The sequence below is a fragment of the Coffea arabica genome, chromosome 2e (assembly GCF_036785885.1).
Source record: "Coffea arabica cultivar ET-39 chromosome 2e, Coffea Arabica ET-39 HiFi, whole genome shotgun sequence".
Taxonomy (NCBI): Eukaryota; Viridiplantae; Streptophyta; class Magnoliopsida; order Gentianales; family Rubiaceae; genus Coffea; species Coffea arabica.
Genome location: NC_092313.1, coordinates 13,320,520 through 13,461,722, shown reverse-complemented (window position 1 = coordinate 13,461,722; position 141,203 = coordinate 13,320,520). Strand labels below are relative to the sequence as shown.

Here is a 141,203-nt window from a genome sequence, read left to right as displayed (position 1 = left end):
TTGAGTTTTTGGAGAAGTTGTGTTGTTTTTGGTGGAGTTGGGAGGTTGTTTCCCATAGTGCCACAGCATACCCCACTATGATGTGTGCCATTTGCATCTCCTATGAGGAAAAACAAAGGCTAAGAGAGAAAACAGCAGATACTGAGCAAGTAAAACCATATGGTACATTCTTGGACTGGATTTAGAGAATTTGAAACGGGATTTTAAGATGCAAAACAGAAATTTTATAGATAGACAAGTCTTGCTCGAATTCTATAATAGGCAAGAGAGACTGGATTCAGGAGGATAAAATGATAAAGTCAAGTTTTGAGATCAAAGAGCAAAATGATTCATAAATCCTAATTGCATATCAGAGTTGAAGAAATTCGAACTCAATGGACTTATCAAATTTCAAAGTGAAATTGACATTGGCACAAGCAATGGTAGAGCGATTATATCTTTTTCTGACTTTCCTCTATTTTTTTTTTTTATAGTAGTTGGTAGCATCGGGAGCAAATCCAACTAAAACAAATTATTGGAGGATCGATATTTTTATTTACATCCACTTGACATGAACCAACATAAATAATCCAAGGACACTTCTAAGATTAATTTTTTTTAAAAGTAAACTTGCTTCTTTTATTGATAATCCCAAGAATTTCCACCAGTTGGTTACACTGAAACGCACCACACAAGGTTACTGCTAAGATTAATTTTTTATACACTTCCACTGTAAGAACGTACTCTCAAGATTAATTGTCTTACGTACTATCACTCTAAGAACATCTTTAGAGAAGTAGTTTGAGGGTTAAACATATAATCCTTGTTGAATACTACAAATTATTCTTGCACATGTTGAGAAAATCTACACCATCCCATGAAAATAATTTTTTCGCCCCAGTGATAATGTATAAAAGATTAATTATATTCTTTTCTTTTTCTTTTTGTGATACAAGCTGGCCTTATGATAACGTAGGGGGAAGAAAACTCTTAGAATCTAATTAGGGACTAATTAAGGGAGATTATTTTAGACCTGCAATTGTTAACAAAGAGCTAACCAAGGATTATATTATTACTAAGAGGCAAATCTTTTTACTATTTCAGACCGGCAATAGTAAACAAAAATTGTCGAAACTCCAAAGATCATATCAATATGGGATAACTCTTTCTAATTTTTTATAGGAAAGTCAATGTAATTCATCCAAAAAGAAAAATCAAATAAAAATTATTTTTCTGCTCAAATCCACCAATTCTTGAATTGTCAATTATGTCATACACTATCTTGAACATGGTTCCACAGAGACTTTATGCTGGACCTGTCACTGGAAAGTTGAGGTGATCAGGTGAATATGACATTGCAAAGGCAATTACTCAAACTCCATGAGGATTGCAGCAAAAAGCTTCCCAAACCATGATCTGGCCCAAACCAAAATCCGCAGATGCAATAAAAATAATAACAATACAATTGACCTGCATCTCTGTATTTCAAATATTTATTGAACCTAAAAAAAATTAAAATTATTTTTTGACAAGGAGTTGAAATTGACTTTTTTTTTCTTCTTTGGCTCAAAGAAACTTGAATGTGGATGTATTGGCTTGGGAGTTGATATTCTCTAACAATAGATTTTATCTGATTTCTATCTCATCAATATATATACGTATATACGTACGTACGTACATATATATATATATATCATTGGCCCGAAGCTTTTAGATGTGTATTGGTGTGATAAGAACTCGAAATTGGAAACATCGGACGTGAGGATAATTGTTGTTGTAGTTGTAGATTTTGTTTTCTACATGATTATCTTTCATCATTCTAAGTTGCATTTTTAAAATACTTAACGGGGTATTCCTATTTAATTTATTTTGATGTAATTTTTTGAGGATGTAAATGATGATGGAAAAAACTATTCCATGCCAATTCTATTTCCTCATTATTTTTTTTCCCAACAAACATATTTCCTCATTATTTCAGTTGGTAATTTTTGGGGTCTTATCTGACAATTCGCATCTGTTTCCTAATTTTTTTTTGGATTCTCTTTATTCCTTGAAAATAAATGAACTGAAATCCTGATCTCCGTAGAGATATTAGCAACATTTAAGTACCATCAGCCATTTTACTATTTGAAAGATAAAAATGCCATCAAGCCATAACTCTTCCAATGATTCTCCATGCACCAAAATCCATATGCTATATGTATAGCCAATAAAAAAAACAAAATACATTGTTAAAATATTGTTTGACATGGGAGGAGAGTAAATCTTAAATCAAAATATCAAGTCATGGACCAATTCTCATCAAGAGCTGAATTTGTCTAGACTCCATCTAAACAATGTAGATTTTGAAAACGTGGCCAGAAGAAATTTGCAATCAAATTTTGGTATTACCATTAAAATATGAGGGATACCATAACCAACCCTACAAGTCAAGTCACAGTCTTATTAGTAGGGCAGGATGATATTCTGAAATTTGTCACCATCCCTCTTCAATCTTCATATCCAGTTCAATTCTCGATTCAGCCAGGTGTATAATTTAGCAACTTTCTGAAGCTCAAAATCTGAGGGATAAATGACACTACTCTGGTCCTTTATTTGTGTCCCCGCAAATCAGTGATCACTTCTGGTTTAGAAAGCAACGTTTTCTGCAGCCAATTGAATTATGTTAGGTTGCTATCAAATGCAAAAGACCATTGTAACTAGACGTGTAATACTATCATTTCTTTTGTCCAATTAGTTCTACTAATGTGTGGTTAATCAATCTGATAAAGTTTGCAACGTATTTTTGGGGATGCAAGAGAAGAAAAAAGATAGTAGATTGCATTGCTTCTTTCTTTTAGAGTATCATGATTATGTCTTTGGCTCTATTCATTGAAAGCGAGACCCGACATTTAGGATTTAGGTATCATGTTCTCCATAAAAGGTGCAATTGATTCAGCATTTGACAATGCTACCTTGAAACCTGTGGAAAAGACCATTAAGGTTGTATTATTATTTTATAAAACAAGAAATGGACACAAAAATTCCGCAAAAGCTAGCACTAACAACGGGTGTATCATAAAGTGTATATAATTAGTGGCTTTTAAATTTTCTGAACAGGGGTCAGCCTACTTATAAACAAGATAGATTTTACCTTGTCTTGGTGTTTTTATAATAGAAACGTGTAAAAATTGGAATTGCTTGGGTGAGTGTTTATTTATTTTTATTTTTATTTTTTTGGATAATAAAAAATAATTTGGATTGTTTTGCCTCCGGTCACTATTATGGATCAACACATGTTTCAAAGACCAAAAATTGCTTGCAGGTGATCTTACAGATTACTCACTAATACAGTCCTCACATTGTCCAATGAGATTCAAGCATACAATTCATTTCTCACATCGCTAATGAAATTCGAATACATAAATTTTTATAAGGAAGTGACACGTCATTACTATTTTACATGATGGCTGAGTGAGTGTGTTTTAACATGTACTTTTTTTCCCAATGCAAGAACCTATGTGCTTGTTTTAGTTATTGGTATTAATTGCAAGTGACACAACTGCAAAGAAAAATGAAAGCACAAAAAAATGAAAAAAATAAATTAATTGTTAATGGCCGATCAAGCACGCAGGGTTGAAAATAAAAACAATTTTTTCTAGGAAAAAAACCAGAAAGCATTTTTATATTTTTCTTTTCTTTTTATTCCTTCTCGAATCAACACTAAATGTGTTCGCGTACAATTAGAATCCCTCTTGAGTCAGCCTTTCTTGATGTCATCTGTTTCTTATGATGAGATGCTTTTCCTGATCAAGAATTGAGAAGGTACATTATGGTATAGGTAACATATTCACACACTGAAAAATATATGCTGTAGATAGACTATGTTGTTTTTGATAGCATAACAATAAGTACTTCAAGTTTAGGTAATTAATTAGACTAATCTTATATATATTATCAGTGTATACACTATTATGGTTTGATGAATATCGTTTATATAAATTTTAAAATTGAAATATAAATTCAACATATTTGATATCTATTCAAGCATGACAGTGTATACACCGTCAATGTATATAAAATTAATTCATTTAATTATGCATTCTATGTGAGGATTTTAGGATGATGTTCCAATAACAACAAAAAAATCCAAATGCAAATCGAGTTGGCTCAAGTAATAAAGCTTGTTTCTCTTATTTGAAACTCGACTTCAAATCTTTCTACCAGTGATCTCCCGTCAGTAAATTATGTCTAAGAATCATTAAAAGTTACTGAAAAGTACATCGGTGATTTGGTTTAACCTTAAAGTACTATATTTTCCCTCTCTTCCTAAATTCTACCTGCCCAAAATAAGAAGCAAGAAACAAAAATACGAATACAATGCTCATTCACCTACCCTAGTAGTTTCATGAAGTTATGGCTTCTTGAAGATGGCATATTAAATCGCAACAGTACTCAAACCGATTATATTGATTCGCTTCATGCATCTGCCATAAATGACGAGGGTACATCAATGTGAATCTCGGCTGGAGCTTTGGCAAACAAATAATACTACAAGTTATAACTAGCTTGCTCACTGATAAAATATATTGTGTGTTATATTACGAGTCTTCTTTTAGTTCCTCGAAACTCCCGTTTGGATTACTAGTTTTTAGATTTTTTTTTTTAGAAAAATACATTGTAATGATTTGATGCATATGAGATAAAAAAATAATTGAAACATAAATTCACAGAAAATATAAAATTTTTTTAGGGAAAAATAGCAATCCAAACAAGGTTAAGTAATGGTTATTATTAACAAAATGAGGTATTAAGCCTTTCCAAACAACCTAGCAGAGAATGAGACCCTGATGAATCATCACGGTGCTACAAAAACTTGATAATTTTTTACCAAGAAAGATTTCCAAGGCAGATTTTGGTTTGGTGAGTAAATAATAAATTCTTATTGATGTGAAATTTTTTTAGAATAATGAACATTTTTTTTAATAAGTGGAAGGTCTTAAATTCAAGATCTCTTATTTACAATTCCTTACACTTTATCACCCAACCCAACCCTCCCTCGAATATCGACATATAGAAGTTTATAACAAAATATTCATTGTAACGATTCGATGTATATGAGATAAAAAAGTGATTGAAACATGTATTCATGGAAAATATAAAAATTTTTTGAAAAAAAATGCCAATCCAAACAAGGTTGAGTAATGGTTATTATTACCAAAATGAGGTATCAAGCCTTTCCAAATAACCTAGCAGAGAATGAGACCCTGATGAATCATCACGGTGCTACAAAAACTTGATAATTTTTTACCAAGAAAGATTTCCAAGGCAGATTTGGTTTGGTAAGTAAATACTAACTTCTTATTGATATGGAATTTTTTTAAATAATGAGCATTTTTTTTCTATTTTTTCATAGTGGGAGGTTTTAAATTAAGGATGTCATCTTCACAATTTTTCACACTTTACCACCCAACCCAACCCAACCCTCCCTCGAATATCGACATATATAAGTTTATAACCAAATGTTCATTTTTCCAACAAAGAAATGGGGTATTTTTTTGGGGGGGGGGGGGGGGGGGGGGAACTGCCATGATATAGTACATTATGGTATGCACCTATATTTACTGAAAAAAGTGAACTTTCTTTGAACTAATATTGAAGACATACTAACTTGTTGTTAAGAGAGAGAGATTAGGAGTCGACCGATCGACTAGGGCCCAAGAAAATAAATAACTCCCCTTAGGTAATACTTAACTCAAGCCTCTTTATTTCTTGAAATCTTCTAATAATTGGAGAACATGTAAGATTATCTAATTGCTCGATATCAAATTTGCATAAGAGAAGCTTTGATCATAGTGGATGAACAACTTGCTCCAAATAACCATATACTTTTTGGCTTAATTGGAAGGATTAAGCATCTAATTAAGGTTCCGTACTATAGACTATTATCTTTTTTTTTTTTTTCTAATTTTTTGAATGCTTGCACATGGCCACAGTTTTGTCACTTATCTTTCTGGGAAAACATTGAATGAAGAAAAATATGTTTAGTCAAATATTTACAAGTAAACAATGAATGCAACCCTAGAAAATCTTATTGTGTTTGGATTGCATTTTCCGTCATTTTTCATGGAAAAATTACTGTAGCGATTTGATATATGTGAGGGAAAAAAGTGATAGGGAAATGTGATCACGGAAAACGATAATATTTTCCGACGAAAACCTTCAATCCAAGCAAGGCCGCACATAGACAGTGATAGTGTTTCCTGATTTTTATAAGGACTCTAATGTACCTTAAGAAAAGGACACTAACCATAAATTATTGGATCTTTTGCCTTATATGGAGTCACAAAGGAGGACCTATGTTTGATTGCCTAGTTGTTCTTAATTGAATGCAAGGCTGTACCACAAAATGAACATGTCAATTTACAAGAATCCTGTACTTAACTGTGAATCTGGTCTTGTTAATTTACCAATTATACCATGCAATAAAATTAAATTTAAAGAAAAAAGTTTATTTATGGGGTGGCAAATGAACGTACGCTCTATAGTTATATCAGGTGTTAATTGTTAAATATATTTAGATAACTAACAAAAGTATTTGAATATAAAGGTGACAGTCACTATGAGTGTATGTATTAACATTACATTAATAATTGTCCAATAAACATCTGTCATAAGAAACCAGAAAGGAAAAAATAATGAAGAAGAAGAAGAACAGAAAGCAAACAAAACAAACCCAAACAAGAAAAAGGAAAAAAAATCTGAGATATTTTAGTTTACCAATCCCTTTCTTTCTGCTGATAGGTTACACCAATGGTTGCTAAGCAGTTGGGTTCTGTGACTTCTGTCCTAATTAATGAACTGATTAAAGTTTGTTAAGTAAGAATTATTTTAAGTAACGTAAATATTGGTCGAAGTGAAAGGCCACTGAGATTGATTCCAAGGAAACAGATGCAGTCAAACAAGACCAAACCAGATTCAATTCAACTGGGATATAAAGTCAACTATGCTGATTCTCATGATGATGGTTTCTTGAATTTTTTTAATCAGCAGTTAGATCTTGCAAATCTTGGATTTGTGGGGAAAGAAGTGGTAACTTCTGTCTATTAGGGTCCATAAACCAATATTTTGAGGCTTTGACAGGTGCATAAGCATAATTTAAAGAGGCAGAAAATGGGATTGCAATCAATCATTATCTTATAATCAACATGTTGTGATTTTGTCCATTGCTGTAAGTTAACCTCGTAGTTAGAGAAGCCCCTGCATGAGCCCTACTTCCTCCATCTGCAGTCCGACCACTCCCATGTTCTTCGACCTGTTCCCTTTCCTGTTTCAAAACAAATGGTTGATGAAAATAAGACAAAAAGAAACAACCATTTTCCTTTTGTTCTTGAATCCGACATATTATAATGCAAAAGCTTTTTACACTAATACTAGCTTTTGATTCACGTGATGTGTACGATGAAATTGTAGTCCTAAAAATTGTGGTACTACAATGGTAAACCTCAATCTCGACCTTTACCAAGGAAGATTGCAAGATGATGGGCTATACACCTATGTTGTTCTTCCATTCTTTATGGCTTTATTGTATGAATTGAAGGATAATGCTCAGATGGAAAATTAAGATAATTTTTGAATTAATTTTTTTTTCTCTATAGTGGAATTGAGATGATTTTGAAAAATTGGAATTCCAAAAGCAAATTGGCCAAGTGAATCTAACATTGGGTTTGTTTTGATAGTGAAATTACCCCAAATAATATTTCGCTTGCATCGTAAACACATTTTCCAACCTGCCTTTTTATATTCCCAACCACCTTTTTATCTCACATATATCATATCACAAAAAGTGTTACAGTAATTATTCCAAATAATATTTCAAATAATACTCTATCCAAACAAATACATTATTTGAATACTTCTTGATGACCGTAAACCATAATAGTTTTTATTTCTAAACTTTCTTTGGAATTTTCATGCTATGTTCACTTCCACAAAAAAAAAAAAAAAAAGAAGAGGTGCAGCAGTCTTGAAAGGACTGAACTAATAAAGTAGGTCAACTCATGCATTCCAAAAGAAGAACAAATCATGTATAAATCATAATTCTCTTGTCTAGAATTTAATGTTTTAATTTCTACCGTTAAACAATTTCAATATATAGTATAAATTTGTAGACAAAATCATGTCCTATTAATCTAGCTATTCATATAACTTTGTGCTCTATAGGAATGTATCACTTAAATCATACACTAAACAATTTCTTCTACTAATGCTTCTTATCTTAGTTCTAATGACAATTTATTACTTATTTAAAATTTCAAGAACACTTTTAGTAATTCTAGTAGGCTTCGGGGACGTCGATGTAATTTAATAAAAGCCATTTGGCCTAGCGCCGTGACCGGTCCTACACGGCGGATTAAACAAATCGGAAAATCTCATCGGAACCACAAGCACCACCACTACCTCCCAATTAAACAAACGAAAATAGTACTTACAAAAGTAACAAAACCATTTCATAGAGGCTAAAATGGTCATTTCAGCGACGACCACTCCACCAATGCCCGGACAGAAAAGTCACATCATCCAAAGACCAGCCCCATTTTCGTCCTTTGGATCCCCACTCTGTCCTTTCTCCCGTAATCATTCAGCCACCTCCCCACACTCCACGCCTGGAATGAACAATTTATTAAACTGGTCCATCAGCTTTTTCCCTAAAATTACTTTAGACTCGTAGATTTCGTTTTTCAAACATATTGACCCCTACTCTTCTTTTTTGTTTTTGAGGAATTGATCCCTATTCTTTTAATTTTAACAATCACTCAATTTAACCTTTAGGCCACTTGCATCGCCCAAAATTTTTCTGACCACATTTCGACCAAATAACAAGATATAACTAGAAGATAAAAGCTATTCTTCAACCTTACTTAAGGTACTAAATGGAACAAATTTTGATGATTACGACCTTACAAACCTGACCATGACAATTTAGGAGAAACTCATAGTTAGGCATCATTTGATAAATTTGAAGTCTAAAAATCAAATGATGTGAGCATTAAGTTGCTGTACCGATAAAGTTATATTTATTTGATAATTAACTAAATTTAAACAGTATAAAATATGATAATTTATCTTTAAAACAATTAACTTTTTTTTGTGTATTGGAGAGAAAAATTGTATTTATTTGAAGGAATATAATGAACCAAGTGATATTTAAGCGCGTGTGTTTTGAGTACAAGAATGTGTATGAAAAGAAAGAGTAAAAAATACATGCATGTGTATTAGAACATGTCTGAAAATGTGCTCTGTGTGCGAGAGGGATAATAGATGTGATTAATTCAACAAATTCAATAAAAAAAAACTTTCACTTAAAAATTTCAATACAAGTTAAACAATTCTTTTTCCTATTGTATACAGGGAATTAAGCAGTACTTTTCAATGTATCAAGTGGTAACACATTTCTGTTATCAAACATGCTAAATTTTTAAAAAACTCTTGAGGAATTAATTTTAGCATCACTTGGAGTTATCAAATATACCCTTAATTTGTGTTCATTGAGTTTCTGGGATCAATTTTGTTTTTAATTATTTCTTTCTCTGTATATTTCCTCGTGTATGCTCTTTAGCAAAGTAAGCAAATGAGACTCCACTAAACAAAAGTTAAACGATCAAAGTGGTTTTAATTAGAAATTTAAAGGGCTAAATTTGCAATTTGCCACATGAAATAGTAGTGCGAAAAAGAATGGCTTGCAGAGTTGGCAATACCACCCCTCAAATTCTCAGAAAAGGAAACAAATCCGACGCTAAAACCGCCCTCCCTCTTGCAGTTAAGCTGCTCCAATCGTTTCACCTAATTTCTTCCCCCCTCCCCTTCCTCTCCTCCTGCTTTCCTCTGCATCTCATTTACTATTTCCTGCATTCAATTCCCATTCATTTATTTTCCTCATTTCTCCAGAGAGAGAGAGAGAGAGAGTAGTAATAAATTAGTAATGCCACCACTCCAAATACTTATTTCAACTGTGTGAGTTAGCTTTTCTGCCTGCTGCTTTTCACACAGTCAGAGTGTTTTAGTGTGTGTGTGTGTGTTTTTTTTGAGAAGGTGCTACTAAAACGATGCCGTTGGTGAGAGTGGAGGTGAGAAGCGAGTACGGACTGGGAGCTCCGGAGCTCTATGCGGAGGCCAACAAGGAGGATCCGAAGGCCGTTCTCGAGGGCGTCGCCGTTGCTGGCCTCGTCGGAATCTTGCGTCAGCTCGGTGATCTCGCTGAGTGAGTTTTCTTAGCATGTTTGTGCTTTGGAGAAGTTTTGTTGTCAACTGTTTTGTCATTGGTCAATTTTGGTGTCATTTCTGTATTTTTTTGGAGCTTTTGTTTCGAGCGCTGTGGAATAATTCGAAAAGTTTGAATCTGTCGGTTAATTTTGTGAATTTGTGGTGAATTTCGAAGCTTTTGCTATTCTGGAGGTTAACGTTTTAGTACTTATTAGTGGAGTTGGAAAGATTTCGGCAGTTTGGGTTCTGGCTGTTTTCTTATGCTGTTTAAATTCGTGTTATTTAAATGGAGTACTTCTAGTATTCTAATTGAAGTTAGCAGTAGAAGCAATCAGGGCATTGTCCTTGACTAAATATTGTTATTTTCTTTTTTTGGTGCGTGCATATTTTTCTGCATCGACGAACTTGTGCGTGTGTGTGTGTGTGTGTGAGAGAGAGAGAGAGAGAGAGAGAGAGAGAGAGAATAAGTACTTTGAAATTTATGTTATCAATCTTAATCGTTGAAAGACTAGTATAGAAGCTGAGAGAAATATCTGTTACATTTATCCGCTAATCTCTTTTTGAGCGATTTATGTATCAATTACTAACCTGTAATGAAAGTAAGATCCGATGATGCACATTTCTTGAATGGAATGAGCTCCTAAAAGAAAACAACGATTACTTTTAGCAATACAAGAAAGAATTTTTCTTTAAAGTTTTTTTTTTTTTTGCTATGAGTTTCAGCTGATCAGGGAAAGTTCTCTAATTGACTGAGAACTCCTTATAAGCTTACTAATTAGAAAGATGAACTTTCTTTACTTGGGCAGAGAAAGTGATATAAAGTTCAATATAATAACTACGTACAAGGTACTATATGGAGCAACATGGCAATCTGCTAAAAGCCATAGTCTGAGACAGCTTAGAAAACTATTTTGATGGATACCCTTGAAGCGTCTTCCTTTTGGTTTCTTTAATTCTGACTTCCATTAGCTTTGCTATATTGGTTCCTGATATTCTGATGATTATTGCATAATTACTGTCAGTACTCTTGAAAATTGAGATTGTATTTCCAGATTTAAGTATTTCACTGTGGCTGATGGAGTGAAGCTTTTTGTGTGTTCCAGGTCTTTTACATCAATAGTTCATAAATTTCTGGAGTTAATGGTCTGTGTTACAATGCTGCTGCTATTATTCTGCTTGAAATAATTATTGGTCCTGAAGTTCTTAGTATGGTAGTGCTTTTACAATTTGGGTTGTGTAATAACATAGTACTGATATATCTTCTTCTACTTATGGTAGGTTTGCAGGAGAGGTTTTCCATGGCTTACAGGAGCAAGTCATGATAACATCTTCTAGAAGCCATAAGCTGGTGGGGCGTGTACAAAGAATTGAGGCCGCACTTCCTCGACTTGAGAAGTTAGTTTTGGCCCAAAGGAGTCACGTGCACTTTGCCTACACTTCAGGTGATGGCTATTGCTTTAATACTTAAATACCATACTTACCTCTTTAGGTTGAGTACAGTTTTGCCAAAAAATATATCTGACCTAATATTGTATTTTTTGGTTTTCATGTATATTATCTGTCCTAGAAGATCTGCTTTTTACTGTTCCTGAGACATTCCTTTTAAAAATTGTACTTAATTATTGAAGTAATTAACATGCAGGTGCCAATTGGCACTCCCGTCTCCGATGCGAACAAAGTCATTTTGTATGTAGTGACTTGCCAAGATTTATCATGGATTCTTATGAACATTGCCGAGGGCCTCCACATTTGGATTTGCTTGACAAGTATGGAATCTTCTAGATTCACCTATGATAACATCCTATTTTCTGTTGTAATTGTATTTAAAACTTCTCATCTTGTCATCCAGATTTGATCCCGGTGGTCCTGGATCTTGCCTGAAAAGATATTCAGATCCATCATTCTTTAAAAGAGCTTCATCTGGGTCTGATGGAGCATATACTGATAAAGTCTTAAAAGAGAAGAAGGGTCGAAAAATTAAGGTACTCTCTGAAAATTGCTGGAACTCGGTATAACGGAAGCATCAGAGTCCTCTGTTAGTTGGATATAACTTTTTGCTGGAGTTGATAATTTTGTATGAGACAAAGTGGTGGCATCTAGCCTTTAATAGAGGATTTTGCAGCTGATGGTCTGTCATATCACCATAATTGCTGATCTCATACAATTGCAAATCAGAAACTGTTGTGAAGAACTTGAAAAAGAAAACTAAAACCTTGAGAAATGCATCCCAATCTTTCCATGAATATATGTTCTTTTTGGGTTAAGATATCTGAGTCCATTACCCCACTAATAATGTCTCGTATGTAATCAATTAAAAACGGCAATTAAGTGTAAGCATCAGTAAGTCAAATGGATTAAAGAGTGACCAGCAAATGAAGGGTCTCCAGGCATAATACTTGTAGAAAATTGAACATAATTGGTTAACCTGGTTCTGATTATGTGTTATTTAGAAGATTCGTTGGCTTTTGAAAATTAATTTTAAAAAATTGCTGTAGAAACTGCTCTCTTTATCCAAGTTTGTATGCTTTGCGTAATTAAGTTACAGAACTCCATTTGGATTATAGCTGTTTTTGGGGGTGTTTTTGAAAAATTTTACTGTAGCAGGGTTTTTAGAGTATATTTTGGGATATTTTTAGAAAATATTTTGGAATATTTAAGAGTAGTAGAGTTTTTAAAATATATTTTGGGATATTTTTTAAACATTAAAAAAAATTTAGACTACTTTTTAGACTACCTTTTAGAGTACTTTTTAAAAATTATTTGAAAAATTAGTTTTTGAAAAACTGAAGGATCCAAACAGAGCACTTATTTTTCACATGCTATCCTATACTTGATGTGAAGCACTGTTTAGAGGTTAATAAGTGAAAATTTAGTAGCATACACAAAAAACAAAAGTAAAAGTCAAGAAATCTATCAATCAGAAGGAGTTAGGTAAATTGGCATTGGAGAATAGTTAAGTATTTGAGGGGCTTAGGAAGCGTGCGTGGTGGGAGTAAGTCTGGAAAAAAAATTGTTGAACAAAAGTCTCGTCTGGGTGTTCAGTTATCACCACAATAGATGGTTAATCTGTTGCCTCCATGCTCTGTTTTGCCAATCAAACAGAAGTTTTGACTTTAATTTAGTTTATTTTTACATGTCCATTGAGACAAACTTCAAAGTTTAGTTTTGCAAGTTCCACCCTTGCGGGCCTTGGGAACGACTTTGGTTCCAGGCTGGGCATGGGCACCATACAGTACATGCCATGATAAATGACCAGATTCTTGGTGATCTGTTTTCTACGGTCTTGATGAATTCTGTGCCTATATATTTCTTGTGCTCAGAGTTGGCATATTTCTCGTTTGTGTCTTATCATCGGTAGTAGTTTTCCCCATGCTCTAGTTGCATTCAACATGAAGATAATTATATAAATGTTCGTGTGTTACTTCCCATGATGCTGTTCATGACATGTTAAATTTAAGCAGAAGAAAAGATCTGTGCTCAAGACTGGAGAACTGTTGCGTGGTGCATCATTCTCCAATACCAGCAGCAGGTACGTGCATTATCTGTTCAATACTTGGATTCATAAAGCAAGGAAGTTAATGGTGAAGAAAGTCATATTGTTGACTTTATCGTTTGCTTATCTGGACAATGAATCATCTGATGTTTTGCATGTGCAGAACGCAATTTGCTTCACAAAATACTGATGGCCAAACATCCCCCTTTCAAACAGTCTCGAATTATGGTGTGGCAAAATCAGACCAGTCAGTCTTTTTAGGTTCAAGGTATTGGTCAGTTGACTTTGATGGATCATCACGACCAAGTTACTCAATGCATGATGAGGAGCCTGCGTATAATGGATCTCCATTGTCTTCTGCAATGATGCAATGTAATGACTCGAATTATGGTGTGTCAAAATCAGACCATGGAGACCAGTCAATGTCTTTAGGTTCAAGGTATTGGTCAGGTGACATAGAGGGTTTATCACGTTCAAGTTACTCGATGCATGATGAGGAACAAGCATACAATGAATCTTCATCGTTTCCCACAGGGATGCCCCATAGTGATTCCAATAATTTTGTTTTAGTGGATGGAAAAGCTGCAGTTGTGGATGACTCTCAGAGTAGCTTATCAGGAGAACAAACTGGTCCCAGTTCATTTTCTGTCACGTGGGATGGAAAGACAGAAATATTGGAGCCTGCAGGTACGGAATATTATCATGATGAGACTGTCAGGACATTGTCTATGAAATTTGACCTTATTACTGAGGAGAGGGGAGCCGTTAATCTTGAAACTCCCAAGGAATATGATCATGATGAGAATCTGGAGGCACTATCAACAAATTTTCATGGAGAAACCGGGAGAGGGGCTAGTCATTTAAATACTGCCGGGGAATATGGTTATGATGATACTTTAGAGGCACATCCTACAAACTTTAACACAGAAACTGAAGAGAGAACTAGTCATCTCAGATCTGCCAATAGATATGATCAGGATGACAGTCTAGACACACTCATAGAGAAATTTGATGGAGAAACTGAGGAAAGAGGAGTTGTTCATTTCAAAACTGCCAAGGAACATGATTATGCTCACACCGCAGAGACATGGTCGATGCATTCTGATGTTGAAACTCAGGATAGGGAAAGTAGTCATCTCAGAGCTGCCAAGGAATATGATCATGATGCGAATCTGGAGGCACATTCAACGGATGTTGGTATCGAGGAAAGAAGAGCTATTCAATTCAAAGCTGCCAAGGAATATGATTTTGCTGACACTTCAGAGACTCATCCTAGGGAATTTGACCCAAAAACTGTGGATAGGGAAATAAGTGATGTCAGAGGTGCCAAGGGGTATGATCATGATGAGACCTTAGAGACACGTTCTGTCGATTTTGATCTGGAAGGTGAGGACAGGGATGATATTCACTTGATAAGTGCCGGCCAGATAGATAATAAAGAATTCTCCATTCCTGTATCTGGTAATATCCAGCTTGATGGCTCTAAAATTGAAGCTGTTGGTCAAATGAATGCCAAACTTGGTAATGAAGATGTGCCAATTCAGACCTTTAGTGATATACAGCGTGATGACATTGATAGTGAGACAGACAATTATGTTGATGCACTTAACACAATTGAATCAGAGTATGAAACAGATACAGATGGCCCAAATAAGCAAGAGGTAGAGCAGTATTCTGATTCAGATAATAAAGCAGTAGATCATGGCCTGGATATGTTCACAACAGGGCATTCTGGTAGTCAATCCTCAAATGCTGAATCTGTTGGTACTACAAGCTGTTTGCCAAGTAATGGTACCCTGGGAATTGACGTTTACCCCCAGTTATCTGAAACTTGTTCTGGAGGTGCAGTAACATCTGACGGTATAATCAGCTCAGTACCCTTGGAAACTTGTGCCTTGGTGCAATCTTCTCCTATGGCTAGTAAATCTCCGGATTCAGGCAGTCTGCCAGATGCTGGTTTTTCTGAAATTAGTGACACTCCTGGTAGTTCAAATATCACTTCTGTTACAAGCAATATATCCTCTGACTCCAAAAATCAAAGTTCAGGTGTTCGAGTATGTGATAAGATTTCAGGCATTTTTTCTGAGCTCCCAAAACTTTCGCCTGAACTTTCCAGTGTTACTTCAGCTACATTCTGGACAAATGGTGGCTTGCTAGGACTTCAGCCATCAAAGCCTCCTGATTTCAGCATGCCTACCCCATCTAGCGAAGTTGAGAAGAGTAAAGATGACAGAATTGGTGCTTCAATCCTAAAGTCAGATATTACAGAGGGGAGATCTGGAAGTGTTGATGAGTCAGCTGTCCCTGAATGTTCTACACCTTGCCAGGATGAGAGAAGGGGTGGCATCTTAATGAAAAAGGCATCATGGTTGTTTTCATCCGCTGATTTAGGAGTCAATCTGCAAAAGTTAAGTGATCCATGCAATCAAAGCTATATTGATACTTCCCAACATAATGGTAATAGTGAAACCTATGGAACTGTTGTGCCAGTCAGTCCACATACTGCATCTACTAGAGGCAGTCTGGAGAAGAGTAGTAATTCATCTCGCATGTTTGAACTTGGCAATAAGCTGCTTACGAATGGATTTCATCAAAAGCCGTCTTTTGAGAAGGATGATAATTCAACCAGCTCTCCAAGTGCGGTTGTCTCTGAGCTGAAGAATGGCAGCCAAAATGTTAATGTTAGACTGATCTCTGGGAGAAGTAAAGACATGCTGAGCAGTATCTCCCCCCTTGTGTCACCTCCTTCGTCGCCACCGCTTGGACATATGAAAATCTCTTTTCAGCCAATCAATGGATTTGAGGATCATAAACTGCAATTGAAATTTCCTGATGGCAATGTTAGTAATGGAAGTGGCAGAGATATGTTTCCTTCATTTCAGCTGGTTCCAGAGCCTAGTATTCCGTTGCATGATGCTGGTTCAGACTCAGAGGATGATACATTCTGTAGATCCTCGCCGTATGGGTCAGATTGTCCTAGTCGTCGCTCTGATTCAAATTCTGAGCAGTGGGAATCTAGTGAATCTCCCAGTAGTAAGGAACCCGAGTTATATGATGCTCTGCGCAGAATTTCATTCACTGACCCAGTTCCAATATATGGGAATACTGGATCAGCTGTCCAGGGAGAAGTGAATAACAACTTCAGACCTCAAATACCTTTAGCTAGAAGTAGTGTGGAACATTCTCAATCTGGTCACTTGTTCGATCTCCCAATACTGGATACCCTTCATCCTTCATTCATGGAAGGAAACGATTGTGATGTGAATAGCCTTACTGAACTGCAGTGCTATAAGGAGCCTGATCCTTCACCTCCACCTCTTCCTCCACCACAGTGGCGTGCTATGAAACCGCAAGCAGAGATTGCAGACAACAGACAAGTTGTCTTATCTGAGAATCTAGGTTTTGCAGTTGATCACATGTTTGGATCTACCATTAGTCAGCACCCAAAGCCAGCTCCCCTTAAGCAAGAACAAATTATTGAGGCTGCACATACAATGAAAAGCAAGGTAAACGCCTGAAGGTCTTTATTTTTCTTTTGTTGTTTTATTGGTGTTTTCTTGTCAGAAAATTGATGAAAAGATAATTTCGGTTTGAGTTTTTTAAGTGATGAAAACTAAATGGCTTGCCTGTATCTGTACTTGCAGCAACCAGACTTGCAGAAAACAACTAGGCAAAAAGAGGTCAATCAAGCTGTGCTTCGGAAGGAAATTGAAGAAAATGACTTTTTGCATCAGATCAGGACAAAAGTAAGGAGACTTGTCATCTTTGATCTGAGACTTTCCAGTTTTCATTTAAATTTGGATATAAATTTACTCAATTTTTCCTTTAACAAAGGAAGGAGTATGTTACTCTTAGGAATTCAATGGAATATCTGTTTCTGTGACTCATTATGTGGCTTCCAGGAATCTGCTGATGTTAATAAATTTCCATGTATGATTGATTATACTTGCAAGTAGATAACTAACTAAACAGTTATGCATAGCTAATTGGTCTATACTTTGCATTTAAAACATAAAATTTGGAGAGATTCGAGATAACAAACTCTTTGACAATCATTCCCTATTAGTTATTCTGCAGGTGCTGATTTCTTACGATACTTGAATTCTTCCGTTTGTGCTATTCCTTTTTCTCCATTGTCCCGCTCTTCAATTCTCACACTAGGTGTAAATTATGAAGTACTTAATGAGAACAGTGAAACTTGTTCATTTTCTTAACATGAATGCTGATGTTTGCCTGCATTGCAATATGATTCCAGTCATTTAATCTCAGACGAACTGTGACGGCTAAGCCAACAGCCACAGCAGTGCCGCCAACAGGTATCCAGGTTACTGCACTTCTGCAGAAGGCAAATGAAATTCGCCAGGTTCTTCACATTTTGCTTGGATTTTGAATGCTTCTCTACTTCACTTCGAGTCCCAAACATCCTCCGGAAAAGGAGGGTTTGGGCCGGAATGCACACATGCTAAACGTACTTCTCCTAGTTGCCTCAGTCAATTTATGATCTTTTACCTCGTTTATCTTCTTATCCAGGCTGTCGGAAGTGATGGGGAAGATGATAATTGGAGCGACACTTAAAAGAGTCTTCCAAAAGCGGGAGATTTTATATGCCCTACAAAACCCCATGTCCTGTCCTAGTTTAGAGTGCCAGAGTCAGGTAAGGCTGTAATATATTTCACCTGCATGTGAATAGACGACATGATTTTTGTATCTATTTTTGTAGGTCATTGTATCGTAATTATTGTTACTGATAGAATTGATAGCTATAGTTTAGGTTGTAAAATTAGTTAATCTGCCACTTCTTGCAAATAGTTCCGACCCCCGGAGCCACAGTAGTTATACGTGAATGCAAGAAAATGATGGTGCAATTTCAGGACTACATATTTTACCCAAATAAAGGAAAAAAGGTGTCAGGAATCCATCAATTCAGAGTGTATCTTGGTTTCTTCTAAATCCTTCAATACCATCCACCCTTTGCCAATCAGTTTGATGAAACAGCAGTTGGCGTTGACGATGTGTTTGATGAAACGGACTGGGAAGTACTTTGCCCCTTTGGAGAAGCAACTAAATGCTACAAGTAGTTTTTCAAATGTTTGAAGTACATAGATGACGTTGGAGACTATTTAATGAAACTAACTGATATCTACTTCGACTGGACCCCTAGGATTGTCGTCTTCTTAATTTCGTACCGTACAATATTGTTGACCTAGTTTAGCTGTACAAGCTAAGCAATTTTCCCCCAGAAGGAACACATCCATCTTGCCAGTCCTCACAAGCAAGAATCAAGGCAAGATGACCATTAATTAAGGAACCAGAGGTTGACTTGAACTGTTGCTTCGCTGGTCAGCTCTTAGAAAATCATTCAAATCTCTAAACCAAGATTTCTAGGACAAAGAAAGTATTCTAATTAGTGCATTTCCAACTTGCCGCCAGATTCTTGCCAATTGTTTGCAATAATAGGCAAAGCCCGCAAACACTCAACCATAGAATATAATGTGGAATTCAGTGAATTAAAGCACTGTATTAGTTGTTTCTGGCTTAATCTCTAAGCTGATGACATCAGTTGACCTTGAAACAGCATAACCTTTTCGTCAGACAACCTTAATTAAACAGGTCAGTTTAATATACTAGTTAAAAAGTTGTTCAATGAAGTTTGGGTTTTGGTCCCCTTTCAAAAATTGAGCTATCACATATACACCTTCACGAACGGTCATAATCACATTTAATTTCAATGTTTTATAAGAGACCATAAGCTCCATTGATATACAAAATGGATGGCATAAAAGCAAAAGGTCTTTGGCAAGAAGTGTAATAAAGTGACCTTAATCAACGAAAGTTGGTATCTTGGATTAGGAAATATCTGCAATTAAATTGACCTTCATGGATAAAAATCCTCCTACTAATTCGAGTTTTCCAACGGAATCTGACAAACTGAGCTTCTCTCTCTCTCTCTCGCTATACTTTGATGGAGCAAATTTTAGTTTTTTTTTTGGGAAAATGACATGTTTCATCCCTCACATTTCACAAAAATATTCTTTTCGTCCCTCACTTTTAAAATGAAGCAATTTCATCCCTGACATTTAAAAATTAAAGCTATTACATCCCTGAACCTAATTTTCAATCTGAATCAAACCATCCAATAATCCAATAATAAATTTCGGAGATAGAATTGATAGGTCACTCGGTCAATTTCATCATATTCACATGACATTTATCAAACCAAAAAAATAAATATTATAACATAAAGGCCATTATTTGTTTTGGAATAGTCGGGTTTTTCTTTTGGGTAAATCTTTTCATGCACCGTTAGTATATTCGCTTGCGAGCCTAAATGTGCATCATAAATACAAAATTTGATGTTTAAATTTAAATTGAAATGATATGATAGGTACATAAAACTATCAGTGTATACAATGATAATGTAGGAATTCAAGTTGAGTTATATTCAAGTTGAGTTAACCAAGTGATCTACCAATTATACCTCCAAAATTTGTAATCAGGTTGATAGGTGGTTTGATTCAGATTGAAAATTGGGTTCAAGGATGTAATAACTTTAATTTTTAAATGTCAGGGACGAAATTGCTTCATTTTAAAAGTGAGGGACGAAAAGAATATTTTTGTGAAATGTAAGGGATGAAACATGTCATTTTCCCTTTTTTTTTTTTTCTGGTAGAAGGCAAATTTTAGTTGATAAAAATCAATATGCTCATAAGTGAACCTAATTTTCCAGTTTATGCTTTCCAGCTGTGTTAGATGATAAGATTGTAGTAGGATGACCTTCATTGATCCTACTCAGTTCTCATCCTTCGGCAGAAACAGCCATATGATGATGCAGCGGATTCCTAATAAAATGAGTGTGGATTTGGATGAATTTTCGAGGTGATCCCTAAAGCAATCGATTAGGCTTTAACAAATTGCAAATCTTGGTGCACCATTAAATATAAAATTGTACCTAATACAGATAATCAGGCTGCCAAATGTGTAAGATTATCGGATCCTGTCATTTTATTATCTGACTAGAATAGAACAAGACAATAAGAACAATTGTATGCTCGTCTGGTCGAACTAATATGAACCCACTTTGTCCTTGCGTTTGCAACCGCATTGTACGAAAGATAATCCTTTTCGTTTTTCTCCCATAAGTGTTATAGAATAGCAAGGCAGTTCAGAATTCAGATGCATGGATGTGGATCAGATTGAGTAGTGCTAGTACTCTACTCTTGAGGGAGCCACTATGACCATTTGACGTAAATATGTAAACACAAAAGTCTTCTGCGAATCATCCAACAGTTAAAATAGATCTCTTTTTTTGGCAGAACAGTTAAAATAGATGCCTTGGACTTTGAAAAGATTTAATGCTTTGCCAATTGTCGCACAACCATTGATCTTTTGGTTTTTTTTTGGGGGTTTGATAGGTCTAAGTTTCCAACGTAATCATAAATTGAATGTAACGTGTTCACCAAAATGTGCGAGTTAAAGTTAGAAAATATATCGAGGTGGGGGCAAATACACACTCCTTTACGCTATAATGCACACCTATTGCAGTCATTAGAGGTCAATACCTTAATTAGCTCTTACAATTTGGCAATTGCTTTACATGGTATATGTTAAAAAATATATATATACATCTACAAAATAAAAAAAAAGGAGCAATAATTTATTTCCTAAAGAAACTTATGTACACCCTAATTTCCTTGTTTATTTTCTATAGAAATTGCTTTACATGTTTGTTGCATTCAAAAAGCCAAATTACACTGAACATAAACATAATCAGATGATTTACTTGTCCTAATTCTTTTAAAACACTAGTCTACACATAATCAAATAGCAAATCTTTTTAAGAACATATTTACCTTATTTCCATCATAAATACCGCTTGGAATCTAATTTTATAGTCTTGTGCTTTTTCACGTTATCCTCCTATAGTTTAGAAATTTATATATACATAACCCTTGTACTTAGAATTGAAGTGTCAAGATGACAAAACCCATTCTTTGTCATGAATCATGATGTTAATTTACACATCCCTTCTACTTTATTGCATTTTATTTTTCATTTTTTTTTTATTTGTATGGCTTCATAATTAGTCGGAAGGTGTGTAAAAGCTAAAAATGGTCCGTGAATATAAATTTTCCTATGAAATATCAAGCAAAATGATATTATTGTAACTATAGGACGCATGGACTTGGACATTGAGAGCAGTCCTATTCTAAGTCGTTTTGGGTCTATTGGTTCTAAGTTTCCTATCTCAATTGATTGAAACAACCACGTTTAAACAAGTTAATTAAGAAATAAGATAAAGAAGATGGGGAAGATCGACTTTCTACTTTATTTTGATCAATTAAAAGCAACTTGATGATTATCCACAGCTGCAGGGAACATGCTCACTAAACCTTTCCAACACATCCATTATGCTTTAGGGTAATTTAATAATAATAATGTTCTTTGTTTGTTGGGACACAATATAGTAATGTTGTTCTTAACAAGATATTTTGCAAAGCTATTAGAGCACCCAATATAAGTAATAAGGCCGTCATGGAATTTCAACTAGAATTGGTATATATCTCCACAAGTGACTCAATCCCAAATTGTAAAGTGAAAGAAGAATCATCCATTAAACGAGAACCTCATTGGTCACTACTTGTTTTTGGTTTCACCATTCAGTTTAAATCTCTAGGAGATGAAACTTTGGTCTAATAACATGATAGATGCAATAATAAAAGATTTTAAAGTAACCATACTTTTTCTACTCAGACACTTAAAGTACGTTGAGAAGATATTTATGGTTTAAGAGGAAAAAAAAAATACTGAAGATTTGCCTATTATGTCTTTTCACTTCCTTCTCGTAGTTGGATAAAACTAAATTGAGAAGGGTTGAAAAGGAATATTAATTATGCACTATTTCATGGAAAGTCATATTTATTAGCTACTCTAGTCGTATCATTTTTTTTTTTTTTTATAATTACATACATTGAAATTTGAATTGCTTATTCGAACCACTCTTTTTTTGTTTTGTTTTTGTTTTTCTGACCGACCACGAAACTTGATTCACCAAGTCTTATTTCAATGATACTCTCATCATGAAACTTGATCGGCTATGGTTCTGATTTGGTGCTTTGATCGATTATTACCTGTTTCAAAAACTTTATAAGCAACAAAGAGTAATGAATTCAGGATTTACACAAGAATCATTCCCAAATTTGATAAGTTTGATTCTTGCAATAATTATATAAGCTACGTAAACAGTACGTTGTACACAAATCAATTGAGAAAGAACCGCAGTTTCTCTTGAAATCTTATTCATTATAGACGACATTTACTGTGGAAAACAGCCATGACTAGGGTTCCGTTCTTAATCTTATCACCAGGACCGTACGTAGTTCTATAAATATAAAACAAATCAGGCAGCTAAGGTGGGGCTTCCCATTCCCAGACCCAAGAGCCAAGGAACCTGCAGCCTAAATGCATCCATATCAGGTTAAGTCCACTTTTCTCTGTTGCTTTTATGCACCTAAATATCTTATTATGAAGACTGACTATAAAGTAACCTAAAGATAAAGCATATGTCTTTCCAACTAAAGAACTAAAATGCTTGTTAATTGCCATGATTTTCTAGTGGCAAAAAGCCATTGTAAATGAGGCTGCTTTATTGCTAAATCAAATAAAAAGTGACACTTTATTAAAGTAAATCTCATATCAAACTCTCTACTTTGATTGCAATATTGCGACTGAAAGCTACCCGGGCCACAACATACAATTTTAAGTGGTGAAAAGGTAACAACAAAGTCCTCATCAAATCCATAGATGCTCTAAAAGAGAAGACTTGAAGCCAAAAGGAATAGCATTACCATAACAAGCATCCAACTATTGGGATCGATTCTCCCTTTCTTTGTCAATAATAATATTAAACTGTCGCATATCACATTTGCATCACTGCCCTTTATTCCATTCATAAGTCATTATACATATATACATACATATAAGCTTTTTGTTGAGGACCAAAAGCTAGCTAGCCAAATATAATGTTTGTTTGGATTGGGCTTTATTTCCCCAAATTTATTTGCTTACATCATCATTACAATTTCCAATATACCTTTTTACCTTCTCAATTACCTTTTTATCTCACATACATCACATCACAAAAAGTGCTACAGTAAAAATATCTCTAATAATTCACAATCCAAACAGATAATATCAAATAACACTTAATAAAAACACTCAAAAAAAATAAAAAAAAATGTCACGTCTTTTTCCCCCCGCCCACCACCACCATCATCACTCCCCTCCTCCTCTTTCCTCTTCGCTTCTCTCTCCTCCTTCCCCGCTGCCACCCTTCCCTTCTCTCTTCGAAACCACCGTCGATGCTTCCACTGGCCCAACCTCCACCGCCTACACTTCCCTCTCCTCCCTCTTCTTCTTTCCCCTCCCTCCCCTCCCCTTTCCTCTACCCCTTCCCCTTCTTGTACCCGACCAGATTTGATGGGGAGTGGAGGTGGGGGTGGGGCGGTGCTCCAGCTTGCTAGTGGTGGCTAGGAGAGGGAATGAGAGAGAGGGTGGTAAGTGGTCGTGATAGAGAAGCAAGCGAAAATATTAAAAATACCTAATAAATTTTTAAATATTAAAAATACCCCAATATACATCTACAGCGAAAGTTTTTAATATATAAAGTTATAGTAAAATTTAATTGAAAAAATACCTCTAAAAAATCTGACTCATAAGAACCTTTAATTTTCTTTCCTCTGCATTTTGTGTTACCAATGGATTCAAACGAGAGCTTACATAAGGAAACGCATAAATAGGGAATTAGCTGTGGAAAAAAATATTGCATTTGAAAAGTAAAAAGTTAATTGGATGATTGCTACTCAACCAGCAATGAGAATCCAACATAATGAGATAACCTCTAAAATGTAGAAATATGGTCTACCTCAAGCGGACTTTTGCTTTCTCACCAAGTAAGGTGTTAATTAAATAAAGTATTAAAAATTTCTTATTCTTTTTTTATTACTATTTAATTTCTCACGCAAAGGAAAAACGATTTTGCCGAAATGTCTACTATCACTTTACCTTACCTTTTCGTGAAATAAAGATAGAAGTACGTTAATAAAGCATTCGTTCTTTTTCCCTTCTGGTTGGTAAAATGACACTTTCCGTCAAACAGTAGCGTTTACTTTTTCCGTTTTCCTATGTGATTGCAAATTCAAGAAGGCAAAAGTACAAGATTTTAGGCATTTGTTGAACTTTACATTTGAAAGTTCCAGTTTGCAATTATAACATGGTAAAATTACATTTTCTCGCCCTGAAAACTAATGAAAACCAAAAAGCCACCCCTATAAATTACTCTTACAAGTTTACCCCCATAAACTTTCAAAGCCCTGAAAAAAAGAAATAAAACTTTCAAATCCCTGTTTTGCCACACTCAAGCACAACCATATTCGTTGGATATACACTGAAATCCCTAACAAATCGGGGCGGACGTAGGAAGTAGGAAGTTGGAAGTAGGAAGAGGGAGGAGGGATGACGAGAAAGAGAGAGACAGAGATAGAGCTCAAATCAATCTACACAAATTCATGCCAAGATCCAGCAAAGTGTTACCTAAAAAAAATAGAAGAACAAAAGGAAAAGAAAAAGAAGATGTCAAATTCCAAAAACTATTAAACAATGAAAATTCTTGTACAGTTGGATTGTTTCAACATGCTTATCTAAAAAGCTAACAAAAAGTGCAAGACGGAAAAAAAGAAGAAGAAGAAGCCCAAGTCAATTTCTATCATTCCAGCCAAGACAGAAACTGTTGTGGGTCTTCCTCAATATGCCCTATATAATAATTCAAAGTGAAACAAGTGCTGTTGTTCCATCTATTTAATATTCGTACAAAGAAGAATTAGGCTTTTTTTTTTTTTTTTCAGAAAAGAATCCGTGCTTCTGCACCATGCACATGTAAATATTTCATTTTCCAATCCTTCTTCATGTTCTTGGAGTTTCATGGTTAAGTTTAAAAGCTCATGATGGTGATGTGTCGACACAATTTTAATCTTGATCATCTATACAAAGCCAAACCAAACCAAATTGTACTTCTTATATACATATACATATATATATGGATAAATATGTGTTAGCGTATAATTGTGTGGATAATCAATTAAATTAATCAAATCGAATGAACTTTGAACTTTGAACTTTTAGCTTTACCTCTTTTATCTTTATGCTCCCACTTTCAGATACTTTTTTAGACACAACCTAACCCGGGTGCGCGGCCCACCTGGAGAGACTTTCAACAAAACAAGATGATGACGTGGACAAAAAGGCTCAGCATCAACTTTTTTCCGCCCGGCCCCACCTTGGTTTCTTCTGGCGGCTCTCATTATCTGTACATGAATTTTTACGTTTCCTTTGGTCTATTTATGAACTTTTCGATCCGTAAATAATAATACATTAAAATAAAATACCAAGCTCCATCAAAGTCGGTATAGGACAATATGTAGTTTTGATTTATGGGGTATAAGATAATTTTGGGAGTTTAATATTAGATTTACCTTCTTGCATTTGACGAGATTAATTGTTGTGATGTCTTATAACACGAAAATTAATGAAAAACATAAATCACTAGGTTAATCAATAATTGGATATTTAACTATTCAATATCACAACTTTTTTTTTTTCATTTTGAGCAAAGAGAGTACTTTTGCTATATATATATATATATATGTGGCTCATTAAGCCTCCACTACTTATTCCCATCAACCCAAAAATTTACTCGATCTATCCTGCAGACAAGTAGCAAAAACCAACCCCAACCCATCAACCTCCCTCTTGTAAATTGTATGCCTGTTCGTCTATGGCATACAATACAGATACATGTACATAATGTCACATAATATATATATATATATGTCTCTCTATGTGTGCATGTGTACTCTACTAAAAATGTCTTTTCAAGTATACGTGGAGTTTTATGTTCTTGTATTACCCTTTTCATCTGTCTCTCCTTATTTGCATTCCATGACATCCTTCACTTTTTGCTTTTTTGAGAGCATATCTTTTTGTAGATTACATGAACCATCTATATATGCAATCTCCGAACTCCCTCACCCCTCAAACCTAAGTGATTGTTCCTTTGTCCTAGACAAAAAACATAGGACATACCATCTAACTCTCCACCTCTTCCTCTAACTCTCTCTCTCTCTCTCATCTCTCCCTTCTCATCCCTCTTACATCTCTCTCTCTCATACACACTCGCTGAATCACACACACACAAACATTCATATGGCTGAGAGCGGTGGTGGGATCAAGCTATTTGGAGCAACAATTGCAGTGCAAGTTAGACAAGCCAAAGATGAAGGAAACAAAGGAGAAGAACAACAAACGGTAGAAAAAAGGCCAGACAAGATCATACCATGTCCTAGATGCAAAAGCATGGAAACCAAGTTTTGTTATTTCAACAATTACAATGTTAACCAGCCAAGACACTTTTGCAAGAATTGCCAGAGGTATTGGACGGCTGGCGGGGCCCTTCGAAACGTGCCCGTTGGTGCCGGTCGCCGGAAGTCTAAGCCTCCGGGCCGTGGATTCGTGGCTGGTTTATCAGATGGTTGCAGCTTGTTTGATGATGCTTCTGGGGTGCACCAGTTTGAGTTTGATCATCATCATGGGGTGGTGGAGGAGTGGCACGTGGCATCAGAGCACGGCGACTTTCAGCACATTTTTCCGGCGAAGAGGAGGAGGAGCAGTACATCATCAAATAGTCAACCTTGTTCATCTTCTACTTTGTCTTGTAGTTGAATTATCCTCCAAGAAAATAAGAAAATGATCGAAACACGAGAAAAAAGGAAAAAAAATATTTGCTAGTTGCTTAGCTTCTTGTCGATACAAGCTGTCTTTACTTTTTTAATAATTCAGCAATCGTACTTAGTTGAAATGTTCCACAGCGCTATCCAATATTCCAAATTAATTTTTTAGGTCAGTACTGCCAAAAATTGGACTAATCAGTGATCTAATCCTCCAAAAATAACATGAAAACAAAACATCGTTGTCATCTAATTAAAGGGTTTCATAGGAAAAAAACAGTGAAGGAAAGCAAAAGAGAACATATAAACATTGACACACTACCACTCTGACAAAACTTGCATTAAATAACTGAAATTTGCTCATGGTTTCAACAGATTGGAAGATAAACTAAGGAGCTCTAATGAATGAATTGTAGCAAGTTGACAATCAACAGTACTATGGGTAGATGGTATTAATTTTCCTGACCTAGATGTTTCCTTTCTTGTTCTTTCCTTGCCATGGTCTGATTAGAAAATGTTAAAACTATGCAACTTTGATTTTGATTGGTATATTAAATGTCTCACACATCCTTACATAACTTTTAGTTAATACAGTTTATAGTATATTTAAAATTCTAATTAGGGGGATGCAAGATTATTACACATCTTGCTTTGTTCCTTTGTTCTTGAACTAGATCAGTTTAGGTAACAGGTTTTCTTTGTTCATTCAAAATTTTCTATTAACAAAGATAGAACTGTAGTGCTCATGCCAAACTTCCCACTTGGATTACAAGAAAAAACAAAGATATATACCCATAAAATACCAAAACAACAAGAGTATGTTAGATAGATGTGTAATCCATTTAGTCTTTCTTTATCCTTTGCCAAAGAGAAATTTTTTTTTGCAACTAATGGGGGCTAGATATGATGACTTGCTGCTATTAGGTGCAATTTGACGTAACAACTTAACTCTTTTTGTGACTGGATACATGATTGTTCAAATTACCGTTGGGAAAAAGCTTTGACCTCGATAAACGAATTAAAGTTGTCTTTTGAAAAATAAAAAAGTGACCTAATAGAGTCGTACCAAACATGCAGGTCTTTGTAAGTACCAAAAAAGGTTTTTATAAGTACTAAAAAACTGACCTAGTATTTACTCCAATTTTTAGAGTATACTATTTGCTCAATCAATTTGAGTTATTTAATTTATACGTTTTTATTCCAGTTTCAATCCATTTCACCAAAGGTGTGCATAAATTATCATTTTGGGATTGCAACAGTCTTTGATTTTATGAGGACATAGAGAGAGTATATATATATAGGAGCTAGGTTAAAGGGTTCATTGCGGCTGGCTTATCAAATTAAATTAATGTTTATAATATGCCGCTATAAGACCTCAATTTGAATCTCCTCATGATTATGTACAAAACCATAGATAAAAAGGGAGAGAAAGTTTTCCTTTTCTAAAGCGTTTTACCTATCGTCAGAGGGGAAAAATGAATCTGTCTTTCTAATACGTATGCTTTTGCTGCTAAAAAAAAAAAAACCTGTCTCATTTAATTTCGTTTTGTTACTCTCCAACAAGAAAACCAGCAATTGCGAATGAATTAAAAAAAAATGGAAATGGTAATATGCTCTTTCTACACTTTAAAGTCCCACCCCTTACCTCACCAAAAAAAAATAAAAAAATAATAATAATGGAAAAAGAAGAAAGGAAATAACATTGTGAGATCTTTTTAGTCATGAACTTTATCTTTATAGGTATTAACCATTTGGTGCAATGATGTGAGGGAGAGGAAGGAAAGGGACAAAGAACCAAAAAAGAGTGCATGTCGAGTTAAAAGCCATAATTCTTTCCTCAATATTGAACGGCTAGGACCACACCTTGAGATTATTCGAAATGTAATCAAAGAATTTTGCTATAAAATAATTGCAGTTTGTGGAGTCGTCTCCCAATCTTTATTTGGTTGCAATTTAAGACTTGAAAGAAAGCATATTAACGGAATCTGATCCAAGAGCACACACTCAGAGAATTCTCACAAGGATTCTCGTGCTGAACACATGCACTTTAGTATCAAATTTTCTTGTAGAATATGTTTACATCACTACAAAAACTGAGGACTTGAGAGCAATATTGATCTGATAACTAATACAATGGGGAGTGTCCCCTTTTTTTTTTTTTTTTTTTTTTTTTCTAATCTCTCTTTTTTCAAAATTTTTTTTTTTTGGAAACAAGAGAGGGGTTGGACTTAAGAAGTGGAAAGGGGATGGAAAAGTTGAATTTGAAACTTTTAATTCTTAAAATCTCAATCTTAATTATTAGATCAAGACCTCCTTGATAAAATATCTCTTTCCTAAGCTAACAAGAAGCTAGTGTCTAACTTTATCAAATGCCTTTTGCTTTCGTGAAAAGTGTCCTTCTTCACACTTTCGTGAAAATTTTCTCCCAACCACTCAACTTTCCACCTTTACGCTCTTTTGGTCGACGTGTTATATAGGGGCACAGATCATTCGTTGAGTATAGCATATTTTGGACGAGTGATCCGGGTAGGTTTACGATATGCATGATATTATTTTTTTTTTCAATGAAAAGGAAGATTAATTGATCAGTTTAATATGTCTAAACGCTTACCCTAATCATGCTTCGAAGTACGTAAAAATTATCTTATTATGTAAGTGGTCAATTAGTTAATAAGTTGATAAAGCTTAAAGAAGTTTCCTTCATTTCAGAATTTGTCAGTCATTAGTTAGAGGCAAAAGTTTAAATAGAGATCACCATGCTAAAGGGTCCTGCCGCTGCACATCATAGGATTAGTATGAGTAGCTGCTTTTTTTTTGGGGAGGAGGGGGGGGGGGGGGTTAAGATATATATAAGCAGCTTTAGTATGTTTATTTCTAAAACACAGCAAATACTAGTGTGCTTAAATAATAGTTGGTACATATGATATGACAGTTTAATGCAGATCTTTTTAAGAAGAATGGAAAGATGGCTGCCTCAATTCTTAACAAGAAATATTCGGCATGCTGAATGAGAAGACTCTATTGGTGCATGCTAATGTTTAAGAAAGAAATTATTACCTTAATTTAGAGCTGAAAATTTTCATGGCTTTTGGTGTAGATTAAAAACTTCACTCTTGTTACATACAGAAAAGAGCTAGATTATACTAAAAATGAATTGATCCCGACTCCTACAATCAGATAATTAGCAGGTATTCCACTTCAAAACAGAGAATATTAATTCATCCATCGATAGCTAGATTTCAGACATTTGCTACCTTAACCATTTTGCCAAAAAAAAAAAAAAACCACTCAGGCATGCTACAAAATCCATGTGTATCTCTCTTACGATTTCATTAATGTCAAGATCAAGAAAGGGAAAAATGGTTGGGAATAAGCAAAAAATGTGGTTCAAGTTTAACATTTCAACCATTCCAAGTTGCTTTTCCCCTTCAAGATAGCTCCTCGGGAAGGATATTGAGTTCCTTATAGACAATTGGGGCAGCGAACCTAATCAGCGATGCCATTGTTGGATGTAAGGCTAATTCTTGAGCTGGCTTGCGCCAACCCTTGTTTAGGAATCTCACTACAATCAGGCTCGTTGCTTTTCACAAGTACATCTTCACAGATTTCATCTTCATGATCTCCTTCTACTTCTAGGCTGTATATAGTGGATGCTTCAGTTTGTCCTTCCAAGCTGTATGTCAGGTGCCGTTCTTGAGGGTCTTGGCATTCCAGTCATACTGTGGCACCTGCATGCATGGGGCAACAAGCTTAGATGAGATGTTCTACTGCACCAACAGAAAGTAAAGGCTCCGGTGAGTTAAAAAAATAGTTTAAGTCTGTTTGGATTGTAGATTGTATGAACATTTTTTTTGTTTATGATACAACTTATCATGATGTGATATATACTTGTGACACAAAAAGATTGTTCAAAAAAAAAAAATGTAGTTAAAGAATTTAACATTTCTTTTTTTTGAATAATGTCTGTCCGGACAAATTTAGTGTTTTTTATTGACCAGTATTTTGACAAATCTACGTTAAATGTCAGAACATTGTACATTTTTATTCTACATTATCAATTCTCTCAACAATCATATGACAAAACAATTTTGATTGGATAAAAAGTAAGATGTCCACTTTCCAATAACGATTTGTATATTTTAGGAACAGAAGAAAAATAGTAGTATTTCTTTAATTCTGAAAAAAAAAATTATCTATGTATATAACTGAAATCACCAAAAATAATTCCAATTCCCTACCCATACAAGGGCAATTCTAATAGACATGCATCCTGCAACTCAAATGATTTGGTGAAACCCAATCATGATTGTACTTTGTTTCCGAAGCAACTTTAATCATGTGATGATCAATTTCTAAATTGAAAAGCAAAAATGGTTCACATGGCATGGAAAATGGCGCAAGAGGTTCAAGATATATGAAGTGAGATATATGGCAAAAATTCTTTTATTGGATCTGCAAAAAATTCAGCGTCTGGCTTCGGCTATATATGAGGAAAGTTTTGTAGAATCTTGTTAATGTTGTCTTACCATGCCTACTTTGCAGTTAGGAAAAATAACTTTCTCCCACCGTTTCACTTTAATAGTATTGTTTTCCATCTGTCCCAAATTATAGTTCACTATTCAATTGAATAATTTAGTTAACTTTTAATTTATCTAAAATACCCTTATTTAATGTACTTTGTTATCAATGAATATAACTTGACTTATTCATTAATTTCTTTGATTCATATTTTGAATGGTGCAAGTTTTCATCAATATTGTTATTGCAATTAATGTAAAGGTATAATGGTCAGATATACTACTAATATTAATGTAAGAATATTTTAGAAAAATAATAGGTTAGGTTTACTTTTCCAATAAAGTTAACTAATTTTTTTTTTAACTGTGTGGGAAAACAAATCAAACTATCAAAGTGAGAGGACGGAGGGAGTAGCTCTCTTTTTGCTCTTTGAGCATATGTAAAACCATACGTAATTCTCTCTCCTATTCTTATTTCCTTTCCTGTATGTGTGTATTTAGGGTGCTTTCACCACGATTTTAAAGAAAACACCTTTTTTTCTTAAGCATTACTAATATTATTATTTTGGAGAGATAATGAGTAAAATGAGACAATTAGGTTTATGAAAAAAGAAAAAAGAAATCAAATAGGTTACAAGAATACAAAAGAACAAAAGCTATGGGCATTCATAAAAATTTAAATATTAGTTTTTTTGGTGTAAAATTAATGAGTAAAATGCAACAGTACCGCCTTTATAGGCTTTTTAAGAAATCAAATGGGTAACCAAAAAAAAAAAGTAGTAAGAAGAAGAGAGGCATTATTTGAATAAGAGTTCACCTATCATGATATGTCTAAACAATATATACAAATACAGGAATCTCTAAAATTAAGGAAATGAACCATCATTTAATTTATATCTATCTTACAAGTTATACCTCACTTAGAGTAGAATTTTTCATTTGAATAATTTTACTTCTAGCACATGTTTACTTTATTTTATTTTATTTTATTTTTTGCCTTTCATAAGACAAGATTAGAAATGTCAAATACTTTTTTTGTCTTTCAAAAGAAAAGAAATGTCAAAGTTGGAGAGACGAATGTTATGGTATGAGGTGATAATCAATCCTCTTTCTAAAATGACAAACTATATAATCCTTAACTACTACATTCCCAAACGCGAAATCTGTAATCCTTAACGGCTACAGTGTAGTATCTGATTCTCGAGTTACAATCAATATCTTTTCAAATGACTCGTAATGCCTATTAACCAATACTAGTGCTCAATACACACCCAATGTGTGTGCAATTGGAAAAATGCATAATATTTATGATCATATATTTTAAATAAAATTTTTATTACTGAAGCAAACTTCAATCTTTTAAATATTTTTCATAAAATAATTTTATATTAGTAGTTATAATATTTACGGATAGTTATGTTGAAAACACATATACTTAAATAGTTAAAAGTAAAAATACTCATATGTAGTTATAAGTAGTTAAACTAAAAATAGTTTTTATAAGGGTAAAAAAAAAATTTATAAAATGACGACAAATGTTAACTCTAATGTTAACTCCAAACTCCTTCTTTAAACTTTATATAAAGTATAGATAAGATACAAATCCTGTAAAATTTGCAATACAAAAAGAGTTCTACCTTTAAAAGGAGATGTACGTCGGTGTAATCAATATTTTAAGTGCAACCTCATTTCCTATCCTACAAGGAAATTGGACAGATATTTTGGACCGAAGATCCCGAGCCCCAACTAGAGCAGGATTAACTCTGACCAAACACACATATATAAGCACAGTACACTTTCACGTCCAACATATATCCGATGACAATGTGAACTTTCATGGTTTTATGCGTCTAGGACAACAACCATCCCTGCAAAGTGAGTCCAAAGAAAACAAAAATGGTGGACTATTTGTCAATAATTTTACTACAAACAGCATATACAAAAGTTATGTACAAAAGCTTATTCTAATTTGTGGCACAAATAATTACCACTTTACAACAAAGCGGTGCTCATGGGATTTGCAAAAAGATGTTCTCGGTAAATTAATTTTGATTTCTTTGTGCAGCTCCCTAAAAGGGTACGCAGAATTGCAGGAGGCTCCGGACATGTGGTCTGGTGCACCCTGCGCACTATTATATGCTTGTCCAGAATCAGTTTCTCTAGCAATTTTCTGCAGCTCTGGAAAACAGTAAAACATATTGTCAAAGATCCACCAGTACAAGCACTCGTATTTCATGGAAGCATACCAGATAGAAATGTAAGCATGTTTATGCCGTTTCAAAACTTAAAAAAAAAAAAAAAAAAAACTTCATCAATAAAGCTACAAGAGCTCAGGCAAAATATTAAATGACTGAGTTTTTTCTGTTAAATTATATGCAAATTTAGTGGCCAAATTTTTTAGGAAACTATAGTAGAAACGTAATCAGTGGAGTAATAACAAAAACACTTTTCACACCAATCACTTTTGAGTGATAAATTGATTTCAATGGCTCTCCATTTCCCCCCTTCTTTCACAGACAGTAAACAAAGAGGGAAGGGGAAACAGAAAATGAAAACCAAGCTTATCAAAATTCTGTATATCCTTCCAGATTCTTGGCAAACATAAACATCTCTTTGCATTAGAATTGAACCCTAAAACCTTCCAAAACCAATTAATTATTTTTGGATCTTCCTAGGGAAATAGAAGTGCAACAAAAGGCACAGGAATATTTGCTTCACCACAACATTAACAACGTACCTGAGGATTTAATGCACCCATTTGCTTTATTATATCATCCTGCAACAGACAAAAAAGGATGACATTCAAAAACCAAGTTACAGCAGTTTTGCATGTGTATGGAGATACGTAATAGCTATTACACATGAACGACGATCGTGATCCCTAAGACTATATGAACAGTTGATAATCACCATGACGAGCATTTAAAAGATCTCTTGGCCTTAAAGTACTTTCTGAATACCTAAAAACCAATAAAACATGTATTTACAATTTCCTGCCACCATCGGTCAACAATTTTAAAGTTGTCACATAGCATAGAGCAATTGGAGGTTGACTCCACCAAACCTGAATTATCATCCCCATTCACCTTTCCAATAACAACAAAGATAAAAAAACAGATTTCTACCCAATTGATGTTACATAAGACAGAAAAAATGTGTTAATCTCCTGCCTATATGTTCTGGATCCACTGCAGAAGTAGATACCACTTCATGAATGCAAATTACCTGAAACCTATTCCAGGCAGCGAACTTATATAATTCCAACAGAATGTACATTAACCAACACAAGTTAGACAGTTTTCTAACCAGAGACAGCAACAAGGAGTTGAACATTGTAGAAATCATGCTTTGAACAAGCATTTACAATTCATATTGCAAAACACTTACTCTTAAAATCCCTGGATTTTGCATCACGATACCAAGAATGCGACGTACAAGCCCCTTGTAGACAAGTTCATTGATGGTCCCATCTCCATTAATCCAAGGAAGAATAGGATATACAAAAGGATCACAAGATCGAACCTCAAACGTGTCGACTCTTGGATTCACTTCAGCAGAAATTACTTCAGAATGTGCACGGTCTTCTACTTCATTGGATCTCTGAATTACACTTAAAGGTTCCGTTAACTCTTTAGGATGATTAAGAATTGTAATTTTGTGGACATCATCAGTGTCTGTGCTTATCTCATCTTGTAAGCCAACATCATCTTCTTGACTTCCCACATTAATGAGCTTACGCTCCTCATCACTTGTTCCTTTGGAATCTACCAAAGAAGTTGCTTGAGGATTTTGATTAGATTCAGCCACAGAGGCCAAAAAGTACTTGGATCGGTACAGAGAATCAACAACATGGATGGCATCATAAGCACTGACCTATATCAACACCATGAATTGTCAGTTATTAACAAGTCTTTCTTTCTAGCTTTAATTGTTATACTCTATCAGTAATCCATTCGGTTCCCTCCATGCTAAAGTTGAATATACAGAAGAGTGAAGACAGAAAAAAAAAAAAACATAAAAATAAGAACCTGTGGAATATGGGGGTTTTCAAGAAAAGGAAGCAGTTTGATCATACTTGTCAATGTATATGTTTTTTAAGTTTGTAAACTAATAAATTATTCTCCTCACTAACAGCTTCGACTAGGAGCATGATTTCCCTATGGGTTATTTTACTACTAGAAGCATCTCCAGTGTATAAACTTAACATATATATACTACAAAACAAAAATCAACAACATTTTCCTTGCAAACAAAATGTCGTCCAGCCATAGAACTTTTATTAGCCTAAAGTTGGGGTGTAACCAGATCCTAAACATGGCAAATCCACAGCCTTCTCTAAGATCTGGACACAAAATACAACTATTGTCTAATCCACGATAAGCTGTTCACCAAACGGCATGGCCTTTGCAATTGGTGGAAATAAAGCACATAAATGCTTTTTATTATAATTCTCCAATAATCCTAAAATACAAAAACTGTTGAAGCGTAAAACATCTTGACTTAAAATAAAATGCAATTATACCCCAGCAAAAAAATGAAAAAAAAGTTAGATAAGGTTTGAATAAAAGTAGAATGTGGCAGAAAGAATAAAATCAATTAAACGAACCTTAAAAGCTCGTCCAAATGCTTCAAGCACATCAACAACAATTTCTAACTCCTTTTCCCCTAAACATAAACATGTTGTTCTGATTAATTTCGAAATGATATACAACTTTAACACTTCTGTAAGTTTAAATTCAAACATACAAACAATCAAGCAATTACCTGCTATGTTCAAAACATTGGCAATTTCTTCCATGCTCAAACCTTGGTCACCAGACTTCTGAATGGCAGAACAAATAGTTCTAAATAGCTCTGCATGAAAAGGAGAATTTTCCCCATCATGAAACGAAGAAACTAGATGATCAGCATAGCTTGTCATAGATTCCCAAGGTGACTTATGGGCAGCTGTAGCAGTGCAGTTGATTCCCAAATCATATTTTGCCTCATTCAGAAAGGTACATTCATCAGAGAGAAATGAGGTGCCACCACTTTGTGGGCGTGGGGAATTACTTTGATCCTTGTCACAGAAAAGTGAGACCCCAATGCTGTCCTTGTCTTTAAACAATTCTAAAAAGCACATTCTTGGAACTGTCACACGACTCAAGGATAACCTTATTCCAGGAAAACCTTTTTCTCGCCGGCATATAATCTCACCCTCGCCAGGCATTGATGTTTTTAGTCTCTTAGACTTGTCACCACAATATTCACTTGTATCATTTTTACGTTTAGAAGTTCTGGAGTCCTCAGCCTCTCCAATACCATCCTCTGGCAAGCATGGTGTTATTGACAGTTCGCCTAGAGAGATTAAAGCGCACAAATGAAAGATGTCTCCACATTGTAAATCTGCAGGAAGTTGAACTTCCTCTTCCATCAAATCCTTCTCCCTTTTGTCAAGCCAGCTAGCAAACTTGGAAGCTCTTTTGCCAGCATTTGGTGGAAATGGAGACAAAGATATGCTGTGCAAGAAGTGCTGAGAAAGTGCAAATGGACTTGTAGCATTGCCACCAATCTGCCAATTGGAAATAAATAGCTCATTTAGAAAACACACACAACATTCCAAAGTAGCTTGTAGAATAATGAGGCATAAATATCAATAGGACCAAGTATACTCTAAATGACCACTGGAAGAAGCAAATAGCTGCTTTTAGCTTTTCCTCCTTCAGCTTTGGTCCAAGAGTGCATAAGCATGCCCTACCACCTCTTGACACAAAACACAGAACCCTTACCTCAATTAAAAAAATTCCAAGCTGAACACAGTTACAAGGATGCAAAAGAATATATAAATGAACATTTTATTCCATTTGAAAAGCCCAAAAAGAAAAAAATAGGAAGAAAGACCACAAATTTTATCTTAAAAGCCAGGACTTTTGAAAGCACATTAAACCAATAGAAAAGTGCTAATAAAAAGTAGCTTTAACTTTGGCACATTGAAGCAGTTGAGAACATATAACAAGACGGAATTTGCCAAAACAAGCTTCTTTCACAGTGGATATTAAATTGGACACTAAATTGACACTATTAGCACAATAGATATCTTAATTGCCGGATTTTGTATTTGACAGGAAATTACATACAGATTTTATGTCCTTTAGTATAGCATTATTGCTAATACAAAATAAGCATGGAAGAAGAATACCATAATCTTCTTTTCCCTGAGGGAGCTAAAAGCAGCAAAAAGATCATGCTGAGAATAGCGCCTCAATGTCTCAGCCAGCAATATTGAAGCCTGTGGAGTAATTGAGGTGCTCAGAAAAATGAGCTTAAATAATTCTGCAGCATTAGAAACTGCAACTGATCCATATATTCGTCTACTAGTAGTATTGCCCTCGTTTAAAAGCTTGTTATACTTTTGAACAATACGATAAGAACTTGATCTTTGAGCAGAATTTGTACTTCTTCCACCACAAATCTGACCCTCTTGACAGACTTTATCAGTATTAAAGGGGTCCTGCAAGCATAACAGTAAAATTGTGAACTTGATTTGCTGAAGATTTCAATGGCTAGTGCCTATAACAATAGATTATTTTAGGCAATGCTAAAGCAAGACACTTTGTTACAGACTTCAATTCAGACAAATTTTTTTTTTTTTTGGCCTGAAGGAGAGGGGGGGGTTAAGTTTCACAACGCCAACAAGAGATGAGAAGGCTTACTCATGTAACATTAAGAATCTTAGCACAGTCACCTAAAAATTTCTAGTAGTTTTCCTATTTGACTTGAATATCATTGGTTACTCACTCAAAAGCTCAAATTACTTAAATATACTCAAAACAAATCCTGCAATTAATGTCTCTAAATATATACTGAAGAAGCTCAACTGCAAAAGAATCTGCAACTTACCTGTCCATGAGACCATTCATAAGAATCAACTCGCTTGGAGGTGTTCGATTTAGCTATCGTCTTGTATCGTAGAACATCATCCAGGGCTATCTTTATATTACAGTCATCAAAATTATCCCAACGTGTGTGAGACTTTAACTCTTTATCATGTTCAGAGCAATCAAAAAGGTTCTCGTTACGGTCCCCTACCATCATGGCTTCCCGAACCAGTGGTCTTCCATCAACCAAGTTTAATGAGTTCTTTTGGTATTTCTCTAGGCACTTTTCATATCTCTCTGCAAGCATATTGCAAAGTCTAAGGACAGCTTTCCTGAACTGTGGAGTACTATTCAACATCGCCATTCTTCTTCTGCAGGTCTCAGGAGGTGCAGGCAGATTTGAAAGAGAACCCCAATCTGTGCGATGATATTTTGCCCCCAGCAAAGCACGATTCCTCACATAATCGATCACTAATTGCCTATAATCAACCAAAAAACTTTACCATGTCAAAGATCCAGATGGCAAGAAATATCAGTATCAGAATACAAGCTGTAGTCCACAGCAAAAAAAATCATCAACCACATATTGACCAATACAGCTAACCTCAGAATAGAATGCTAAGAAGCTACAGAAAATCAAAATAGATATTCCCCGGTATCATTAGCTCTCAACTGTTAAAGGAGTACCACTAAAAAAAAATGCTTATTTACTCCATCAAGCAGACTGGTTTGGGCTTTGCATGTGGAATTGTCACTCTTTACCTGTCAGCTTCTTCTGTCCATGAAAATCTATTCTGGCGTCCTGTTTTCAGCTTCGATAGAGCATATTTGTGAATAAAGAATTGATCATGCTCATTTTCTTCATTTGATTCTTGCTGTTCTACAGCTTGCATCTGATCATTAATATGCTCTTGCAGCAAATGACTTCCATAATCTCCCAAGGAAGTTATGAAAGTATCTTCTCTTTCTGTGTCAGATATTTGTGCAAGCCTGCCCTTACTCCAATATCCTCCCTTGGTTTCAGACTTGGCATGCTTTGGGGACTTCCCTTTAGAAGATCTTTTCCTTTTGCGTGCAGAAGAACTAGATGTATGTCTCAGTGGATCAAATTCATCGCCTTGAGCATAAGAATCTCCTCCAAAACTGGTGAAGCGCTTTTGTCTCTTACCTTGATAGACACGAAGCACCTGAAAGTAGCAGTTCTTACTTGATGTTCGCAAATGAATTGAACAATGCATCATCTAAAGCCTTCAAAAAACAGATGGTGGAACCATGTAAAGAATGAATAATGACTTGCTTTTATGCATTGATAGAAAACCCAAGTTTTATTTTTCAATCTTCTGTGAGTCCTAGCTATAAAATCTCACCTGTCTCCAAGTAGGTCCCAAAGAGGATCCAGTCAAAGTAACTACCCCTTACCCCCGCCCCCAATGCACAACAACCTGAGAAAGGAATACAGAATTGTCATCTTTGCATTAGATCTAAGCTACTAACTCTTTTGCATACCAAAGCATCATGACTTGATTCATTCAGGCAAGCAGTAACAGGCAGCAACTAGAACCAACTAAATCAAGCATGTGGGGAGCTCAAAATTACAGCTAAAAGATCAATGAGTTATGTACATAATTATCTGACAAAAAATTATAACAAAGCCGAAATGAAGCAAAAAAACAAGACCAAACAAGGGAGGAGGTTTTATAATGTAAACAAATAGGTTGGTTTGCAGCAGATTTCACAACAAAATGGACATGTTCATGAAAGATAATGACAAAATGGATCACTGGGGGGAAAAAAAGCAACGCAGTTTAACTAGGTGATGCTATTAGGCAGATTTAGCCAAAAGGTTTTATGACAGTTGATAGATAGTGCAGGATAGTGGGTCACGCCCAAAAAAAAAATGAAAAGCAGACAAACCTGCTCAACGGTCAAATTAAGATCATTGGCAATCTCCCGACATTCTCCGTATGACAGTTTTTTATGTGGTTCATCAGTTACAACACGCTTGAGGAGCTCAGCACGCTGATCAACTGTCATAACCCGAGCTGAGGCCCATGATCGGGGGAAGAATATCTGACAAATTTAATTTCAGTTTAAAGGAGAGAAACGAAGTAAAGGCTGGGAAAGCAAAGTTTGTAGAGAAAAACATGAAACCATACAATTTATTATGTCCACTCATTATTTTACAATAATGATTTGCTAGGAAAGGAAACAATAGTACAGAAACTTCACTACAAAATGTCTACCGAAAGGAAAGCTTGATTAGTGCTACAAAACCAAAAAAACCCAAAGGAAAGCTTGACTAGTGCTACAAAAAAAAAAGGAAGCCAACTAAAGGAACCTGATTATAAACTGAGTTAATAAATCACCGATTTAAATCTAGGACGTCTCTTTTGCATTGCCTAAGAGAACTAACTTCTCCAGCCCTAATAAAACAAACAAAATAAAGTAACACTTCCAATGTGTAAGGTGCACTGTACAAAGTATTAAAGAAGTCAAACAAACTACTCTAACCTATCATTTCAATCATACACCTAATCCAACAAACTGAAAATGAAAATGCCGAGGTGAAACAAGGAAAAACAGAATCTGTGAATTCTCCGAGATACCAAGTATCTTAATCTTTATATACACAAGAACACATTAAACTGGCATATTCAGTAAGGAACCACAATTATTCCACCACAGCACATCAATAGATTTATAGCTAATTCACTGCAAAAGGTAGTTAGGCTAAACAGAAACTCAAGAGAACCATACATGTTTCCTGCTATAACCACCAGAAACTGGTAATGCAAATCAGACATCAACAAGAACCAAAAAATGGAGACAATACCTCATGAACAGCAGATCCAGGGAATGCATGTAAAGCAGCTTTTGAGTCAGCAGCTGAATAACAGTACTCTAAAGTGTTCCAGTACTCATCCACAACTTTTCTAGTCGAGAGAACAAAATCATGCCGGACATGAGGGCGAAGATCAGGAAAAATGAAACCACAAGTTGAGGCTACTATTGATACTGGTTCCTCAATGTAGGGTTTAAGTTCCAATGCATGGACAAGGGTGGTGATATCCTGAACTTTGGCTTCACCATCAGAATGCCCCGCTCTTACAAGGCGAATCAACTACCCAAGAAATTCTTAAAGTTAGGAATAAATCGTAGAATATAACAAAACAGGAAAGCTAATAGAATCCTTCGGGAGAAAAGTTACCATGCTTTTTCTAAAGGAAGACTCAAACACAATGCCAAAGAAACAGTTTGTAAATGTCATCCATTTAACTGGGGGCAAAAAAAGATGATCACTCTAAAAATTAAATCAACTAGGAAAAAGGAAAAACACACAAGAAATTCCATATCTGGTGTAGCTCCTTGTTAATTGAACCAGAATTATGGGTAATAAGGTTTTAGATTCCACCACAGATGCATCATAGTCAATAGAATAAAGAACAGATTGAAGCCAAAATCCAACAACTTCAACACTTTGTCTCTAAACACATGCATCAAGCAGATAATTCCATATGTCTGGTAAAAGCATCGGAAGGTGTAAACATTTGACATTCTTCTTAGCCCCTCCCCAAAAATCAAGCCCTTGAGTTAAGTAAACTCATCAAAGGAAAAGGATAAGCAATGAAGCACCCATAAAACTTCTCTTTCTTCATTTAACTGCTACTCAACCACCTGCAATAATTTGAAATTTTTGATCTTCCAGCACTCCAATTAGTACCATTCAACATTATTATAAGGCAAAGCTCCTATTAAATATTCAATTGAAAGCTTAAGCAGAATTTTATACTTAATTTAAAGTTGCCAGGATCTGTTAAAAACCATTCTCCATGTCAAACTTCCACCCCTTCCAAGCACATTGATGTAGTACCTTGAAAGAATTTATAAAAGGGAGAAGAATGAATTTCCAAGTTTTTTACATGTTAGACTCCTTCAATAGAAGCATCCTTGTGTAGTCTATTGAGTAGCATTAATTTCTCAACACATTTAACAGATACGAACCAGCATTTATACACAATAAGCATTACAACCCAGACTAAGCAAAAGATTTTTTTGTTATCACGTATTACAGACTATACCTTCAAGCGTAGCAAAATGTCAATCAACCTTGATAGGCGCCCTGTTGCTTGAGTATCCATCAGACACCTATACTCTTCCACTGGAAGATCAGAAAGGCGCAGACCCATCCTACATTTCTCAATCAAATTCTCGAACTTTTGGGTTGAACCCACAACCTGTAAGAACAGCTCAAGAGGCATGGCCTTGATGGCAGCATCTAGACCAAACATTTTGCTAGTGCTATGAGGATTTCTCATGTCATGCCCATTTTTTTCGATGGATAAAGGATCATTCCAACCATGTGAACCCCTGAGGTAGTTCCACAGAAAGATGTGAAGCAGCTTTGTACGTACCATCTTTGCCAGTACATATCCATTAGCAAGCCTTGCTTCAGCTTGCTCAGCTTGAGTATCCGAATGTACAATCGTCTGAATCCTCTGGACACTATCCAATACAGGAGTTGACTGTCCTTTCTTCATCCGAGAATAGCATTGGCGGCGTATTTGAATCTCAAATAACCTGTGTCTTTCTTGAATTTGACTCAATACTTGATCAGACAAGTTAGAAATAGAAGGGTGCAGGACCACCTCTATAGTACGACTGGCACTACAGTTTGAGATGGCAGGCATATGAATAGGAACGCATCTACACTGACCTTCTTCCTGAAGCTTATTTAAACTACGTGCTAAAGTCCTCCTGTCCATCATTGAGCTCTTTTCCTTCTCTAGATTCTCAATCTCAAGCCTTCTATGCAGTTCAGCTTTTATTAAGAACTTCTCTTCCTGCTCCAAATAGAAAGAGAAAAGACTCATTTAAGGTAAATGTAAAGAATACCTAGGCCAGTCAACTTAAGAAAAAGAGAGTTGATACATAAGTAGAAAACCTTCAACAGCTGAAGAATCCGCTGCTCCCTCAGTGCACTGGCTGCACCTAAGGCAAGACAAGGATACTTCTGGTATGAGCGGCGTCTCATGGGCACTGGCACAGGAGGTGAAATATTGTTTTGAATACCATTTGATGCAGTTGTATTCACAATTCCTAGCTCCATAGCAGGAACCCTTCCACTAGCCTCAGAGGCTGGGCTCTGTGGATTGTTCAGTGTAAGCAGCATTAAGTTATCCTCTGCATTAGCTGTTGAATTATAACAAACTTCTGGCTCATTTACAGTGGCATCATCTGCAACATCTTTGGAAGTGGAGGAATCTACCTCTTGAATGGTTGGAATGAAGCTGTCATCAGTTTCCCAAACCACTGGCTGAGGAACACTTTCAATATTTTCATGCATTACCATTGCTGTATCACAAGGGACGATATTAGATGCTTCAGAATTGAAGTTACGAGATGTCCAAAACCGATATACATAACTCCTTTTACAGCTTTCTGCCTGCAAATGCATCCCAAACCTAGGGTACATATCAAGAAGGCGATCATAGTACTGCTTATTGCATATACCTAGCCGTCTGCATACCTGTTCACAACATCACAAATCCCATTAAAATTAAAGATAGGCATTATTATTAAGAGTCAACACTTATAGTGCCCAAACTCATAGAAAAGGCACTTCAACACCTGTCACCACAAAAAGTATACGAAAATGCATCAGCTACATTTTTTCCTCATATTTGATGAAAATTAACAGTCCAATATCTAGTTCCTAGTTTGATTTTGGCAAATACAACCGCCAAAATGGACCATTGCCCATAAACCTGTATAAAGTTCATGAAATCCTAGCAAGAGTGTAAAGATTAAGCACCTCATGCATTATCAACTCAGGAAACAAATTGCAAGAAAGGAAAGTTGGATGACAATATTGGCCAGGACATAACTCACTCCATCAAAGGGTTTGATATAAATGAATGGTTATCTACTAGTCCAAGCTCCTACAAATATCTATAAAATGATACACTCTAGAAGACTTTTATGGTGCAAGTTATGACTTAAATCCAAATGCTTAAAGCTCATTTTGATGATCTAATGCCAATATATAACCTCAAACAAGACTAAATCAATGAGAACATTAGTATTGGATGAGATTAGATGAAGATCACTACTTAATATTCAACAAAAAACAACCACTAGGTCTACAGCGCTTCAGAATTTCCTTGAAGATAAAACTTGTTCAAAAGGATGTGAAATGCAGAATGCAAAAACAAAACCACACCAGCGTACAAGTATTAACTTAAGAGCTTTTCAATAAAGAAATGGACGCACTTCAGTGAATGTCAGCCCTTTGGAGCCTTCAGCATCAATCATATCGTAAATTTGATGATCAATAGGAAGTTCTACAAGCTGATCTGTGATTTGACCCCTCTTTCCTAATTTTGTTGTTTGTTCCACATCAATCTCATCATAACCTTGTCTAGATAATTTTGGTTCAAAATGTTTCGGTGAAAACTTCTTCAACAACCGCAAACACTTGACTTCCTGCAGAACACACACAACATAGTAAAAGTGACAACCTACATGAACATTTATTATATAGAACAATCATAACTGATGGACTTTTCTTCTATAATATATTATTTCATGAATTAACTTGTAGACATCTCCACAGGGTAGTTGCTTAATTATTAGAAGTTGTGCAAGTAAAATGCCACAATAAAGAGCCCCAGACCCTCTGAATAGAAAATAAATATATAATACTCAAGAAAGGACAAAGGACTCATGGATCCAAACCACTGAAAGTAACACAATGTACTCAAGACATGTAAAATATTTCCCTTACCAGTTACCACTTTCCAGAAGAACTAATCAGGCAACCATCTGAAGCTATCCCTCAACTATTTGCCTACATGCATACAACCATAGGTCCTTAAAAATGCTAATACAAAAAATGTTTCAAATGAATTGAAACCGGGGGGGGGGGGCAAATTTTTTTTTTTTCTAACAACCAAGATATGCAGTTCTCCTCTCTGTCTTGGAAGAGGTTCTTTCATATCAATGACTAACTCCAAACAAATAAAAGTAAACTTGTCTGCAAGGAGGAATTGAAAAACAATGACAACAGTAAAAGGTATGCCTGATGTTAACTTGTACCAAAAATTAAAATACACCGACTTGTTTAGATTAATCCTCTATTTCTGATTCTCATCCAAATTTGGGTAAATGTCAAAGTTTGAATTGAAAACAGAATTAATAAAACAGAAAAAAGTAACTTGTATGGAGTTTTCTGTCCACAAAGCACGTAGAAGAATCCACAGAGATGTCAAACTTCTGAACCAAAGATGAACGGCAGTTAAGAACCATGATTAATCAGATGATTTTGTTTTAATCTCCAAGAAAATCACTCCCTCCCAATCCTCCATCGAAAATGTAACCAAATTAGTGATCATTCAAACATCCTACACAATTTTGACATGTAGAGATGTTAAAACAAATAACAGCACATCAAGGGAAACAAATTCCAATCAGCCAAAAGCAACATCTTGACCAACTTACAAGTAATTTTAAATCATCAAACAAGCACTTAATACAGCTACAAAAGCGTGCCCAACATCGTTAAAACCATAAAAATTGGGAAAAACATTGATGTGCATCACATTATCCAAAACCTGTGTAGCCCATTTACAAGTACTAAAATAACAGTCTGAATATTAACAACTTGAATATCTTCAAGTTGATCTCTTTTAAGCTTTCAACCGACAAGCAACATTCGAACTTTGTACAAACTCCTTTAACAGCTCGAGAGAAGCCTCATGATACTCTAACACAAGCTACGCCATTATCACCTTGTTAAAGGATGTGACAACCAATATTACAAGGAATCCAACATAAAATTCTAACAGAGGGCCAAAAGAAGAATGTATAAAATGTTACCAACAGAAAAAGTGATTCCGTGAAATAAAAGTTAACTCTGAAGCTAAGTGATGATATTTCATGCTAATGAATTAACTGGAACTCAATCTTCACACTAAATGCACAAATCTACTTACTTTGTTTTTCACTTTAGTAAAACATTCCTCCACAACACCAGCATCTTTCAACCTGGGACATATCTAACAACAGTTGGAAAGAATGATGCAATTAGAATGAACAAATATACTCTTATAAAAACAAGCAAAAGAGCAGTTGAAAGAAAAAGGCAATAAGACCATACATTTCTCCAAGCTCTATGCCCAGAAGTTCCCCGATAACCAAGGTCCTGCTTAAGATCTGACACGACAAGAACCTGGAAAGGCAACAGTCGGATCACAGTCATGCTGCACAAGAGAACATATAGAAGGATGAACATCTCAATTTAAATATGCTTGACCTTTCCATCAGCCTGTTCAAGTTTATCACAAATAGCTTTTAGTGCTGGTAGATAGTCTTTTACATTCACATCCTCTTTAACAAGTCCTTTGGGAAAGCCAGCACTGTTTGCAGCAGTTACATCTGCAACATCACTGTCAACTAAAGGTATATTCTCTTTAATGATTTCAAGCCTCTGTTGATATCCCAATTGCTTTCCATAACGGTATAAGTGCAGCATGTTGGTTGCCACATTCGAAATTGTTTTTTTCTGCCCTTCATCACATGCTTCTTTAGTCTTCACCACCGTTGTCTGCTTCAAAATCAATCCTCGGCATTCCAGTGCCTTCAATATGTAAAAAATGTCCTTTCCTTTGATACCAAATTCCTTAGCAAGTTCACTTTGTGTAACTCCACTAGTTCTGCAAATGCACTAAATATCACTACCTGTTTTTGATTTGATCTGACATTGTACAGCGGTCCAAAATCTTAACTTCACTTATACAAATTAAGCAATTTGGTCCCACATTTTCTAAATTAATGTCTCTAGATCTCTATAGCTTAGAGCAAATTGTTAAGGGCCCAACAGCACTTCATAAAAAGACATACACGATTAAAGAAATACTTGCAAAGTTCATTGCAATACCAAGCAAAGACCACTCACATTCTGATACAATTCTAGCAATGGGTAACTGTTCAAATCTAGGGTACCTAGATTTGTGATTGTTCTGGAACATAAGACTTTAGCTATCACGACCTATGATCGCAGGCACTAGGGTTAGGGTTCTTTCAAGTATTCGCAAGGTATGAAGATGGAACTTATCTTCCGGGACCATGTAAAGCACCATCAAACATGATATTTTCCCATGCCATTAAAGAACAAATATCTTACATTCTTTAAAGACTTATATGGGACACCAAAAGTTGCGTGGCAATCCATGTTTCAATTCATTCTACCCAATTCTGAATTTGCAAGCACTACAGTTGTTTCCACTAAAAATTTCAACTTTTAAATAATCAAAATTAAATTAACAAAACAGCAACAATTTCAAGGGCTCAAAAATTCAATTTTTTTATCCATTTTAAAACACAAAAACATTGCCACTGCGGCTTTGGTCCTTCAGCTAAACAACTGCCCCAGGAGAAAGCGGTTAAAGTCTCACTTCAGTGTATGAATGCTATTAGCATGTGAACTGACACATCACTCTCTTCACATTATAAATTCTCTTCTTGCATACATGGCATGCATCCAAACTCGGTAGTGTAACAAAATTTTAAACTGATACTGTAGCAAACATTTGTCCTTTGTTTCATGTACACAAATGGTTAAAACAAAGTATTAATGTCGTCATGGATTCTATTCTTTATTCTTCTAGTACCCCATTTAGGAGAATAACAATAAAAGTGTAAACCAAATCCTATAAAAAGGGCTTAATCTCAACTGATGCTGAATTTTGTAAAAGCTTATTTCTGAAAAGCCAAAATCAGAATTCGAAAAGCAGGTTTCTTCTAGCTTTGATTCTGGAGAAGAAAGAAAAAGCGTTGAGAACAGGTCGAATATACACCGATAGCACCAAAATCAATTGAGAACAGGTCGAAGATACGCCGATAGCACCAAAAAAGCAAGAAAGCAACATTTTAAAAAAAAAATTAATGAAATAGTGGAATTCCCAAATTCCTATTTCTCCTTACCGAGCAATGGCAAGGCGTTCGAGAGTCCGGCGGTGCTTTTCATTGATTTTAGAATCAGAGGCCTCGATATCAGTAATTCCGATAAAATTACTCCGAAGCCGTTCGGAAGCGACGATTTTCATATTCATCTGCTCACATTTTTCAAGAGAATTGATTAAAGCATCTTGACAATCATACGCGTCGCCTTCGACCTCGAATCGGAGGCCGGGAACGTTGAGGAGGTTCGACCACAGGGCAGCCTTGACGTTTGGACAAAGAGGGAGGCCGTGGGCGGAGAGAGATTGGTGGAGCCTCGGCCATAGATTTAGGAGGCTCAGCCCACCGCCACCTTGCGAACATATCTCCTCTATTGCTGAGTGGACAACGGAATCCATTGGAATATAGGTATTAAACCATGTGAAATTCTCGGTGGCGTTGGACGGTGAAGGCAGGAATAGAAGGCGGGAAAGGGGCGGCCGGGCGGCGGAAGTATTGTGTATTTTTTGTTGGGATTTTTGCTGCTTACGCGATTCGAAACTTCAATCAGTGACCTACTTAGTTATCTGGGGAAATAGCACAAGTAGTCCCTAGCGTTTTCGACATTAACTTTTTCCGATGCCTTAAATATGAATAATACATTTTGGACTCCCCAAAAGGTATAGGTGGCAAATCAACCTATTTAATTAAATTTATCTATACCCCGTCCATGAATAGATGGATATGTGTATCTTAATAAGTTTATATCCATGAATAGATGTATATAAATGGGTTAGCCCCTCATAATAAGTTTATACATGATTGGTTCAACTGCCTATACTAATTAGTGGCAGTTCGACTGCGACCTACTTCCTAACTCTTATGCTTTCCCCCTCTTAATTATTATTTACTTTCCTGGTTGAAGGGGATAACATATATATTATTGGATAACCCATCAAACCCAATTAATTCATTTAGAATTGTCTTTCCCCAAATCTCCTCTCTTTCCCCACCCTTTTTTTTCTCCAAATTTTTCATTTTGTCATGATGTTAACTATTTTTATTTTATTATTTGTTGGTTTTATCTTATCATTTTATTTTCTCTTAGTTTGTTAACTTGCTCATTTTTCAGCATTACCAATTTATGATAAGTTTTAACCTCTTTTCCTATCTTTCCAAAATAAATTTTAAATTTATACATGAAAAAATGTTAAGGGTTCAAAATTTTTTGATTAAGTTTTTATGTTAGCTTTTATAGTACTTAGTTCAAATTTTTATATTCTTATTATTCAATTATTAAATAGCATGTAATTTTGCAACATAAAAGTACGGATATGAAAAAAATTGATAATTAGGCTTATTGAATATTATAAGTAAATATTTAAAACTAATGATGGGTGCAAAAGGCGGTATAAATTGATAACTTAGTTTACAAAAATGAATTTAAATGAGTTTACAAAAATTAAAATAAATGGGTAATTAGGTTATCCAATTCATTTTTTGACTTACCCATTTATACTCATCTAATTAAATGGATATAAATGAGTTGACTTATTTATACCTATTACCCATTTTACCTAATCCAAACCCGTCCAAATCATCCATTTTGCCACCTCTACCAAAAAGGCAAAAGGTCAAAAATAACGAAATAGTTTATCATTTTCTAATGCCTTAAATATGAGTAATAATACATTTTGGACTCCCAAAAGGGCAAAAGACCAAAAGAAGATATAGTTTGGTCCCAAATTCTACTTTTGGATCACATTTTCGCATGGAAGAATTGTGTTCTTTGCTAGTAGCTACTTGCTAGGCAGCTGCAGGCTTCTTTTTCTTTTTTCTTTTTTTTTTTGTATAGAAAAAAGATTTGAAGAGGTTCGGCTTGGGACATGCCCTATAGGGTTTATTTACAGGGTCTATTACAGATCGCTTGTCAAGCACTTACATCGGCACTCCGAATTGATTACAGAAATTTTTACACATTGTCCACCAAAATAACCCTTATATCAACAGTCTCGAGACTATAGATAGCTTATAAGACTTCTTGCAAATCATCCATCAATACAATTTTTACATTTATAACGAAAACACAACTCGCGCATTAGCATTACATTGACAACGAACTCCAAACACAATCTTTTGTGAGGTAATAATTTGTCCTTATTAATTGAACTAACATGCAGTTAAAGACTTCTCCTTAACATTGCAAGTAAACGCGCACATTGGCACTCAAATCTCGATCCAGATGACAAAACACCATATACTTTTACATATGCATTTTTTTTAATCTCCTTATTTAAAGCACTCAGCCACCCTTGGAGTTGGAGAAGGGTTTTAGTTCTGCTTTCGAAATGCCTTTGACAACCAGATAATAGCACTAAAGACTCTAAAATCTAAATCCAATACAAAGCATTTTTGAATATGTACAATAAATAAGAAGTTTCTATTTAATTATTAGTAGTTTTATTGGAGTCAGATTTTTGGTAGTTTTTTAATCCAAGAATTTATGTTTTATTTGATAATTTCTTCACATAGTTGTTTTTTATTTTACAAGTCTAGTAAGTTATAAATAAAGTATTTGATTAAATATTTTCTCTGTAAAACATAACAACTCAAGTTGACAGAAGAGTTAGAATTTTATGTTTTAATTAGTTGGAGAGTTAAAACTTATCAGTTAATAGTTAAAGGGTCAAAAACTGAATTTCGTAATAGTTTGCGAGTCATTGAGGCATTTTGCGCCCGAAAAATATGATCTCCGAAGTTATGCAACACTAAACAGTAAGCACTCATAGATAAAATCACACTTACCTTGTCATATCTTAATAGACAATGGAAAATACAATTATTAAAAAAAGAAAAAAAAAAACCCCATGATACATGGAGAAGTATCACCAATTTGAATGAGCAAGAGAGGCATGCAAGATTCTTCTTCAAGTGCTTCAACTAGCGAGATCAAGCTTTGAGTTCAAATGGCTACTTGACAGTATATGATCCAGCCAAAAGGCAATCTGATTGTCCTGTTTCTCAAGACAGGCGGGGTTGTGCGTGGCCCCTCCGGTGTAACTCATTTCCCTTTAGCATCTCCAAAATAGCCATGGCTGCTTTTTTTTCTGCTGCATCCTTGTTTGCCGCAGATTGCTGACATGTGTGAGTAGCACCATTTGCATCAACTTCAAGCTCGACGGATATCTCACCATTGTCATATCTGACAGCCTCCTTCATGACAAATTTTCCCTTTGCACACAATTCCTCCAGTTCCCTCACAGGTTGGAGCTTTAAAGTCTCAGGGGTAACCAGAGGCTCGAGAAGCGGCTTTATGCTTCTAAATACAACCTCTTTGTCATATCCAGAATCAACGTATATTGCCCCGGCAAGAGATTCTATAATGTCTGCAAGAATCTGAAAAATACGAGGCTGTTAGCAACTAATTACTCAAAGAAATATCAAGAATTAGCTCATGATATCATCATAAGCAACACTGTGCAACAGCTAAAATACTAAAGATACCTTGATTACTGGCTCTGACTCCCACCCAAAAGTCGAGTCTTGTGATGATTGCTCAAAATTTTCAACAATTGCAAGAATGCGCCGCCGCTGGGCTTGTGAACCATGTAGAATGTGCTTATGAAGCCCAGCTTTAATTGCAGTTCGTGCATAGCAGTCATTGTTCACAGAAGCTGACCTTAAATCTGTTAATAATCCAGAAGACAGATTGGGATGCTCATTGTGGAGATGCATGGTGATGAGATAGTCCAGCACTGCATCCCCAAGAAATTCCAGACGCTGCAAATTCCATTGAAACGGAAACATATGTAAACATGAAAGATCCACAATAATATCTTTACTAGAAGGCATGCCAGTGATATCTGCAGTTTGGAACTATTGGCAAATTCAAACTAGTGCATGATATAAGGATCATGCAAGCAATCTAGCTATTGAAGAACCAAAACATGCAAACCCCTCCTATGTAATATCTAGTTTTGCACCTTATCGATTAGTCATGCGTGGAGAAGCATATATCTCCAGGGCTATGATCAACTAAACAAGTAATAATATGACTCCCCCTCTTAAAGTGGTAGTCAATTCAGATTTCATCTGGTGGCTCCAAAATATAAATGGTAATTCAAATAGACTTGAATGATCTAGCAAATCTGTAGATAGCTAATCAACTCCACCTTAAAATACATCTAATGATACTACTTTAAGTATGAAATATGGCACTAAATGTCACCACACCCATCAAAGAGATTCTGTTTGATGCAATATATATATCTTGAACCACTAAATTCAATACCGAGGAAAAACACTAAAGCCAGATGAGGAACATTTTGCAGATATTTCAGCAGCCGAGAATTAAGTGCTTCACGCTTTTGCAGGAACATTTGACACACCGAAATGACATGCCTATGCACAATCAAATCAAGTTGAGATAACAAGACAGAGGAAACAATGAAGACATCTCCAACAAGATCATGAATTCGTCAAAAAACAATTAGAACGGGTTACCTTCAAAACAACATGAGAAAAAGGAAGGGAAAAGATTACCTTATAGGATGTGGGGCTCTCGGGTCGCACGTAAGAACCATGAGTAAGTGCTTCAACAAGGAGAGAAGCATCACGGAATGAGTATTGATTCAATAGAGACTTGAAAAATCTGAGATCAACCAGCTTCTCTGGATTTGCAGCGACTGGCCTTTTGTACTGAACATAAACGAAGTCAACTTCAAAACCCATCCATTTCATAAACGCTAAGGCTGCTCTTTCACTTGTCGTACAAATGAATACACCAATAAGGGCCTCAATTACATCAGCAACCGTCTTAATTTTAATCATCCTTTTCTCCCTGCCATAAACAATTATTCTAGTTGAAAGCACTTCTTCCCGCAGTGTATAGGTTTGAGAGTTATCACCAGGAATTCTCCATGTTTTAGGATCAAAACATTCATTGCGGATAAACCCCTGAAGTTTAAAACTGAAATCAGATGAGAAAAAAAGCAAGGATTGTATTTATTGTTCAATGCAATAATTAGCAGAGCAAGTCAATATAGTGGATAACGAATGTAACCATGAAGAGGCGGAGATAGAACAGTATTGGTGATGCTCAAAAGATAATTAACAATCTGACACTCAAAAGTCACAGAACAAAAAACAAATGTTACTATAAGCTGAAAGAACTACACGGGACTAAACTCAATTGATCAAATACATATAGGAAATTGAGTTCACTAAGTCGGTTATTACCCTGATCTAAACCTGAAAAACTTGAAACGACAGTTTTCAGAAGAACTCATGTTTCAAACCGAAGTAAACGTAGATAACTCTGCTTTGTGGTACTCTCGTGGAAAAGTTTAAATATTGTAATGATGCAACTACAATATGCCACCAACCTTCCCTCCTACTTTTCATCTATCCAAACTATTCAAGTTCTTAGTATAATCCCTTTTTCATTTTAGACAGCTTGAAATTAATTGCAGTTCAACTCAATTTCTTAATTTCACCACAAACCAGACTGCATATCTCTTCCTTGTGTAGACTTTTCTTTACACCTTTCTTCCTGAGTCCTGACAGTCTCTCTTATGAAAAATTCATAGTGGACACTATAATACAACAGTAACTTAAAAAAGGAAATTTTACCGATATCTTCTTATCGCATCCCAGCTTGCATAGTGCGAGGTTGGAGACGATTTTTGTTCTCTCCTCAGTAAGAAGACCATTGTTGTGATTTTGATGTGTCTTGAATAGTTGTTGACTTGTAGCATATTTCAAGAAGGAGTCTCCAATGGTTGCCAATGATGTCAAATGAAAATTCTCTCGGCAATTTTTAGTCGTAATTGCCTCTAAGACCTAAAAGCAGAAAAACATTAGCACTGGGAAAATCTATTGAAATTCTCTTCAATGGTGAAAGTCTTATCAGATTTGTCAGGAATATTTGACTATGAAATGCACGGTAGAATAGTTCCAAAAGGAACAATATGGACGTAAATGTACGTATGTCAATTTCAAAATATTCATATGGCAACTCCTAGCTACTAGTTTCGACTTTGGTCCTTCGCAAACAAGCCTATTAATCACCCAAAAAAAAAAAAAATTAATGAATGCTTATTGCAAATATTCAAGGGCAAATTACATTTTACCCCCCTATGATTTAGTATTTTTTATACATAACCCCTCTATGGTTTCAAAAGATATACATAACCCCCTCATGATTTGGATTAAAGTGTTAAAATGACGGAAATGATCATTCGTAACGAACCTTTAAAAATATCTAAACTACCCTTGTTTAAAAATTAAAATAGTTAAAGTGACCAAAATATATAAACATAATATATATGACGCATTAATCCCGTATGATTTTATGTTTTACCATATAACCCCCTTATAGTTTAATATTTCATCATATAATCCCCTTATGATTTTCAAAATATACACATAACCCTCATGTGATTAATAAATAATTTTCAACTTTTCATGGGGGTATTTTTGACATTTTAGGTGACTCCATTATGGATTGCAAATTCTATTACTTTGATGCTTTTTAATCCAAACCATGAAGAGGTTATACATAGCTTTTGAAATCATAGAAGAGTTGTGTACAAAAACGCTAAACCATAGGGGAGTAAAGTGTAATTTGCCCTTTATTAAACATTTAAACTGAACTTCTGGCTTTTATTATCTCCCAGTTTGCTTTAGCTTACAAGTTACAACCAATCCTAGTATGCAGACAAAATTATGCAGGTTTGATCAACAACTAACCTCATCCTGTTTGGTGAAACTGTTCATTTGCTAGTGCAGTTTATGTCCTTATATAAAGGTACTTGTGCTTTGCAATAATGAATTGCAATGATTTTCCAAAATATTGCTCATCAAATTCGTTTGCCATTAAGCTAAAAAGGTTGGCTTTAGCAGCAACAGTATATGAATAATGCAGAGCTAGGAATCATGTATTATTCTAGCCTATAGTTTGTTCACCTGTGTTTATAGTTAACAAGGAATTGTATCAGCCTTAACAAGAAACATTGAAACTGGTATTAGAATGGAGGAATTCCAAACAGCTGTTCCCCAGTAATTTTTATTGGAAATGAAGATATTGTTTCCCACAGAGATAGCTAGCATATGTGCAATGTATGTTAGAGAGCCGTGTTCTCTGCAACTCAATTGCAACATGCTAATAAAAGTTTCTACATACCGCCTAAAAGAAAGATCGATGAAATTTATTGTAAGTACACAAACTATACCCTTTGCTATTGTTATTCTCAGTAGATTTTCAAAGCCACAGTTAGGGGGATGAACCTTGATGGTCGGAATCATATCATTGAGCATGCAGTCGGCCATTAGCATCCTTTTCAAGTTGCCAGCTATTAATAAGGACTCTATCCGTTGTATGATGGATGGAGCATATGAGAAGGAAGATACTGAACCAATGGATATAGGAGACATGATCACTTCACAAATTTCTGGAGGCAACTCAACTGATGCATTAGTCGGGACTACAAGGGTAGTAGTACAAGAAAAAGAGAAAAAGGTCAGCAACCATAAGAAACTGCAATTTTGCGCAATCTGTTATGCATAATTGTAGAAATATAAATCCAAAGAGTAAACTCGGACAATGAACCCTTTGTAACGTACAGACATATCACACAATCTTTTTAAGAGTGTGAACAATCAAACAGAGAACTCAAATGGGGAGCAACTTAGAGCTGTGCAGCTGGTCTGGTCAAAATATGGTTGCAATAGTAGGCAATTCTATCATACTTCAACTACGTATCAAGATATTCTGCATAAAGGTCATCCTATCTAAAATCAAGCTTATCTTATTTGTCACTATTTTCCTTTTGTTTATACTAGTATCACACTAGAAACAGCATGTTGCTGCGCCATCATCGCAGTCAGATGCTTTTAGCCAGTTAAACTCGTCATCCATCAACAGGGTAGAAGCCTAGAACATCAAAACTATAAAGATAAGGAGATGTCTAACAGCAGGGGATGTTGAACTTCTCAATGAAATTCATAGCTCAATTAAAATTGAATGAAAGATTATTCTTTAGGTCCACAGCAAGCAACATCTGCAAATGAAGCAACAAAAAGAAGCTTGGTTCCAAATTCTCTCAAGCTGGAGTAGGCATTAAGTTTTGATAGCCGTGAACAGGCTAATTGCCTTATTTAACCCTTAGTGTTGAGATTATAGACTACAAAATTTGTGCTTTACAAGTTCCTTTGAGGCACTTCAATAAACATAAAACAAGTACAGACGTAGAGCAAAATCTAAATTGTAGCTAAATGATTCACTAACCTTTTGTCTTTTGATTCCTACATCCCAGAAGAAAGTTCTGCACCATAAACAGATGTTTTCCTTTAATAAATGGTTCTCCGTCGAAGCACAATGTGATGCCATGCCTGCAGTGACATTATCACACTTAACCTTGACTTTAAACTACAAAATTTGCATATGAAAATTTAGTTGTTACATACTGTTTCGCAAAGTATGCTTTATAAGTAACAGATCCCCCTTTTCTCAGCATTAGCAACGAATTGCTGTTCAAATCATCCAAAGTATCAGTAGTGCAATATATGATACCGTTATGAGGAGTCACTACCAAAGAATTCTGCAATTTGCAGCAGCAGATCAAGCCATTTTTTGTGTGCACATAACGGCCTTGAACTCTATTAGAACAACAATCCATATGCTTATCTGATATGGTTTCCTGAGGATATAGAACAGATCTGACACACGTCCAATCAATTGATGGATTTTCACGCGAGCCTGTAGATGGAATCAGAAGATAATCAAGGAAAGCATGTTCAATGTTCTCGTTTGATCCGCTCAATGCTTCTTGCAGCTTGTTCTGATTTTGATCAATAAGCAGCCTAAAAAGTGTGACTTGGAACTTCTGACAAAGAAGAACCTGGCAAAAGATAAAGATGTTTCATGATCAAAATAGGACTGAATTATTTGTCTTTTTAGTTAATATGTGATAGGAATAATTATTTTGGCATTGTCATTTTATATATTTACCTCTTCAGACGTTAGTTTAATATGTCTAACATATTTCATTCGTATCTTTAAGCTGCCTCTGGGCACGTCTAACTCAAAATCCAGAGTCTCATCATCAAATTCAAGCCTTGCCCTTGTAGCAAGCAAAATATCGCGAGGCATGGTGTTGCAACTAAAATCAGGCTGAAGAGCAATTAGGTAGCAATGATACAATATCTCAGAATCATTCCCAGGACGACCAACCAATTCCGGAGGGACATACTGCATCTGTTCCTCCTCATATGCTTGATCACCTATTCATTCAGATGAAACCAATTATTAAAAAAAAATGGAATTGGTAACAACTATAAAACTAGAAGGAAAAAAAAAAAGAACAGTTCGATTTTTTCTTTTTATATTGGTGTAAATCAATGAGAAGGAAAGATACTCAAAACTTACACTGCTCTGGAGCCTCTACGTTGTCATCAGCTACAATATTAATTGATTCCATTAGCTTCTTTTGTTCTCTGTATTTCAAGAAAGCATTATTTAGTCAGAACCCTGAACAGAATCTAAGTAAAAAAGAATTTGATTTCAACAATTGAGAATAAAAAACAGCTGCTTTTGCTTGAACAGTAAAAGTGACTAATCAAACTTACACCATGATTTCTGATATGTTATTGTCACACCTTATTCTATGAACAACAAAGATATATATGTGTATATATATATATACACACACACACATACATCCCTTAATAAGACTAAAGGAAAAACTAAACAGATTCATCTTTAGATGGAGTAACAAGGATTCAATTTAGAAACTGAAAGAAACTGCACCCCAAAAAAGAGAGAGAGAGAGAGATAGAGACTAGCTATAAGTGCAATGCACATAAATTGATTAACTAGCATCATATCTTTCATGCAGCAAATTATTGAGAGAAGCAAAAGAACTAATAAACTTGATAATGAGGAAAGCTTTACTTACAATAGTACAAAAACCTCAGTGCAGATGCACACAATTCGCACAGATCACAGGGAGAAATGAGGATATATGGGCTTACTTTGCTTTGGCAGCAAGGAAGATACAGTTAAAGTAACATTAAAGTGGAACTGAAGTATCACTAATAAGTCCTGTTGTCTTGATGTTGAAAGTGAGAGGGGCACACTTCAGCTCGAATTTTGCGTTTGTCCTGCACTTCAGCTGGTGGACAGGAACTCCAGAGAACATTTCCTAAGGCTGTAAGCGTACGAGATTGTTTGTGTTGTTTTGAGCTCTACTAGATTCTACAAGAGATTCTCAAACGTCTTTGAGGATTTTCACGTTTGAGGATGACATGTAACTATGTGCCTAACTGTGAATCCAATGCCAATTAGATTTTCACCACTACACATTTTTGGATTTTCACATTTCTCAAGTACTGCTTCGTATTATTACATAGTTGTGTTTCCTTGTCATTTACGAGGGTTGACCCCCGCGCTACTCGCTGGCGTTTTAATATTTATTAAAATAAATTTCACACTACTGGTAATGAGAGGAATGAATTTGTAAAAGAAGTAGATATAAGTACATCATAGTTACTATATTTGAATTGCATAGCCATATAGACGTAGAATACATGCTTAGCAGTTTCAAAAGTGAATTGCAGTTTTGGTCTCAAATGTTTGGAGTACGAGCGCTTTTAGTCCTTAAAATTTGAAAGAAAACAAATATAGTATCAAATGTTTCAATTTCCAAGTGCATTTAGTTCTATTGACTGATTCCTAGATATATATACTAGAGGAAAAAGCCCGCGCCATGCGCGGGAGTTTAATACCTATAATTAAAGATAGTTAATAATTATTATTTAGTATTTTGTAGTATAAGAATTAAAGTATGACAATTTTATTATGTGATATTAAATAGAAAAATCATAAATTACATATTGAGTAAAAAATATAATATGCACTGAAATATAATTATAAAACACAATTAACCACTTTGCATCTAATCTAATAGAATAAAAGATCTATTTATATCTGCTCATGCACTTTAGGGATATTAAAATTTGTTGTTTAGTTTGAATTTGATTTTGATACGAGGGCAATCCACCTCATTATCTTGTCATATAAGTGAGATTTGAACAATTAGCATACTTGAAGAAATCATTGCTAGTGGAATTTCGGTTCTTGCAAGCCAAATTCTTTGATTTATATTGATTCCAAGGACATATCATCATGAAACATCAATATTGACCAATCAATCAATTATGATTTATTGTATGATTTAGGACATATAGCAAAGCATCTCCTTCTCAGTAGAGGTTACAATCACAAAACATCAGTTTTGACCTAGTTGCAAAGATATACAATAACTAACATGCTAATCTAGATGAATAATTATCTCAAAAAAGTACTAAAACATCTTAATCCACTCAATTCAAGAAAACAATTAAAAGTAATGAAGTACATACTTTGGATCTACAGCCAAATAGTTTGAAGTAGATAGTTAAACATATTGGCAAATCAAATGAAGTGAAAAATTGCCTAAATGGAATCATCAATAAAGTAGCAAACAATTTGAAAATTACCATAACTAATAGTTAAAACAACAAAAGAAGTAGATGCAATCTATAAATGAAAAATTTTATGATGATAAACTTATTCTAACCACAAATAACAATTAACAAATGTGATCTCCTCCCTATCAAGCCTATCTAACATGGGCAATTGAATTAAAACACTAAAAAAAGTATTGCACATACAACTTGCATGATTACAGATTTCTTACAACCAAAAAAGTAAATTAGCTAAAGAAAACATACCTATTGAAAAAGATGTTGCAAAATAGGAAAGAGGAGTAACTAATATAGCAACATCTGAATTCAATAAACTACATGATTGTAGTGGAACAAAGTTATAAGTAAATGAAATGAATTTGAATAGATGGGAGTTACTATGGTAACGGCCAAAAAACCAAACTTCTCTAATAATCAGTATTAATTGTGTCTTAACATCAATATAGCATAAGTTTGCAAATAACTGATAAGAAAGGCTTTAAGAAATTAAAAGACTTGGATGTTAATCCAATTAAATGATTAAAAGGATTTTTATGTAATTCCACTAAAACACAAGCTGAATTCAATTGTACCCAATGTTTAATCGGATATCGAATATTGCCACATGTTAAACTTACCCATAGCTTTAAATGTCTGACAGAACATTTAAGTAATTATAAAAAAATCAAATTTTGGATGCTGTTTTTCTTGCTGTCTTCTTGTTTGCTGCAGTTAGTCTACGAGCACAAGGGACACCATTTGCATTAACCTTAAGCTTGCCATCCTTCTCCTCCTTGACAAATTTTCCCTTTAGCATCTCCAAAATAGCCAGGGATGCTTTTTTTTCTGATGCATCCTTGTTTGCCGCAGATAGCTGACATCTGTGAGTAGCACCATTTGCATCAACTTCAAGCTTGACGAATACCTCACCATTTTCATATCTGACAGACTTGTTCATGTCAAAGTGTTCCTTTGCACACAATTCCTCCAGTTCCCTCACAGGTTGGAGCTTTAAAGTCTCAGGGGTAGGCAGAGGCTCAAGAAGTGGCTTTATGCTTCGAAATACAACCCCTTTGTCATATCCAGAATCAACATATATTGCCCCGGCAAGAGATTCCATAATATCTGCAAGAATCTGAAAAATATGAGGTTGTTAGCAACTAAATACTCAAAAGAAACATAAAAAATAAGCAACACTGTGCTACAGCTACAATAATAAAGATTGTTTTTTTTATTTTACATCAAAGATGGAGGATTACCTTGATTACTGGCTCTGACTCCCACCCAAAAGTCGAGTCTCGTGATGACTGCTCAAAATTTTCAGCAATGGCAAGAATGCGCCGCTGCAGGTCTTGTGAATCATGTAGAATGTGCTTATGAAGCCCAGCTCTAATTGCAGTTCGTGCATAGCAGTCATTGTTCACAGAAGCTGACCTTAAATCTGTTAATAATCCAGAAGACAGATTGGGATGCTCATTGTGGAAGTGCTTGGTGATGAGATAATCCAGCACCGCATCCCCAAGAAATTCCAGATGCTGCAAATTCCATTGAAATGGAAACATAGACATGAAAGATCCACGATAATATCTTTAATAGAAGGCATGCCAGTGATATCTGCAGTATGGAACTATTGACAAATTCAAACTAGTGCATGATATAAGGATCATGCAAGCAATCTAGCTATCGAAGAACCAGAACATGCAAACCCCTCCTATGTAAATTTTCCCAACAAACATAGTTTTGCACTTAATCATGTGCGGAAAGGCATATATCTCCAGGGCTATTATCAACTAAACGAGTAATAATATGACTTTTCCCCCTTAAAGCGGTAGCTAATTCTGATTTCATCTGGTGGCTCCAAAATACATATGGTAATTCAAATAGACTCGAATGATCTAGTAAACCTGTAAATAACTAATCAACTCGACGTAAAAAGTACAACTAATAACACTGCTTGTAGTATGAAATATGGCACTAGACTTCAAAAAGCTAATCTCTGCAAGCAAATAATATCAACATACACATCAAACAGCTTCTCTTTTGGTGCAATATATATCTTGAACCACTAAACTGAATACTGAGGAAAAATACTAAAGCCGGACGAGCAACCAAAAAGATATTTCAGTAGATGAGATTTAAGTGCTTCACAATTTTCCAGGAAATCAAAGTTTGATATAACAAAACCACATGCCTATGCACAATCAAGTTGAGAAAAAAAAAAAAAAAAAAAAAAGAGGAAACAATGAAGGCATCTCCAACAAGATCATGAATTCGTCAAAAACAATTAGAACGGGTTACCTTCATAACAACATGAGAAAAAGGAAGGGAAAAGATTACCTTATAGGATGTGGGGCTCTCAGGTCGCACGTAAGAACCATGAGTAAGTGCTTCAACAAGGAGAGAAGCATCACGGAATGAGTATTGATTCAATAGAGACTTGAAAAATCTGAGATCAACCAGCTTCTCTGGATTTGCAGCGACTGGCCTTTTGTACTGAACATAAACGAAGTCAACTTCAAAACCCATCCATTTCATAAACGCTAAGGCTGCTCTTTCACTTGTCGTACAAATGAATACACCAATAAGGGCCTCAATTACATCAGCAACCGTCTTAATTTTAATCATCCTTTTCTTCCTGTCATAAACAATTATTCTAGTTGAAAGCACTTCTTCCCGCAGTGTATAGGTTTGAGAGTTATCACCAGGAATTCTCCATGTTTTAGGATCAAAACATTCATTGCGGATAAACCCCTGAAGTTTAAAACTGAAATCAGATGAGAAAAAAAGCAAGGATTGTATATATTGTTCAATGCAATAATTAGCAGAGCAAGTCAATATAGTGGATAACGAATGTAACCATGAAGAGGCGGAGATAGAACACTATTGGTGATGCTCAAAAGATAATTAACAATCTGACACTCAAAAGTCATGGAACAAAAAACAAATGTTACTATAAGCTGAAAGAACTACACGGGACTAAACTCAATTGATCAAATACATATAGGAAATTGAGTTCACTAAGTCGGTTATTACCCTGATCTAAACCGGAAAAACTTGAAACGACAGTTTTCAGAAGAACTCATATTTCAAACCGAAGTAAACGTAGATAACTCTGCTTTGTGGTACTCTCGTGGAAAAGTTTAAATATTGTAATGATGCAACTACAATATGCCACCAACCTTCCCTCCTACTTTTCATCTATCCAAACTATTCAAGTTCTTAGTATAATCCCTTTTTCATTTTAGACAGCTTGAAATTCATTGCAGTTCAACTCAATTTCTTAATTTCACCACAAACCAGACTGCATATCTCTTCCTTGTGTAGACTTTTCTTTACACCTTTCTTCCTGAGTCCTGACAGTCTCTCTTATGAAAAATTCATAATGGACACTATAATACAACAGTAACTTAAAAAAGGAAATTTTACCGATATCTTCTTATCGCATCCCAGCTTGCATAGTGCGAGGTTGGAGACGATTTTTGTTCTCTCCTCAGTAAGAAGACCATTGTTGTGATTTTGATGTGTCTTGAATAGTTGTTGACTCACAGCATATTTCAAAAAGGAGTCTCCAAGGGTTGCCAATGGTGTCAAATTAAAATTCTCTTGACAATTTTCAGTCGTAATTGCCTCCAAGACCTAAAACCAGAAAGACATTAGCACAGAGAAATCTGTTGAAATTCTCTTCAATAGTGCGAGTCTACCAGATTTGTCAAGAATATTTGACTATAAAATGGACGGTAAATTAGCTCCAAAACAAAAAATATAGACGTAAATGTGCATATGTTAGTTTCAAAATATTTATGAGGCAACTCCTAGCTACTACTTTCAACTTTGGGTCCTTTGCAGACAAGCCAATGAAGAAAAAAGAAAAAAAAGCTGCTAAGAATGCTTTTCATAAAGATTGAGACATTCAAACTGAACTTCAGGTTTTAAAGTATCTGCCAGCTTGCTTTAGCTTACAACTAATGCTAGTACACTCAAATATTTGTGTAGGTTTGATGAACAAATAACCTCATCTTGTTCTGTTACCTTTGACAAGCTAGGCTGTGCGTAGCTTATGGTTAAAATTAAAAAGCCTGCTGTAATGCAATATAGATTCTACCTATAAGATCAAACCTTTGACAATTCATTCTAACAGCTGTTTTTGGTAGCAGTTTTCTAAAATAAGCTTATGCCTATCCGTGTATAACTAGTTAGAGGAATTATAAATCTATATCCAGTACAAAAAATTAACCATAGCATTATTTGTTGAATCACATTGAAGCAAGCTTGCAACACAGTTGTGTTTTACTATGATTAAGTTATAGGAAGATGGGAACAGAGAACAAGAAAGGAAATGACAAGGAAACTTTTCATTTTTTGGCTTGAGTGAAGAATAAAGTAAATAAAAAGAGTGTAGAAACCAAATTCTTCTCCCTTTGGGCCCCAACCACAATTACATAGTCTAGCCATGAGCAAAGCAGATCAAAGTTTGGTGAAACTGTTCCCTTGCTAGTGCAGTTTATGTTTCTTATATAGAGGTTCTTATGCTTTGCAGTAACGAATTAATGGTTTTGCAGAAACATCGCTTCAAAAAAAGGTTGGATTTAGCTGCAATTGTATATGAGTAATGCAGAGCAAGGAATTATGTACTATTCTAGGCTAGTATTTGTTCACCTATGTTTATACTTAATCTGCAGTCCATAATGCGAGACATATGGTGGCTTCATGCAGGAATGTCATCCTTTCATCCTTAACAAGGGACATTGGGACTGGTATTGGAATGAAGGAATTCCAAACAGCTGTTTTCTAGTAATTTTTATTGGGTTTTATATTGGAAATGAAGATACTCCTTCACAGATAGATAGCTAGAATATCTAAACTGTATGTTACAGAGCTATGTTCTCTGCAACTCATTTGCAACATATTAATAAATGTTTCTATGTATCGTCCAAAAAAAAAAAAAAAAAGATTCGTGAAACCCTTTGCTATTTTTATTAGTCTTCTCCAGTTAAAGGGGACGAAAAGAGGCTTAAACCCTCATTATTATATGATGTAAAGCTCTAACCAACTCAGCTTGTTCATTGCATGACAGAAAACCTTTCTTTGTTCAAGCATGGAAGGATCTCAATGTAAGTTTTTCACTAGTCCTAATATGACAAGCACACAAGAAAAAAAAATAAAATAAAATGAGAGACCATCTTAGTATAGTTTCTAAGCCATAGTTGGAGGATAAACCTTGATTGTCGGAATCATATCATTGAGCTTGCAGTCATCCATTAGCATTCTTTTCAAGTTGCCAGCTGTTAAGAAGGACTCTATCCGTTGTATGATGGATGGAGCATATGCGAAGGAAGATACTGAACCAATGGATATAGGAGACATCATCACTTTACAAAGTTCTGGAGGCAGCAACTCAACTGATGCCTTTCTTGGGCCTACAAGGGTTGCAAAGAAAAAATAGAAAATGGTCACCAACCATAAGAAATTGCAACTATGAGCAATTTGTTATGCATAATTGTAGCAACATAAAGGGAAACGTCCTCTGAATCAGTAGTTTAAACCCAAATATGGTTGCAATGATGGATGGTTAGCCAAGTGAACCAATCAAATCAATTAAACCCAAAAATCAAAGTGCACCTCTGACTCAGTAGATTAATGGGTTTCTATCCAACATTCACAATCATCTTTAACAAAATATTTACTCCAGTCTCCACAGTTAAAAAACAATAGGAAGTGATATATCTTTGATGATTGTGAATATAATTAGATTCCGTACCAGACAATTCTATGACAATTCATCTGAATCAACCATATATCTAGATATTCTGCATAATGATCATCCTATCTAAAAGCAAGCTTGTCGTATTTATCCTATTTTCCATTTCTTTATACTTTCACACAAGAAAATTATATGATTATCCAACCAGTTGCCAGTTGAATTAGTATCCAAGAATGGGGTAGAAGCCCCAGAGAACATCAAAACAATAAAGAAAAGGAGCTGTATAACACCAGGGGATATTCAACTTTCTTAGTCATATCAATGCAAGTATAACAGATTTAGGGTGAGAAAACTAAGAATTTAATCTATAAAATTTAGATACAAAAACAAAAGCTTGGACGAAATTGAATGAAAGAATGTTCTTTAGGAAATTAGTAACATCTTTAATCCTCAACAAGCACCATCTCCACCTGCAAATAGAGTAACAAAACGAAGTCGGGTTCCAATTTCTCTTTATTGCAGTAAGTTTTGAAAGATGTATGCAGGCTAATAGCCTTTACTTAACCCATAGATTGAGATTTTAGACTACAAAATTTGTGCTTTACAAGTTCCTTTAAGGTACTTCGGTAAACCTAAAACAAGTACAAATGTAGAGCCAAATCTGAAATGCAGCTAAATGATTCACCAACCATTTGTCTTTCCATTCCTGCATCCCAGAAGACAGTTCTGCACCTTAAACAGACGCTGTCCACAAAGAAATGGTTCTCCCTCAAAACGCAATGTGATCCCATGCCTACAATGACATTTTATCACACACAACCTTGACTTCAACCTACAATATTTGCATAAGAAATTTTTTTACATACCGTTTTGTAAAGTTTGCTTTATAAGTAATAGATCCTCTTCTTTTCCGGCTGTTCAGATCATCCAAAATGCCAGTAGTGCAATACATGATACCATCATGAGGAGTCACAACCAAAGAATTCTGCAATGTGCAGCAGCAGATCAATCCATTGATTGTGTGCACTTGAACTCTGTTAGAACAACCATGCATATGCTTATCTGACATGTTTTCCTGAGGAAATAGAACAGAACTAACACACTTCCAATCAATTGATGGATTTTCATGCGGGCTTGTAGATGGAATCAGAAGATAATCAAAGACATCACGTTGACTGTTTTGATTTAATCCACTCAATGCTTCCTTAAGCTTATTCTGATTGTGATCAAGGAGCAGCCTTAAAAGTGTAACTTGAAACTTCTGGCAAAGAACAACCTGGCAAAAGAGATGTCGCATGATCAAAATAGGACTAAATTCCTTGTCTAACACTTAATATGTTACAGGAAATATCACTTTGGCATTGTCATTTATGATATTTACCTCTTCAGACGCCAGTTTAATACGTCTAACAAATTTCATTCGTATCTTTAAGCTGCCTCTGGGCACATCTAACTCAAAATTCAGAGTCTCATCATCAAATTCAAGCCTTGCTCTTGTAGCAAGCAAAATATCGTGAGGCATGGTGTTGCAACTAAAATCAGGCTGAAGAGCAATTCGGTAGCAATGATACAATGTCTCAGAATCATTCCCAGGACAACCAACCAATTCCGAAGGGACATACTGCATATGTTCCTCCCCATGTGCTTGATCACCTATTCATTCAGATGAAGCGAATTATTAAAAGAAAAAAAAATGGTAACAACCATAAAACTAGAAAAAAAAAAAAAAGAGCTGTTATTCCTTTTTTTAGGTAAATCAATAAGAAGGAAAGGTACTCAAAACTTACACTGCTCTAGAGCCTCTACATTGTCCTCAACTCCGTTTGGATTCGCCTGTTTTTCAAATATTCTAAAAATTTGTAAAAAGTACTCTAAAAATTTTTTTATTTTTAAAAGAAACCCCAAAATACATTCCAAAAACACCTTCAAAAACATCACAAAAAGCGTCACAAAAAGCATCACAAAATACGTCCCCAAAATATATTTCAAAAACACCTTCAAAAGCGTCACAGAAAACATCTTTGGTAAAAAATTTTAAAAAATGCTGCTATAGTAAAATAATGCAAAAACACCTTTAAAAATAGCTAATCCAAACGGAATCACCAATTCCGTTAGCTTCTTTTGTTCTCTCTATTTCAAAAAAAAAAAAAAAGATTGTGTCAGAACCCTGAACGGAATTTAAGTAAAAAAGAATTTGATTTCAACAATTGAGAATCAAAAACAACTGCTCTTGCCTGAACAGTAAAAGGGACTAATCAAACTTACACCATGATTTCTAATATGTTATTTTCACACCCTATTCTAAGAACAACAAAGATATAAACATCCCTTAATACGACTAAAGGATAAAGATATGAATATCCCTTAATACAACTAAGCAGAGACATCTTTCGATAGAGTAACAAGGATTCAATTTAGAAACTCAGAGAAACTACACAAAAGAAAGGTTACAAGTATAAAGCAGAAAAATTGATTAACTAATATCATATCTTTCATGCAGCAAATTATTAAGAGAAGCAAAAGAACTAATAAACTTGGTAATAAGGAAAGCTTTACTTACAGTAGTACAAAAACCTCAGTGCAGATACACAATTCGCAATGATCAGAGCCAGAGGGAGAAATGAAAGGATTTATGGGCTTGTTTTGCTTTGGCAGCAAGGAAGATACCGTGAGAGTAATACTAAACAGTGGGACTGAAATACCACTAATAAAAAGTCTCGAAAGTGAAAGGGGGAGACTTCAGCTTCACTTTTGCATTTGTCTAGCACTTCAGCTCGTGGAGAGGAACTTCACAGGACACTTTTCCAAATGTGAATTGTAACTATGTGCCTTCTTTTCCAAAAAAAAAAAAAAAAAAATTCCCATGTGCCTAACTTTTTTTTTTTTTTCCTTCCCGCTCCCCTAATCCCTCAGGCAGGTTTGCATGGCTGTGTTCTATTATTATTTAATCAAACCATTTGGTTAACCGGTGTCCCGTGTCAATTGAGAGGGTTTCATGTATTAATTTTTTTAAACAAATCTGAATTAATTTAAGAAAGTATTTTAAATACAAGTATATAATAAATAGAGGGTGTGTGTATTTACATGATAAGCTCAATATATAATTTAAATATACTAACGAGTGCTTTGGAAGCACTCGCTGAAAAAAGATCCTTAAATAAAAAAATTAGCCTTGGGTTGAGTGGAATGAGTAGGGAATCTTAAGATGGAATTAGCCTTTCTCCAATGTTCTCTTAAGTCTAATTTAGTTTTGCTTTTCTTTTTTAATCGTAATCACCAAAAAACGATCAAAAAAGAAAATTTCTGTGTGGAATATATAATACTCTCTGCCTCTCACGTTTTCCACTGAAATTCTTTCTTTGTCATCATTAATTTTTTGAGGTTTACAACGAGTTTCCTTTGCAATTAGTAACATTTTGTTCCAAAGTGGTATTATTTACCAATGTTGTTACAAAATACAATCATGGAAAATCATGAAGGCGACGTATAAACACCAACAGATCTGAATCTCCTTGGCAGATACACATCCTTGTTTGAAAAGTAATTTTTTTAAAAAAAGTTTTATATTTTTTATAAATATATTTTTATCTCATACACATCGCAGAGAACCGGGGGAGGGGAGACGAGGACCTATGGGCTTGTTTTGCTTCAGCAGCAAGGAAGATAAAGCGAAAGTAACATAATAATACTAAAGCAGGGCTAAAATACCACTAATGAGTCCTTTTGAGTTTTGTCTTGATCTTGAAAGTAAGAGGAAGAGACTTTAGCTTGACTTTTGCTTTTGTCGGGCACTTCAGCAAGTGGAGAGGAACTTCAGAGGACATCATATCCATTTCCGAAGGCGGTAGTGGTACGAGAGTGTCCGTGTTCGTTTGACGTCTAGATTCCCAAACATTTTGAGGATTTTCACATTCGCGGATGACGTGTGATGTAACTACGTGGCCTTGCTTGGATTGAAGGTTTTCGTCGGAAAATATTATCGTTTTCCGTGATCACATTTCCCTATCACCTTTTTCCCTCACATATATCAAATCGCTACAGTAATTTTTCCATGAAAAATGACGGAAAATGCAATCCAAACACAAAGATTTTCACATTTTAGGATTTTTCATAGCTCTTAAGTACTGCTCCATGTAATTACATAGTTGCGTGTTTCATTGTTATTTAATCAAAGGGTTTGGCAAATGAGTGGAGAGGGTTTCATGTGTTAATTTTTTGGCAAAAAATGAATTAATTTGAGAGAGTGTTTAAATGTAGAGATATAATAAATGTAACGCTGTAGTTTCATTTATTGTTGCATGACCCTCTAACGTCTCAAAATGTCCACTTTATCCCTTATAATTTTATGTAAAATGGGATCTTGACGGAAAATAATCTATGCAACGTCGTCAATTGAAATACTAATAGTGTCTTTACTTAAATGATAAATCAATCAATAGGTTAATTCCCTTCCCTTGCATGAAAGTATACGGGGATTACGTGGATAACTAAAAAAAATTACGAGAAGGTAAAGTAGATATTTATATAAATTATAAGAGAGTTACATAAATATCAAGATTTTATTGCACGTGCTTTTAGAGTGCATTTGATATAAATGCTATAACTGATTGTGCATTCCGTTCTTTTTTTTACTTTACATAAAATCATAAGAGAGTTATGTGGCTATTTTGAAAATTTAGGGGATTCATTTGGCATTACATAAAATTAGAGGGGTTAGAAGCAATTTACCCTTAGGATAACGGTTGATTCCAATAAACCTCTCAAAAAATCTCTCTCACATCACACCCCTGAATGTTTAATTCAATCAATCGACTCTTGTATAAAATAATTTTTTTTTGTCTTTCATTTTAAAACGTTAACTTTACGTCCTTACAAATTCAATTTAGCAAATTGTAGTCTTAACTTAGGTTTTCGACCACTTTTTAGTTTAAAATTACCATGTGACTCACATGTAATTATTTTTTATGTACAAAAAGGTCATATCTCATTTTCTAATGACAAAATGAATATGGATTGGATCCCACTTGCGTGGGTGAAAGAACGGATATGATTCAAATTAGATTTTACTTTTTTAGGAACAAAAATGAATATAAATCAAATTATTTATTTTATTACAAATGGTATCTAAACCTTTTTGCTCCTAAGAAAATAACTATGTGTGAGTCACATGATAGATGTAAGGTAAAACATGATCAAAAACTTATATTGGGATCAAATTTTACTAATTTGATTTTATAAGAGACGTAAATTTACTATTTTAAAAATGAATGACGAAAAAATTCATTTGATAAAATGTAAGAAACATTTTTAATGATTTTCCCAAAAAGAAAAAGGTATTAACATCTTAAAGGCCATTATGCGTAAATACCTCCAAGAACCATTAGGCATTCGAAAGCATAGAATTGGCATTATTATTTTAAGATTTATGGCCTGTGAAAAAAGAAATATGAAAATTGGATAAATTATTGTACTAATTAGTCCGGCTATGTTTACTGTTGAATGGAACCTTCACATGGAGACATAACGAGGTTGCGAATGAGGGATCGCTATCCACTCCTGTACCTAATACTCCATAAACCATATGGTTTGATTCTTGAGATGTCAATCAATCCTACTGCGTTGAGGGAATTCAATGAGTGAAGGGTCCGAAATGACGAGGAGTATAACAGACGGACTACGGCTTCGATAATTTGCCTCCAAGACTTTCGATGCCCAGGTGTTGGAACGATCTTATTAGGGCCTATGCAACGTCCAAGGGAGGTTTGCAAAGAGAGGCCCTACGGGTTTTCCTGTCAATGCGGCGTTCTGGAGCTTTGCCCAATGAATACACCTTCCCGTTCCTATTCAAGGCGTGTGCTTCCGTCTTAGGCCTCTATGATGGGAGGCAGATCCACGCTGATGTCAAGAAGCGTGGTTTGGATGCAAATGTGTACGTCCAGAATACTTTGATTCACTTTTATGGGAGCTGTAGGAAAATTGTTGATGCGCACAAGGTGTTTGATGAAATGTCCTACAGGACTGTAGTATCTTGGAATTCAATTCTTTCTGCTTTCGTTGAAAATTCATGGTTCAGAGAGGCAATTGAGGTTTTTTTAAGCATGAGGAGTTCTGAGTTGGAGCCGGATGAGACTACCATGGTGATTCTCCTCTCAACTTGTGCAGAGATGGGCAACTTGAGTTTGGGAAAATGGATACATTCTCAAGTTATTGTTACAGCTATGGTTGTTAATTGTCAGTTGGGCACAGCTCTCGTTGACATGTATGGAAAATGCGGCATTGTGGATTATGCAAGACTTGTTTTCAATGGGATGAGCGACCGAAATGTCTGGACTCGGAGTGCCATGATTATGGGATCAGCTCAGCATGGTTTTGCTTTTCAAGCCCTTCAGTTCTTCAAGGCTATGAAGAACAACAGTTTGATTGAACCTAATTATGTAACCTATCTGGGGGTCCTTTGCGCTTGTAGCCATGCTGGACTGGTGGATTATGGGCGTCGCTTCTTTTACGAAATGGAACACATTCATGGGATCAAACCCATGATGGTACATTGTGCAGTCATGGTAGACATCTTAGGCCGCGCTGGACATCTTGAGGAAGCTTATAATTTCATTTTAAGTATGCCGACTATGGCTGATGCAACTATATGGAGGACGTTGCTTAGCGCCTGCAACATTCATGACATTAATGATCGTACTGGGCTGGCAGAAAAGGTTAGACAAAAGTTGCTTGAATTAGAACCAAGGAGGAGTGGCAATCTTGTAATGGTAGCGAACAAGTACGCTGAAGTTGGCATGTGGGAGAAAGCAGAAAGCCTACGAAGAAGTATGAGGAACGTAGGACTAAAGAAGACGGCTGGGGAGAGTTGTATAGAGATCGGTGGTTCTATCTTTAGATTCTTTTCTGGGAATGATTTTTATGTTGCTAATAGGGAAATCTTGTTGTTAATAGACCGACTGAATTTGCATACGAGAATGATGGTTAACTGTCACAAATGACTCTTAGGAGAGAAAAAAAAAAAAAAAAACCACCAGTGAAGCTCACAATGATGACCCTTTTTGTAGCTAAATCTTGCACTGGTCCTCGCATCAAATACAGTCGAGTAACATGGATCCCGATTGCTAGAGAGCAAGATTATGGTCATTGTAAGCCGCTGCGTACTCCTTAACGTTTACCATGAACCAAGCTTCTGATTTAAGGTAAAAAGAACTGAAACATTTTTTTGAGGGGCTACCAAGTGACATCTAGGTTTAGTTTAGAATAAAAATAATAATTTCTTGAAAAGTAAAATTCTTACATATGGGGAGAAATTTTCATTAATTTTAAGAAGGAGATGCATATAGAAGTGTGAAATTTTGTAAATTTCTCAAGTGCCAATTCGGATTAAAAAATTTTTGAATGGAGGGGCAATAGTGTACTTTTATAAAATTCATGGGGGTGTAAATATGGTGAAAATTAGAAAATTTTAAACCTTTTACACAATTTTCTAAAACTTGAGGAGGGCCAATTGCCTAATCTCAAGTATATGTGGTTCCACTTCCACCGCGACACCATTGCTGATCTGCAAGAATCCACAACCCCATTTGGCAAGTGAGTTTTTTGGGTGTTTGTCTAAAACTTTACTGTAACTTATTGTAGAAGTTTTTTAAAATTTTTTTGAAATGTGTAAATTTTTGAATATTTTGAAGTGTATAGTTTAAAAACTTTGAAAAGTTTTTTGACATTAGTTAAAATTTTTTAAAAACTTGGCAAAAACTTGCCTGGCAAACAAGGCGGTTTCCATCTTCTCCTCCTCCATGTCACTTGTTTAGCTAAGTTTGGTTTTGTACGAAACAAAGCAAGAAAAAGGAAACCAAAACCCGAGGCCCAGGAAGGCGGAAGAGACTTTTGTTGAGTGACCTTTCTAACTGATCCCTTGCACAAAATTACGGCAGTGAGGCCTTTAGATGGATTGACCATACAATCGTATGACTGAAAAAATTACATCGAAGTAACAATGGGAGATCCCCCAACGATGCGGTTCGCTGGTAATTATATGCGGTATGTCACCAATTTGAAACCCGCCGTCGTATCGCGTTTGCATTCTTGAGCCCTTACAGATTATTTGAAGGCCAAATGAGAGAGTTAAAAATCATCTAATTAATATTCATACCACCTAAATTGCTCATTAAGGCCCTTAACAGAGTATTTGTCCCTACCACCTAAATTGGTCATTAGGGCCCTTACAGATTATTTGCCCTTCCTAATCGTGATAGAAACCCAAACAACAAAACAGCAAAAAATACTTGAAGTGTCTATAACAGAAAGTACGACACAATACGTGCAGCCTAAGTATCACAAGACGGTCTAAAGGATCTACGGCCTCGCAGGTTGCATTTTGTACAATTATACGCGAGTTTGTCCCCGGTGTGAATCAGAAGAATTTCGGTATAAATCATCCTAGGTACCCAAAAGTTAGAGATTAGTGTTAATAAATTCGATTTGAATTTGGGAATAAATTAGGTACAGTTGATTTGTCATGATCTAAAGTTCTGGGTTCTAATCTCCCTTTCTCTCTCAGCCTCATAAATCCCGATTTTTTTTTTTTAAAAAAGTAGAATTTGGTGTACCTTGGGGATAAATTATTTTTTTTTCCTTCGAACTTGGGGGTATATTACTAATTTACCTCCAAATGGCACCAAATTGAACCTGCGAGCCCGCCCCAGTCCAAAAGCGGCCCGAGTCAGTATAGAATATTCATCAACATATTAATTAAGGTTGCTAGCGAGGCAGCGATGGTTACAAGACTCTACTAACTACGAATCGAGGATAGGTGCGGCTATAGACGTTTGGTGTAATTATCCAGTTGCTGCACTTCTCATGCATATAATATGGCATGCATGCTCTTAACTATATATACATCCAATGTCATTTTGAGATGTAAAAAGCTGCTCAACTGCAGGAATTCATTCGGCAAAGCTCAACCCTCTTGCCACTGCAATCTTCCGTCACATTATAGAACAACCATGAGCATTTTCATCGCTAAACATGTCCCTGGTCCTATCATCGATCACAGTCGAGAGTGGTGGTTTGTGATAGTAACCATGATCATGGCCATTGTATCCATGCACCTCATAATTGTATGAAGAGAAAGAATACTTGTCATGTTTGGTGAAAACGGTAGCCTCAGAGGCGAAATAATTCTCCGGATTAACGCTGAAGTTGGTTGCCGGATTTCTGTAGTAGTGACTGTAGTATGCATAGTTGAAATCATGATATTCAGGGTTGTATGGAAATGGCCATAGCTCAGCTAGTCTTCCGGTTTTTCTCACGGTTTTGAGAACCTTTTCTTGGTCTGCATAGCCAGTGACTGTCACCTTTTGCATGCCCATGTCCACATCAACGTTATCAACCCCTGATTATACAAATTCAAGTGAGTTTTTCTGAACGCTCATGGCTCCAAGTTCATGAATTTTCCGTTCTTTTCTTTTACTATGCTCTTTCACTATTGATTACTTTTGTATCCAAAAAAATTCACCCTGTGATATTGGAAGAGGAGTTTGTCTGTCATGGCGTTGTACTATTACTATTATTATGATGTTGAAAACTCGAAGTTAAGACAATAGGGTGCTTACTGTGGCCTATTAGCTACAAAATAATGAATATGCGCAAGCCACATTTTTGTTGAACTTCTGTCCTTAACATAAAAGCCAGAACATCTAGGTGATGATCCGCGAACAAGATAATTTGTTTGCTTTTGAGTTGTATATAAACAATTTATGTTGGATTGCCAAAAACAGGAGCTAAGTTATTTTGTTTGAACAGTTCAAAATGCTATTTCAAAGCAAGGCTGCCTAGAGAACAAGAGTCAAATGTAAGCAAAAAATTGTTTAGGAATATGTAAGGTAGCTTGACTTCCGTACTAAATCTTTGCTCGAAGGATCAAAAGCAATTAGCCAGTTAAATAATAAAGGATCAAAAGCAATTAGCCAGTTAAATAATCTGTTCTAAACAAGTAACAAGCACATCAAAATCCAGTAAAAAAAGAATGATTGTACAGAACAAAAAAAAAAAAAAAAATCAGAGAAATGTTTATATTGTTTAAGGGGGTTTTGATACCATCAAGTTTCCGTAGAGCTTTCTTGATCTTGCTTTCACATCCAGGACAGTCCATGTGCACTCTCATCTCCACAATCTAAACCAAAATCCAAAAAAACTTCATATATATTCACTTCATATATATTCATATTTGCTCGAAGGATCAAGTGGATTTGTAAAAGCGCATGCATAGCCATCATCATGCACGAAAGTTGTTCATTTTACAATCTCACACATGAAATTTCACTAGATTTCTATTCTATTATTACTAAACGAGGTCATTCATCAGTTGAAGTCTCTTATTTCAAATAGAGATCATTCACAGTTTTAACCAGCCCTGAGTTTTTTTTTTTTTTAAATGGTAAGTGTCGATGCCACGATTATGGGTTACATTACATATAATCTTATCAAAGAAAAGACTTTTAGTGGTGTCACGGACAAGCTTAATTCCATCATTTCACTCAATAAACATACGCATGAATAATGCAACACACAAAAAACAAACATGCATGTTAAGAAACACTAGTCTAAAATTTGAAACCATCCGATCCTGCGTCGACTTAACAGGTGAATGGATAAATACACAAGCTCTTGCATAGACACATGTTTTAGTATGATAAAATGCAAAACAGAAATTGGAGTTAATTAGAGGAAAATCTGACCGTCATCTTGAGGCTTGAGGATTACTCAATCTTGAGGAGAGATATGTGAAGCTTTCTTTGCTGAAATATTGCAAGGGATGAATTCTATGATGAAAAGGGCAATGCGGAAGCAGATCCTATTTATACTAGCTTTAGAGAAGCATATATGTATTAATTAAAATGCAAGTTGTAACAAGGGATAGAGAGAAGTATAAGATAGAATAATATTCAATGGTCCGACCCATTATTTCTTACACTTTTCCTTTGGCTTGCTTCTTAGAGACAATTCTTGTGGAGGGACCTGTGAGAAAGCTCACTGAAATTCTCTCAAATAAGTCCACTCTGTTGCTATCTTTACAGTTACAGTATCCTCTAAATGGTCCATCGAAACAATACAATGCAGAAATTCTATTCTGTAGCTAGAGACGAAGAAGATAATTGATCAATTAATGTGTCACCAACGTATGTCTTTGATCTACCATTTTACCTCTAAACTATGGCTTTAAGTACAGAAAATTAAGTCGAAAGAATTTCTTATAAGCTGGTTATCAACCCTAATTTAACCGTTAAATAATTACATGGAAACACAAAATGATTAGTACAAATTCTACATCATTTCTAAAATTAGTTTGCCTTTCCTGATTGGCTGAACCCACAAGATGGTTTTACCCATGCATGCCAATGACAACGTTTTATATTGGCAGCAACTAGCCTGACAATTGACAGTGTCAAAACGTTGAAAACAGGTTATTTTCTAGGTAATTAACATGATAGCGATCCTCCTAATTTTTAAATCAGAGCATCCAATAAAATTCATATTTGTGGTTGTGAATTATTCAAATTTTTGTGCTGTCATTTGACCACCTTTTTCTAACAATGTCATCAAATTACGTAGAAACTTCAAACTTGTATGATGAGAAAAAAAAATATGTATAAAAATATTACTTAAAATGTAATTTTTCTCCTGCGTCATCTCAGACCTAGGCTTCTTTTAAGACTTCAAAAGTCGTCGAAAATGCATTGTAAATTACTGGATGGTGACTTGCCTAAGCAGTTTCCCTTTCGGCGTTACAAGTTGAATTTTCTCATGGGATTTGTTCTGAAAGTCGTCAAAGGTAGAAAAGCAGAGTGTGAAAGAGATAGTTTGGAAAATACCTTAAATGGCAAAAAAGGATTCAAAAAGCAAAGAAACTTTTATTGCATATCTTGTGAATATCTGAAAAAAAAAAAAAAATCTTCAACTTGATTTATAAGAGGACTATATCAATTATGCGATTGGCCAAGAGGGAATGTTTCTGATCTTCCTTGAGTTAATTTCTTTAATTTATGGCATCATCGTTTTGTGACCAGGTGACCTGTGAATTGAGCCTTGGAACTTTTCTACAGGTCCAAAGTATCTTCTAAGACATTGCCTCTTTATCCCAAAAAGAGGCCATGGTTATTTATTTATTTTTAATTATAGTTTTCGGAACTTATTGGTTACTTAAGATAATTGAAGACTTCTTGTTTCTATAGAGTAATTTATGATCAAAATTTTAAATGACTTTCTCTATTATGTGTCGTAAGGGTACACTAAAACAAGGGGTGGACTCCCTAAGGATTTTAGCATTATTATCTATTATCCATCCCCTAAATTGCTAATATTCTAATGGTTAAATATTTTGTCTTTCGCGGACAAAATAACACCCTGCTTCCAGACATGAAAGGAAAAATGATTTTAAATGTTCATGCAATATCCAGACATTTTTTTTTTTTCAGTAACTACTTGTATAAATTTTTTTTATATGAAAATATTTAGATAGGTTGGACTTCGATTACCATCACACGTCAAGATATACTTTCAAGAATATTAGGTCACTTAAATGGATCTTATAAATCACTCATCCGATGTGTGGGATCTGTTATTGGACAATCTATAAAAAAAACCCTTTAAACAACTTTTGATTTTGCAAGTATATTTTGACCTGTAATGATGACCAGAGTGAAATCGATCCTATCTTTATCTCTTAGTAAAAAAATTTGAGCTTGAGAACTATCATGCAGTGTTGCTAAACAGTACAAGTGAATGTGACAGCCCATGTCTCAGGAATAGTAGTAGGAGCCCTTTTAGATGCTCGCCAAACAGAACACATCTCCGCCTAGATTCCATCTTCAATGGAGAGCCCAATGCACAAGCTAGAGTTGTATGGTAAGTCCAGCACTGCATTAAAATTTAAATTCCTACAAAACTCAGATTTCTATATTTTTTTTTTTTGGGATAATACACTCCTTAAACCTTTAAGCACCAAGCAACAAAGCATCCATGGAAAATTACTCTGGATGCATCTTCATTCTTCTCTACCACTTTGCCTCCTTTAGATGCAAATCGCTGTGCAGATGGACTTGCAAAGATAAATTGAGATCTTTGGTAATCGTTTTTACTATTTTATGACGATTGTATAGTATAATTTGTTGCCGAAAACTAAAAATCATTTAGCAACTCTTGTTGTAGTATGATTAATTGTGATATTCTATTTTACTACCAAAAGAAACAAATTGTGTTTCACTCCCTTCACCTCATCAAAATGATGCCATGTGCTTTTCAATGACAATGCTTTGGTTTACATGAGGTATGACATAATTTTAATTCGTAATGATTGATTAGTAATGTTATAAGTGATGTACGCAGTAGAAAATGCTTAACCTAAATAATATTGCCTATTAAAATGACTTTGAAAGGTCTCTTACTATATATACAACTTCACCAGACAATATTCCATGTGAAAAAAGCGGATTAGATTCAAGTTTTCAATTTGAATTCGTATGGGAGGGGAAAAAATCGGAGCAGTTTCTGAAAATACAAGAAAACAGACCATGGATTGCTCATGGCTCGAGGAAATTCCAAATGCCTAGAAACAAATACTATCCTCGAAGCCTTGGAGCAACGCGGCAAGCAACACGAATAGATTTTGCAGAAGACAAAACTTTGGATTAAAAAGACACTAAACTACACTGCAATCCATATTCTGATGGTTGATACAAAGTTGCGAACTTCGTTTATTTCACCAAACCTGTCTCGAAAATGTCATTATTCATCACTATAAATAGAAAGCTTTCGTGGGCTTTAAATCAAGCTACACTAAATCAAATTAAAAGCGCAGATTTCAGAACCCGAATCAACAATAATGGGGGAGAAGGAAGGAGGAGTTGTCAAGAAGGGTCATGAAGAGGGGCTGAAAATGGCCGTTTCACTTCTTGAAGAGTTTGAACTTCCATTGGGACTTCTCCCAATTGCTGATGTGATTGAAGTAGGTTTTGTGAGGAGCAGCGGGTACATGTGGATAGCGCAGAAGAAAAAGGTTGAGCACAACTTCAAGATGATCAGCAAGTTGGTGAGCTATGGCACTGAGATCACCGGTTACATTCAGAAGAAGAAGATCAAGAAGCTCAAGGGAGTGAAGGCTAAGGAGTTCATGCTATGGCCTCCAGTCGGTGAGATAACTACTGATGATCCGCCCACAGGAAAGATTCATTTCAAGAGCCTTGCTGGGATCACAAAGACTTTCCCTGTCGAGGCATTTGCTGCAGGCCAGTGAGCAAAAAGGCCTACTAAAATCATGCATGATCTATGAGTTACTGCACTTTTCCCTACTTGCTGTTTTTTTGCAGCATTGTCTTTTTGTTGTAGCGTGTAATTCTTCAGGAATTAACAGCAGAATGCAGTAGAGAATAAATGTTTCATGCACAATTAAACTCTTAAAAGATGATCTGCTGATCATGGATTACACAAGAAAATCTGTTGGGTTTTTGAAGAGTTGAATTATCCATTTACCTGGGAGTTTAGACCAACATAGCAACCTAAAAGAATACAGCATGATTGAAATGCAGGAAGAGATTTTTTTGCATACTCGTGCGAGACCGATTGTCCAAAAGCTCACCTAAATGCATAGGCACCTTCCTTGGAGGGTGTTCGCGATTGGATCGAAGGAAACAGTTTCATAATTATGTTGCACAAGAACAGGCGCCCAAATGCATAGACGCTTTTCTTAATTGGTGCTGTCTCAAAAACAAACAAGGATTTGAAAAAAAAAATCAACTCCATCGACTGATGACCTTTGTTAATACTTCCTATACGTTACGTGTTTGGAAAGGACATTAGCTGAAATATTAGTTGAAATAATTACTATATCATATTTTGCGATGTTATATATATGATATTATATATATGAGATAAAAAGATGATTGAAAAAATAAAAAATTTGTGTTGAAAAATATATTTATGATGCAAGCTAATAATTTTTGACCAAATAAATGCTATCCAAACACAATTTAAAAGTGCATAATCTTAATCTCTTTACAATTTAACCCTCCGTCATGAATGAAGAACACACTTTCTAAAAGAATACCCATCAAGTTTCTTATGCGATGAATGCTTTTTCTCTTCTTCCCTCCAATTCCACTACATATCAAACAACCAAAGTTATCGCTCGTGCTTCTGTTTAAAGGCGTGCTTTGCAACCTGCTGCTCTCCCCTTCCCCAATGCGCCAAAGCTTGAGCTTCTAATGGCAGTTTCTGAGGTCAGCCACATCTAAATTGATTGAGGCAAATTATCCCCTCCTGTAAAAACAGTCCTCTTTGACAAGATAAATTCAAACAAAGAAAGTATAGATCGCTGTGATGATCATCATCTTCATTGTCAACACCTAAAATGCTCTCAGTGGCACAACTCCTTTCAAATCTGCTGCTTTTAAGGATCTAATGCATTGCTGGGAGCGGTGAAACTTCACCTGAAATGTAACTCGTTCAGAAAAACTCACAAAAATTCCACATATACAAAATTTGATGTTTAAATTCAAATTCAGATGATGTGAGATTCATCTAACCCTGTTAGTGTATACATTGACAGTGTAGGAAAGATTAATCCTTAATAAAATAGATGAAAATTTTCAACTTCAATGTCTTGTCAACACTAAGCTCCACTTTATATAAGCAATAGTTGCATAGGGGTGACAGATACACAAGTTTTAGGTTTACAAGCTGTTTTAATAATTGACTATTCGAGAAACATATTTCTTCATAAAGCATACTTGTATAACATCCACTTTACGCTTGAGATTGTTGATAAACCCCAGATGGTACTTGCATTTGGAGTTTCAAGAGTAGTGCAGTTCTGGTAGAAGGTTTTGCCGAAGCACATGATTGGCTTACAGGGAACCTGGGGTAAGAAAAGCAATGCTAAAGAAAGTTCGGATGATTCTACGAAGTTACTCACCTTGATGCTGCCACAGTATGTCTTTTTCATGTCATCGATCACTATAAATTGAAACCTTACAAAGCTCAACTTGACTCATTTGCTGGTATAGAACTTCAGAACTCAGGTAAGCGCCATGAAGGATCAAGTCTGAAGAAGGATCACAAAGAGGGGATGAGACGGCCATTTCACTTCTCAATAGTTTTTAACTCCATTAGACTCCTCCCCCTTTGCTGATGTGAGTGAAGTTGGCCTTGTAAGGAGCACTGGCTACATCAGGATACTTCAGAAAAAGATGATTGAGCACAGCTTCAAGATGATCTGCAAGCTTGTTAGTTATTACACTGATATCACTGACTACATTGACAAGAAGAGGATCAAAAAGCTTGAGTGAAGGATAATGTACTCATCCAATGGCAAACTCTAACTAAGATAATTGCAGATGATGCATCCCACTGAAAAGAATCGCTTCAAAAGCCTTGCTAGAGTAACAGAAACCATCCAGTGTTGAGGCATTCGCTACTGACAAGTAAAGAAAAAGTCTATTCCAGTTATCCACATTCCAATTGTTCATGGATCAGCTAGTTTTGCTCACATATTCATCTCAACCCTCAGTTCCATCTGGTTCTTGATCAAATGGAATAAGTTATAAGATAATTACAATGTGACTAAGAAAAAACTGTCTCTGAGCATTAGTAGAAAAGAAACAGTAATACATAGATCTTGTTACAGCTCTTTTGGCTGTGAAAGAAACGTACTCCACTGCCGTACCTGTCCCTGAACACCGAAACAAGCAAACAGACAGAAAGGCTGTTGAGCACAGCTATTTCAGAAATTACCATTGTAGAGGACGCACAACTTCCAGCAACCTAAAAGTCAATATTGAGCATTACCTTCTAAAGTGCTAGAAAGCATGTATGTCTTCAAATTTGAAAAATCCTTGAATATAACAATGGCAGTGGCCAGAAAGCTTGTTCTACATCCCGACATTGACTGTAACCCCAATTTGCAGGTGTATTATAACTATGGTACCATCTTGTTCATGCCTTTTTATCTTTAGCCATCAGCCAAAATGCCAAAATGCCCACACAAATGACACTTCAGTGTTGTTCTTACAAACATTGAGCTTAACTAATTAAAGGGTAATACTCAACTTCAACGGAAAACTACATAAATCAAGATGAAAAGGCATTGTTTGAGGCCCTAACTGCAAAAGCATTTTAAATTTAATTCTTATCGATCGATATCAATAAGTCAATAACTCAGTATTAGCATTACAAGCATCGATTCTATTCTGAAGAAAGATTCTGCAGCTAAGAAATGAAGCAGAGATCAGAAAATAGCTAGAAATCCCAGTTATGTAGTTAACACTGATAAGTACCATTGATCACATATCTCAGAAGAACGTGCCCAATTTGTCAATTATGAGTAGCATGAAAAGTGCTGAACATTCTAAATGGACCCTGCTTTCCAAAGATAAGATTCTTATATTTCTTAAACAGAAAATAACTCATATTGGTGCAGTCAGTGAACTATATTCGTACTTTCAAGCATCTGCAACATAACACTTCATACTAATGTATCTGCAAAACTACAGTTCAAAACTCTCCAAATAATTTGGTACAGTAATTAATCCTATTACTCAATTCATTATGCAGCTTTACACATTTTTTATCTTCATCTCCACATAAAAAGTTTAAACACTGAAGTGTCAGCTCTTTATCTTGATTAATTTCATAAAGAGTAACAACTTGCTGGTTTTGTAGCCTCTTGTTGGCTTAAAATTAAAAGTTTATTCTCCTGGACATGAAACAAATTCCTAATTAACAATAGCAAGCAGACAAACTTTTTATTGTGATAAAATAAGAGGTACATGACTAGATAGAACTATTGTACTTCTGTACTAATAATAAAGATAACTAATTCCTCAATCAGGCACTTAGCCCAATAGCAAACAGAGGAGCTTCCTAGAAATATGGTCAGTGAAACATACTGAACAAAAGTCCATAAGTTAGGTTTAAGTCCCAACAACGTAACGTCCCAACCTCTCCCATTTCTCAACCTCTCCCATGCACTCCAGCGAATTCTAAGGATAATGAACCCATACATAGAGAACAAACCAAGATTAATTACATCATTATGTCCCCTTTACGTCCATGGAATGTTAGAGTTACAAAAACAGGCAAAAGGAACAACAGAAACCACTACCAAACAAAATTAAGACTTCTGTATGAGGCTGACATGCATTAAAACCAAACATATTTCAGAAAAATACGCATGGAGTTTAAAAGTTTGAGCGGAAGAAAGAGGTAACCAAGGGGTAAAAAAGACAATACAAATGTAGTGCACAAAATAGACCTTAATGTGATCTCATGAAATACACTAAAGGTGCATTATGCAAACTCAAATTAGCCATTAAACCCATCATTTCCCATGTACATATACAAGACACTCTTTCTTCGTCAACATTAATGATCAGTGCCCAAACTAAAAAGATAGGACAAGTGCCAAAGGTGGCATGACAAAGATATATATATATAACAAATTAGCATACACAACAATACTTAACCAAAAACCTGTTTAGGAAAGACAAAAAAGAAAAGGCCATCTTGCTGAACTGTTCAGGACTTGGAATATCCTAGAACTGTCAAAATGATGCATTGTATTCTGCTTCATTATGAATCTAAAACATTTCATACTTCAGAGATTAAATACATGCAAGTCCAACAAGGCATTGTAATACCCCTTCTCTATCTCCTCCTCTCTCACTTGATGAAGGAGAAGTGTTTCGATAATCAAATCTTCCCAGTCAACATCAACTTGTATTTTCCTTTTATTGCTAGCACTTATACATTGTGCAAGACATAGATCCTTTCCATCACCAAAGCCAGCTTCAGATGGATGCAAAATCCTCTGAATGCGTGATTTAGCAGCATTTATCTTTTCTCTCCTCCTTTGATATGTCAAGTTTCCTCTATCAAAAGACGGAGGGTTTGCATTCAATCCAACATCTTTCTCAATAATTTGCTTCAGCAAAAGTTTCTTGCTCATTTCTGATTTGCCTGTCCACCACTCTCTACAAGTGTAAATGTCATATCCCTTCTCCTGTTTTGTCCAATCTGCCTCTTCTATTTCTGCAGAAGACTTAATCAATGGTAAGTGATCTAAGAAATTTGAATAAATCATGGCCAAGCATTCATGCGAAATCTGGAGATTATTTGTTCCTTCTGTTCTCAAAGTTGGAGAATTCTCCACCTCAAAATACTGCAAGTCCTTTTCCACATCACAAGTATCATACCTGTACCCGATTTCTTTGTTCAAACAGTCAGCGACTAAATCATCCAAATCAAAACCGACATGATCAAAACGATTCTTTCCACCGCACCTTGATGACGACTTCAACTCCATGTACTGAATTACTGAAGAAGCATTCCTGATAATATTCTTGACAGTAACATCTTTCCCCCAAGGTAAGAGTTGTGCAACTTTTACAAGTCTTTCCAACAGCTCCTTATACCTCTTCTTACACGTTCGCACTGCCACATACAACTCCTTTGCAACCTCTTCAATCTTTACGTGAACCTGATTCAACTCTGCAACAAACACCAAAATGGCAGCCACAATGGGCATTGGTCTTCTCCCTGTAGTCAAATACCACTTCATCGAGCACTGCACCAAGAACACCCCTTGCTTCAACATCCTTCCAACAATTTCCTCCTCAACCCCACTAAAGCTCGGACAACTCCTAATTGCACGTTCAAACGAGCTAACAATATCAAACTCAGGCAACTTCAGATCAAGAAAATCCACAACCCGATGCACCATTCTTCCCAACTCACTAATATCACAACCGACCACATTCGCCACTTCAACAACCGGCAAGCTTTTCTTATCCTTCCTCATTACAACATAAGCACAAGCCCCAACAAAAATTGGAAACCATCTCCCCTGACCATATTCACCCTCTGTTATCCTCTCAACCATGGCCTTAACTTCATCATACCGCGAGGCCGCTAATCCTAACTTAAATATCAAATCTTCTATCAGTTTTTGAGCTTGATAAACTTTAGTTTGCTTGTAGCTATACACACTACCGGAGCCCGCCGTGCCTACGCGGACAAAGGTGCCAGCAGGACCAGTAATACCGCCAATGTGGGCTTGAAAATTCTCAAAATCCTGAACAACCCCACATGATGAACACACCAAGTTGCCAGTATCACCATCTACTACGAGGGTTCTCTTGCTGCAATTCTTGCAGGATCCAGAACTCTCCATCTTTCAATCAAATAACTGTAAATTAAATTAGCCTCAAAAAACCCCAATTCTATATTATTTGGTTAATGTCGGAATCTCATTATTAGGGATTTTTAGGGGGCTATGTCTTGATGGTAAGACAAGATGGAATTTTAAAATTTCAAGAATTGGGTATCGCTAGATTCTGGACAAATAGTAAAATACCAAAAATTAAGTTCAAGAAAAGTGAATACGTTTGTGTGCACCTAATTTTCTGCAACTTTTGTCCATGAAGATTACAGCAATCAGCACCAGAAGATTTGAGAAGGCCTGAAATACAGCTGGGGTCTAATTTTAATTTATAAACAGAGATCAGTGGGAGTGGAGAAAAGTCAGAAAACGACTCACCGTCTCTAGGATGATTTGGTTGCCTTTAGCCGGGAGTACTGAAGCTGATGGTACGATGAATGACACATTTAGATGACTCTCCATATATATTCTACGGAAATCCTATATTTGGATGGAAAAAAGGGGTACTTAAAATTCGACTACAACTGAGTGAGGTAAATAGAATAAAGATAAGAATTACTCCCTCCGCCCATTGAAAGTGTCATGCTTTCCTTTTTGGTCTGTCCCAAAATTAATATCACTTGCTATAATTGGCAATAAAACTTTCCCTCATTTCCATCTCATGCCCTTAAATATACCAGATTCCTTTTAAGTTTTTGATGGATCCCATAAAACTACAAGAGTTGCTCTAATATGCGTGAGTCTCACCGCAAATGCAAACAATGGCCGTGCAAGCTACTTTCTAAAAAAAAAAAGGCTGGACACATTTTTAAAGTATGGTCCCACACATCTTGCCATCCCTTCTTTTTCTTTCTGCCACTCAATGGAGTAATGCACGGAAGGGGTAGCGCTGGAACTTAGACCAAAATGCGACACTGTTGAAAAGAAGCTCAAGACCCGAAGTGCGACATTCATTTCGTGACGGAGAGAGTAATATTTTATATACTAACAAAGTATACTGTTATAGTTGGATACATGATAATTCATTTAAATCTAAATTTAAATATTGTCACAGTTGAATGCATAATAATTTATCTAAATTTAAATTTAAATTTCAAATTTTACTCATATGTCATACATTCAACCGTGATAATATATACACCATCAGTATATATAACATTTACTCAAAAGATAAACAGAAAGATGCCCACTTTATAATTGTCCCTATTTTTTCTTTTTCTTCTGCAGATAAAGTTAACCCTAAGTCCCATATCATTTACTTTAGAATTTGGTGTTGATGTTCACTTAATGTATCAATGTTGTGTTTGGATTCTTGAAACAATACACCAATTCTAAAGAAACAAAAAAGAAAAATTAAAAAGATACAATAAAGCCTGTTTACGGTTGATAGAGTTGATTGAAATTTACTTCATCTAAAGTTTTTAATAAAAACGCTTATTAAATATTTAAGTACTTTTTAAGTATATTGTTTGGGTACATATTTCAATTAGTTAAATGAGTACTTATTGTATTAGATAATGTGTAATTTAAAATTTTTTAAATGTATTTATCTCATTATTCATTTCATAATATAGGATAATTAAAACACTTATAAGTGTTTTTAAGTACATTGTTTGGATACGTATTTCAATTAGTTAAATAAGTACTTATTGTATAAGATAGCGTGTAATTTAAAATTTTTTTAATGTATTTATCTCGTTATTTAATTCGTAATATAGGATAAAATAATTATATTTAATATTTATTTTTTAAAATAGAAAAGCTATTCTAAAAATACCAAGTTTGAGTTTTTGTTAGAAGTGCTTGTAACACCAAAAATTCCACTCCAATTTGGTACGACGATGTTTATCAAACGCTTCAAAAGTGTTTTAAACACTCAAAAGTGCATTTTTATCAAAATCATCGCAATCCAATCCCAGACGGTCCCTAAATAGTGTAGAATGTACCGGTGCAGAGGCAGGTGTTGGCGATGGATGGTGGGAGGGAAAAGAGGTTGTTTTAGAAGATGACGGGTGTTTTTTGGTATTTTAGACAAACAACCATATTTATGAAAATTCCGACTCATTGGTGCACATAGAAATTAGAAATCAAGGATCTTTCATGATATTTTCACCTAAATATCACTTCTCGTGACAACCTTCAGGTCTTCAATTTGCCCTCCAAATTCTTTAGCAGAATCCTCTGCAGATTTGCTACAGTAGTGCACCTCAAGTAGTGAGAGGGTAGGAAGTTCCCCAATACCGTAAGGGATCTCCTCTAAGGATTTGCAAGACCTCAGAAGCAGGTGTTCAAGGCATGGAAAATGATCAGTGCTTGTGGCCTCCCAGTGTACTAGATCTGTACTTTCTATTAGCAACGACTTTAGACAACCAAATGCCCCTTCATTTAGTTCCCATCTTGGTCCTTGAAAGGCAAAGTTTTTCAGTTTGAGTACTGTAAGGTGGCCTAAATTGGCAAAACTGGCCATATCCCCCCATGGAAGATAGCTCCAACTCAAAGTCAGTTTTTTGAGCTTGTAGGGTAAAGAAAACCGACATAAATCCCGCGTTTTACTTGTTTCTCTGAAAAATGAACACTTGAGAGTATCCAGTTTACACAACAAGTGCAGATTGGCTAGGCATTCAGATGAAACACCTGTAATGTAGTCCTTTTCTGTTTCACAGATGCCTAGCTTCTTCAGTTGGGGCATGCTGTTGAAAACCTCCCGCGTGCAAGAAGAGAAGCTTATCGTGGAGAGACTAAGCAGATATTCTGGGGCAAACAGTCGATCAAAGCTCTTCCTACCAATTGTGGGTTTCTTCAAGTGACTAACTACACTACAGTGAAAATGCCTCAAGGATGGCATACTCCAATATTCCAAAGACAGAATGGGGCTTTCCCATGGGCCACGAATGAGTATGGTTTGGAGATTTCTAAGCTGGGACATTGACGGTGGAAGCTCATAAGTAACATTAAATGCGATATACCTCAAATGAACCATTTCCAGTACTTGGATGGGGAAATGATCAAAATGAAGAAAGTATATGTCTAATACTCTCAGCAATTTAAGCTGTAATTCCAACAATAGGAGATCTGGCGAAAAGCCATAACCCAAACTAAAGCACATAAATGATATGGCATGTCTAAATGATGGCACCGAGTAATCAGTGATAGAGTCAAAGTGGATACTGAGCCGATACATATCCCGTATGCCTGTTCGAAAACCTTGGGCACCTCTTGGTGTGACATACATGAACTTCTCTTTCTCAGCTTCTCTCACGCATAGTTCCCGCAAGAAATCATGGAGGCGACATGTTTTGACTTTCCCATCAAAATTTCTCTTTCCCACCGAAACCAAGTTTCTGCCAATTAGGTCGTCTAAATAATCCTCTGCAACCTGTTCCATGTCTGCTATGGGTTCTGGATCCAAGAAACCTTCAGCAACCCAAAGATGAACGAGTTTCTGAACTTCAATATCACAGTCTTCAGGGAAAGCCCCCAAGTACAACCAACAGGCTTTCAGGCGATTGGGCAACTTCTTGTAACTCAAAGCAAGTATGTCCAGGCAATTTGTAGGATCATTGCGCATAAATGACCTTACGCTATCCGCAATGTCTTGCCAGCAGTCTAGTCTTCTCATAGTTCGCAAGAGAAGACCAGCAACAACAACAATCGCCAGGGGTAGTCCCTGACATTTATCAGCGATTTGCTTTCCGACATCCACCAAGTCATGTGGGCAACTTTTTCTTCCAAATACCACCTTTTCCAGCAATTCCCAACTGTGATCTCTATCCAGAAGTCTCATGAAATGGTAAGGTTTCTCCTCGGGTTTCAACTCAGTAATAATGGACCGACTAGTCAATATTATACGACTTCCTTTTCTGTCATCTGGAAGATATCCCTGGACAGCATTCCAGGCCTTGATACTCCACAAATCGTCCATGACAATCAAATATGTTCTACCCTTCAGTTTTCTATAAAGCTCTTCACCTATATCTTCTTTACTCTTTTCATGCTTTTCATAAGTGGGTTCTGAAACTGAGCACAAGAGGCTGAAGAGCAAATCTTTAACTTCATAAACTTGGGATGCAGTGACCCATGCACGACAATGAAAGTGCAAAACAATTGAACAATGACCAAAAACTTTTCTAGCAAGAGTGGTTTTGCCAATGCCGCCCATACCCACAATTGTCAGAATTTCTAGTTGAAATGGTGGTGGTCTAGTAAGCTTTTCTGTGATTCTCCTCGTATCGTCATCAAGACCCACCACAGCATCCTCCTGATTTGTACTGCCTTGGGCTTGATGTGAACCATCAAGTGAAGCAGACCCCAATTGCAAATCTTCAACAGTAAGCTCCTCAGAATTGATTTCTTTGATGTTGTTCTTAATAGAACGAACATTTTCTAATGTCTTCTGCAAAAATTTGACAGCATTTGCACCGAAAAGACAGTTGACCCTCTCTTCAAGACCGAAAATCCTGTTGACCCTCTCTTCAAAAGAACTTTTCCCTTCTGGATCTCCTTTCCTAACCCTTAAACAGTATGTCAAGGCAGGCTCAACTTGATTTTTTATTATGCGTAGGTCAAAAATGTCTCTGGCTCTATATGCAACATCTTGGATACTTTTCAATATATCAAGGCATTTATTTGAAGGATTGTCAAGAATGATCAGCAAGGACTGAAGCTCCTTGCACAAATTTGTTGTGTCCCTGGTCACTTTGTAAAAATAAACTATTTTCTTTTTGAGTTGGTTCCTTCCCAGACGCTGTTCTCCTACCAGCGTACGAACAAGTTGCCAAAGAAAGTAGTTTCTTGCATCTCCCCTGATGATGTGAGGACCGGTTACACCAAAAAATACATTCAAGCCTGCCTGAAATGAATCAATCTCTTCCAAAATGTTTTTCTTTTGTTCCTCCATTTCCAGCATTTCCACTGACAGAACTCGCCCTTCTCTTCTTGGCAGCTGGTATTGCGACAGAAGCCATCCACTATCATACTGATACCGAATAGCCCGTTTCCCTTTCGGCGAATCCAATATATCAATAGCTTGCTCCAGATGATATTCCGACTCGTTTGATGTTGCTTCCAAAAGCTTTATGACTTCAGCAACTCTTTTATTGTAAACTTCGGCACGCTTTATCTTGATTTGGAAAACCAAATGTGAAAATTTCAACACGTACTCTAGCGTTTGGACAAGAGAAGCCACAGCAGCATAAGCCATCTATCTCTCCCACAATATAGGTCTGCAGTTCTCACACAAGCTGCAGGTCAAGAAATTTTTTGATTTGGCATATCAAGATGACAAATCAATTATCATCAAACAGCAGTAAAACAATACTTCTTCAATAAAATGAAAAAAAAAAAAAAGAACTCCATCCATCAAGAATCAAATATCTTCCTTACATTTTTAATCTGCCCCAAATTAAATGTCTTCCTCACATTTTTTTAGCCCGTCCCAGAATACATGTTTCATACAGATTTCTCAAACTATTGCTTCCAACATTTGCAATTTGTGCTAGGCAGATACCGAGTAAGAAATTCAATTTGGGATGAACTGAGCAGCAAGCATAATCTGTTATCCCCAAAAGAAGACGGATTAAGTACCAAATAGCATTAAAAAAAAAAAAAAGGCATCAGCATCATGAGACAAAATAGAGCGTAAAATACAGAATGTCAATAAAACCGATCAAACAGTTGAATAACAGAATTAAATTGCAAAATGTAGAATTTTAGCTAGATTGCGAAATACAGAATTTAGTGAGACAAGTGGGCATAAACCAGAAAATTGAAGGAAGACCACACGGATGCACTAAAAAATGAAAGTGGAAAGCTACATGGCGATCAGAAGGGGATTCTTACTGATATTGATCGCAATCACAAGCGAAAAGTGCCAGCGAGGGTGGTTTCACTGGTAACTAACTGATCAACACTATCTTGAATGATTTCCTGCTTTCTAATTCTGCACAAGATTCCTTTTTGAGTGAGAAGAATTTAGGCCTAGTTTGGGAGAGAGAAAAAGAGAATCAGAAAGCGTGATTTTTAATTGGGAGAGGAAGAAACAAAAAGAGGAAAGGATTAATTGATGGGGATGTAGCAGTAGCATCAAGTATCACGCTTGACTGACTTGGTCAAACGCGGCCTCATATCAAGGAATTCTTTCAGCTCTGCGTGAAAAGAACTCATCTCTTCCAATATCTTTTCCTTTTCTTCCTTCATATTTGATGCTCTACCAATACAAGATCCCACTTGGAGTGACTCTAGATGAAAAGGATTCCCTCTTCTTAATGGCTGATATTGTAACAGAAGCCATTCAGGATCGTACTTGACAGTTCTAATATAATGTATGATCCCACTCGTTTTCTCCTAGTTCCAAAAGCTGTATGACTTCATCCACATTTTTATTGAAACCTTTGGCCTAAATTATTTTACTTTCGAAAAGAATACAGGGGAATTTCTCCAGATGTACAAGGGTTTGAATTAGAGAGGTCACTTCAGCATAAGCCGTCGTTTTCTTCCTCCCTATCCCTCACATTAAGAAATTTTCAGAATTTCCTCAAATTAGGTATGATCCAATACCAACCAAAATAGATATCACGATTACATAAAGTTCTCAACTTTTGGCATCAGCAGAAGGATTTTATTGATCAGATTGCAAAGTTCAGTAATTGGTTAGAGTGCTAGGTAATTACAGAAAATTGAAAGAGAAGCTTGAATAAGATAAAATGCAAAAAGAACAAAGAAATCAGAAGAATCAGTCGCACTGTTCTTGATGGGAATGGCAAGAGAAGCAAGCTGGAGAGGGGACTTCGAAGCCAGGCAACAGAAGAACATGTCAACTGAACTGTGCAGGCTTCAGTGGTGAAATGAAATGCGAGGTGGTTAGACTGAAAGGTCAACGGTGAGACACTATGCAAATCGTAGATAGTCAGCTACAATTATATCCTAAAGTGTTACAATTGTGCACTAACACAAATAGAAACAATTTTAAAAAATAATTGTAAAAGTACCATCTTGCTACATTAGAAAATTGTGTAGCAAGAGTTCTTTCTCTTTTTTAGGCTGACATGATATTATCTTCTTTGCTGATGCCTGTTGCAGAATTCTGTTGACAGTAATGTAGTGAAGAAATGACGACCGTTTTTATCATTTTGTAACAAGGGAGTTATTGCCATGGTAACGTTGTGTATGTGCTCTCCATGGAGTATGCAAGTGCAGTATGCCACTTAATTTTGACCATCTTCCCGGATTGTAATTTGTTGATCTGGTGAGATCGAACATTATCTCCGTAATATAGGAGTACAAACGCACCTGTTCTCGCAACATTGTGTCCTATGAATTTAGAACACGTGAGATTACTAAATTTACGTACAAGGTAGCTCTGTTCTAAACGCTCAGTAAATCAGAAGTTAGTATCAAAAAGCATCTCCACAACATGCTTCTCTCTGAATTTCAGCTAATAGCAGTTCCTTCTTTTGGTATACAAGTAAACTTAGTCGTGTTGACTCCCACCTGCTAGATTACATGACATGCAAAAGTGCGACCAACTTACTGATTTACAAGATTACTAGCGGGCTTCATCAGAAACATTAAACCAGGAGAGAAGTGTATGATGGACTCTCAAGCATGCTAGACTAAAAGCTTGCCAAATAGAGTACCAACCAACTGCTTTATACTCATGACAATATTGCTAAACTAACAAAAATATGCTATAAGATCCTCGATCATAATTGACATTCATCAATCCGATTTTTGTGCAGCTGAAACGCAGGAGTGATCCACTTCCCACAATTGCACTGCATGCCAGCCCAATTGAAGGATCCCAACCGGGTTTTACAACCCATGCACATAATCTTGTCTTCCACACCACCGTCTTGTACTGACAGCAAATATGAGTTGAACGATGTTAGTGCAAGACAAATATCCGATATTGTTGAATAAAAAGCATGAAATCTGCGAATTGACTAACATGATTCCATCCACTTCATGGGCTCTACAAAAATAGATGAGCATTCAGGTGGCTCGTTTTCCACTTGGGTATGACTTCTCTTTTTCCACTTAAAACACTTCTGCCCACCTCCACGTTCATGGGGAACAACCATCTCCTCTGTAGCAACGATTCTTCGACATTTCTTGCAGCGGTACGTGACTTGAGGTTTCAAATCAGATCGCAGATCAGACTGATTAGGTGCTTCCATTGCAGCTATTCATAGCATGTCACCCAAAAGGGAACAAAAAATATATATATATGAACATAGAGCACAACCAGGTATTTTAAATACATGCTCCGATAAAAACTAAAAACGAAAACAGGCAATATTCCAACACATTGAGATCTCACATATCCTCATAACATAAAAATTTCTCAGAACCTCACATAGAGAGGAAATACACGCAATCACCACTTCAGATTTACTAATTTCTGCAACCACATTCTTCGGTACTAATTAGTTAAAAGTAAAAGAGCCAAGAAGATCTCGTTATCCTAATCAAAATAGATACGAATGAAAAAATAACTACTCAAAAAGGGAGTGATTAGGTCCATAGTCACATCCATATATATAGACATACCATTAGCTAATTAGAACATCAAAAAGGAGCCATTAGACCCTCAGAAACAATTCCCTCCACACAAAAACAATAAGGGATTTTACAAGTCAAATCTTTTAAGCAAACACAAAAGAAGCTTAGATGGGCACGAGAACAGAACAGAGCTCTAAATAAACATGGCAGGGCTGCTGTACTATCAGGGCTTTGGAGTCTGTCTGGCGGCGCTCTGTTGATAATGGTAAGAAAGGTGGGTTTTTTAGGATACATCATAAGTTAGTAAAATATTACTAAGACTTTTCTGATAAATCGAAGTACAACGAAGGGGAGTGTGATTTTGTGTGTACCTAATTTTCAGGAATTCGTTCTCGCCACAATCCGCATCAGCTGTGAAGATGAAGATTTGAGAAGGCAGCATGGAGAGGACAGAGAGTTCCTTGCAATATCGATTCTTAGTTTTCGCGTTCATTTCAAGAAACGGGTTACCGGATCCTGGGTCGGTTCGGGTTGCCTATTTGCTGTCCAATCCAAAGAAGAGATCCATAGGAATCCAAACAATGCTACAAAAAAACACTACTGCTTGCCCCAAGATCCTGCAAAATTAGGCCACTTGGTGGCCCATAGACTGTTCTATGGGCCGATAAATTCTTGGTGCCCAACCCCACAAAGTAGTCGTATTGTCAATGCCTCTAATTCCATCCAAGGCCCATCGCATTTTTTTTGTATCAAGCAATTATCTCTTGCAATTTGTGTCAAAGTTCATGCATCTGATAAACGGATTGTTAATGCAAATGGGAGGTCACAATTTTGACTCGCACATTGAAAATCTTGGGTTAGGTTTTCACTTCCGAGTAAGAATCGAACTGAGCGTGCACGCCTCGAGTCGAATCCGGATTAGTCTCACTGAAAGTAGGAATACCGGGTGCTCAAAGAAAAAGAAAATTTTTATGTATCAAGATTTACTTCTTGATGCCTATCTTTATCTTATGTATCATGCAACTGTAGGAACCTACCTTGTACGCGGATGGTTTTAGCATAAAAACTTTGTTGAGTGGTTCATGAAATTTTCTATTTTTCTGTCAATTCCAGTCTGATTAATCAAAGTTAAACTAAAGAACATTAGATAATTGGAGTATGGTCAAAGTATCTTTCTTCATCGACTTGAAAACTTCATTCGAAAGGACAAGGAACAAATAACATTTTCTCAATTAGTTGGGACGTTTTCATCGAGCAGCTAGCTTCTTGGTCATTGCAAGGGCAAAGAAGTAGAGGTAGTGATGTAGACCTTCCGACCTTGGGATCCCTAGAGAAGGCAATTAGAATATCTTATGGACATGTCAATAAGTAATGTTTCAATTAAAGCTGCTTTTCTTTTCTTGGTTTTTTCTTTGAGAAAGATTCAAGCTAGCTTGCTACCAATAACAAGAACCTATAAGTTTGATTGACTTTCATTTTCTTATTTTAAATCAGCTGGGGAGTGTAATTTTCTTTGGCTTAATTGGCAACCATGGTCATGTAAGAAGACAAATTGTGCTTCGTTACTTAGATACTTCTGCTGATATAGGCTTGCAAAATGTCTACAGCCAGATAGAATGGTTGAAAATTTGTCCTTAAGGTGGTTAATTGAGTGAGATCAACAATGAGAAAATGTCAACTTCGAGTTACCATTCTTCTTTGCAAATATATATTGTTACAATGCCATAGATGTAACAGGATGAGGTAATAGTTTTATGCGACTACGTCCAGTTATTGTACTTCTTATAATATTTGATAAACACAAAAAAAAAAATCACGCTTTTAATGTAAAAGAATTGCAAAATTTAGGCGCACAAAAAGAACATATATTTATACAAATACAACAACACCACCAGGGCGATTCCAGATGTGACGTTTCTGTTGAATTTTTGCCAAATAAACATGGCATTTAAAAAAATTTTGTGCGTTTTCTCTTGTAGGTTGTGATAACAACCGCTGTCGGTTTGCTCCTTCAAGGCAAGCCTTTCGCAATCAAATGACGATATAACAAACAATAAAGAGTGTTTGACCAGATTTCCAAACCCCTAAAAGTAAATCGAACAAGAGATAACTAGAAGATTGAATTCCAAACAAGAAATACATGATTTTAGAAAGAAAAAAGTAAAAAAAGAAAGAAAGAAAAAGTCAATGAATAGAATATGTATCCTCATACTCAAAATTTTCAGAGGAAATGGTTATGATGCCACATAAGATGTATCGATCAATAATTAAAAGCTATGTGTTAGTCAACCATAGTTTAATCCAACAATTCTACATGATGACCCTCTATTGTATACGTCTGTTACTTTGAAGAAGTTGCAATGGACTAGAATATTTAGGTTTTATCTGTTATTATTGGTGAATAAAATGATGAGATACAGAATCTCTTTGCATCTTTCCCAACAAAAATTAGCCAACTGCACATAGAAGTTGAAGAACAAGATACCGAAAGGCACTCAGCACCCACATAGCAAATTGAAGTGTGCCAAAAAAAAATGTAGGCACACCACACTGTTTCTAGCAATTTTGATGAAATTGTTATAAGTTGGGCGAGGAATGAGTTGAGTGGTAGAGGAGGAGGGAATGTAAGTGAGAGTTTCCGGATTCAGGACCTTCCGCTTACATTAAAACAATAAATAAATAAATAAAAATTATCATTTCTGTGAGCTTAGAACACCAAACATTTGATTTGTTTTAGTAATTTCCCTGATGAAAGTTTTCCAAGATGTTTTATGGATTCTTTTTGATTTGTATGTGGCATTTTTCTTGGTAAGTACAAGCATGCATCCGGAATATATGCAAATGCCTACACAAGTAATATCATTGGATAATTATGTGCTTAGTTTGTAGAACTTATAACTTGTTTTAGTTTGCTTCTTTATCCTTTTCCTCAGATCATTCACTAGAAGGGTTGGTTCAAATTGCTTTAAAAGAAATAAGAAAAGAAAAAGAAAACAAAAGATGCATGGAGGGTTTTTCACACAGTGCCTTTCCAAGGAGATTAATATTTTACTCATTTATGTTTTCAAGGCTGAGATATTCAGTTGTTTATGATGTAATGGAGCTATAATGCTCTTTATATAAGTCTACTCGTTTTTTTCACAGAAAATCTTTGAAATTTGATCAAAGGGAAAAAGAATTATTTATCAACATTTTCGCTTTTAAAGTAGAAAAGAAGTATTTACCAACATTTTTCTAACACCTACACCAAAAGCAGAAATGTTTATTCATGCTGCAATACACCTCCAAAATTTGCATTTACCAAGTCAGTGGTGAAATCTGATTAATGATATTCCATCTCTAAAATAAGGTCCCATTAGAAAAGTTCACCAAATATGTTGTTATAGCCTTCATTTTTAACGTAAAGTAATAGAATAATCATTTTTGAGATCAGGTCTATCCAAATTTTTGCCTTCATTTTAATGTAAAGTAGTAGAATAATCATATGCAAAAGGTCCACACTTGACTAGGTTGATAACATTTTGTTTATTTGTTATAGCAGTTGGTACGGCATTGTTTAAGATTCAGGATTTTTAAAGAATAATGCAATTAGAAAATTTTTTGAAAAAAAAGGACAAAATCAAAGGTATAAACCAGAAAAGATCATGATTCACGAGGTGCGTAATTGATTCCTCTTACTCAAATGATTAATTAGTACCTCAATTAATGTTTGACCTTTAAGCTCAATCAAAGAGCAGAAGAACAAGGAATGTATAAATAAAAGAATTAATCTTATATACACTGTTAGTATACACGTGTCATCTATCCAATCAATTGCAATAGTGTATACACTAATAGTGTACATAAAATTTACTCTAAATAAAATACAAAGTAATAATCATATATACAAGCTACTTTTTTATTGAGCAGACAAATTATTGTACTAAATCAAGGTCAAGAAAAATGGTTCTTGCACAAACATAACAATAATTACAGGTGGTAAACTCGGCCAACATCAAGATACTATATTAGGGTTCAACTCTTATAGCTATTTGTTGTAGTATTCTGTAATTTTTATTCCTTTTTTTTTCTTGTAATCTATTCCTTCCTCTGCAAAAGATTGAATTTGTAACTTGAGACAAAACAAATTTTGGACTCTTATTACAACCTACGGATCCTTCAAAGTTTCAAGAGGTTAATCCTCTTCTGCTCTTTCCAAAATCAGCTTCCTCAGAGCTTTGCAACGGTGTCTAATAAAATACAATAGGGAAGTTGCATTGCATCTTGGTCCTTTGCTATTTAGTTTCATCTCAATTTGATATCTCCAAGACTTGTTTGGTAATTGGTTCTTCAATAATTGATTTGCAGGTTCTAAGGGATTACTTTCTCAAGCATATGCATGATACTAGTCGTTAATGCCGGGCACAAAAACAAGAATTGCGAGGGCACGACTGAAAAAATGATCAAAGTCAGAGGGATGAAAATGTAGTTTGGGCCACCACGAGGTCATAAAAGAAAAAAGAAATAAATATATCACTCGTCTTCTTAATTTCCCTTCATGTCAATCTCATAAAAAATCACAATCCTTGTATCAAAAATTTGCGCCTAAACAAAATCGGGGTCATGGCGTCATGGTAGTTGAAGTGGTTGATAAGTTGAAAATCAATGTCGAATAATTCTTTAATGCCCATATTAGAGTTGAAAACATTTTAAATTACCTGATTGCGTAGCTAATTAATCCATCATTAGTGACTTTGGCACACCGATATGTGTGATTATTATCGAAGACATATTTGTTTTCCTATTTTGTTGTTTAAAGAAAGTTAATATATTTTTAACAAATGGATGACACCAAAAGATGACTCTTCCTATCTACATAGTATGTGTATGTGTGTCTATATATATATATATATATCTTACATATATAAAGAGGGAATCGCTTGTGAACAGTGTCGATGGTCCGGTTATGCTGTGATTTTTGTGAACCTCCAGGGTGTTGTGGTCTTTTGGTGTTGGGTGGGAGCGATTTTGCTGGAAATTCACTATTCTTCATGTTTTGTTCTTGGACAGAAACAAGTTTGCAATTGAGGGGTATTTTGATCTTTGGGCTGATTTTTGGTGGTCTTTTGGTCTTTTGCCTATCCCACCACTGATCGCAGCCACACGAATAGAGGCCCTGTTTGGAACCCAAGTTTTTTGGCAAGTTTGTTTGCTACTAATTTTTTAACAACTTTAACTACAGGAACCCAAAAAAACTTATCAAATTTTTTAATCTACACACTTCAAAATATCTAATACACAAAAAACTTCCTCTTTTCTTCTTCTTTCTCCCCCACCCCGATCCACCACACCTTCATCGCCGGTCACCACCTCCGCCGCCGCTTCCAGCTCAGACCTTCCTTTTTTTTTTCCTTCCTTTCTCCCTCTCTCTCTCCCCTTCCCACTCTCCTTCTCTTCCCACTCTCCCTTCCTGGCCACCCACCCCCTTCCCCTAGCTACGATCTGGTCGCGCGACCAGATCGCAGCCAATCGCAGTACCAGACCGCATCTGTGATCTGGTCACGCAACCAGATTGGGCAAAGAGGGAGGGGAAGGGAAGGAGAGAGGGGGAGAAAAAGCAAAAAAAAAAATTTTGTGCATGCCATGGCTGCTGATTCTCTGGCTTCGGGAGGGAGAGGGGGAGGGTGAAGGGAAGTAGAGGGGGAAGATGGGAAGAAAAAAAGAAAAAAAAAATTTGGGACCATGGCTGCTGGTTCTTCAATGAGGCAGAGGTGGCGGGGGAGGGAAGAGGGAAGGGGAAGGAAGAAGAAGAAGAATAAGAGAGGAAAGAAAAGAAAAATGAAAGAAAGAAAAAGAAAAAGAAAGAAAAGAAAAAAAATAGTAGGACCATGGCTGCTGGGAAGGTAGAGGTAAGGGGGGAGGGGGAAGGAAGAAGAAGAGAGGAAAGAAAGAAAAAAAGGAAAGAAAGAAAAAAAAAAGTTTTTCATCTTAAAAAATTTTTCCAAAAATTTCTACAGTACACTATAGTAAAATTTTAGACAAACTTCCAAAAAACTCAAGTTCCAAACGGGTCAGAGTTCAAGGGAACCTTGCACTCTACTGCAAGCTATTGCCTGATTGTTTTTTGAGTTAAAATGGTAAGAGAGTCCTTCAGTTTTGCAAAAAAATAAAAAAGGATCCCCATGTAAACATTTTTTTTTTTTTTGCAAAAGGATAAATTTTCATCATTAAAAAAAATGCAATTTAAGAAATGGATTATAGTTTTTGAACTTTTACAGTAGGCTCAACTTTTTTCTTTTGAGCATGAAAAAATGATTTACTAAATATGTATTTTCTAACCTTAAACACGAGTTTATTATCCCATTTGTAGAATAGTTCCACCGGTTATTTCTTAGCATTTTATTCTAACCTATCCTTAAACACAAGTTGATTTGGAATTCACCACTTAAAGATTCCAACTATCTCTTGATTTTGAATACCACTTTTATTAAAAAAAGAAAAAGAAAAAGAGAAACTCACCTATTTTAGCACATGATTTAAGAACACATAATAACCTATAATTTTGCAGCTTATGATACAGATTACCGAAAAAAAATCATCAACCAAGTAACAGAAAGAATCATCAAATAAGTAAGAATTATAAATCCAAAAAACCTAGAAAGTAGAAAAGAAAATTTTTAAACTCAAGAAATTGTTAGATATTGTGTGTATCTAAGCCATTGTCTTAGTGAAAATTCAAAGAATTTGTTCCATGCTCTTCGTACTCACCACATAAAGTGTTGCCTCCTATACAAATTATCAAAACCAAAATCATCAAAATCTCCACAAAAAAAAAAAAACAAAGAGATAGACAGCCAAAAAAAGGGAAGAAAGAAAGAAAAATAAGAAAATATGTATATTCACTCTTACAAGTTAAAGTTGCTCAATATTGAGAGTCTGTGGCTCATTTTCAATAGATGATGTCCTGTCCAAAGAAACCATTATTGCTCCCTCCATTCTTGAACACTTGTAATCTATCGATCAAACAATCATCTAAATTGCAACAAAAAGAATAGGATCCAATATGAAATCTTGATTAGGAGAAATGGTAGTATATATAAACCGAGGTCATGGTGGGCTAGAGTTGAATAAAAATTATGTGTCATGAATCTAGAACTATTAATGTAAAACAAAAAAGCCACTGAATATACAAAAAAGATTAATTCAATTTTACGTTGGTTTGAAAATATATTTAAATATGTTTGAATGCTAATTCAAGTCTAGCAAACAAAAGAAAATGACAAACCCATTTTATAATTGTCTTTCTTTATTTCTTTCATCTATCAGATTATTAAATGTGAAGTACTAGCAAATAGAAATTGTCAAAAAAAAATGGAAATTGTCAAATTGCTTATCTTAGAGAAGTAACGTGACTAATAAGCAAGTCTACACATTACATGAATAGCCATATGTCTTTTAGTTCTACCTAATTTTAGGCATTACTTATTGATTAATGCTACATCAAGAATGTTAGATAATCATGCCTCTTAGTTCTACCTAATTTTAGGCATTACTCACTGATTAATGCTATATTAAGGATGTTAGATAACCTGATTTCAAGGTCATGTTTATCTGTGTAATTAGGAAAAAACACATACTCACACACATAACTACTATATCTAACAAAGAAAAAATATACAAACATAACAGCAAAATAACGAGTCTCAGCTATGTGTCTCGCCTAGGGCTGCAAACGAATCGAGCCGCTTGCGAGCCGCTCGCGAGCGGCTCGAGTCAAGCTCGAGTCGAGCTCGAGCCGGCTCGAGTCAAACTCGAGCTCGAGCTCGAGCTCAAAATATTAAGCTCGTTAGCTCGCGAGCCGGCTCGCGAGCTTGGGTATATATATATATTTTTTATTTTTATTTTTTATTTAATAATAAAATTACGTATATTATATATATATTTTTTTATTTTTTATTTTCATAGTAAAATTACGTATATATCCTTAATATTTTATTATTTATTAAGAAAAAAATATTATTTTATTTATTTTTTTAAAAATAAAATAATTATTTTTTATTTTTTTTCGAGCTCGAGCTCGAGCTCGAGCTCGGCTCGACTTGATTCGAGTCGAGCTCGAGCTCGAAATTTGCCGGCTCGTCGAGCTCGAGCTTGGTAAAATTTAGTCGAGGCTCGGCTCGATTAGCTCAAAGCTCGACTCGGCTCGGCTCGTTTGCAGCCCTAGTCTCGCCATGACCTCAGGGCTGAAAAACTATTTATATAATGCCATCCGTACTTAGAAATTGGTCGTACTCGTACCGTTGGTTCCGTCCCCAAATTTAACTCTTCTTCTCACCACCTAGTCTCATAGCCTAACATCATTACTAGAAGGCTCATTAAATTAAAAAGGGGTTATAATTTGAAATTTTGGAGTATATCCAACAAAGCATTGGATGCCATTTAAATTAACTTTGTCAAGAATGGTAACTAGTTCGACATTTGGTAATGATAGTAAGAAGGAAAAAAGAAGAAAAAAATTCTAAGACTCATTCTTGATGTAAGAATACCAAACTAGGGATTTAATTATAATGTCAAATCTAGTATTATAATTTAAAGGGACAAGGGAGGTTAGTGTACATTTTGAAGCTTCAAGAGTGCTCAATAAATTTGTTAGAAATTTCAGGAGAAATTTCTAAAATTATCTCACCATTTTAATAGAATTATAACCATCACCATTAATCTTCTATATACTAATAGTGTATATACTTTCATTAAATGCATGACATATAATTCGAATTTGAATTTGAACATCAAATTTTACATATTATCGTATATCCAATCGTAATAATATATACACCGTCGATGTATATAAAATTTACTCATGTTTTAATAATGTATGTGAATATAAGTTGCTTAATGAAGACAATAATCTATTTTTCAATTCTTGAAAGCTATTGAAGGAGTTTTAACTTTTAAAGCCTATCGTGGCTCACATGCCTAACGAGCAAGTTTGTTTATTTTTGGGTAGGAGGACTAGATTGCGTGGTAAAGTGAAAAGAATTATAAATAAAAAATTCTCGATTCAAAACTTTGCACTTAAAAAAAAAGAGTTTGTTTATTTTCTCACATCTTTTACCTCTTTTTTTCTTTTTCTTTTTCTTTTAACCAATCATCACCTTAATCGTGTGGCAATATTTTACATATGCAGCATAAATACATGAAACATAACTTGTATTCCAATTTGAAAACCTTCTTCCTTTTCTTTTACCCTCGTATATATGCACAGACTTAGAACCTATCACCTAAACAAATATTTGACAAGTCAAAATTGAAAAAAAATTAATCTTTTGTCAAGAATTCATTTTTCTATTTTTGGATAAAAAGGCAACTCTAAAGCCTTTTAAGAAAAAGAGGGATGAAAATTTGAAAGTTAAACTAATGATCTTGTACTCTTTAATTAATATCTCGACTAATCGAGTTGGGTTTAAGGGAGCGGAGACAATACAATTTTCTTGTGCCTTTTTTGTTCGATTATTATACGTATTATATTTTTTTTTGTACATTATATTATATTAGTATATTAAATATACGTAAAAAAATATTTTATTCACCTACATTAACTTTTTGCCCAGCCTGAATTCGTAACACAATAATTTATGAAAATAAAACAACCGCTCTGACCTTCCCCATCTATAAATTACCCTTTTCCCAACTCTCCACAAACTAACTACTTCTACGAAGTAGACTACAAATCCGTTGGATTTGTCTCTTCATATACACGTGGTATACTCTACTTTGGGTAGAAAATTCTGGGTTGAGTTTGTTGGTTTTGGATTCTTTTCTTTGTATTTTCATCGATTCTCTCAACTGGGTCATAAACATTCAAACAAAAAAGTTCATCGAAATGCTCCAATTCAAGATCATAAAGAAGAAAATGTGGATGTTTCCTTGCTGCTGATATATTATCTATTTTACCCCAAAACTCAGCCCCCCACAAATTTGTCTTCTTCTTTCTCCTAGATGGAAGTTATGATTTTAACATTGGACTCAGGTTCAGGCTCAACTACCAGCTGCTGCAGCTTCTCCCGAGTGCTTTCTCTCTGGTTTGCTCCTTCCACTCGCCCTCCTGGCCTTGATCCTTAGATATTAGTTTTAGTACGTCAATCACCCAAAAACACACACAAGAACACACAATTGTTGTAACTTTGTGTTGTTAGGAGGTGAAATCCAAAAGGGTTGGTGAATAGATGAGAAGTCGATGCTAGTGATATACAATTCTTCTTGTTGTAGAAGAAAAGATTGATATTTGTTCATTTTGTTGGAATTCCAAAAACTGAATCTTGGAATTTGATCAAAATAAGGCCTTGCTGTCGAAATCATATATTAGCACACACACTTGTTTGTGTAGTTTCTTGAACCAAATAGCTCAAAGTTCTGGTTTTTTGAGGCAGAAATTATATATTTCACTAGCATATACGCCTATCTAGTGCTTGTGCTGGGAGTAGACTTTAGAGCATGAGCTTGTATTCTGAAGCTCCAGTTAAAAGAAGTACTATTGGTGAAGATTGTGCAAGGCAGTTTGATCAGTTTCCAGGAGATATAGGTGGGATTGGTGGGAATTTGGGAAGTAAGTCTATGTCGGGATCACAATCCTTGGTGTTGGATGGTGAGAGAGGGGAGTTAGTGAAGTCCTGTGGGAGAGTAGGGAAGAAAGGTGAGACATCGGAAGCTAAAACTATCGCAGCTTTGAAAAGCCACAGTGAGGCAGAAAGGCGGAGAAGAGAGAGGATTAACGCTCATCTGGCAACGCTTCGTGGCCTTGTCCCTCCTAATGAAAAGGTTAGCACCAGTTCTTTCGCAATATAATTTTGAATAATGGTTCCAATTGGTCTTTAATTTATGATATTTTCGTTTGGTTTTGAAATAAGCAGCTTGGGTGATGTCTGCATTCCGTTAATATTACCATCAGAAGTTTAAGATTCTATTGTCAGATCTTTTTAGTTCATCTTTACTCTGCTTAATATTCACAGATCGATGATATTGGTAGTTGATTCTGGTTCTTGATTGTTATCATCAGTTTGTTAAGATCATGAACTGATGGCATCATATCTGAAGTTAATTTGCAGACTCTCGTAAATCTTAGTTTGGAAAATCTGACTTCTATGTGTGTATGTGCTTCCATTATGGCCCAATTCCAATCCATCATAGCATGACCTATCCAGTTTGAATACCATCTTCATTTGGTGTTTATTCTCTGCCATAATGTATAGGCAAGTACAGTCATACCTGTAATGTTTTGGTAACTGTTACAACATCCGCAAATACAGAGCAGGGAAAGTTGACTTTGATGAAACTAGTTGGTTAATCATGCTTCTCAGTTAGAAAAAATAATTATGATGATAACAGTCTTTAACCAGAATTTATAAATGTTAGACAGCGATGTTTGAGATTATGCAAGGTTGTGGCCAAAATTTATCTCCTTTCCTCAGATCTTTTTGAGAAAAGGAATTGTGAAATTGTTAGCGCCTTGAACTACCAAGGGCTGTCTGGGAAGGGCCTTTCCTTAGCAGGAAGATAAGTTCTTATGTACAGCTTTTATAAGGTGTAGAAGTTCTCTAAATATTGTTGTGCCTAACTGAAAAATATATAGTGTTTTTCAATATCAAACTTTAAGTTAGGCAGCTGAGTATAAACAAGTATCTGATTGGTTGCTAGGGTGATATCAGCTGGTGTGACATAGTTTCTTGACTAATTTATTTTTGTATGGCTTGCATGCATCTACTTTGACTTCATAAAAGGATAGTTAAATGTATTATGGCAATAATCACTGAACATTGTCATCTTCACGGCTTCAAACCTGTTGTCATGCACAAGCAGCTTTCACATTGTCTTTCATAGCTGAAAATTTTGACTTGATAAAGCCGCCTAACTTATTAATTACTTGTTTCATTCAATCATGTCCAGAGAAGTATGGAGCTATTATCGTGCTCTTGTTTAATGCTTCCAAATTTTGTCCATTTGTACAGCTTAGACTAAGTGAAAGACGGTAGATATTAGCTCATCAAATAAGCCAACTAATCAGCTTTTACCTGCTTGCTAATCTTATTTAATGCTCTGTATTTGTTTAATAAGACAAGTTGACTTTTGTAATTTTGAAACATGTGGTGAAATCACATATGTAAACTGGATATTTTCACTATTTCTTGGCTTAATTCTGAAAAAAAACCATAAACTAAAAATACACTGTAGAATTGGCTGAACACAGCAACCCAATATTTTTTGTACTATTGCCAGGGTCAGCTATAACCACAAGATACTGAGCTAGATCTGTAATTCCCCCACCTATTGAGGACAAAAGTACCCTCTAGAAAAAAAATAAAATAAGAGAATCATATCAATGAAGGTTCTTGCTATTCTTAAGGATCTGGACCCTTCAGTTGTAGTCTTGTGTGAATGAAGCTAGTAATGTTTTCAATATCTGTATTCTAGGATCTGGGTACCGTTGAATTGATAAGGATTGAGGATTTTGGTAGAGTTAATACATGAGAAAGATTAAGCTTTTTCAGAAAACACACCAGAACTCAAAAAGCAAATCTCTTGTTCACTCGATTTTGGTTGCTGAGATTGCAAGAATATTCCTTCTGGATATGTACCAATAGAATAGAAGCACTACATTTAAGAATGATCCGGTCCTTGTTAGCTTGTGATTGGCAGTGCTTGTGTTTCATTTCTTGGTGTTCCTGCTAATTTGTCCCATCAAGTGTAGTTGTTTCGTATACAAAAGTATTTCTAGCTAAAATCTGACTTAAATAGTTGGTTTGCAGATGGACAAGGCAACGCTACTGGCCAAAGTTATTAGCCAAGTGAAGCAACTGCAGAAAACTACAACACAAATTAGTGAAAGTTTCTGCATTCCACTGGACTCGGATGAAGTTAGAGTTGAGCAGCTTGATGAGATATCAGTAGAAGGAACTTTTAATTTCAAGGCATCTCTGTGCTGCGATTATAGGCCTGGCCTCCTGTCTGATTTGAAGAAGGCAATTGGATCTCTTCCTCTGACTTTGATGAGGTCTGAAATCTCGACCTTGGGAGGCCGCCTGATGAATGTATTATTCTTCACCAGCAGCAGAAGAGGGGACATTGGCAGTGCCGAGGATCGCAAACAGCTCGTGAACTCTGTCCACCAGGCTTTGAGTTCCATCTTGGATAAGTTTGCTGAATCGACAGACTGTTTGCCACAAACAATGTACTCGAACAAGAGGCAAAGGGTTTCTTACTTTGTGTCTTCATGCTCATCATCGTGAAAGTTATAATGCTGCTGTGATATTATTACTATTACTGTTAAGCTCATGCTAGCATATGTTGGCCTGATGCTCTATACATACAAGTATACCTTGAGGACCTTTTTTAGCCTTGAGATGTATGTCTATCAGTAGTATAATGCTGGTCTGTTATATACAACACCAGCACCTTAGTGTGTGAGATCCAGCTCAATTGGAAGAGAAAAGAAACGGAAGGAAATAATTTGAGATAAATGTAAAAGAGGACAGGATGAAGAAGAGTTGCTTTTGCTGCTAAGTGTATGATGTAAATACCAATTGCTAATGGAAGTTTACTATAATGGTTTGCACTAAACCTCCTGTATTTAGCTTTCCATCAAACCCTGAATTTATTTTATCATTAATTTGCCTCTGAAGACTGATAATTAACAATCATGATTAACTTCTCCATTTGAGAATATGGATGAAAGAAAGAAACATATCTTTCCTGCACAAGAGGATTGCTTGAACCAATTTGCTTCTGTTCTTTTCTCCATTTTCTTCTCCATGCTAATGCGCAGCACTTCCTTGTTCAACTGCCTGTGCACTGAAAAGAAAAATCAATTTGTTCCACCGAAAGAAGTGTGAAATTTTAACTAAAAAAAATAGTAAAATGCTAAACAATCTGTGGTTTTGCAACCAAATTCATAATACAGGCTACAAGTACTCTCTCTAATAAAATATTTTATTAAGAAATAAACTAAAGGAAAATCATAGCCGTGTCTAAGTTTCAAGAAATATTGCATATTAGATACTTATATTTAGCCACCAACTAATTTCATCAAAGTTTCTTCAAAATGGGAGATTCATTGTAGTATGAAACAAATTTATTACATTGTCCATTTTATGAAAAGCACTTACTAGCATGACGCACCAGTGGTCTAGTGGTAGAATAGTACCCTGCCACGGTACAGACCCGGGTTCGATTCCCGGCTGGTGCATGTCTTTTTGGGCTTAGGGCCTCTGGCTTATTCTTCTTCTTTGCCTCTGCTGGGTTATATTTCTACTCTCTTTTGCAAGAAACAAGGGGCTGCGAACCTACATTACTGACACTTACCCACATGAAGCACCAGTGGTCTAGTGGTAGAATAGTACCCTGCCACGGTACAGACCCGGGTTCGATTCCCGGCTGGTGCATGTCTTTTTGGGCTTAGGGCCTCTGGCTTATTCTTCTTCTTTGTCTCTGCTGGGTTATATTTCTACTCTCTTTTGCAAGAAACAAGGAGCTCCGATCTACATTAATGATACTAACCCACATGAAGCACCAGTGGTCTAGTGGTAGAATAGTACCCTGCCACGGTACAGACCCGGGTTCGATTCCCGGCTGCTGCATGTCTTTTTGGGCGTCGGGCCTCTGGCTTGTTCTTCGTCTATGCTGGGTTATATTGCTAGTCTCCTTTGCAAGAAACAAGGGGCTCCGAACCTACTGACATGAACTCTCACTACTTGGGTATGAGATCTGAATTTGATACCTTTGACCTATGGCTATGAGTCATCATCCTTCTCTCATATTGTTTTTAGAGCTTTTATACAAATCCTGATTTACTAAAATAGTTCGGTTATCAGGAATTTCCAAGAAAATAAATTCTGCAAATGCACCCTCAAATATTTGATTTATGAAGAGAGAGGAATTATGGGTTATTCACACCTCGTATTTGTTTTATTTGAGTACACCAAATAATACTTTTCGGATTTCAATAAGAATCATTAAAATTTAAAAGTGTTCCTCATAACAAATAAACGAAATTGAGCCATTTCTATACATCATAGCCCTAATCGCACTCCTTTCTTTCTTTCTTTATTCTTTCTTTTTACTAGATTTTTCATTCTAAAATGTATAGAAATTTCACAGCTTTAAAATTTAAAGTCCTAAAGCATTTGATGAATTGGATGGTACGAGAGAAAAGAATATAAATGAGAGATCCCGAACTCCCGAATTTAGACTTCCTGCTTACACTTACAAAAATATATCCTAAGGCACTTTTGTGGGGGAAAGGGATCAACCCCTAGATGGTTGCCACTCGCCATGCATGGAGGTATGAGACGAGCCATTGGGTTTGTTTAGATAGAGTATTATTTAAAATATTATTTAGAATAATTACTGTAGTACTTTTTATGATGTGATGTATGCGAGATAAAAAGATGATTGAAAATATAAAAAGATGAGTTGAAAAATGTGTTTATAATACAAGTAAAATATTGTTTGGGATAATTTGTCATCTAAACATACCCACTGTGGCTTTGAGAACGTAAGTACCCATATTAGAAACTCTCAGTTGGGTCATATAGCATTAACTTGGGAGGGCTAGCCTTTGATTTTCAAAGTCCAGGTCAAACACGAACTCTGGTTGATCATCTACTGCAACTAATCCATTTGCATGAAAACTGAGAAGACATCTTTCATACTTTCCTCTTCTCTGTGCCAGTTTTGTGGATGTCTAATCTGAAGGGCTTTTCATGATTGTCATGTCTAGGGCTGCAAATGAATCGAGCCGCTCGCGAGCGGCTCGAGTCAAGCTCGAGTCGAGCTCGATATTAATCGAGTTCGAGTCGAGCTCGAGCCGGCTCGAGTCAAACTCGAGCTCGAGCTCGAGCTCGGGCTCAAAATATTAAGCTCGTTAGCTCGCGAGCCGGCTCGCGAGCTTGGGTATATATATTTTTTTTATTTTTATTTTTATTTAATAATAAAATTACGTATATTATATATTTTTATTTTTATTTTTTATTTTCATAGTAAAATTACGTATATATCCTTAATATTTTATTATTTATTAAGAAAAAAATATTATTTTATTTATTTTTTAAAAAATAAAATAATTATTTTTTATTTTTTTTCGAACTCGAGCTCGAGCTCGAGCTCGGCTCGACTTGATTCGAGTCGAGCTCGAGCTCGAAATTTGCCGGCTCGTCGAGCTCGAGCTCGAGCTTGGTAAAATTTAGTCGAGGCTCGGCTCAATTAGCTCAAAACTCGACTCGGCTCGGCTCGTTTGCAGCCCTAGTCATGTCTCTATTCCAACTTTCAAACTCTCCCAATTTCTCTTCCCTTTGTAACATTCGAAGTTTCTCTTCAACTGAGAATTATTAAAAAGTATGGAGCTACACGAGTAATTTCTAGTGCATTAGCACTTTCTTTATTTCTCTTTTTTTTTTTTCAAGTTCATTAACACGGTGTGTAGAAGATAGTATATTCGTTCTTGCATGATAGTTTTAAACTTATGTCTTCCAATAAGGTTTTTTCCCCTTTCCTCAAAGATTAAATGCAGAATTTCAAGCTCACTAACATAGTATTTAGAAGATGAAATCTTTGTTCTTGCACGATAGTTCTAAACTTATTTCTTCGAACAAAGTAATTTACGGTTCTTTTTTTTTTTTTTTGGGTTTATGAGATTTAATACATAAGTTGATTGCACTAATAGCATAATCAAGTACTAACATTTTCCCTTGTACGATAAAACGCAGTCCATGTACCCTATCTCTCCACCAACCATAACGATATCAACGCACTCAAAATTCTAGTAAACAAAGAATTTTCTAGCCACTACAATAGTTAAAGAATTTCAATGATTGAAATTTAAGAAATAATTGTATACACTAACAACAAATAGGAAAAATTCATAAAACATCATTTTCAATTGCAAAAGTGGCTCCTTCCATCCAATTAAAATTATACGCTCCATGTTGGTAATGCTAAGGTTAGTTGTGGAGGTTAAAGCGTAAGCCTCTGATCTAAACATGTCAACTTCGCCTAGTGTATCTGGTGGAGGGTCCAATTTGAGTTCCTTTTTCATACGCTAGCATTGCGTTTTTCAGACCATACCCTAGGTAGCTTTAAGGATCAAGGGCACCTGCGATTGCCATTTTGTAGCTCAGATTGAGCGACATCAAATTTTTATTTTCGTTTTAACATTTGCAAATCCAAATATTGGCCCTTTGGTCCAATTTAGTCCATCAATTGTTCCACTCGATTGCCAAAAAAACTGCTCCTCAAGTTTAGCACTACGTGTCAAAATTTTGGTGTCATAACTTTAGATATGAGATTAATGAACTGCCAATGGAAAGATATGTAGGGTTATCTGGCGACGCTGGAAATTTATACGGTACAGCAGCATTTCCCCCTACAGAGAAACTACTTGAAGATTGATATTGCAGTCCCTCAAAAATTGATATTGCAGTCCTATTTAATTATTAGTTCTTCACAACTTATATATGTGTACATTTATATTTACATATATGTGTACTGCAATACAATACAAAAATAATCTTGTCCTGAATTTTTTTTTTTTTGACCTAATTGATATCTTATAAAAAATGGATGAACAAGTTGGTTGAAGTAATTCCTCAATATAAATAAAACAGCAATTTCATTATTCTTCATCTTATTTTTTTTTATTTTCCTTTTTATCTCTTAGTGATCTCAACTGTCCCTTTATTTTATGGCTTTCCCTCTCTCAACTCCCTACCCAACGACCACAAAACCATAAAGGGCAAAAAAAAGTTAGAATCCGAGAATAGGATTATGAAACAATATAGCCTCCAACAATCGCGTATTTTGATAACAATAGACCATGAATAGTAATAGATAATTGTACGTTACTAAATTAATTTGATTTACCTCTGACAATAAAACACAAATGAAAATTATCAATGATCAGGTGGGTTTGGATCAAGACTCCTTAATAATTGGCTGTTCTGATATCCCATTAGGCCAATCTTCTATTTGTGGAAGTACACCTCGAAAAAGCACCAAGTACCATATGTGTTATCATCAACCACAAACCATATGGTAGATGAGGCACGCCAGCAGGCAACTATTCTAATTTCTACATGTGGAAGAATTAGACCCGACGGCTGAAAATGGAAAGAAAGGCATGATTGAGTGGAAATCCAAGATGGAAATTACCAGCCATTAGATATAGGAAAGGCCATCAAATTGCAGTTCCACTGAAAATTATCAACAAATTGGAATAGAGTCATTCTTAGTGATCGGGTAGTGCATCATATATGGTGCTCTTTGATGTCCTGTGATAGGCATGGCTGGTCAATTAAATGCTAAGGATGAGGTTAACTTCTCTGTTATCGACTTTCCGAGGTTGTTTCCTAGGAACAAGAATGGAATTTGTTGGATAGTGCTGAAAATAGCTATGTAATGCTGTTCTGAATTTTAGCAATATAGCAAGTGATTTTTTTTTTGCCACTTTAAGGCTTAGATTGCATAACTTTTTCTAGCTGCAAAGAAGCATATTCAACAAACGTGTTTGAAGCAGGAAAAGAAGAGAAGCATGAGCGTATATGGTCAGTTAACATGTTTGAAAAAACTAGAGAAATGTCAAGAGGCATAATTGCTCTTTTTCAAATGTAAGAATTAGAATAAGACTTTGCTTAATAATGCTTTAGGGAATTCATTTAAAGAAGCCCAAAGTTTTACCTTCAAAAGTTTGTAGCAAACAGTTTTATGTTTTGTATCCCTAGCTGGTTGTTTTCTTTGAGAAAGATAAATAACCCTTACCAAAGATATGTCACTGTAATAAAAGAGGTTATTTCCCGTCCTCTTTTTTATAATCAAGTGATTTTTGCGCTAATTTTCACAGACCTTCAAACTACTTAACCATTATTATATTAATTAAAAAACCGTTAAGAAATTAGAATCAAACTAGAAAAGGTTTCGGAACCCTTAACAACGGAATTACTACTAGCTAATAGGTCATCCCCCAGTTCTCATTACATTTTTTTTTATTTGTGCTATTCAAATTACAGAGTTCATAGAACAAATAAAAACAAGGGAACATCAAAGTATTTGACGATAAATGGTTTGCCACTTGAATCAGGAGCAAATTTGTTCCATTCTCCTTTATATATATTTCATGTTCCAACACGTATGGTCATGTTTCTGCTGCGTCATTGTAATACGATGCAAGTTTTTTTTTTTTTCCGGTTTCTGCTCCTTTTGTCTGTTCTAAAATCTATACTCTACATATGTGAGACAAATTGATTCAGTAGTTAATTAATGAGCTTTAAATGTATCAACTATTTTCATGTACAGATGGTAGAGAGAACATGTATTTTTCTACTTTTGCAATGTTTCTCTCGATTTGAATGCTTTTCCTAGTTCGAATTACTCATTAGTCATGCAGCCGGAACGTTTTCTTGTCCAAGGACTAAGGATGGTATCTTTAGATACTGCAAAAAAAAAAAAAAAGATGATCTTATTGAGAGTTTGTTTGGAAGATAGTGGTCCATTGGGATGGGAGATTACTTGAAAAAAGTATATATTTATCATGTAAGCAGAACAAAATTTGATAATTTTTTTTGCATATCTTGATAACCAAACAGACTCGGTGAAACTGTGGAACGACACAGTAATTCAGTTCAGAATGAATTTTTTCTACCCGGGTATTTGACAACTTTTAGGTTTCTTTCATTTGTCAATTACTAGGAGGAGAGGAACGAAAGGAGAAATTGAGAAGGAAAAAGGATGAAAGTAAGAATTAAACATCTATTACGAATGAGGGGCAAATACTCTTTACAGCACGTCATGTGGACTTCTATAGAGAAGGGAGGTTATGTAAGAAAGTAGAGTGAAAGAAAGTGAAGCAAAAGAAAGAAAAAATTGCACTTTCTTGTTTGTGTTATTTGACAAGAAAACTTTGTTGAAAAATTTATGGTCTAACTAATAACTTTTTATTCAAAATCTTATAAATATTGCAAAACACGAATACTAGAAAATGAGAAAAAGTGCTGGAACATTTTTTAACTGTCTAGCTAAACAAACAAACACAAAGGAAAAAAATGACCAATTTATCTTCATTTTCTCTCACTTTTCTTTACAAACCAACACTCTCAAGGTTTTAGAGTATGCGAAGCAAAACATGGCACAAAGTAAACCCTAGAAGCATTCGTAGGTAAAGTCTAAATAACCCTTGAGTATAATTCTTCCCATTAATGCAACTAGGCTTCGAGAGATTTACCAGGGTACCTTTGAGAATTACAATAAACAGTGCACAGGGAAAATCTATATATATATATATATATATTTTATCAATCGAGCTATTATATCAAGCCTGAATTTCACAACATAAGTCTCTCCCAACACATTAAAGTACAATCCCAAGATTTCACACTTGTCTGAATCCTGCAATGTGGAAGGTCGGCTACTGGCACTAATTACTTGAAATTATACACCGAATTTCTAGGAACATAGAACAAGATGCACCCTGCAGATTCCATCTTGCAATCTGACAGGTATCGAGCCTGTGCAATAATAATTACCTACTCAAGAAAAATACAGATTTTGTATATAGTGGTGAGTAGGGTCGAATCCACAGGGATTGGGGAGAAATTTATTTCCTTTAGAGTCAAGATAAATGGGGGATTTTAGGATTAAATGCTAATGAACTAAATAAATCAAATGCGAAAATAATTTAATTAACAGAAATAATTGGGGAAACTCTAGCCAAGGATATACTTCAGAAATGGTTCATGCACTGATCATCGATTCATAGATAATTCCAACATTTATTAATAGATTGGTTATAGCTGTCATACACGCGATAAACAACCAATCTTTCCTTAATTTCTCGACAGTTAAGGTACGATCGTTAACTATTTCTCTAACCCGAAAACAACCCTAGGTACGACCGTAGGATTTAATTTCTAGATTGCATAATTAGAAAAGCTCAACCCTAACTAACAAACACGCTACGAGGGTTTGTTTAAATTAGATCGTATGTTTCCCTAACATAAACCCTATTATGCCGGTTGCTACCGGGACAGAGGTAATCGAACAATTACGGATTCAACTACCCCTAATTAGCAAATAGCCTACGTGAATAATTAAATATTGCGCACCTATTCAATCATACACGATAGCTATACCAACAATTAAAAGCAGAAAACACACAAATACCAACAAATGAAGGAAGTAGTTAAAATAATTCAGATCTCACAGTTATTATTGAGCCAAATCTTTAGTTGTCCCCTTGACTAGAAAACAAGATTAGTTACTCTTCATTGAGAGTAACTCACGCAAGTCCCCTCCACAAAATTGCGTCAATGTTCGATAGTAAAAGAACTACTCTGCGGAGCCGAGAGCCAAGCGGCCGCCTCCTTCCCTTTTCTTATTCCCTGGCCAAGTAGTAATCACGTGAGATCCCTAGCTGAGTCCTCATCCCGCAGGATCCGGCTTCTTTTCCTCTCATTTGCTTTGTTTCCTATCAAGTACTAATATCTTGGCCTCCACTAAATAAAGGCCCGCAAAAGAATTAAAACTCCAATTCTAATTGAAAAAGGGAAACCTTCTAATAAAATAATGCTAATTATTCCCTAATAAAACATTTAATAAAAGGTGGCATTTTCCTAATCTTCAACCAATGCTCCACGTAGACTCCATCTTGAATTGGAACACTTGCGCTTGACAATCAACTCCAAGAAAATTACCTCTTTTTAGCACTTTTTACTCCAATGCCCTGCAATTAATATAAAATACCAAATATAAGTAGAATCCGACAATTAAAACAATATTTGGCTAAAAATCAAGGGAAAAATAATTATAAATTTAGCAACAAATTATGACCTATCACAATCAATGTTCATCAAAGCAATAGATAGATCCCATCTGATCAACAACTAAGATTCAAGATTCACAAATCTTGATTTGTGATTGAGGAACAACCATGATGGGGTGCCCTTCAACTTAGGGAGACAATTCAGGAATAGTCGACAAATGCTGCATTAAAATGTACTATTACTTAAATTAATTGCCAAAATGAACAGTTAGGTATTTATCCTATCCTTAGCTTCCGTCTACATCTGTATACCATGGTCCCAAAAGTTAGGTTCCCCTCCAAATAACTGAATTAAGAACCATTTATTCATTAGCCTTCATTTGAGAGTTGAAACTTGGCATCTAACTTCCATAGAGTATATTAGGTCATCCCTCACTAATTCCCCTAGGAAATTTTTCACATAAGCATGCTTCATAGCCACACAAGCTTTAACTAATCGTGCCATGCTATGATATTCACTAATTCCCCTAAGAATTTCCTGATACTGTTCTAAGATTGAATCAGCGATAGCAATAATATGTTATCGTATTTGATAGTATAAAGGAAACACTGCTGTCACACTTTATCCTTACTCTATTATTCGCATTTTAGACAAAGGTGGAATTGTGACGTTGGAACCTTACATTAAAATGGGTGATATTTTAATAGGTAAATTAATGATCTAGATGGTGAAAATTCATCTCATGTCTTGAAAAATATGTATTTGTTAGTTGTCATAACTGATATTTAGGTATTTGCGTCAAAAGAAACTTGTAAAAGATTACCTGTAGGCAATAAGGGTTAGGTTATTGACGTCAGATGGGTCCAGAGAAAAAAAAAAGGAACAAATAAAGAAGGATAAACATACACACACATTGGAGAAACCAAATGGAAAAATCAACAAAAACACTAGGGCAATTTTGGGATATCAAGAAACTAAGACCAAGGATAGGGGCGGTTGAAAATTTTGGTACAATTATCTGCTTGTTGTATTATTTATTATACAATATGGTGTATTTTTATATACTTTTATTGTACTTATAAATTTTAGACCTGCACACTAACTCAAATGTACGAATATAATTGTTTGTGTGAGCGGGCATCAAATTATGGACAATATATAATAACTGTACCTAAATGTAATTAACTCAACTATATCTGCCCCAATTCCAAGAAACTAGTCTTTTATTTTCGATACAATCAATGGACCTCTAAAATTCTCGATTTTAATTAAAAAAAACCTTTCACCATGCATTTAAGGGACAGTTTTGTGAGTCTGCATGTGCTCTCAACTCTAGTCTGCTCTCTTTGTTTTCACCTGCAAAGTCCTCTTCTTCTTTGTCTTGATTCCATTCTTTTTTAGCCTCCAAAGTCAGACATCAATACCTTATTCAAAACAAGGTTGATAAGCCCCACATAAGTTTCACTCAATCCCACTGCGATTCTTTCTTACTCATATATCATACGTCTCCTTCACAAAAACCAAACATGTCTGATCAATCTTCAACAACTAGTTGGTTCTTTACCTACACAAAGATACGTTTCTTCACCAAAATCAGACGATTCCTCCTCCTCAGAACTGCCAAGAAACAGTATAAAGCACCGGATCACTCAGAAAAATTGAGGGATTTAAGTAGCGCGAGTAAGAAAGAAGGGAAGATAGAAAAAGAAGGGATGGAGAAAGAGAATGACCAAGATGGTTGGGTGGTTTTGCAAAGGTCTGTAAAGGGACTTCATTTTGGGAGGTGGGAAGAAAAAGAGTTGGCAGCTAAGGAGATTAAGAGAATAGCAAAAGAAGATTTGAAGACAAGGAAATCAATGGGTGAGCTTGGAATTATACAGCCTTTGGTTGCTATGATCGAATCAGAGGTGGTGGAGAGGCAGAGATTTGTTCAAGCCTTAATTGAGCTAGCAAATGGCTCTTTCACGTAAGTTTAATAATCAGTCAAAAATTCTGATATTGTCATTTGTGTTTTAATTATGGTTTTAGTTTCTCGAATTTTGATAAGAAAATCTAATTTCATTTTTGGTATTCTGCCCTTTTTTTTTTTTTGGGTTGTGTTAGGCCAGGCTCGTTAAGGGGCATTTTAATCTGCATAATCTGTTTTTTTTTGTGGTGTTTTAGATATAGTGAAAGACAAAAAAACCGAACCCTTGAAAGCTATATTAACTAAACTGCATAACTTACTCCTTTTGTACTTAAACGGAAAAAACAATATACAGCTGCAGGAATGAACTAGATATGCCTGCTGTCTAAGTTTCAGCAATATAGCCATCTCGATCTAGGCCATCTTTTTTTTTGGTTTTCTATTGGTACTTTGCAGTTTTTTTTTTTTTTTTTTGCTTCAATTTTGGTTCCATTAAAATCACGGACCAAAACAGAGTTCGAGCCAAAACTTCTCCCAAATTTAGTCAAAGGTATTGCGCAAGAATTTGATTGCAAATCAAAATGTTGGCCCCCACCCAACCACAAATCTTTTACAAACATACTATTCCTTTTGCACCACTAAGTCCAAAGTCATACGAGTAAACGCATTTTGTATTATGGTTGATTTTCAACCACATTGAGTATTAACTTGTGATGCTTTAACTATTTTTCGAGACATGGATAGATGCAATATGGAAATTTCATCAAGATGGAAAATAGGTTTTAGTTGGTATAGTACTTGCCCGTGATCTTTCAGCTTAAGGCAGGGAATCACTAAAACGAACAAAATATACTAATTACTTGTATTAGGAATGGACTCATGCCAACCACATAAACCTGCCCTCTTTTCTGTCACTTCAATTTTTTCATTTGGTTCTTAATTCAATTGGCCCGTTGGTTTTCAAAGTGACTGTGACAAGTTAGGTGTTAAAGTTAGTGAACATAGATTCTATAATACAGAGTGTGTTTGAATAGGAATTATTTGTACAAAAATTATTTACTTGTATCGTAAATAAATTTTTTAATATTTTTTTTTATCTCTCCTATGTCACGATGTAAAAAAAGTGCTATGCTAATTATTTTAAATAATCTCGTATTAGAGATCGTATCTTGTGTTTGACAATTTGGGGTAAGAAGGGTGTTGGGAATTTGATGGATATAAGAAAAAAATAATAAAAAAAAAACATTGTGCAGCCAAAATTGAAATCAGATAAGCTAGTGGACATATTGTGGCAAGAGATCATTGGAGGAGGAACTGCCTCAATATAAAAGGTGTCGAACCAACATGGAGCCCAGTGCCCAATTTTGACCATACAGATTGCTCGTGGAAACTTGAGGGTGGTTTTGGCTGAAATGGCTAGAATCATAGAGAAGTCTTGGGTGGCCATTAGATCAGTCTTCTGCCAAAAAACGAATTCATTTGTTAGTTTGTGTGTCCGGTGTCCACTACCTTGCAACTTGCTATATTCTTCTCCAAATTCTCATCCTAAAGAAACGAAAGAAAAACAGAACTCTTTCCAATAATGATCATTTCACAATTCCCAAGTAGTCCAAGTCCAAGCCTTCTCATGTTGACCATAAAAATCCTCCTCTCAAAATCCCTCTATTTTCAGTTACTCAATATCTATCTATTTCTGCTTTTTAAGTCAAGTAAGAGTTAGTATTCATGTGATTCATTGGTGACTCTTGAGTTATGCAGTCATGACTTCCAATTTCTTGGCCAACTTTCCTATGACAATGCCCGCAGGAGAACTAATTACCCATCACAAAAGAAGAAGAAGCTGATTTATAACCACTTCTTGTTAGTAGGTAATCGATTTTAACTTAAGCAATGAATTATGAAGCTGCAAGATGCTGATTGCTTCCCACTGGCGACTGCACAACAAATTCCACAGTGCACACTAGTAGAAAAAAAGTTGGAAATGCAAATAATTCCTTCCCCAGAGAACTCAGATGTCATCCTATCTGTGTAGGGAATATAATAACTCTGCTTTTATTGACCTGATTTCCAAGGCTCAGATGTGCATTGAAGAATCCTAACCTCATTGACTTCTAGACTGCCACATACCAATTGATATTTTTTCTTCTGGTTGTTGAATTTGGACCCCAACTCCACACTATAGAAAGACCCCACAAATATGTAGTTTTGTTGTGACCCCATTCCCCAGCCCCATTTTCCTATTTGTTTTGCAAGCAGTTTTTCAAAGTGATGACGCCTTGAACAATCCTCCAAAATCAAGCTATTTTATTTCTTAAAGGTTTTGAAAGTTACAGTGGACAGAAATCGGAGGTTGTTGCAGTATTTAATTCATCAACTTTGTCTGTTCTGATTTTCAGGAACAAGTTGCTCATGGTGGAGTCAGGAATCTTATCAAAACTGCCCAAAAAAATAGACCTATTAGATGAATCAGCATTTCAAGATTTTGCACATTTGCTCTCGTCTTTGTCATCCCTATCAAGCATTCAATTCCCTGTCTCTTCAGCAAGAATTATTCCTTTTGTAGTCTCCATTCTTGATTCATGTTCAAGTATCGAGACAAAAATATCATGCTTGGGGACCTTGTACAATCTGTCCTCAGTACTAGACAATGCTGGCAATTTAGTAGCAAGTGGGGTGGTTAATACTCTGCTGAGGCTGTCTTCAGTAGGTGAAGCGTCAGAAAAATCCCTTGCAACATTAGGAAATTTGGTGGTGACTTCGACCGGGAGGAAGGCATTGGAAAGCAGTCCGATGGTGCCAGAAAATTTGATTGAAATTCTGGCATGGGAGGAGAAACCAAAATGTCAAGAGTTATCGGCATACGTTTTGATGATTTTAGCCCATCAGAGCTCCGTGCAAAGACAGAAAATGGCCAGGGCAGGAATAGTACCTGTCCTTCTTGAAGTAGCTTTGTTAGGGAGCCCTTTGGCTCAGAAAAGAGCTCTGAAGCTATTGCAGTGGTTCAAGGATGAGAGGCAAAAGAGAATGGGGCCTCATTCAGGGCCACAGGTGGGAAGATTGTCGATTGGATCGCCTGTAAATAAAAGGGGTGTTGATGAAGGGAAGAAATTCATGAAGAATATTGTCAAAGAAAGCTTGTACAAAAATATGGAGACGATCACTCGAAGAGCCAATGGTGCTGGAAATTCTTCAGGGTTAAAGGCCTTGGTATTAAGTTCGAGTTCTAAAAGCTTGCCTTATTAAGGGGTTTATGCAAAGGTCGATTATTGTTTTCCTTCCGCTAGGATAGTATACTGTTATCAGCAATTCCCCCAAGAATGGGACATGAGGGAACTTTTCTAAGAGAAGAAAAGGATAAAGCATCAGCTCAGCTCCCATGAGAATACACTCTTTTGAGAAGAGCTTCAGTCTCTTTTTGCCTGTAGATAAGCAACCTGAGGATGTTAGCCTTTCGTCTTTAAAAGATTCCAACTTTGAACAGGAAAAATGTGCTCGAGTTCGATACGTACACCATTGCGTTTATACATGTGCACTAAGCAAAACTCTCTACACCATAAGATTTGCACAAATTGGTTTGAGTCAGAGAAAATTCAACTCGTGAGACCCTGATTTTAGGGTCGAAAAGACTTTCCTTCATATTATAGAAATACGAAACCTAATTTCAGTGTTCTAACTTTATTCCATCACAACAGATAAAGTACCTTTCCTATCCAAAATCATTATAAAAAAATGAGCACTGTGTTGAACGGCTTGCATCCGTCACCACCAGTGTTCTAAAATTCTCACGAGAAATTAAGATGAATTAGAAGTTTATTTTTGGTTTAATCGGTTCATTCAATCTCATTTAGAGTTAAGTGAAAAGAAATGGTAAAAAGGATTAAATGATTTTCTGAGTATCCTTGCCATTTTCTAATTTTATTCCCATTTAGTCTACATAACGACGATAAAATAAAAGACTCAATTCATTTCGAGCTAATTTATGCTGGGCTAAAGCTCGAACACCAGTTTTTGGGCATGTAGGGGTCCGGAGTACATGATTGATTTGGATCTGCAACTAATCTGGGCTGACAAAGCCCAATTCACCAGCCCAGTTGTTGTGGACAAGCACCGTTTGTAATTTGCAGCATCATCTATTTATTTCTTTTCTTGGTTCCAAATTGAATGGTAGAATTTCATTAAGAAACTAATAAATCACTTGAAAAACAATCTCATCCACATATATACATACATATATATATATATATATATATATATATATATGGAGAGAGAGAGAGAAATCAAATTAAAATAAGTTACAACATTGCAACAATGTAGTATCAATTCCACGCAAAAACAAATTCTATTATCGGAGTAATTTAAAAAAAAATTATGTCAAAGCTAAATCAACCACACAATCATTATTGCGTACATAGCTTGGTTGAGATATAGAGAAAACAAAATGTTGTTTTTGGTCCTCCCAAAAAAAGTAGTATATAATTTGGAATGTGAAGCCTAGATATCATGGACAGTAGATCCAACAAGCTTTGTTAATACCATAAAAAGTACTTGTAAATTCTTCGTTAATGAATTTTTGGTATCTTTTCTCATGTCTTGTTCTTGTTGTTTTAAATTTTACAAAATTTGATTACACAGAGTGATCATAGAATTTAATCAGAATGAGTTAAAACAACTTTTTTTTTTGGTAAATTATATGTATTTTAACTTTTTTTGGCTATTAAAAAATCTATATTCTAAAAACAAAAGCAAATAAGAATATAATCTATATTCTAAATACAAAAGCAAAAAAGAATATAAAAAAATTGGTTATCCAAAATCAGAATCTTTAATCAATCAAAATAATCAATTGGGAAAAAACCATTAGCAATCTTACTTATACCATAAAAACGTACTTTTTTTTTGAAACAATAAAAACGTACTTATAAATTCTCCATAAATGACTTTTTTGCTATCTTTTCCTGGCGTGTTTTAGCAATTTTAAATCCAAATGGTCATTAGTGTCACTGTGAAAAATTAAGTGCCATTAATATTCCTTTATTTTATTTTATTTTTTAAAAAAGAGGGAATCCTCTTCGTTTAAGGTTTTCTAATTTGTTTCTGAAGGTCAAATATCTCTCTATTTATTACGGACTAGTAGCTATTGCTGCCTCTGAAAACTGTTACCAACCGAAGGGGTTTCTCTCAAGCCAAACCCTGCTCTCGCTTTCTCTCTCTAGGGTTTACTTTCTCCCACTTAGGGTTTTATCCATGTCTCTCAACCTCATGGATCTCTCCAAGAAACGCAAAACGGAAGAGAACGGCGGTTACCCTGCGCCGACTTCCCTCATCGCCGACCCGAATGCAACCCTACCACCTTTCCCGAGCCCGTTATCGCCGGAAGACGTCAGCAAAATCCTCGACCCTTTCACTAAGGAACAACTCCTTCCCATCATCCGTGCTGCCATCGTCCGCCACCCCGATGTCTTGGAAGCCGTGCGTTCTGTCGCCGACTCCGACCCGGCCCAAAGGAAACTCTTCGTTCGCGGTCTCGGTTGGGAAACCAACACCGAGAAGCTCCGTGCTGTTTTCTCAACTTACGGCGAATTGGATGAAGCTATCGTCATCAGCGATAAGAACACCGGGAAGTCGAAGGGGTATGGATTTGTTACCTTTAAGCATATTGATGCTGCTATTTTAGCGCTTAAAGAACCCAATAAGAAAATCGATGGGAGAATTACGGTTACGCAGCTCGCTGCAGCGGGTAATTCAGGGAATTCACAATCAGCTGATGTGTCTTTGAGGAAGATTTATGTTGGCAATATTCCTTTTGAGATATCCTCTGAGAGGCTGTTGAGCCATTTTGCAATGTATGGGGAGATTGAGGAGGGCCCGCTTGGATTTGATAAGCAGACTGGAAAGGTCAAAGGTTTTGCCTTTTTTGTTTATAAGACGGAAGAAGGAGCGAGAGCTTCATTGATGGAGCCAAACAGGGTTATTGATGGGCATGTCGTGGTGTGTAAATTGGCTACTGATAATAAAAAGATGAAGCAGCCCCAAAATGTTGGGCCTGGAGGCGGAATGCCGGGGATGCCGAATGCTGGTCCTGGAGGAATTCCCAGTGATGGGACTTATGGGGTTCATGGTGGTGGATATGGGCCATATGGAGGGTATTCTGGTCCTGGATTGCAGCAGCCGCCACAGCCTCAGCAACAGCCAGGGATGATTCAGGCTCCACAGCTGAATGCTGGGGTTGGCGGGCCTGGGGGTTTTGGGCAAGGGACTGGCTTTGGGGGATATGGGCAGGGTGGTGGACAGTATGGTGGTGGTGGAGGAGCAGGGTCTGGGGAGTATGGTGGTGTTGGTGGATTGAATAACCCTGGTGGTGGGTACAGGATGCCTCCCACCTCAGGTGGGATGCCAACATCTGGAGGGTATGCTGATGGAGGGAATTATGCTTTATCATCAACTTACCCATCACAGATAAACCCGCAAGGAGGAGGACCTAGGGTTCCACCAGGTGGGATGTACCAGGGCATGCCACCGTACTATTGAGGTAACTCTTTGTTATGATATTTCCTTTTAGTTTATTGGTTTCATTTAGTTATTCGTCTTTGCTAAGTGTTTGCTGTTTTCCCTTAGTGTTGTAGTTTGTTATGAAGGATAATCATTGAGCATATGTTTTGTAGTTTTCCTCTGTCTTTGCTTTTCCTCCAGTGTTTGGTGTTGCACTTGTTCCTTTCCTTTTCACGTGTGTTTTGTTCTTTATTTGGTGCTTCTTGTTTTATTGTGTTGCTTCATGCTTCTTGTTGGTTTCTATTCCTCAGCTACATCTTTTAAGCTTTCCTGTTTAACTGATCCCATGGCTTATTATGATTGATTACGGGTCATTTAGATTTGAAATGTGGTACTATCTGGGTCACCTTGAATTCGATCATGTAACGTCTGGACTGGTTTTTTGGGGACTTTTGAGCTTTTCTCCCGTCTTTCTAAGATTTTTCCCCATCTCTTTTTTATGCATGTTTGAGTGATTGCTTGTGCTAGTACTTTTGCATGTATGATGTAACTGTTATTTTATTAGTTCACGAAATACTCCTGCTTTGCCTGTGCTTAGCAGGGCACAACAACTACCCTCCTGCCTTACCTATAGTTGATTGTTTAGGTTGCAAAAGTAAAGCTTGTAGCTGCTTTTGGAATCTCCATGTGGTTGAAGATTAGTGACTTGCATTCCAATTCTTTCTAGGGAATCTAAGTTATTTCTTTCATAACCTTCCGTCATTAGTTTGGACAGCACGTGATATTTTGACTTGTTGAAGAATGAGCTCACTCTATTTTTCAGTTATTATCGGCATGTCTTTGTAGTTTAATTGCAATAAAAAAAATCATCAAATTACTTGTGAAGTAGTTTTGATTTTCATTCTGCTCCACCTTTTTGAGCTTTGAGATTGGTCATTTTATGTGCTGACTGTCTTGCTGTTTGCATGTAGTTTTCCCTTGTTGGAGTCCCATGTCTGGCAAGGTGAGTGAATATGCCTCACATGAAATTATATTTTCTTTGCACAAACAAGCCCTGTACTAAGAAAAACTCATTTTTAATTTGCAAGGGGCCTTTTGTCAACAGCTCATAATAAGGTATAAGCACATTTTTTTGGGGAACGAGATCTAATTTTGAAAGCAGGCATTGGGTTGCTTTTTTTTATATAGCCTTGAGCTTTTCAAAACATAGAGAGTTTTTTAGATTTCAACGATTTTATAAGATTAACTTCTTTAACAATTTCAAAGGAGCTGCTTGTAGTGTATTTTAAGTGTTGAAAATGAGCCTTGAATCTCACCTTTACTTCTGTTGATGTCTTCTCTCTAACCTTTGTGGATATATAAGTTCATTTGCACATGTGCTATGTTTTTTCCTTTTTTTGTAGATTATGTCTGCAAACTTGTTTATGTTGAAATTCTATTAATGGATTGAGTTGATGCATGGGTATCTGTTCAGGTGTTTGAGAGCTTGGGCGCAAATGCTTTATATGGTTGTGGTGATTTCAGTGATTGCGGACAATGATATCTTTGGTTGATAAATGGACTGCTGTACATCTGTTGCTGCTTCACTCTATCTGCTCCTTGTGGAAATGTGGCCATTACTTGATATTTGCTAGAGTTAGGCTAGTTCATGGTTTTACTTGAAGAAGTTGCTGTATTATGTGACTTTACTGGATTGTGGAATGTTTCTTGTAGTAGTGTTCTTCTCTAATATAATTATAGTTGTTACTGGTATTTTTATTGTCTGTTATTGAAATTAAAAAAAAGCTGAGATTTGTGCTTCTTCATATCATTTTATCTTATTCTTTTTCTTTTGTTTTGGTGCTCTTTTTGAACTGTTAAATTTGATATGAAATTGAGTCGTTAATCTGTTATTAATCTGCTTCCCCTTAACACTAAATGCCTAAGTTTTTGTGATGTGGTAGATGTTGGCTTTTGCAACTATGTTGAGATTGCATTTGCCAGTGCTACTTCTTTTCTCTTCCTTGACTACCATTTCCTACTCCATCTGTGAAACAAGTTATTATTAATTGAATACGCATATCTCAGTGTCCTTTCTACACCTAAATTGGATGCGTCAACAGAATGGCTGTTGACTAGGGAGTTAAAACGAAGGTTTAAAATTTCGTCAATAATCGTTGTTTTGACTTGATAGAAAACTTTTGATAAGACTTGTAGCAACATATGATCCAACAGTCCAGCAAATCTTATATATTCCTACCTGCCTGTCACTGTCAATTGGTTTTATTATTGCCCTTCCTCTACCACTTTCCTGACCTTTCCATTGCTGCCATTCCAAAGTCCCCATTCACAACTATCAGCACCTTTCTTTTCTCTCTTGTATTGAGAGCCACTAATACCTCGTCAACCTTGATAGTGGCATCAAGGTATCTGATCCACATAAAAGATCTCAGCTTCCACTAATTTTGCTTCTCTGTCACGCTGCCAGTAAATTTATCCAACCTGCCACATCTTTATTATGTTCTGTTGCGTGTCCTACTACCACCAGCATGTGTTCCATTCTTATATCATTTTCCTTTTGTTATCCTCAGCTGACCACTGGTTTCCATCAACTTGCTCTCATTCTTCATCCCATCTGGTATAACCAACAGTTTGTTTTCCACTCTTATTTTGCAGTCATCTCTAGCTCTGATCTCCTTTTGTTGAGCTTGTATCAGCAGTTCATAATGTTTCTTTGGATCTATTTTAGGAAAATAAGAGGAAGAGAGAGATGGTATAAAGGAGGAATTTAGGAGGTTCTCATTAATCTGCTTTTTGAGTTTTTTTTTTAATTGTGTTTTAATTTTTTAATAACAACCACAATACATTAATTCAACTAGGCTGAAAGGTCACTTGTGTATATCTTTCAATAAGCTCTGCTAATGTCATGATGGTAGGTGGCTGTTTTGTTTGACCTCTTCGTCAAAAGGGTTACATATATTTGGGAAACTAAAAGGGGCTAAATGTAGTACACTGTCTCTAGTATCTTTTTCTTTGGTTATAAATTTTGGTGTTTCTTTCTTACTAGCATTTTGTTAAGATCAGATATAACTATGTGTGACCCTCTTTGCCGAGGAAAATTATGATTTAGTTAAGTGTTTTTTGTTGGATAATACAAAAGGGGCTCCTTCCTGATTAGTTTTTAGAGCAGTGGGAATTGGAAATGTGAAAGTTAGGTGAAGAATGTGTTGTTCTTATACAAATGCACATATTTATGGTGACGTTTTTATTGTGTCTGCATAAGTTCACATGAAGTAGATGAATATTCCTTTGTGACTTGACTTGATGATATCTAATGTGAATTGCTTTGGTGCCACATGCTGTTGGAGCATGCTCGTTTTGACGACTGGTGTTAATAGTTCAAAACCTTATTTTTATTGAGAAAATTTTAATGGATAGATGTCAATCCTGACTTTTTGTTCTTTTACTTTGCATCATTGGCTATGCCTTGCGTATTCAATACATTCTCTAACTCACCTTATCTTCCATAATCTGACTTGTGGCCTTTAATTTGTACTGGATCTGTTAATGAATCTGAATGTTTGCAACATAGGTGTTACTTTGTTTCTTTCGCTTGTGTTTGGCAGTCTTATGTTTTAGTGTGTGAATACTGTGTGATTACGGATGAGAGTCCAGGCATGCTTTATTGCACTGCTCCTTGGATTTTAATGGTCATGTCTTTGAAACAACTACAAGAATGGGGAAGTGTTGATGTTCCTTTTGTAGTTATGCTTGCATCCCCACAGACGAATTCACTTGAACATTTATACGTTGGTAGCTGTGTTTTCTTGGGCCAAGGCTTTATAAGTGGATGTTGTATCTGAGCTCTTTCCATTTTATTTCTAGTTTTTTGATAGATGTGTCTAACAGGGTTGTCAAGGTAGGTCAGACTTAAATCCTTGGTCTGAAAAGTGCCTATGCATGACCAGCTTTACTGAGTGCTAAAGCAATTATAACAGCGTCTTCTGTTGTAATACACTTAGCTGTCTGCTTGTGAACATTTGGAAAGGAACAATGTCCAAGTTTTCTTTAATGTGGATGGGGCCACGCATTTCAATTGTTTGCTTTCCCTCCATGTAATATAGTGAATTCTATTTATATCTGAGTACATTCAAGTTCGAAGCTATACCATACGCAGGCAGAGATGCTTACACCTGAACTCGATGCCTCTGGATATTTCCTATTTTTGGCTGGGGGACTGGTGCCATGAGAGTGTTGGTAGTTTGTGGAGCTACTAGACACCAAAATGCCTGTGGTACCTGCAAACGGAAAACTTGTAATCCTTCCGCCTTGCCAAAATTGTTGCCCGTGCAGCTAATGAATTGAAGCCCGTCACATTCTGACACACTTATGAGCGGGACTCCAGCCATAGATAGAAATGCCTGTGATACCTGCAAAAGGGGAACTTTGTAATCGTTTCTGCCTTTGCCAAAATTGACGCCCCTGCAGCTAATGAATTGAAGCCCGGTCACTTTCGATGAGACTTATGAGCAGGATTCAAGCATAGATAGAAACGTATGGCTGTGGTTCTTGCTCGGTGAAATTTTGATTGCCCTTCAGTTCATAAAAGAACAGTTGTGTTGTAACATTTCAAGTACTACTGTGTACTTGGTCAGTGTAAAAACATCTTGCCATTGACGATTAGATGTATGTGGAAGCAGAAGCTGTATAAGTTGCTCATAGCAGCTTATAGGTTTTAGGCAAAGACTGAATATGTAACTTGTACAAAATCCTCGAGTAAATTATGGAACAAAGTTAGCAATTTGGGAGGAATTGACTACTCGTACTTTTCTTGGCCATTTAGTGTTTTTGCATGTTAAGGATGCATTTTGTAGCAATAGTTCTTTGGGATTCTTTAAGGCCTGACGGTCGTGCAAATTAATTCCTCGACTTGATGTTGTCAACTTGTCCTTCGAGACTGAAGTCACGCTGTGAGAGGTTAGAACCTTCGGCATATGAAATAGTTGCCTCGGAGGTCTCTTCAGTTAGCGGGTTGTTTTACATGATCTCATGATTATAATCCTGTTTTTATTTTTCTGGACACCAAAAGGGCAAAGAACATGTGATACGTATACCCTGCTCATAGCAACAATACGGTGGCAGCAATTTAGTGCTGTGTGAACACTTGCTTGTCCGAGCATGCTGCAATCTAATACTTACAGAAGCATGTGTGAACCAAAGAGGGTATGCTACTTGCCTACTTCCTAATGGTTCGACAAGTTGTACCACTAAGGATGCATCCAGATGAAAATATTACACCCACCCAAAAAATCTGATTACTTGTGATTGTTGTTTGTGTCCATTTGTTCTTAAATTCAATCTGCAAGAAAGACAACTTTTATTTTTCGGAGTTCATTTAAAGCACCTCTTGCGTCTATGCGCTGCTCTGGTGATTCAGCACTGCACCTCAAGGCCAATTCCATGACCGATAATGCACATTGAACCTTTTTGTTTGAATTTTCGTCCGTCACAGTAATTAGGTTGCTATCAATGAAATGGTTTGCTGAATTTTGTAGCGCATCCATCACCCAGTCCTTCAATCCGCAATCTTCGCCAAACATTTCATCAGTTGGCCTCTTTCTTGTAAAGGTTTCCATCAAAAGAATACCAAAGCTGTAGAGATCACACCTTGTGGATACTACACCCTCAAATCCATACTCTACATTAAAAAAAAAAAAAAATCGAAGTCGTATCATCTTTGTCAACCAGAGCAGTTAAGACTTAGGGACATGAACAGAACTACAATAAGAGCAAGAACTTCCAGATTAGGATAGTAAAGGTGCATAAGTCTAAGTTCTATTGGCAGAAGTTTTAGTTACCTGGTGCAATATAGCCAATTGTTGCGAGTGTCTTTGTTTGTGCTGTAATTTCACCTCCACCAAGTAACTTGGAAATTCCAAAGTCGCCCAGGTGACCTGTCATATCCTCATCTAGCAAAACATTGCTAGGCTTTAGATCACAATGCACAACTGGAGATGAATAACCATGATGCAGATAATCCAATGCAGAAGCTACATCGATCATTATATCTAGTCTTTGCAAGAAATCTAAGAAACAGTCGTGAGAATACAACCATTCCTCTAGGCTCCCATTGGGCATATACTCTAAGATTAAAGCTTTGAAATCTGGGTTAGAGCAGCTACTGATGACTTTAACAAGATTTCTGTGCCGAAGATTGCGAAGAACTTCACATTCTGTGTCAAAACTTTTGAATCCTCCTTCTAACTGCAAATTGAAAACCTTTACTGCGAATGGTGCCCCATCCTCCAGAACCCCTTTGTAAACTGAACCATAACCCCCCATTGCAATCAAATTGCTTTCGCTGAAGTCATTAGTTGCCTGCTGGAGTTCACGGTAAGATACCCTTTCATGCATAATCGTGGGGAATAACTCCACTCCAGAGATATTTGCCCTTTTGCTCCTCTTCTTCAAGATAGCCAACAAAATGGTGATGAGGATAATCATCAATGCTGATGGTATCAGAGTGTATACCACTAGACGCAACCTTTTCTTCTTTGATCCACGTCGTGAATGGACGGTGCAAGGAGGGAAGTGCAATGAAGGAGGACCACCACATAATGCTTTGTTTGACATAAAAGATTCATATGTGAAGTTGGCGAAAGAACCATTTAATGGAATCCTTCCCTGTAGCTCATTGAATGACACATTGAAATGTTTTAACTGCAAAAGCGATTCCAATGATGTAGGTATTTCGCCTGTGAGGTTGTTATTAGATAGATCTAATAATTGCAAACTTAACAGGTTGCTGAATGTCTCTGGGATAGGACCTTGTAATTCATTATGTGCCAATGAGAGACTGATCAAGTTCTGGAGACCTCCTAGTGTTGTTGGAATGTTACCTGAAAATTCGTTCTCTGCCAAGGCAATGGCTAATGCAGCCTTCAGATTCCCAACTTCGGGTGGTATATCACCAATGAAAGAGTTTGAGCTGATCTCTAAATATAACAAGTCTTTCAGCCTTCCAAGGCTTGCTGGGAATGTGGAGTTCAGTCTGTTGGAGTGCAAATAAAGTTCTCTTAGAGAAGTTATATTTCCAAAGCAATCTGGCACCTGACCACTGAATTGATTTCTGCTCAACTGTACTATAGCTAAATGCCTCAAAGTGCACAGATGGTTCGGAATGGACCCTGATATTCTGTTATCTTGAAGATCTAATCCTTGAAGATTTGATAACCCTTTGAGTGTATCTGGAAGTGGTCCAGTCAAGCTGTTGTTATCAAGATTCAACAGTAACAGACTGCTAAGGTTACCAATTTCATGTGGAATATTGCCCTTAATTCCACATAATGTTGCATAAAAGTTTTGAAAAGAGCTACTAAAATTGCCTATGGTAGGAGGAAGTTCCCCACTTAAGGGGTTTTCTGATATGCTTAGAACCCTTAAATTCCTGCAATTTGTCAAAGATGTAAGAAAGCTGAATTCTGAAGGAGAATCAGAAGTGAAATGGTTTTGAAGAATACTAAGATACTCAAGGAACCTCAAACTGCCAAGTGATGTAGGAATTGAACCAGTAAATTGGTTCTGTCCGAGTTCCAACTGACTTAATTTTGTAAGATTTGAGATCGAGTCAAGAATAACTCCACTTAGTTTATTAACTCCAAGCAATAACTCTTCAAGGTTCGGCAGCTGTTGGCCTATATTAGGTGGAATACTCCCTGAAAGGTTATTCAGAGTAAATGAGATACTTGTCAAGGTTGACATGTTAAATAAAGATTTGGGAATGGGACCACTTAAGAAATTCGTAGTGAAGTCCAAAGCCTGTAATTTCTGAAGATTGCCAATTTCTGCTGGAACTGGGCCTGCCAAAATTTGAGGATACACAAAAATTAGTTTAAGCAAATGCGGGCTGCAACTGAGTGTTTGTCTCGAGCGTAACTCAGTAATATTCTTCCATGGAGGAAAAAGCCAAAAAGGAGGTCATTATACCATCATGGCAACAACTATGGAACCAGGAACGTTTTCTGCATGATTCAATGCTTATGAAATCGCAAGCATGAAAGGCTAGATATATTGGAAAAAGTATGGCTGATACCCCGCCCCAACAGTTATTATCTCTTTTTGACAATGCATAATACTTGTTTGAGTTAAACTTCAAGAGAAACTATGGACATTGCGAGCTTATATACATTCAGAATGAGTTAATAAAACGCAGCTGACTCTCATGAAGACACGTACCTTCAAACATGTTATATCCACAACTCAATACGCTTAGCATTGTCAAGTTTCCAACCTCTCTTGGTATTTGTCCACTGAAATTATTGATGGACAGTGAGAGAATTTGAAGCTCCGTGCAATTCTTGAATCGTGAATGAATCTGGCCTGATAATAGGTTGCGTGGTAGATAAATTCCTTGAAGCTTTGGAAGCTTAGTGCAAATATTCATGGGAAGAGTACCGCTTAAGCTGTTGTCGCTCAAAGAAATTACTTGCAACGACGAAATATTGAAAAGGTTCCGGGGTATAGACCCCATAAGCTCGTTATTTTGCAAATCTAAGATCTTCAAATTGCCAAGATTACCAATTTCTTCAGCTATAATACCTTCCAATTGATTGTAAGTAATTCTCATGTCCTCCAATTTGGAAGCGTTGAACAGGGAACTTGGAAGAATACCTGTGAAACTGTTATTTGCCAAATATAAGTATTGAAGATTAGGCAGAAAACCAAGCCATGAAGGAACCCCTCCACTGAACTTGTTGAAGCTGAAATTGATATAACTGAGTCTCTGCAGATGTACCAGCTCCTCAGGCAAGTTGCCTTGGAAATCATTGCCACTGATGTCGATTGAATTGAGAAAAGAGAGGTTTGCGACTTGTGGAGGAATGTTACCTTGAAGGCCCAGATGAGAAATGTTCAAGGCCACTACTCTTTGGTGGAGAGACGAGCATTTCACTCCAGTCCAGTTGCACACTGGGATTTGGTTTATCCAGCTTCTTGACAACACATCTGATGGATCAAATGTAACATGGGATTTTAAGGCACGAAGTGCAGATTGGTCAGTTGTGATGTTCTTGGTTCGTGCTATGGAAGTCCTAAGGAGACATAATATTACCACAAGATGAAAAACCAAGCAGGTCCTGTCAATGTTAACTGGCAAGTTGACAACACGTAAGTTTCTAGGACTCATGATATATCTATTATTTGCATATATTTGCGTTTGATGTGAGAAGATATGGAGCAGAATAGAGCATATTGTGGTCGAAATTCATCAGAGATGTGTTTGGATATACCATCAGAGACTCTCTGGCGCCCGCCGCTGCTCTGTTCACAGGAAGAAATCCAAGGGTTGGCCGAAAGACAAAAAAAAAAAAAAAAAGGATGTCGCCAGCAAGTGCTGCCGACAATAGAGCAAAATAATTGAGGTCTCGGGTCGCCAGACTCTCTGGCGACCATGGTCAAACATGGTTGGCCAAGTCTAACCATGGGTCCCATCCAATAAAATAAATAAATAAATAAATAAATAAATAATAAAATAATAAAATAATGATAACGAATAAATAAATAAATAATTAATAATTAATAAATAAAAAGGGAAGCAACTTAAATTTGGCCAAACTATAGTATAAAATTTAGTAAGTGCTTAATAAAAAATTTCTTATATAACTAGTTCATTTTTATAGTGTAGCGTGAATAGAAAAAAAAAAAACTCAAGACCCAATTTAAAGCAATTGTGAGAAGTGAAGGGTTAGTTATTTAAAATTTCACTTAATGGATTAAGTAAGATAAATTCTAAGTTGTTAAACGAAACGCTTAAAATGATAATAATAATAATAATAATAATAATAATAATAATAATAATAATAGTAAATAACAATTAGTAAAACAATGATAGCAGGAATAGTGATAATATGGACATGGAAGGTAATGAATTAAGGATATAAACGGAGATAAAAATATAATACGAGGGAAATAAATTAAGACAATAATAATGATAATAAGTCAATATACATATAGATATCATATATAGGTACATGTATACATAAATAATAATAACACCTGCACGCGCATAGAAATGAAAATAAAGGGAAAACTAATAGTAACTAATATATATATATATATATATATATATATATATATATATGGTAATAAGATTTATTAGTGACGACGAGGGTGATAATAATAATAATGAATAATTATAAATTACAAATAAACATAGTGAGATAGTGGTCAGGATAATAAATATGGTTACGAATAATTATTTTCTTTTAAATTAGGAAGCTTTATCTTTTACTTACTTAGAGGTTGTATACTTATGCATCTATAGGAAATAGCAACTAAAAAGGGAACCTATGCATTTGATAGGTACAGACGTACAGTACAAGGATCTAAGGTAGTTGCACTCGAGCAGCCAAACAGAGGTAGGTGGTACTTACCCTTCTGAGATTTCAAATATGCAAAATGAAATTCTTGTTTTCAATCCTATTTTGTTGTGTTGACTCGAAAGGTGTCTGATTAAATGCTTTACTTGGATATTTATGAAAGTTATATTTTACTATACAAAAAGGACCATGTGACTTATTTGAAATGTTTTGATATGTTATTATATACCAAAGGAGTTGAATCTTTTATGTACTCAAAGATTTATATATGTGGTGTGTGGAATGAATTTTTGAAGAGTAAAGCTCAAAACAGTCATGGGATAGACGGTAGGGACTATAGTCCTGTATAACGGTCATGGTAGCCTGGTATAAAACCCAGTCGATTGACCGATGGATAAAGTCATGGTAGCCTGGTATAGAGCCCAGCCGATTGACAAGGTCAGGGTAGCCCGATATAAAGTCCGGCCGATTGACCCATGTATGAAATGAGACCAATCGGTAGTCATGAAACCTATTGGTCGCCCACCTAGAAGGGGTAAAATCTCTAGGCTGAGTACTCAGTAATCGGTCATTGCATGTACTTGTTATGAGCTAAGATGAAATGATTTATGAGTTGATATGGAACAATTTATGAACTGATTTGAAATGATCTATGTACTGATATGCAACGTTTTAAGAGATGATTCATGAATGGATATGAAGAGACTGATGAATTGTTATAAAGTGATTTACGACATTACGATTTCTCATGTACAATTACCAACAAGATGCTTTTAAATTGCTTGCCATTATTTACTACTGATTGTTTTATAAACAACGTTGCCTTTCTGATTTAGACGTGAACAAGGTACAACGATTTGATTTTATCTATATATGTACCTATAAAGTTAAGAGTGCACGGTCCAACAGAGGGGTAAATATTATCTACTGAGCGAGGTGTCGCTCAACCCACTTCTTACTATTTTACAGGTTCCGACGAGTATGAATTGGTTTACGTAGAAGACCCTGAGGATGACTTTTATTAGTTTTAGATGAAAAGAAGTTGACAAGCTAGCTACTTCTAGTTGCTAGTTTTATCTACTTTCATTTCCGCTGTTTCAATCAAAGAATAAATGTATGAACGTCTCGAACATTTGGAGACTTTCTCTTATACGTGGTTTGTACCGCACTTTATTTAGTTAAATTATTTAGTACTTTTAAAATTAAACTAGTTAATGTAGCCTTGTATTCTTGAGTGGGACTTGAGAGTACGGCGAATGTCATGTGGCGGGCACGTGCGGGCTCGGGGCGTTACAGATTGCATATATGTTTTTAGTTATTTCCAATCCGTAATTTACTAGGGAGAAATAAGTCAAGTTAAATAGTTTAAACTTTTGAACATTTGTTTGGAATAAATTTTGTATTCTTTGTTTCAAGGCTGTTATCGAGTGAATGAGAATTGCTTTCAAATATTGAATTTGCTTGATAATAAGAAATTGACCCGAAGATTTTTCTAGTTAATTGTACTGTTCAGTGTCTCTATTTCTCTTAGCTTTAAGAATAATCAAATTTATTTGCTTGAATTGACCGGAAGGAATTAACAAGTTGGCAGTGAGATTCGAACATGAGTCCTCCCACCTGGACCCAAAAAAAAAGAAAGAAAGAAAGAAATATTCAATTAGCTATAATTGTTGATAAAGTGATGTTTTTGAAAACAATAGATAGAATTTTTGAGAATATAATAATAAAACATTTAATAAGAAGTTAACTTTAATAGATCAAGTAACTAAATCGCAGTCTAAATTTAGTTTGGTTTGGCGTTGGGTGCCTGGAAAGTGTGGTTCTAAATGAAAATTATTAAAAATTTCTAGGGTTGTAACAAAATTTTGTTAAAACTTGGGAGGCGGCTACCCCTGCTGATCCCCCTGCGCTCAGCCCCTCGTCCCAGTTTTGAAGGCTACTTTTGGCTGCAAATTCAAAGCCTGTAATCACCAAGACAGTCACATCATTGAGAAATAGTGCATTTCTAAGATGAGCCACAGCTCCCAGTTTTAAGCAAGTTGCCTTCATTGAAGCCACTGGTTGCAATGTTGAAGTTCATAGCATGATACCGGCAGAATGATAACCATAGCAAAAGCCAAAGAGTTAATAATATCTCGATAACAAAACATATGCAAGTAGGGAATTGCAAATTAGCAGCACCGCTAAGACGTGCTTCATGTGGCACAAACGAATCATTCCTCAAATTTATTGAAGAACCATCCTCTGGAATTTCCCCTCCTAAGTGATTGAATGACTGGTGCAACGAGAAGTTATTTAAGGTGCGCAAGACTAATAAAGATCTACAATTGAGGGGATATATATATATATATCTATATATATATATATGCCTTATGTTTTCGGGTAGCAAAGTCTAATTTTGACAAGGACATTGGTGAAAAAATTTATTAAAATCTTAGGGCCTGGATTGTCCGCACCACCCCCATATCCACCCATGATTTGAATTACGCGTAAAACTGTTTCAACTGCATGTTGGAGTGATTCTGATACTACAGAGATCACCCCAGGTCAGATTATGATGGGATAGGTCTAATATTTCCAAGCTTACCATATATCTCAATGTCTTGGGAATAGACCCTTGGAATTCAATGTACTGATCATGTTCTCTAAGCCTCCAATTTATTACTTGAAAGATTATTCTTCTACATGTCTATGGAAAAATGCACTTGGAAGTTTCCTGCAATCCTGCTATAATCTGCATGTGTCCTTTTAAGAGAACTAGGGAAATTTCCAATGGCTTGGGGAGGGGCAGCTTTCAGTAGATTAATTGATACCAACAAAACAGTTGGACTTCTACAATTTGTCAAAGACAAAAGGAAGCTCATTTCTGAGTCAGAGGTGAAAGAGATTCCACCAAGAATGAGACTCTCAAGGGATCTTAATTCCCCTAGTGATGTTGGAACCAAACCAGCAAACTGATTGTTGTCCAATCTTAAATTGGTTAGTTTTATCAAGTTTGAGATTGAATCTAGGATGAATCCATTCAGATTATTTACACCAAGGTATAATTCTTCAAGATTTGGTACCTTATGTCCTATATACGGAGGACGACTTCCTAAAGATTGTTTAAGTTAAATGGAACTCTTTGAGAAGAGGTGTTAAGCATGGATTGCAGGGATGAACCACTTGGATCATTTGTAGTAAATGACAGCATCTTCAGATTCTGAAGACTACGTACCAACAATTTCAGTTTGAATTGGACCTGCCAAATGTGAGAGTACATGAAATTCTTTATTAAAAATAAAGAAAAGATCTGGCCAAATAGCAGAATGATGATTTCTTTGCAAATATTAGGATACGCCAGCGGAGTTGGTAAAACCATAAATGTAACTAGGTAAAAGCAATAAAGAAGATGAAACAAAACAAAGTTGTTGTCCATGGAAAATTATGATTAGAGGGAGCCATAGATTGTCATTTACAGAAACAGTAAAGGTACGTAGTACCTCTGATGAATAGGTTGCTATCTTCTAGACGTCATGTTGTAGGTAAAAGACATCCTGAATTTTCTTTTCCATTTGCGACATATGAACTATTACATACAATTTTCTCAAAATTTTTTTTTTGTATTTGTTTAAATTGTCAATTGTATCTGGGACTTTGTATGTAATGTACTACATTTTGTTTTCTCGCACCATGTAATATTACTTAAAAAACTATTGTAATGTACATTGAATATACCACTATATATTCAGATGTAGCATAAAAATAGAGAGTGGCATGGAGATCAATACAAGAAGTGGCAATGGGAATCTCAAGTAATTTTCCACCTATGAGATGAGCTTTTTTCTTATAACTTTTTTTACTAGACTGTTATTTCCATTTCTGTTTGAAAGATTCCGGCAGGAACTATTCATGGTCCTTAATTTACCAACAAGGGAAAAATTCGAACTGTAAGGATCAACAAATGCTATGTAATTCTAGCATTACTATTATGTATGGACTCAATAAATAGTAATCGAATAAAACATCTTTGTTATGAAGATGTACAAGCTATTTACATTGTGTTGCAACTTGTTGAAAAGCTTTTACATTATTCAGGAGCGGTTGCACCCCTTTCCCTTGTGGCAGTTTCCAGTGTCTTTCCTTGTTGAAGCATGTTTTACCTAAATTTTTTGGGAAAATTTTCTTATTAACACTAGGACATGAGCTTCCATAGTCTTGATTCATTGAAATATAAGATTTTGGTAAGATATTTGAGGTGCGAATTAAGATGAAAGAGTATCGTTGTCATTGAGTTGGCAAAAGGGGTGAGTGAAGAATATACATATTATACTAATTTGTATAGATTGGCAACTTGATTAATGGAATGGAGTTTGGTAACTAATTATCATCTGCTCCACTGATGATGGAGCTGTGAATCTCCATTCTTAGGGAGACTACTTTACTCCCATAGACAGCTGGGGAGAGTCGTTAATTCCTAATTGCATTCAAAACAAAAAAGTTTCTTTAAAGAATCACATTGCACAGCTATTAGCACAGTTGGAACTTGGGAAAGCAATGACCGGGAAAGAAACCATCGACCACAGATACGAGATGGTCATACACTGAAATTTACCTTAAACAAATTCCATTCCGTGAAGAAAACTTATCGAATGCATCATGCTAAGCAAGCCTTCTTCTACACACCTTCTAAGTCGTAGCCTGTCAGCAAGTTTCATTCCTGAATCAACATTCGATGAAGTTAGTTTCACTTTTGATTTTGTTTTCTGATGGCTTAAACTGGATTTTGCATTCAAGCAAAGAAATTTTATGCCTTTGCTTTACTTTTACTCGGTCTTTAAGAAGTGATGATGGAGCATGGAATCTTTACCTTTTGACAATTCACTTGGAAAGAAATTCATGTTTGATATTTTTGAGTTCATTCAAAGCATCTGTAATGTCAATCCTCTCCTCTGGTGATTCCACTGTGCATGTGACCGCCATTTCCATGATTTTGAAGATACATTGTACGATTTTTGTTGAATTTTCATCTGAGGGAGTTATCAAGTTGTGGTCTACTAGATCCAGTTCTGGATTTTGCAGCAAATGCCTTACCCAGTCTTTCAATCCACAATCCTCTGTGAACATTACATCAGTCGGCTTCTTCCTTGAAAATGTTTCCATCAACAGAATGCCAAAGCTGTAGACATCACAACTTCTCGACACCTTACCCTCAGATCCATACTCTAGTAGAAATTATAACAATCACAGTTAGTATCCTGCTTCTTGAGAAAAGCGAAAGGAAATAAACACCAGAAAAAAATTAACACTAGGGTATTAAAACTGATGCATTATGCTGTATTGACTATGATTAGAAGTTTGAGTCACCTGGTGCTATATAGCCGATTGTTGCAAGCGTATTTGTTATTGCCATACTTTCATCTCCACTAAGTAACTTTGCAATGCCAAAGTCACCCACGTGACCGGTCATGTCTTGATCCAGAAGAACATTGCTGGGCTTCAGATCACAGTGGACAATAGGTGATGAATAACCATGATGGAGATAATCCAGTGCAGTTGCTACATCTATAACTATGTTCAGCCTTTGCAGGAAATCCAAGAAATAGTTGTGAGAATACAACCACCTTTCAAGGCTTCCGTTAGGCATGTACTCCAAGACTAAAGCTCTAAAATCATGGTTAGAGCAACTGCTGATGACTTTTACCAGATTTCGATGGCGAATATTCCGCAGGACTTCACATTCTGCATCGAAGCTTTTGAATGCTCCTTCTACTTGCAAATTGAAAACTTTTATTGCCAGAATACTCCCATCCCTACGCACCCCCTTGTAAACTGAACCATAGCTCCCACTTGCAATCAAGTTGCTTTCACCAAAATCATTAGTTGCATGTACAAGGTCATAGTATGAAATCCTTTCATGTGTGGTTGGAGGGAGTGGATTTGTTTGAGCACGATTTCTGCTTCTATGCTGTGCCATGA

General features: G+C 35.8%; 14 protein-coding genes, 2 long non-coding RNA genes, 3 other non-coding genes and 1 pseudogene across 34 annotated transcripts; 11 read left to right on the top strand and 9 right to left on the bottom strand.

Moving 5' to 3' along the window:
• Positions 1–56, bottom strand: part of LOC113728607 (probable glucan endo-1,3-beta-glucosidase A6) — a 2,312-nt pseudogene extending 2,256 nt beyond the window's left edge.
• A 9,646-nt stretch (positions 57–9,702) lies between these two features.
• Positions 9,703–18,636, top strand: LOC113731074 (protein SCAR3). 2 transcript variants are annotated; one of them, XM_027256132.2, is made up of 9 exons: positions 9,703–10,219; positions 11,500–11,663; positions 11,864–11,987; positions 12,071–12,203; positions 13,683–13,750; positions 13,878–17,220; positions 17,359–17,460; positions 17,970–18,077; positions 18,245–18,636. In XM_027256132.2, exons 1-9 carry the CDS (start codon positions 10,065–10,067, stop codon positions 18,287–18,289), a joined length of 4,242 nt encoding a protein of 1,413 aa, XP_027111933.1. In that variant the 5' UTR covers positions 9,703–10,064; the 3' UTR covers positions 18,290–18,636. The 2 variants fall into 2 exon arrangements, with proteins under 2 accessions (XP_027111933.1, XP_071935167.1); XM_072079066.1 differs by having other exon boundaries at positions 17,970–18,030; positions 18,245–18,590.
• Positions 18,637–26,635: 7,999 nt separating this feature from the next.
• LOC113733482 (cyclic dof factor 4-like) lies at positions 26,636–27,560 on the top strand. The gene has a single exon (XM_027259851.2). It carries the CDS (start codon positions 26,972–26,974, stop codon positions 27,485–27,487), a length of 516 nt encoding a protein of 171 aa, XP_027115652.1. The 5' UTR covers positions 26,636–26,971; the 3' UTR covers positions 27,488–27,560.
• Positions 27,561–33,766: 6,206 nt separating this feature from the next.
• Positions 33,767–49,344, bottom strand: LOC113731072 (uncharacterized). 4 transcript variants are annotated; one of them, XM_027256127.2, is made up of 18 exons: positions 48,848–49,344; positions 47,178–47,577; positions 47,022–47,093; positions 46,858–46,920; positions 45,137–45,349; positions 44,133–44,393; positions 43,809–44,009; positions 42,946–43,707; positions 41,700–41,987; positions 40,781–40,936; positions 39,629–40,053; positions 38,889–39,345; positions 38,188–38,499; positions 36,774–37,560; positions 36,616–36,674; positions 35,397–35,882; positions 34,747–34,785; positions 33,767–34,187 (listed from the first exon to the last, which is right to left on the bottom strand). In XM_027256127.2, exons 1-18 carry the CDS (start codon positions 49,219–49,221, stop codon positions 34,002–34,004), a joined length of 5,541 nt encoding a protein of 1,846 aa, XP_027111928.2. In that variant the 5' UTR covers positions 49,222–49,344; the 3' UTR covers positions 33,767–34,001. The 4 variants fall into 4 exon arrangements, with proteins under 4 accessions (XP_027111928.2, XP_027111926.2, XP_071935166.1 ...); XM_027256125.2 differs by having other exon boundaries at positions 43,809–44,393; positions 48,848–49,342; XM_072079065.1 differs by having other exon boundaries at positions 43,809–44,393; positions 46,858–46,909; positions 48,848–49,201.
• A 2,156-nt stretch (positions 49,345–51,500) lies between these two features.
• On the bottom strand, positions 51,501–58,794 carry LOC113731071 (endoribonuclease Dicer homolog 2-like). The gene is made up of 10 exons (XM_072079063.1): positions 58,759–58,794; positions 58,230–58,297; positions 57,813–58,084; positions 57,269–57,702; positions 57,090–57,193; positions 56,090–56,286; positions 54,434–54,643; positions 53,345–53,758; positions 52,307–52,582; positions 51,501–52,198 (listed from the first exon to the last, which is right to left on the bottom strand). Exons 2-10 carry the CDS (start codon positions 58,279–58,281, stop codon positions 51,824–51,826), a joined length of 2,334 nt encoding a protein of 777 aa, XP_071935164.1. The 5' UTR covers positions 58,282–58,297; positions 58,759–58,794; the 3' UTR covers positions 51,501–51,823.
• A 2,050-nt stretch (positions 58,795–60,844) lies between these two features.
• LOC113731070 (endoribonuclease Dicer homolog 2-like) lies at positions 60,845–68,725 on the bottom strand. Of its 3 annotated transcripts, XM_027256122.2 has the most exons (11): positions 68,569–68,725; positions 67,796–68,138; positions 67,390–67,661; positions 67,108–67,284; positions 66,875–66,993; positions 66,698–66,801; positions 65,525–65,724; positions 63,734–63,943; positions 62,645–63,058; positions 61,567–61,842; positions 60,845–61,442 (listed from the first exon to the last, which is right to left on the bottom strand). In XM_027256122.2, the coding sequence occupies exons 2-11, from the start codon at positions 68,025–68,027 to the stop codon at positions 60,993–60,995; spliced, it is 2,454 nt and encodes an 817-aa protein (XP_027111923.2). In that variant the 5' UTR covers positions 68,028–68,138; positions 68,569–68,725; the 3' UTR covers positions 60,845–60,992. The 3 variants fall into 3 exon arrangements, with proteins under 3 accessions (XP_027111923.2, XP_027111922.2, XP_027111924.2); XM_027256121.2 differs by having other exon boundaries at positions 66,875–67,284; XM_027256123.2 differs by having other exon boundaries at positions 66,875–67,284; positions 67,796–67,841; positions 68,569–68,684.
• Positions 68,726–71,409: 2,684 nt separating this feature from the next.
• On the top strand, positions 71,410–73,154 carry LOC113731069 (pentatricopeptide repeat-containing protein At2g36730-like). The gene has a single exon (XM_027256120.2). It carries the CDS (start codon positions 71,717–71,719, stop codon positions 73,001–73,003), a length of 1,287 nt encoding a protein of 428 aa, XP_027111921.2. The 5' UTR covers positions 71,410–71,716; the 3' UTR covers positions 73,004–73,154.
• Positions 73,155–74,677: 1,523 nt separating this feature from the next.
• LOC113729599 (heavy metal-associated isoprenylated plant protein 29-like) lies at positions 74,678–76,820 on the bottom strand. The gene is made up of 3 exons (XM_027253872.2): positions 76,745–76,820; positions 76,104–76,179; positions 74,678–75,399 (listed from the first exon to the last, which is right to left on the bottom strand). Exons 1-3 carry the CDS (start codon positions 76,748–76,750, stop codon positions 74,993–74,995), a joined length of 489 nt encoding a protein of 162 aa, XP_027109673.1. The 5' UTR covers positions 76,751–76,820; the 3' UTR covers positions 74,678–74,992.
• A 3,021-nt stretch (positions 76,821–79,841) lies between these two features.
• Positions 79,842–80,497, top strand: LOC113728606 (uncharacterized protein At5g01610-like). The gene has a single exon (XM_027252994.2). The coding sequence runs from the start codon at positions 79,888–79,890 to the stop codon at positions 80,296–80,298; it is 411 nt and encodes a 136-aa protein (XP_027108795.1). The 5' UTR covers positions 79,842–79,887; the 3' UTR covers positions 80,299–80,497.
• A 3,953-nt stretch (positions 80,498–84,450) lies between these two features.
• LOC113731066 (plant-specific TFIIB-related protein PTF2) lies at positions 84,451–86,743 on the bottom strand. 5 transcript variants are annotated; one of them, XM_027256115.2, is made up of 3 exons: positions 86,596–86,743; positions 86,442–86,517; positions 84,451–86,244 (listed from the first exon to the last, which is right to left on the bottom strand). In XM_027256115.2, the coding sequence occupies exon 3, from the start codon at positions 86,227–86,229 to the stop codon at positions 84,655–84,657; it is 1,575 nt and encodes a 524-aa protein (XP_027111916.1). In that variant the 5' UTR covers positions 86,230–86,244; positions 86,442–86,517; positions 86,596–86,743; the 3' UTR covers positions 84,451–84,654. The 5 variants fall into 5 exon arrangements, with proteins under 5 accessions (XP_027111916.1, XP_027111919.1, XP_027111914.1 ...); XM_027256118.2 differs by having other exon boundaries at positions 84,451–86,229; XM_027256113.2 differs by having other exon boundaries at positions 86,454–86,517.
• Positions 86,744–88,194: 1,451 nt separating this feature from the next.
• LOC113731065 (putative late blight resistance protein homolog R1A-3) lies at positions 88,195–92,192 on the bottom strand. Of its 2 annotated transcripts, XM_027256106.2 has the most exons (3): positions 92,056–92,191; positions 91,600–91,768; positions 88,195–91,457 (listed from the first exon to the last, which is right to left on the bottom strand). In XM_027256106.2, exon 3 carries the CDS (start codon positions 91,415–91,417, stop codon positions 88,331–88,333), a length of 3,087 nt encoding a protein of 1,028 aa, XP_027111907.1. In that variant the 5' UTR covers positions 91,418–91,457; positions 91,600–91,768; positions 92,056–92,191; the 3' UTR covers positions 88,195–88,330. The 2 variants fall into 2 exon arrangements, with proteins under 2 accessions (XP_027111907.1, XP_071935162.1); XM_072079061.1 differs by lacking the exon at positions 91,600–91,768 and having other exon boundaries at positions 92,056–92,192.
• Positions 92,193–92,957: 765 nt separating this feature from the next.
• On the top strand, positions 92,958–93,584 carry LOC140036675 (uncharacterized). The gene is made up of 2 exons (XR_011840230.1): positions 92,958–93,094; positions 93,295–93,584. It is a non-coding gene; the product is annotated as an uncharacterized lncRNA (long non-coding RNA).
• A 634-nt stretch (positions 93,585–94,218) lies between these two features.
• LOC140036674 (uncharacterized) lies at positions 94,219–95,279 on the bottom strand. The gene is made up of 2 exons (XR_011840229.1): positions 95,088–95,279; positions 94,219–94,342 (listed from the first exon to the last, which is right to left on the bottom strand). It is a non-coding gene; the product is annotated as an uncharacterized lncRNA (long non-coding RNA).
• A 9,115-nt stretch (positions 95,280–104,394) lies between these two features.
• LOC113731064 (transcription factor bHLH30) lies at positions 104,395–108,309 on the top strand. The gene is made up of 2 exons (XM_027256105.2): positions 104,395–105,513; positions 107,499–108,309. Exons 1-2 carry the CDS (start codon positions 105,190–105,192, stop codon positions 107,976–107,978), a joined length of 804 nt encoding a protein of 267 aa, XP_027111906.1. The 5' UTR covers positions 104,395–105,189; the 3' UTR covers positions 107,979–108,309.
• A 554-nt stretch (positions 108,310–108,863) lies between these two features.
• On the top strand, positions 108,864–108,934 carry TRNAG-GCC (transfer RNA glycine (anticodon GCC)). Its single transcript has one exon. It is a non-coding gene; the product is annotated as a tRNA-Gly (tRNA).
• Positions 108,935–109,059: 125 nt separating this feature from the next.
• TRNAG-GCC (transfer RNA glycine (anticodon GCC)) lies at positions 109,060–109,130 on the top strand. The gene has a single exon. It is a non-coding gene; the product is annotated as a tRNA-Gly (tRNA).
• Positions 109,131–109,254: 124 nt separating this feature from the next.
• TRNAG-GCC (transfer RNA glycine (anticodon GCC)) lies at positions 109,255–109,325 on the top strand. The gene has a single exon. It is a non-coding gene; the product is annotated as a tRNA-Gly (tRNA).
• An 8,559-nt stretch (positions 109,326–117,884) lies between these two features.
• On the top strand, positions 117,885–121,811 carry LOC113731063 (U-box domain-containing protein 45). Its single transcript, XM_027256104.2, has 2 exons — positions 117,885–118,461; positions 120,798–121,811. The coding sequence occupies exons 1-2, from the start codon at positions 118,022–118,024 to the stop codon at positions 121,642–121,644; spliced, it is 1,287 nt and encodes a 428-aa protein (XP_027111905.1). The 5' UTR covers positions 117,885–118,021; the 3' UTR covers positions 121,645–121,811.
• Positions 121,812–123,523: 1,712 nt separating this feature from the next.
• On the top strand, positions 123,524–129,681 carry LOC113731062 (UBP1-associated protein 2C). 4 transcript variants are annotated; one of them, XM_027256100.2, is made up of 3 exons: positions 123,524–124,930; positions 125,862–125,893; positions 126,365–126,642. In XM_027256100.2, exon 1 carries the CDS (start codon positions 123,646–123,648, stop codon positions 124,927–124,929), a length of 1,284 nt encoding a protein of 427 aa, XP_027111901.1. In that variant the 5' UTR covers positions 123,524–123,645; the 3' UTR covers position 124,930; positions 125,862–125,893; positions 126,365–126,642. The 4 variants fall into 4 exon arrangements, with proteins under 4 accessions (XP_027111901.1, XP_071935161.1, XP_027111902.1 ...); XM_072079060.1 differs by having other exon boundaries at positions 125,979–126,452; XM_027256101.2 differs by lacking the exons at positions 125,862–125,893; positions 126,365–126,642 and adding an exon at positions 129,047–129,681.
• A 277-nt stretch (positions 129,682–129,958) lies between these two features.
• Positions 129,959–134,216, bottom strand: LOC113731060 (uncharacterized). Of its 2 annotated transcripts, XM_027256099.2 has the most exons (4): positions 133,756–133,953; positions 133,105–133,547; positions 130,728–132,728; positions 129,959–130,567 (listed from the first exon to the last, which is right to left on the bottom strand). In XM_027256099.2, exons 1-4 carry the CDS (start codon positions 133,812–133,814, stop codon positions 130,224–130,226), a joined length of 2,847 nt encoding a protein of 948 aa, XP_027111900.1. In that variant the 5' UTR covers positions 133,815–133,953; the 3' UTR covers positions 129,959–130,223. The 2 variants fall into 2 exon arrangements, with proteins under 2 accessions (XP_027111900.1, XP_027111899.1); XM_027256098.2 differs by having other exon boundaries at positions 133,105–134,216.
• Positions 134,217–141,203: the final 6,987 nt, after the last annotated feature.

What these genes read in the sequence shown, in the direction of transcription:
- LOC113733482 (XM_027259851.2), top strand. Translation starts at nt 26,972, where the DNA reads ATGGCTGAGAGCGGTGGTGGGATCAAGCTATTTGGAGCAACAATTGCA.
- LOC113731063 (XM_027256104.2), top strand. Translation starts at nt 118,022, where the DNA reads ATGTCTGATCAATCTTCAACAACTAGTTGGTTCTTTACCTACACAAAG. An exon ending in CTAGCAAATGGCTCTTTCAC is followed by an intron (nt 118,462 to 120,797) that starts GTAAGTTTAATA and finishes TCTGATTTTCAG; the next exon opens with GAACAAGTTGCTCATGGTGG.
- LOC113731064 (XM_027256105.2), top strand. Translation starts at nt 105,190, where the DNA reads ATGAGCTTGTATTCTGAAGCTCCAGTTAAAAGAAGTACTATTGGTGAA. An exon ending in TTGTCCCTCCTAATGAAAAG is followed by an intron (nt 105,514 to 107,498) that starts GTTAGCACCAGT and finishes GTTGGTTTGCAG; the next exon opens with ATGGACAAGGCAACGCTACT.
- LOC113731070 (XM_027256121.2), bottom strand. Translation starts at nt 68,027, where the DNA reads ATGTTTTCTGTGACGCTTTTGAAGGTGTTTTTGAAATATATTTTGGGG. An exon ending in TGTAGAGGCTCTAGAGCAGT is followed by an intron (nt 67,662 to 67,795) that starts GTAAGTTTTGAG and finishes CTGAATGAATAG; the next exon opens with GTGATCAAGCACATGGGGAG. An exon ending in AGAGCCCCACATCCTATAAG is followed by an intron (nt 61,843 to 62,644) that starts GTAATCTTTTCC and finishes TGGAATTTGCAG; the next exon opens with CATCTGGAATTTCTTGGGGA.
- LOC113731060 (XM_027256098.2), bottom strand. Translation starts at nt 134,053, where the DNA reads ATGAGTCCTAGAAACTTACGTGTTGTCAACTTGCCAGTTAACATTGAC. An exon ending in TGGATATAACATGTTTGAAG is followed by an intron (nt 132,729 to 133,104) that starts GTACGTGTCTTC and finishes AAATTTTGGCAG; the next exon opens with GCCCAGTTCCAGCAGAAATT. An exon ending in AATTGGCTATATTGCACCAG is followed by an intron (nt 130,568 to 130,727) that starts GTAACTAAAACT and finishes TTTTTAATGTAG; the next exon opens with AGTATGGATTTGAGGGTGTA.
- LOC113728606 (XM_027252994.2), top strand. Translation starts at nt 79,888, where the DNA reads ATGGGGGAGAAGGAAGGAGGAGTTGTCAAGAAGGGTCATGAAGAGGGG.
- LOC113729599 (XM_027253872.2), bottom strand. An exon ending in AGCTCTACGGAAACTTGATG is followed by an intron (nt 75,400 to 76,103) that starts GTATCAAAACCC and finishes TTGTATAATCAG; the next exon opens with GGGTTGATAACGTTGATGTG.
- LOC113731074 (XM_027256132.2), top strand. Translation starts at nt 10,065, where the DNA reads ATGCCGTTGGTGAGAGTGGAGGTGAGAAGCGAGTACGGACTGGGAGCT. An exon ending in CACATACAATGAAAAGCAAG is followed by an intron (nt 17,221 to 17,358) that starts GTAAACGCCTGA and finishes CTGTACTTGCAG; the next exon opens with CAACCAGACTTGCAGAAAAC. An exon ending in TGCATCAGATCAGGACAAAA is followed by an intron (nt 17,461 to 17,969) that starts GTAAGGAGACTT and finishes ATATGATTCCAG; the next exon opens with TCATTTAATCTCAGACGAAC.
- LOC113731066 (XM_027256115.2), bottom strand. Translation starts at nt 86,229, where the DNA reads ATGGAGAGTTCTGGATCCTGCAAGAATTGCAGCAAGAGAACCCTCGTA.
- LOC113731069 (XM_027256120.2), top strand. Translation starts at nt 71,717, where the DNA reads ATGCCCAGGTGTTGGAACGATCTTATTAGGGCCTATGCAACGTCCAAG.
- LOC113731065 (XM_072079061.1), bottom strand. Translation starts at nt 91,417, where the DNA reads ATGGCTTATGCTGCTGTGGCTTCTCTTGTCCAAACGCTAGAGTACGTG.
- LOC113731071 (XM_072079063.1), bottom strand. Translation starts at nt 58,281, where the DNA reads ATGGAATCAATTAATATTGTAGCTGATGACAACGTAGAGGCTCCAGAG. An exon ending in ATATGATTCCGACCATCAAG is followed by an intron (nt 54,644 to 56,089) that starts GTTCATCCCCCT and finishes TTCTGCTTTTAG; the next exon opens with GTCTTAGAGGCAATTACGAC. An exon ending in AGTCAGAGCCAGTAATCAAG is followed by an intron (nt 52,199 to 52,306) that starts GTATCTTTAGTA and finishes CGTATTTTTCAG; the next exon opens with ATTCTTGCAGACATTATAGA.
- LOC113731062 (XM_027256101.2), top strand. Translation starts at nt 123,646, where the DNA reads ATGTCTCTCAACCTCATGGATCTCTCCAAGAAACGCAAAACGGAAGAG.
- LOC113731072 (XM_027256125.2), bottom strand. Translation starts at nt 49,221, where the DNA reads ATGGATTCCGTTGTCCACTCAGCAATAGAGGAGATATGTTCGCAAGGT. An exon ending in ACATTTTGCTACGCTTGAAG is followed by an intron (nt 41,988 to 42,945) that starts GTATAGTCTGTA and finishes TTTCTTGGGTAG; the next exon opens with TTGATTCGCCTTGTAAGAGC. An exon ending in TTAATTTGACCGTTGAGCAG is followed by an intron (nt 40,054 to 40,780) that starts GTTTGTCTGCTT and finishes TGCTACTTTCAG; the next exon opens with GTGCTTCGTGTCTATCAAGG.